Source organism: Argiope bruennichi, chromosome 4, assembly GCF_947563725.1.
Source record: "Argiope bruennichi chromosome 4, qqArgBrue1.1, whole genome shotgun sequence".
NCBI lineage: Eukaryota > Metazoa > Arthropoda > Arachnida > Araneae > Araneidae > Argiope > Argiope bruennichi.
The window spans coordinates 61,575,208-61,719,386 of NC_079154.1; the positions used below are offsets into that span (position 1 = coordinate 61,575,208).

At 27.6% G+C, this 144,179-nt stretch overlaps 2 protein-coding genes across 2 annotated transcripts; both read right to left on the bottom strand.

Moving 5' to 3' along the window:
* Window positions 1-3,712: 3,712 nt before the first annotated feature.
* LOC129966296 (spidroin-1-like) lies at window positions 3,713-6,536 on the bottom strand. Its single transcript, XM_056080714.1, has 3 exons — window positions 6,525-6,536; window positions 4,617-4,670; window positions 3,713-4,180 (listed from the first exon to the last, which is right to left on the bottom strand). Exons 1-3 carry the CDS (start codon window positions 6,534-6,536, stop codon window positions 3,713-3,715), a joined length of 534 nt encoding a protein of 177 aa, XP_055936689.1.
* Window positions 6,537-15,284: 8,748 nt separating this feature from the next.
* On the bottom strand, window positions 15,285-72,877 carry LOC129966297 (spidroin-1-like). The gene is made up of 15 exons (XM_056080715.1): window positions 72,843-72,877; window positions 70,983-71,036; window positions 69,131-69,706; window positions 59,845-59,898; window positions 57,893-58,396; window positions 49,252-49,305; window positions 48,175-48,535; window positions 44,209-44,285; window positions 40,240-40,293; window positions 38,159-38,605; window positions 31,055-31,108; window positions 29,052-29,527; window positions 18,403-18,427; window positions 17,289-17,342; window positions 15,285-15,743 (listed from the first exon to the last, which is right to left on the bottom strand). Exons 1-15 carry the CDS (start codon window positions 72,852-72,854, stop codon window positions 15,285-15,287), a joined length of 3,261 nt encoding a protein of 1,086 aa, XP_055936690.1. The 5' UTR covers window positions 72,855-72,877.
* Window positions 72,878-144,179: the final 71,302 nt, after the last annotated feature.

Sequence of the window (144,179 nt, forward strand, 5' to 3'; positions counted from 1 at the left end):
TTTTTTTTTGGCATTTAGAGATATTTCCAACAGGAAATTCTTCAGATTCTTGAAGACAAATTTTTGTGATGGTAATAATCTTTTAACTATGCATAATTTTTCCGATAGGTGAAAATACATCTAAAATATGCAACAAAATAATTCTTTTTCAGCACGCCTGTCTATTCTTTATTCAGCTTTAACTTGAACAATGAATATGGAATGTTTAATCAGCAAATTTTAATCATCTAATTCTTGTATGGCATATTTAAATTAACACATCGGCTCATTATTGAAAACATTCCTATATCTATTTGCTGTTAAAGTTATGAAGGTAGTGAATTGTGATGGTTTACACTTTTTACGAAGATTTATTTTATAAATAAAAATGGTATTTTAAAGATGGGTAATCAAATAAAATTAGAATCAAATTAGATAAAATAAAATAAAATTAGTCGTTTATTACTCGTTAATATATTATAGCAAAATTATATCTCTTTCAATCCAATGACGTTTAAAATATATTTATAACGTCGACATTTTTTTTCATCTTATTATTTGAAGCTATAGAATTTCGTTATTTTATTTGTTTTCTATCATGGTATTCTTACGACAACATTTTTATTTTATTTATATCTCTGTAGTTCTCTAAATTAGAATTTTGAAGCTATTCTTTTTATACTATACATATTTACGTGAGTATATTTTCGTATAAATGTGATGAAATATTTTGAAATTAAAATGTAAATATTAAACAATTTAAAACATTTACTCTCCCTAAAATTAGTAAATAAATAAAATAATGATATAAAACAGTTTTATTTGAAGAGATGCAAATAATACAAGTTTCTTTCATCATTTTCACTAAATATCATGGAAATTAATATATATTCCATATTTTTTGGAGCAGTTTTATGATATGCATCTGCGCAAAAAACAAAAAAATACATAACTTTTCTGAATTTGCTGAAACACGCCAGACTATACAAAAAATACTTATATAATATATATATATATATATATATATATATATATATATATATATATATATATATATATATATATATATATATATATATATATATATATATATATATATATATATATATATATATATATATATATATATATATATATATATATAAGTAACCAATCTAAAGTAAGAAAAAGTTTGAAAACGAAACTAAAATGAAAACGAAACAAAACAGTTTCGAAATCGCAACTAAAATTTATAACTTTATTATAAATAAAGAACTTTATTACTTCTAGTAACAAAGAAGTATTGGATTTTCTTAAAGATAACAACATTAATAAACTTAATACTTTTGATTTCGAAAATTTATACACTAATCTACCTCATGAAAAATTAATAAAGGTCTGCACTTTTATATATGACGAATATTTAAATGAAAATATCATTCCTAAAAATAACTGGCTTGAGTTATGTAATTTTAATATTACTGAAAATTACGTGTTTAATGGTATTAATTTTTATAAACAAGTCAAGGGCATTCCAATGGGGACAGCTTTCTCAAGTGCTTTAGCTAATATTTTCCTGCATTACTATGAGAAAAAAATAATTAAATATAATTTAATAAACGGGTGGAGATATATTGATGACCTACTTTTGATTAACTTCGACAATACTAATATTATTACTAATTGCTATCCAAAAGATTTAATTCTAAAAGATACAAATAAAAATCAACTTGAGGCTACCTTTCTGGATTTAAAAATCGAAATTGCTAATGATAAAACAATAGTTGGTATATACGATAAAAGGGATGATTTCAACTTTAAAATAACAAAACTATGTAACTACCATTCCAATCTAAACTCTAAAATTTTCAAAAATCTAATTTTCTCACAAGTTAACAGGATCAAAAGGGTTTGCAATAATAAAAATTCTTATATTGAAGCATCAAATATCCTCCTTAAAAATTTAATTAAAAATGATTTTCCTAGAAATTACTGTAATGTCAATTTTTTAATTAAACAAGGTATGGTTTGGGATTAATCTTTTGGCTTAAATAAAAATAGAACTTTACTTGCATATTGGATCACTCAATAGATAGCGCTGGGTGCCTACCTCTGTTTACATAATTTACCGTTAACTTTTAAAAACAGGAAATCACAATCGATTGTTTAAAGTTTCCTTCACTGTTGGATGGTATGTACTGGCCTTTTCGTTTTTAATTTTAATTTTAATTTTAATGCTGTTTTTGTTTTTATTGTTATTGTTTTTATTGTATTTTTACTTTGTGGTTTTTTTCTAATTTGTTATTTTGTATTTCCTTTCTGTTAAAATGGTATATCTCTTGAGCATAATTTCAGGGGATTTTCGGGTCACGAGGAATCATTATTAGACTTATGTTTGTATGTCCTCACAGAAAAAATCCCTTTATTTGAATCCCTGCCTGAGGGTGACCCTTGAAAAAGTCTTCAGGCCGGATTCTTTTTTAATATTTTTTAATAATTTTTTTGGTTTAATTTTTATTTGATTTTTGTTTTTCCTATTAACTTGATTCTAATACTTTTATATATATATATATATATATATATATATATATATAAAACAATGCAATTGACTTGAACTTTAATTTATTTCTAAGAATGCTAAATGATATAGAAGTGAGAACTTCCATTATTTTATTTCACTACTTTAAAGATTTTAAAAGGATAATAATAGAATAGATGAAAGATTATGATTTTATTCATGGTTTTCTCTTTTATATATATATTTAGTTTTGTAACTACCTTTTTTGTTTCTTTCTAATTCCTACCACTAAAGAGTAACAAATCACCAGTACTAAAACAATGAAATTTTATGCAAAATTAAAATAAGAAAATTTCACAATGTGGCAAATATTTTTTTATATGACGTGTCTTGTAGAGACTAGCTGGATTTTAAACAGAATAAATTTTCGAAACGATGCACAAAATAAAAATTTACTGTCAAGTTGGTCTTAAGAAAGAATCAGAGAGAAAGTCAACGGAAATAACTTTTGGACCAAAAAAAGGAATAGAGATCTTTTGCTGAGAATTGATTGTGGTTTAATAAACGATAGGGGTAGATGCAGTACATCTGTGAGATTAAAAGGGACACTGGATGTCAAGTATTCTGAGAACTAAAATGTGCTTTCTGTCTTTATTACACTAGTATTCTTTCGACATTGCTTACAGAAAGTGTTAGAATTACTCATTAAAGTTGCAATTCATATTAATAACCACTACAATAAAAAAGAAACAAATAAGGTTATTAAAGAAATTTATTAATCTAAAGAACTAGGAATGCTTTCCTAACGATCATTGATGATTTCTCTCTATCTACTGAATTATTCTCCTAAAATATAAATAAAATAAAAATTTTGACTCAAAGAGCTATAATATTTTTCGAATAAGGTAGTGTCTCGGTATAATAAATTTATTCTGCTTTATGTAGGATAATTATTAATTTAAAAAAAAATCTTGAATTTAATATCAAATATTTATTCAATGCGCTATCTCAACATAAATATGTTATATTAATATAAATCAATAATTTATATTAATATTTGAAGCAATTTGAAAGTAATTGGCAATTTGAAACATCCAAAAATAGATTTCCATATACTGTAAAAGCTATCTAACTACTTTCAGTATCAGAATGTCGAATCAAAGAAAAAAAGGTCTTACAATACAAAAAATAAATATTTATTTTCCAATTAATACAATTTTGTTACAAATGTCATTTCTAAAAACCATATCGTCTGTATCCCAAACCTCCAAGGAGTCCATTGCCGAGACCATTATATCCTCCGAGACCAGCGTTTCCATATCCTACACCAGCTGCTCCAAGTCCACCGTATCCATATCCCACTCCGACAGCTCCAAGACCACCATATCCGTATCCTGCACCTCCAACTCCGGCATATCTGAGTCCTGCATCTCCGGCATATCCTCCGTGTCCATAGGGGGCATTGGAGATGATGTGGACGGCTGCTGGGTTCTGGTTGGCAGTTCCAGGTTCGTTGGTCTTGACCTCAGCTCTGAAACCTCCGTGGTCAGCGACGTAGTTGACCTGTCGGTGGATTCCCCTGGCATCGGTGAATCCGTAGCTTCCCTTCACGTTCTTGCCATCGCCGACTTCTTCACGATGTTGTTCACCATGTTTGTCCTTCACGCTGTAGCCGAATTTGAAAGGTTGGGGATGGTGAACGGGCTGGAATGGGGCAAAAAGAATTTAAATCTTACATTTAATTTGAGATTTTTTTATGGCTTTCATAATTCGAATATTGAACAATATCAGCTTAATTTATTTTATTGAGATTGATGGGCAATCATTTTCTTGATATCTGTTGATATAATTATATTAATAAATTCATTTTCCTTACAGTCAAAGTATTGCATTTAATCCAGATGACTATTTAACGGCATATTTTGAGATTCACCTGTATAATAATTAGAAAACTTTCAAGAGAAAAATTATTTAAGAGTATAATATAACATCGAGCTGAATGTTATAAATAGCTTAATAACGAGCTATCTATCAAACTATTATAATAGTTAGTAGTTATAAAACAAAATTTATGAAAATGTGAATTATGTTTAGAAATACTTCAACGTTTCAAACTATATTAGGAGAACTATAAACATACTTCATGATGCAAACTGGCAAAAGCTGCTACTGCCAAAGCTGACAAAACGAAAGCCTGAAATAAAAGAAAATATAAATTAAATGCATAGAGTCGTCGAAACATTTTTACTAATAATTATCAATACGTATAAAATCATGGCATCAAAACTACAGGTTTGGTTTTGGTTATATTAACGTCCTGTTTTGAAGCAACGCTAGGGCTATTTTAGAACGGACCTCGTAATTTTGAACCGCGGTGAGATGACAAGGACGACACCTGAGCCGGCACCCCCTCTCCACACCACACCAGCGGGAGGATTTAACGTGCAACAGACCCCCTTACACGACGGTTCTTCGGTGGAATCGGGTAGTGAACCTGAAACCCACCGCGGCCCCATCATAGTTATGGGATAATATTCTGTATTTGAATATTTGAGACATTTAACGTTTCTTGATATAATATATATATATATATATATATATATATATATATATATATATATATATATATATATATATATATATATATATATATATATATATATATATATATATATATATATATATATATATATATATATATATATGATCAGGAAAGAGAGATATTCCGACTAAAACTATCTTATTTTTTTATTTATTCCGCTGTTATATATAATTTATATTATCGATGTTAAGTAAAAAAGAAAGAATCTACTTATTATGCTTAATAAATGAATCATTTTACTGAAAAACTTAAACTAAAAATTGTAGTGCTGGAATTTAAACGGAGAAAATATTTACACTTTTTAATCATAATTGTTTAATAATGATATTTTCCTCCTATTTTTTTCAAAGTTTTATATCGTTATAATAGTAAAATTAATTAAAGTTTCTTTTACTTAATGGTGAAAGAGATTTAAAAAAAAAACCTAACGCTTACAAGGCTTGTATAATAAAATGAATTTAAAAATCTTATTTGCTTTCATGTCTTTTTAGTAATTACGAGTTTTAATGGCGATAAAATCTATTAACATTTATTTAAATGCATGAATTTAATATAAAAAAATGAAATAAAAGTAGAACATGAATTATCGTATGAGAGACTTCTCAATCTTTGACTTCGAGTCTTTTTACTAAAGTTGATAGTTGAGTATATAAAAATAAAAACATTTTCTTATAAATTAAACATAAAATAACTTGTTAAAATTTTAAATAATCAATGGTAGTTAATTTTAATTTTTATAAAACTGGAATAAATTTATTAATTCAAAAATTAACAAACAGTTTCCAAGATTTTCTCGATAAAAATATATGTTTGGAAAATAATCTAGAAACAAATATGCAGTCACATAGCACTGAAGAATAATTCAATTATTCTTTTGTTTTCCCTCATATCTCCTGAAAATAAATTTAAAAGAGAGCCTTTTACACAAAAAGACATATTTGAAGTTCAATGCAGAAAAACATTAATATCAATGTCTTTTACGAAGCTTTTTTTCTTTCAGAATTTTAAAATAATTATGAATATCTTATTGAAAAGATCTAAAAATTTTGTAATTATGTTTAATTAATTGTCACTGCGTTACAGCTAATTGATCTGTCCTTTCAATATCTATTCTTCTGTGATTTAAAGGTACAATAAAATTTTTTAACTAATACATAGTCCAAATGTCTCTTCTCAAAATCTGGTTTAGATAATATTTTATATATATGTTTGCAATGCTATAAAAATATTATTTCAAAACTATATTTACAGGAATATAATACAAGAAATTCTATCAAACATTCATAAAGAGAAACCTATTTATAAAATATTGATTTTTAGAAAATACATTCTAAATTTCCAAACAACAGATACTAAATCATTTATTTCATGAAAAGCAAATTTTTTTAAAATTAAAAAGCAGAGCACAATATTTAAGAATATAAATGCGTATGATTATAAAGTTACCTGAGAGATCATTATGATGTTGAATAATCAAGCAACTTGAAGCAAGTGATATCTTGTCGCTGAATACTGGCATATTTATATCAAGATTTCTGAAACAAAACTAATTTTCGATTAGAATGAAAGGTTAAATATTTTTTTCGCATGATTGAACTTCCATTTCAGAACATTTAAAATTCCATTTGGAGCTGGTTATCCTATTTTTTAATAGAAGTTCTTAGTATTTTGGCGTTCCTTTTAATCGATTACCACAATTAATTCCAGGCTACAGAATTACCGCAAATTATATTCAAATATAAGGTCAATATCGCAACTAAACACAGTAAAAAACAAGTTCATTCGCACTTAAAAAATAAGAAACATATATAAATATTTACCTTTCATGTTTAAATATATAAAAAAAATAACCTTCAGACTAATGGCTAGAATATGATTAACGTTCTTGCGATTTTTGAGACATTTTAAGGATATTTTTAATTTTTATCTTCAAAACATGTTTGTCTTATGAACAAACATATTTATTTAAAATTTTTTATTATAATTTCAAGCTTAAGGTGAATGATTTAAAAAAATATTTTATACATTTTTAATAAATACCTTTAATTTCCTAGCATCACGATGAATATTATTTAAAAATTTGAGCTTATTAAAATTATCATTTTTGCACCTAATAAAAATCTTAGATACATTAATTTGTAACTTATTTAGTAAGCCTTGTTAAAAAAAAAATTAGGAATTCAGGAAATTAGAAAAAAAAACACAAGAATAAAATACTATTTTTAACATGCATATTTGGAATTTTAAGAAGAGTAAAATTCATTCTCACAGAATTTTAATTTTTTTTAGAAAACTAAAATAATGATAAATTCCAAAATTATAAAACCAAAACTTCAGTAAATAATAAGTCATTAGTAAAGGCAATCAACTTTAATTACGATTCACCCATAGAATTTTTATTTTATCCTTTAGAAGTTGAGAGCATCTTTACAAAAAAATATGGACATCCTTAAGTAGGAATATAAAAGAAAGCCGAGGACATAATATTGATATTTCTACGATACTGGAAAGATGTTGAGTATATAAACGCTGTTCAGCCCAACTTAAGTCAAAGAATACTTCAAAATTAAGGTTCTAATATTATCCAGGAATAAAGACTAAAATAGATAATTTATCATTGCGCCATTTTAAAAATAAAAGACTATGTTCTTTTTTAAAAAGAAATAGCATAGATCAAAAGTAATACGATCATAACATTTTATTTTAAAATTTATTATGGAATTGTTAAGGTTGCTATAACGATACGAAAAGTCTACGAGACAATACAGTTTGTTAGAAATGCTGATTGAATGAGATAAAAAAAGGATTTTTAAAGATAATTCTGTTTAGCAACAAATAACAGTGGCAGCAACAAATTTTCCTATCATTTTAAGAATTACTTAAAAATTGACCAGCTATCCAAGGGCAAAAAATATATATGTATTCAACAATATAATAATTTCACTTCATATTTATTTTGATAATTGATAAATGGTTTTTGTTCTTAAATAATCTTACTGTGCTTTCAGAATTTGCTATGGCTCATTTGCGGTGACTTTTAATGCACATCTCATATGCTGAATTAATTATTTTGTTCAAAATCTATGTTAAAAAAAGATTAATACCCTTATTTTACTTCATGAAAAATTTGATTTTAAAATGTTTGCTTTTAAACACATATATGTTTGATAACAAAGTAAATTTAGTTTTGGTCTCCGAACAAATCTCATGTTTACTTTGGATCATCAAACAAAGTAAAACATAGAATTTTTAAAAAAAAGTATCTAAAGAAAATTTGAAAATAATATGTATATATATTCTCAAATGTAATGAACAAATGCACTTCCACTGAGTTCGGTAGCTGAGAAAAAGAAACGATTATTCTTATCCTAAAAAGCTGTTATATCCCTTAAAAACAAGGATTACAGCTTTTTTCCTCCTACTCTAACATGTTTGTTGCTGATGATGATCTAGAATTAGTAATTTTTTTTATTTATTTATTGTGTTTAAACTCAAAATTCTGAGTTTGATTTTTAATTCGAAATTATTAATAATAAAATGGCAGCTTTTAAATGATTGCGAAATGAAACACTGCTCATAACATATTAAATGCAAATACTCTGAGATTAAAAAACACCATATACCACAAAAATAATCTAAATCATATATATATATATATATATATATATATATACACAGACAGCCAACACTTAGTATTCCTTTATAGCAAACAATTCTGACAGAAAAATTTTCAAAGTATATAAAATAAATGGTTATAATTAAAGTTTTGTTGAATATTTCTCCAATATCAACGTTAAAAAATATCAGTATCTGAAAATATATTTAATATGAAAATTATTATTGAATGGAACTTCAGAGTTTCGGTAGAAAACAAATGTATATTTTCTAATGACAAAAAGTCCTATGCAAACGTTCAATTATTTCTTAATCCTTTAACTGATAAATGGTGGAAAGTGGCATTAAATAGTTTTTGGTTGCATATACTAAGTAGGATATATATATTTTATTTAAGTATTCTTTGGCATTTTTAATCAATTTATAAATTCTTATAAATTTTTTTCTATTATTTTAATCATTATGTCGACATACGAATCATATTTACAACATCCTTGTAAAGCAGGTAAAGCATAGGATCTTTACAACACCTACGTAAAGTTCCTATTAGAACCAATGAAAACACGTTGCTTCCGAGCTACAGTACTGAACAAAGGATTAATATTTCTATCAATCTAAGCCTTTTGAAAACTTTTCTTACGTTCTAATATTATTCAGTTGATTATAAAATAATGCTAATATATCAAAGAGTACTTTTCTGACAAATACATAAAAGTCTATATTTGTAGTATCAACGAGGTTTTTGCTTCAAAAAGCTAACATACTAAATGAACGTTTTTTTATGCTAAATTTACAGATTAATCTACCATGTGAATTCTTACAATACAGCATATTGGAATGATGTTTCTCGTGATACAATGCCCTTTCATGAATAAAATACAGTTATAATTCAGTTTAAAACATACTTGACAGTAGGAGATAATAATCCACTTACAACCGCGACTCGGATGCAAATTGTGTTAATATTATATTAACAGTAACTCGAGTATTTACTACTCGTTTCTCGAAGTAGTAAGCAATCAAAATTAGATCCTTATTTAAAAATAGGGCTTTGGAATTAATCTCATCTATACTTATATAAAGCTCAATGTGTGTGTGTTGGCGCTCTACAGGCCTGGACCGTTAGACCTGCAGCTACCAAATATGGTATGTGCATACCTTGGAGGTCGGGAATATGTACCTGAGGTCCCTTTTGTGAATTTTTAATTAGAATTTCAATTATTATTTAAAAACTAATTTTCCCACCAAAAAATCTTTTCATTTTCCCCACCACCAAATGAGTAAGGCTTCATTTCCCCCCCACGCTAATGAGGCTAGGCTTAACATTTTTCTGCCGATTATTTCAAACGATTCTGTTTATTTTCTTAATGTTTGATGCATTTAAAATTAAACATTGTTAATTAGTTAATCTTTCAGATTCATTCTGAAGTACTTTTGAATTAAAATAAAACATAATAAGCAAAATTAAAAATTTCTAATCTGCATAGCATTACCCAACTGGCGTAGAAAAATTCACGCATTTGTGTTACCATAACTGGCGTTGAGAATTCACGCATGTGCATTGTGTTCTGATTGTTGACAACTATTATCAACGGAGGTGGACTTTAAATTATTTTTAGGTTAGTTATATGCTTTTGTAATTAAATTGTATTTATGTTATTTATATATTTTTTGTATATGCTTATAGTTTTAATTACATCGTTTTTGAAGTAGTTTTTTTAAACCTGTTTTCGACCGATAGTTTTAAACGATTCTTTTTATTTCCTTAGTGTTTGATGCATTTAAAATTAAACATTGTTAATTAATCGACCTGTTCATGATGAATCTGAGAAAATTTTGTTAACAAATTCTTGAGATATTACATAAATCAAGAAAGATATTCTTTAGTGCACAAAAAGTTTACACTCTCAGTGTTTTCAGTAATCATATTAAAAAAATGCTTTGTTTCAGGAAAAAATATTATTATATTAATTGCAGATTAATCCTTTCCACTTTAATTTAAAACATAAATACTACGGGAGCTAACAGAAAATTAGAGAGATACTTATTTCGTTATGACTGAAGGCCTTTATAATATTATGAGTGAATTATATGACTATCAAAATTTGAAGTTTTAAAATATTTTGATGAAGATATTTAATAGATATTAAAGTAGGAATTACATAAAATATTTAATTATTAAAATTTAAACAAACATTAAGATTGGCGAATCGGCTGGTCATCAAAAGCGGCTAATTATAAATAAAAACATAAATTTGGACAATGTTTTATAGCACAAACTCATATAACAACAGTTTGTTTGAAGGATCATATAAAACTTATTATAAATTTAATATAATACGTTTTTTAATATAATATGATTATTTTTTCATTAAGGGCATATAATGCTCTCTTCATTGGGAAATGTTATAATTTTTTTTTATATTTCATTTCGAAAAAGATAAGGAAAATAAAAATGCTTCATAGAAATCGCTTTTTATTTCATGCAGATCCATATTGCATTAGTAATTAATGAGTTGAGCATTTTTCCTCAATCATTAATGATTTCTATTACCATATCGGTTTCCCCATTATCGTGTCAGTTATATCTACTTCCACGCTTGGCTGTTCTTTATTGTTATTCACTTGTGCACTTTCTTCTATCATAGTGTCAAAATGAAAAAAAAAAAAAAAACTGGTTTTTAATCTCTTATTGTTACCACAAAACACCCCTAAAAGAAAGATGGGAAAGGATTATAATGCTTGAGGAAACACATATTTAACGGTTAAAGAATTTGCAAATAAAATCATAATAAAGCATCTTGCCAAAAACAATCGTAGATTCGGAAATTAAATATTATCTGAAGAATGTAACTTGAATTATATTATTTAAATTATCATTACCCAGATTTTCATTTGTCATAAATCTTTGACAGAAATTTCATACTTTTTATGGTAAGGAACACAGTTGGAGATTTATTATTAAACATGGAAAGATGTTCGTATGTGATAAGAGATTTTCATTAAATTGTCTTTTTAATGCAAATGCAAAACATTGACATTAATTCATTCTTTCGTTTAAATTGTTGAGTTGATTATTTCAGAAACTTCATAAGCTGATAAAAAAAATCGCGATTCATTTTATACGATTGCTTAAAGTATAAACTAATTAATGTATGGGCAGCTGAATTAACAGTTTTTATACCTCATTTGAGTTCCTCTAAAATATTCATTTGCTAGCCGCCTTTGAAGACCAGTTTGTTCGCCATGATTATTGAGTTTTTAGACAGTTGATTATTAATATAAAGAGCATTTTTTTAAATAAATTCACCATGTAATCTGATACAAGTAAAGTACATGAATTTAATTAAAACAGTTCACAGCAAATTATAAAATGTACAATAGTACGAAATAAAAATGGAAGTGAAAATTCTACTACGGATTGAATGATTGAAAAAAGCACGTGATTGAATGTATTCATAGAGAATTTGAATTCCATCATAGCATTTAAAAACATTGTTTCAGATCGTATATAAAATTGAATTCAAATATAATTGCAATTAAATGAAAAATTGTATAGATATGAAATTTATATCTATAAAAAAGTAATTTTTTGAGTTTTTAGTTAATACAAAAAGCATTTTTTTATAAGATAATTGCTTTGCAAGATATGAGCATCAATTTCCGTAAGCAAGTCATAACGATAATGGAAAGACTCAAATTTGATATACTGGCACCAACATTTTTAAAAAATGGAGAAAGTTCTAGCTAAATATAATCGTACCAATTTTTTATTGCAGATTTATAAGTAGTTTGTTAACATTTCTGCTATACACCTAGGATTGCTGATTTTTAGAGAATTTTTGGACGACTAGCAAGATTTTGATGTGTTTAGCGAGAAAGTGGACATTAATCTTAAGTGTTACCGTGATTACATATCTGGCAATAGTTAAGCCTATTTTTTCACTCGATTGAACTTTTTATTTGAAGCCTATTTCTTTCATATCTCCCCTCCTCTGGCTGATTGTTTTGTTTAAAATCATGGCGAACTATCTCCGGAACACTTCTAATAATATTTTGCAGCTTCATTAATTAAATAAGCGAAGCGTATGATTCAGTACAGCTGTAAAAATGTTCAATGAATGAAGCAATCTGAAATTTGTATGATAATTTGTTTATATATGACCGTTGCCATTCAACAATTAGTAATAAGCTCGATTTATTACTAATTGTTGTACGTTAGCGTTTAATATATAGAGAGATTGTTGAAACTGTACAAGCGGCGTCATTTACCAGATTTCAGCGGCAAAAATATGTATCTAGTAGCGGAATTGGCTGGAATCATCCAGACTTAAAAATATTAGATGTCATTATTCTGTATTTTCAAAATTTGATTTGAAGATTCTAGGGATTATTGAGGTGAACTCATCAAAATCGGTAACAGATTTGTATCGTTTCTCCATTTATGATGTAAAAACAGATGCCGTATTTAGTTTCAAATATTGACAAATATCTTCGAAAACAAGGAATTTTCATCGAACAAGGAATTGAGGGAATCCCAAGTAAAGGATTCGTAAGGTAAATGGAATCCTGTTTAAATCTTTCAAGTTAAATTCATTCTTTGCAAATTAAAATTAAGACATTATAAATAGCATCAGTATATCATTATTGCCTTTGAGTAAGACTAATTGACTTCTTGAACTTATTTTTAAGAAGTCTTATCTTTTTGGGTAATCCCAAGCAAAAAGAGAAAAAAAAATTAATGAATCCCAGAAAGAATTTTTACAAACAGTTGAGTCTGGTCAGTGGTGAAAGAGTTAAAATATAAATTAATCCAGTAATATCATATAAATTATAGTTGTATCATATAAATTGTTTCAAATTTACTTTATAGCAGAAATCAAAGTGTACTGCGCAGTGTATTACTATATTTTATATCAAAAGTGAAATTTTACCGCAGTGTGCTTCTATGGTAAAGTTTAAACAATGACGTACTTCGTCTTTAATGTTTAAAATTGCGATAGTAGAAATTCAAAGAAATATTGTAAAATTCTTTTAAAATGCTATACTTAAAATGCAGTTGTTTTATTTACTATAATACCAATTTTTCGATAAAAACCAAAATTTGCTCGTTACAAAAGTTTAGACAACATTGTGAGTTTTCGCGAATTTTTGTCAGTGTTCAAAATTCAAAAGAGATGATGTTGCAATCTTCGAGTATTTAAGTTCTGAAAACAATAATACTCAGCTGGTGAGGTGGCATGAGCGAAAAAAATATTCAAACAAATAAAATTACGAGGATTTAGCATTTGAATGCTGAATTTAAATTCAATTCGGAAATTTCGAAATGAACTTAATGTCTATATAAAGTTCCTCTGCCTGCGTAAAGAGAAGCGCAGTTTTACAAGGCTGTGACTGCATTTAAGGATCATGATGACTGTCCAGCAATTTGTTTTTCATCAGATTCTTAATTCATCAGGAATCTCAAAATTAAGAATATTCTAGAAAATTAAAGAATTCAGAGATGAGTTTTGGAAATAGAACATGTGGAAATGAAATGAAAAAGAAACAAGATTTGAAGCCACATTATAAATCAATAAAAATGTTGTGGACTTGAATTCATATTTTTATATTTATAGAAAAGCAAACTAATGATATTTAGCAATAAAATAAATTGGAATTTAGGTGGTTCAGATTGATGAGCATCTGGGTGAGCAATGGTGGTGCTGTATGTGTTGTTTTAGTCATAGGAATAGTGGTATCTTGGTAAAGGCTCTGCAAATTTTATTCTACTGTGGACAGTGTCTCCATACATTACCAACGGTCTTCAAGTACCAAAACCTTATGGCAATACATGAGAGAATAACTTGCTGCCATTTGCTAATCTTTTAGGTGACCATTTCTATAAATATGAGTATTACTAAAGTTACTTACGTATACGTATTACTTACGCGCGGTCAATGACTTTCTGTCGTATATCATGTTCTTAGGTTCAAAAAATGGTATCAAATAAAAGTCTCATTGCTATTCTAATGCTTCTTTCGAAACCTTCTTATTTATGAACAGTATTAACTTCCAAACAATAATTAAAATGTGATGCTCAAATCATTATGCCGAAAAAAAGTTTAAAAATGATATTTATTAAACTTTTACAATGAAAATTTATTTTATTTCTTGTATTATAAAACATTTGATTTTCATAGAATTGTTCTAGACTAAAATTTAATGTAATTTTAAAAGGGTAAGATCACAATATTAAGGCAAAAGATATACAAGAAAAATAATAAAACATAACTTTGCTTGAACAAAGAAAGGTTCTGGAATAATTTTGAAAAGGTTGGAATGGAACAAAATTTAAATTATTTTGGAGAAAAATATGTGAATGTAATTAAATTATATAGATTTTTGTCTAATTATACAGGGAAAATATTGCATGTTTTTATCATGAATACTCTGTGTAAATGATGAAAAATAAAAAATCAAAGATTTACCATTTATCATGTTACCAATATCTGTTAAAGAAAAGAATGCAAAAGAAGCATGACATATTTACAAAATAATTTATTTCTTTGTTAAATAAACAACCAAAGGTCTAATCATACAATTTGTCACCTAAAACCCATATCGGGCGTAACCTAAACCACCAAAAAGTCCATTACCGAGGCCATAACCTCCATATCCTCCAAGACCAGCATTTCCATATCCTACACCGGCTGCTCCAAGACCACCATATCCGTATCCCAGACCAGCAACTCCAAGACCGGCGTATCCATATCCTGCACTTCCTAGTCCAGCATTACCGGCATATCCTCCATGACCATAGGGGGCGTTGGAGATCATGTGGACGGCTGCGGGGTTCTGATTGGCGGTTCCGGGTTCGTTAGTCTTGACCTCAGCTCTGAAGCCTCCATGATCAGCAACGTAGTTGACCTGTCGGTGGATTCCTCGGGCATCTGTGAACCCGTAGCTTCCCTTTACGTTCTTGCCATCACCAACTTCTTCACGATGCTGTTCACCATGCTTGTCTTTTACGCTGTATCCGAACTTGAAGGGTTGGGGATGGTGGAGGGGCTGGAGGGGACAAAATGAATTGAAAGTCTTATTTAAAGCTATGATATCAGTATTTTTTTTCAAACAAATTAGTAACGCATGAACATCATTGGTGTTTTTATTAAAGAAATAAGATTTAGAATTTCATTTAACTGGAAACTGGTATATGTGGAGTTTTAAGCCATGAAAATAAGTGCAATAGTTATTTATTATGATTGGTAGCCGTAGAAATAATGGAATTTTTTAAAGATAATTGATGAAATACGTGAAATTTATTAGTCTTAATAAGAATTTATATGCACAAATGACCAGTTGGCGAAAAAGGGTTGATAATGGTTTGCCATATAATTATCTAAGAGAAAATACTTTGAAATTACTATACATTTTTCGATATTTTAAATAATATAAATATATTTATTAATTTAAACTCATAATATATATCGGGTCCAATTATGTCTTCTTGCATGTACATCTTCATCCAAACGTTTTGCTAACAAAAATGAACAAATGATGTGACAATGGTGTACCAATTAGAAGCCTGGGCTACAATACATCTTATAAAAAATCTTTTGTTTTATAATATTTTTGCTTTAGAGCATGTAAATAATTTATTTTATTTTAAAAGGCAAAAAGAGTAATTTAAATACCTTATTTCATGATTTTAAGAATTCACTTTTCTGTTAATTATAATCATATACAATTAGCACTTTTACAGTTCTGGTCGTGAGAGGTTTTATAACCGTAAACTTCGAATAGGATCCTTATCAGATGAATGGGTATTCGTGGAAAAATTAACTAAAGAAAGAGACACGTTAAAACTTACATGCAATATAGAAAATAACACTTTAAAAATTATACAAAAAAATGTAATACCGCTCTGAGAAAAGGGAGTGTTCTGTGAGAAAAATGAGTTCGTGAATTTTGATGAAAAGTTAATCTATATTACTGTAGAATAGAGTTAATTAGAATTAGAAATAATAATCAGAAATAATAAATAATAATCAGCATCAATTAGAACTTTAAACATATATGAATTTTAATCAAATTCTTATAATTATTATAAATTATTATTTTAATTTTTAGTTAATTTCTGAAATTTTTTCTTCATGATATTGTTTTATTTTCGATAATTTTTTATTTCTTACCTTTTAAATAAAAAAAAATGTTTAAACCCTTTTTTTATTAACAATGTTTTTGCTTTTTAGTACATGTTTCATTATAAAAAATATAAATAATATGGAATTTAAAAATGAGTATCTTTCTTATCAAACTTCATAGGACGTAACTTCTATGGTATAATTTTTACCCGAATTTATATATTAATAAATAACGAAGAACTCTGAAGTTATCGAAATATTTTATCGGCATTAGGAGCCAATGAGAAAGCGAGTGAAAAATTTATCTATATAAAATTCTATTCTTTGCAAACATCAAAAATGCGAAATTCAGCAAAAAAAAAAATGTAATTTATATTTATATTAGATTTAGTAATTTTCCATTGAATATTTATTGGTTTGAAATGTTTTAAAGGAAACAGAAAAGAGCTGTAAAAAACAGTGAACTTACTTCATGATGAAGACTAGCAAAAGCAACCACTGCGAAAGCAGCCAAAACAAACACCTGAATCGGAAGAAAATTATTATTGCATCAATGGATAGAACAGTAAGTGTATGTTTAAAATAAAATAAATAACTTAACTATTTACATACAAAATGCGATACATAAATATTTAGAAGAAGAAGCACGAGATGTGAACAACAGGTAGAAAAATCTTAGCTGTAAAGATTCCATCAATTGCATTGCAATTTCTGCAGTCTTCTGCAATTCTTATTATCTTTTTGATATTGTGAAAAGAAGTGTTCATTTTTTTTTATTTATTAGAATAAATCCTTTTATCGAGAAGCAAATTCTTCAAGTAGATTAGATTAAATGTTATACGCAAATATCGGAAATTTTGGTTTTGAAACATTACCAGAAGACATGATAAACATGTTTCAAATGCATTTAATTCAGTATTTTTTCTAAAAAACTTTTGCAGTTGCATATAATTATATACTTAATATTTATAAGAATTTTCTTTTAATGCGTGACGAATGAAATAAATGCAGAAGAAATACATTTCGTATTTATTTAATAAAAATAAAATAAGATATTTCCATCTATGCCTTTTTAATAACTGCTTTAAACTTTTTATCAATATATAACTATATATAAGTCTTATATGGTAAATTATCATTAACTGACTCTCTTTTTTACTAACTAACTTTGAATTTTAGAGCTAAACAGAATTCTTAGGGCTGAAATTTGATAACGAATGAAAAGAGGTCAAGAAGTTTTGATGTAATAATATCATATACCATGAAAAAAAAAATCAATCAAATGTTTACAACCAACATCAATCGAAATGTTTATTATTTTTGAAGCATTTTATGTATTGCAATTCCGAAGGCAGTTGCCGTAAAATTGCATTGTAATAAAAACTGCAAGTTCCTAAATTTCAAGCCATTTAAAAATTTCTGAATATATTCTCATGTTTCTAAAATTATTATTCAAGTCCTTATTCTTATTCTTTAATTCACCCTTTTAAAGTGTGAAAGTGTTTTTTTAAACTTATCAGCTAAATTTATATTAAAAATAATTCAATAATACAGTATATAAAAATCGATAGTAAGAAAGTTACCTGAGAGATCATTGTGAAGTTGAATTATCAAGCAAGTTGAAACAAAGTGATATCATTTCGTTTTATTCTGGAGTATATATACCATGAATGCCAAGAAAAAAAAATGTAAATTATAAAGGTTAAATCTTTTTCCGCATGATTGGATTATCATTTTAGAGCATTCATAATTGCAATGGGAGCTTGCAATCCAATTTCTTGATAGGAATGATCATTATGCTGTCGTTCTTTTTTTTCTTTTTTTTTTTTTTTTTTACTGGTTACACAATTAGAATGACCTGAAAAAAATTAATTCAGTTATAAGGTCAAGATCGTAGCCAAATATGTGAAAATAATTTTTTTCATAATGGAAAATAAAAGATGCTTATTTTAATAAACATAGAATTTCTTGTACAGTTTTTATTGTATGAAATAAACATCTCCGATTTAACTGCCAGAATTTCTATAATGTTTTTTAAGAATTTTTGAAATGCAATTTAAATGTATTTTGTTTTAATATAAATTAATAATTTGAATTTTTTAAATTTCATTTTTATCGCAATATTTCAAATGAAATCCATTTCATTTTTATTGAGTATTTTCATAAAACAATTATGAATTAACAAATTTTTGAGAAATGACTATGATATAGTAATAATATTTCTAAAAAAATATTTGATTCAGAATGGTATTTGAAATTTTATCAGTTTCAATTGTAAGTAGCTTAGACAATCAGTTAAATTGCTATATGTAAGGGTTTGTGCCTTAAGTAATCTATAAAAACATCCCACAAAAATCCTAACTCCATTTCTACTTTAATGGCATTATTTGCTTTAGAAGTAATGTTTAGAAATTGCAAGTTTCATCTTTCTCAAAAATGAGAAAAAAAATTATTTTTAATTTCTTCTAATAGTATTTTATTGAGTGAGTATATAAAGAACAAAGAAAAAATTAATGGATTCTATTTTGCAATTGTTTTTACATCTAAACTGTAGAGTAGTACAAAGTTTAGGAAAGATTTAGTTAACGCAAAAATTGGTTTTCTAAACATGCATTCGATTTAGTGTTTATTCGTGAATTTTTTTTGGGGGGAAATATATTTTTTAAACATGTATTCTATACTAGTACAATAAAATAAAACTGCATTGAGAAGGAAAAAGAAAAGTTTTCTTATACATATATAATTATTCGCACTCACATTTTCTCTTTGTCATTCTTATTCTCCTCCAGTAGAAAGGTTTCAAATGCTTTAAATTGATGATTTATGTATCTTGATTCAAAAAAATTTACATAATATAAAATTATTGTATTTGTTTACCTGAGAATGTCCATGTTATCTAATGAAAGATTTACTTGGTATACATAATTCAAAAGATATTGAAAAGGACGAGAGTGACGTTAAAGTGCTCCTTTTCATATTCTTGCTCATTGAACTAATTCGTAATTACATCTACTGAGGCATCTAGTCAAACGTGTAGGCTAATTAAAATTGTATTTACTGAAAATGTGTAGGTGTAGGGTTTAAAGAAGCTAATATGTTTTTTTTTTAAAAAGATACATTAAAACAGCCAATTAAAGTACATAGTTTCTAGTTTATCAAGAAAACAATTTTACAAAGGACAATTAATTTTAATATTCCTTTTTTTAAAGAACATTTTGTAAAAAAAGAAAAGCACAAATCTTAGATACTAGTCAAAATAACTTTTTAACATTTTTGACTGAATTAGGATATTATTATAATGAATACCTTAACAAAACAATCAGTCTCTGAAGCTTCGTACGAGGAGAGGCAGCATGTAGTTGAAGACTTCGCATAACGAGATGATGAAAAACATTTTTCTAAATTACAGTATTTCTGGCATTCTAAATACTAAAAAATTTTGATCATTAAGAATAAATAATTATAGTGTCTTTATTCAATAATATTAAAACATTAGCGGAAGACTTTTCTAAAATTACTTTTATTTTTGCATATGATAAAAATATTCTTCTGAATAAATATATTGACTGGTTTCCCTCATTGGAATTTGCATTTAACGTTTTTTATAAAATGTACGTTGAAAAAACTTAATAGCAGACAATCTGGGATTATAAGATTCTAGATCCTAAGTGTATATACCTTTAGTAAAATATATGTAATAATATATGTTATTTAATGTATGTAATATTGTATGTTTTGTATGTAATAAAATGTATTGCATAAAATGTTTTTTTTAGTAATCTTTGAATAAAAGTAAAAATTAAAAAATATCTAGTAAAAATTAAGAAAATTCTCTTTTCATAGAATTTTTTGAATCATTAAATGAACACATTCTTTATGACTCTTTAAATGTTAGTTAATTTCAGAAATTATACTAAAAAACGATTTCAAGGTAAGAATTCCTCTTAACTTCATAGAAATAGCTATTCTTTCAGTTGCTGAAAGTTAAACTTTCTCCTCTATCATTAGTAATTTCGATTTCGAAATCAGTTCCCTCTTAAGTGCGTCAAGCGTGTCCAATTCTTTATCTCACTGTGTTTTGTTAGAATTCACTCATCCATTTACTTCTAACAAAATTTCAAAAAAAAGAAAAAAAAAATGTAATACTGAATTCTTCTCTGTCATAAATTCCGCGTAAATTACAGTCTCAAAATCATCATTAATCTTTCTGTTTTTAAATCGATAGTGGAAGGAAGTAATGTTTTCCCATTAAAGAAGTGCAAAAAAAAAAAATATATGTGACGGATGTAGGAAAAATTCTGAAATGAATTATTATTTGAAAAGAATAATTTGAAATGCATCATTTCAATTATTATTAATATGCTATTCATTTGTAGTAAATACTTAGAAAAAAATTTCCCTCTTTTTTCTTTCTCATATACATATTATATAAAGTACTTTAATAAGAAAAAAATTCTAACTCGAGATATTGATGATTCTAGTAATTTTAGAAATATGTTTTTTTTTTCTTGTTATTCTATTTCTCTATCTGTAAACACGATACTTGTTTGAGTGGTTTTCCCTAAACTTTCTCTCTTACTCTCTAATAAATGTATTATCCCCTACTCCCTGGAAAAAATTGTGCGTCATCAATAAAATAAAGAATGGCTTATATAGCATTGACGTACAATAGTTACGGCATATTAAATTTTGTATTTTTGCTGAATCTTGTAAACCTTTGCAATTGTTTTGGCAATGAACCCATGGAATGCGATTAATAGTATCCGAAAATCAAAACTTTTTAAATCGAATGAAATTAAAATCTGACCCATTATTATAATTTAGTCATAAAATCACAAAACAAATTTGATTTATATTTAAGTAGTTACATTTTGAGTTATCGTATTTACCTGCTTCTGAAAATACAAATTGACAGACATTCAACCCTTTGTTGGATTTGGCTCAAAATTCTATAGAAGTTAAATCTAAGACATAAATTTATAGATGTTAAATCTGAGATATAAATATAGATGTTAAATCTGAGAGATAAATATAGATGTTAAATCTGAGACATAAAAATAGATGTTAACCCTCCAAGCGGCAAACCCGGAAAAAGACGGAATCTTTTCTCCCTTCAAAACGGCGGACCCGTCTATAGACGGAAACAAAAACTCCCTTAAAACTGTCACTGCCAGTATTTTTACGGGTTCCAGTTTTTCCCTACCCCCAATCTCAAGCTGTGAGATAATGAGAAGGGAATGTGAGATAAGGAAAAGTGAATCGTTATCAGTGGACGATATGATTGATGTCTTCCTACTCGCGCCCTTTTAAGATTTTAAAATCTCGCTTACGTTCTGAGGCGTTACTTTTGAGATTTTGATAATAATTACGTATCCAAAATGAAATTTAAATAACGAGAATAAAATTGAACGAATGAAAATATATTGTTTGTTTGTTTTCTTATGGCACTTGCCACTGACAAGCCCGCTGTTACGAAGACAGCGATTTAAGCCTGAGGGGGACGTCTCTTATTTTTTATAGCAGCGCCAACTAGGGCCAAGAGTACGACTTTGCTACTCACGCATCACTCATTCGCTTCACTTTTTACAGGAGGGCACATTCACACATCTCACAGATAGAACAACAGAAGAACAACCATGCCCAAACCGGGACTCGAACCCGGGACGCCCAGATCACGGGGAAGACGCGCTACCCCTATGCCAGGACGCCGGCTATGAAAAGATATACCTGGAATGAATACATACATAAACGTATTATTATTAATAATTTGAAACATAAGATTTTAAAGTTTTCTAGCATAAGAAAATAGTTAATGTAAAAAATAAATAAAAAATATAAAATTAAAATTTGACAAGTTTCTTTTTTATAGCGTGCTTTCATTTAAGGATTTTAGAATTGACATTGCTTATGCAACTTATTTTTGAAAATAAGACACTAAACTTATTTACAGAATTTACTTAACGAACGAAACTTTTTAACATTTAATGAATTATTTTTTTTAGTATTCATTAATAAGTGTATTTCAAAACGGGGAGATATATAGAACCAATATATAAAAGTGCGATTTTTCGGAAAGATTAGTATTCGTTACATTAAATCCTTATTTTTATAACGTAATAAACTATATATGAGAATTGAATATTTGCTTCATTCTTTAAACCTTATAGAATTTCACACTCCTTGACGAATTCGAACAAAAATGTAAGCATTGTAGAGATATAAGTTTCATTGTTTTTATATTTTTCCTCTGGTTTTTAATAATATTTTCAAAGTGAATATAAGCGCAGTTTTTATAGGTTCTATTTTTTGTATCGAAATATTAATCTTATTTCACTGTACAATCTTATATATACATCGCACGATTCTGTTTATATGAAACTGGTTTATATTGACCTTTTTACTCTTAATGCTGCGTAATTTAATCCACGAATTTTAATCCACTTGAAAGTGAGTGAATGTGTGAGTTAAATGTGAGAATTAATAATTTTAAAATTGTTGCCATTATTTTAACTCCTTGATCTAATTTTATCTCATATGTTAGCATTTAAAAAAATTTTAATGCGTACAACTGGCATTTAGATTATTTTCTTCTCCTGTTTGGTCAGTTCGAGTTCACTGGATGTGATTTTTAACAAACAAGACGGGGTATGATCTTTGTTTTATTTTATTTTTGATCACGAGAGTAAAAAAAATTCGGAAACTCCCACTTCCATGTAATTTGAAATTCTTTATTCTTAATAACCTTTAGCCTCACATTTTCATTTTTTAAAAACAGAACTAGTTTGAACAAGGGTGTCAGACATGAAGGTCGCTTGCGAATATTTCTATTAAAGTAGCGAATATCTCTAATTATAATGAATATGAATGTTCGTATTGGTGATCTCCAGATCAAACTGTTTGACTTAGAGCGAAAACACTTAGCCATTAAATAATTAGAAAACTGTGAATGTTCACCTGGAGATGAAATTTTCAAAATTTTAATTAAAACTTCTATTAATTATAAATTATTTAAAATTTTACCATTTATCAGCGATAAAATACGAAATTATTCTAATATAATTTATACAATGTGCCATTTATACATTTGAATGTATCGCCAAGAAAATTCATTCTTTGAGGTAAAATTAAGATCTTGAACTTTTAGTGTCTTATTTATTGAGATGCTAATTATGGAGCATTCTCTTCAGCCACATGGTTTATTTGTATTTAAGTAAAGAAATTTTTACCCATGTTGCTTTTAGCTTAGATCTTTTTAACCTTTTAACTAAATCATCATCAATGGGTAAAAAGCCGAAATGAAATATAAGGATAGCAATGAAAACTTTTAGTTTCAATTCAAAAATAAAATATATTTTTAAAATATGCTAAAATATTTTTAATTTAATTAAAAGTGGGAAAATTACATGACACAAAATTTCGCATCATTGATAAAAAAATTTGAATTCACAATTAATGTACAAATTATTTTTCTACTGTGATATTTTCGAATGAACTTTAAAATTTTAATAATTTTTATTAACCCTTTAAAGGGCCTTTTTTTCCTAGTCATGTTGGAGTAAAATGTTTTTAAAATTAAGATTGGCCTAGGAAAAGTAATTCATTGAACTTATTAGATCAATTTAATCTGTTTTATTAATTAATTTTTCCAATTAATAACTAAGAAATAAATCAAGACACTTCATTTTATTTGAGATAAACAATTGAAACCTTATTGAAAAAATCGTAAGAATTTATGCCAACTTACATAACTTTATTCAAAAATTGTTGAATTTGGTGATGAGCATACTTCGCTTGTCCCTTGAAAGGGTTAATTAAAATTTTAAAGAAATGATTCCCACTGTCCAAAGTATGTAGGTGCAGATTTTGGTAATTCTATTTCAAATTGTCTGGTCTGAAAAGTACCAATACAACCAGACAAATAATGACACACACACTCGCCCATCTTTATTATTAACTTAGACGAATGTTTGTGCGTGGCGTCTATTAGAGCTTCCATATATATCTTAGTGGAATATGCATCTTAGAAAATGAAAATGTCTAAAATGTTTTTTTTTTTGTTTACTTCTGAAAATGTTTAAAAATTATGAATTAAAAATAAAACGAGATTTTGAAGTGTACTCCATCATAACTTTCAAAATTATTACAGAATAAGAAGGAATTTTTGGAAATTTTTATTGAATAAGAGATATGAGAAATCATCTGAGTCATTTCAAAAATTAAAAAGTAATATTCAGTATATACATAAAACTTTATTGCTGAATGATTCTATTCCCTGTATTTAGAAATTTAATAAGCCTGATTGGTTTCAACAAAATAGGTTTTGCATTAATTGAAGTTTATTCACTCCCGTTTTAAATTAAGGAATTACAGTCAAGGAGCTGACAGAAAATTAAAAAAAATCTGCAATACAGAATGGTACAATGAGTCTGCAATAGTATGAATTACATGACTATCAAAATTTGAAATTTCAAAATGTTTTGCTGAAGAAAACATTTAATAAAAAATTTTATATTGGCTAGTAACCCTGACGTAACACATGTGCTGATCAACGAAAGCAATAAATAATGTAAAAGTAATAAGTAAAAAAGATCAATGCAATTGTATTTGCAAAGCTTTTAAATTCAGATTTTTCTTTTTAATGATTCATTTACCCCACGGTTTGTCGTTATCCGATTGCAAAATAGTAAGAGCTTTGATTCTAACCCGAAAAAACTGAGATTTTTCAAAAATTGTAATTTATTTTAAAACTGTACTTAATATTCTGTAGGAACTTGATTTGAAGGTATTCAAAAAATTCCAGTTGCAACTGGTTAATTATGAGTCTAAATAATCCGTATTATTTGAGTCATTTTTCCAGGCCAAATTTGTATCATAAATATTACAAAGAAATATTTTGACAATTATTTTTATTTGTTACAGTCATAAGGCGCATCGACCAGTTATTTCAGCATTACTGAATAACTGGCCAATTAGCTTTGCCAATTAAATATTGTAAAGTATATTTAATTATAAAATTTTAATCATGCAGATAAATACTGAAAATCGATATATTTGAAAGTGAAACATCGCATGAAATTTCCTAATTACACAATTATTTTTTGAATACTGAAGAAACAAAGTTATAACGTAGTGTTACTTATCGCAATTAATGTTTTAAACACGCATTTTAAAATATTAAAATAAATTGGCAATGCGCTGAAAGGTTTTTTTTTAAAAAATTAAATCACTTGCACGTAATGTCGAGAAATAATTTCACAGTACTACGGAATAAAATAATTTGCGAAACATATTGCAATGAAAAAAATATTAGACGAGGACTTTCAATTTATAAAAACTAGACTAGTATCAAAATAAACATGATAATAACTTATTCCTAACATAAATTTTATATATTGTTTTATAAAATAATCGAAAAACCTCTAAAAAAACCAATTACATTTTCGCATTTTCAATCGATGTTATTGTCAATCTCTTCCTAAGCACTGAAAGAAAAATGCTCTTAGAAATCGAAAGACTACGATAAGAAACACCTGCTACTCACAGCATGAAATTTGCTTATCACTTCCCACCTGCAGCGCTGAACTGACAACAAAAGGACAAAGCAATCCTTTTGACCAAACCGCGACATTTTTAAGGTTGAACCTGTTATTCCGGCGTGCCGCTTTCGGTAAGGATAGCAATCTGAAAGCCGGCGGCATAAATATAGATGTTAAATCTGAGTACCGAATCTTATTTATCTAGCTCTCTTCATTTTGTTGTAAACTTATATTCAAACAGCTCAACAGACACACAGCCTCTGAATAGATTTTGCACAAAATTTGAAGGGAATTTACGAATTTAGTAATTCGTATTAGGCCATATACCTAATTTCATCCATTTTGTTCAAAGCGTTTTTGAGTTACCCGTGTCACAAACAGTTTTTCAAAAAAATGTTTTTCGAAGTCAGTGAAGTCTAAAACATGGAGATTCGTCAAAATCTTGAGTTCGAATTCTATAACGATTACAATATTTTATCTATATTTCGTATGAAAGGAATATGCTTTTATTCGGACAGAAAAAAATTGATATATGGATTTTATACAAAATCTGTAGATTTTTATCAAATTTTGTACGAAATTCATTCAGAAGTAGTCTGTCCGTCCGTATATCTGATTGCAAGCTATCTTGATAAATTACAAATCATAAAAATAAATTACAAATTATAAAGATCTAGATAAATAATATTTAGTATATAGGTTAAGCTTTTAAAATTTATTAGTATATCAGCTTCGAAACCGAAGATATTCAAAAGGAATCTGACGGTATGTACTTTTACATATACAGGGTGGTCCAAAAAAAACTTCCCCCATTTATGAAACCCTAGCGGCCTATCCGCTCAAACAATCGAACCAAAATTTCACACATGGTTGTTTGAAGGTATGCGCTGGAGATTGTGATGATTCTAAACAACGCAGAACTCACGGTTACGGTTACAGTGAGAGAATTTTGAAATTTTCGAATGGCAACACCCACTTTTTCCTTGCGCAAATTGATCAGCGTATTGAAAAACCATAAATGGCGTTGGAACGATTAGTGTGTGACGAAAATTGCTGCCGTAAAGCATATGCAAAGAAAAGCATTATAAAGGAATAATGACAACACAGAGAGGAAAGAGAAAAAAAGTTTTTATTGGAATGGAAAGTTATAATTACAGGTTTTTAACGTGTTCATCTTCGCAGGCGACACCGCATTGCATTCGGGAGATTGTGCACAACAATGCCGAACGTAACATGAAAGGAGGAATTTGCATAACTCCACGTGTTATGACATCTTGCAATTCTGACACATCTCGTGGACCAGGCGTATACACCTTAGATTTCAGATAACACCAGAACCAGAAATCCATAGGAGTGAGTCGGGGGATCGCGGTGGCCACGAAACTGCAAAGTTACTATAAATGACACTATCACTAAAGTGTTGTTGCAGCACTGGTCGAACACATTGGGCGACGTGTGGAGGAGCCCCATCTTGCATCGATACAATGTCCTTTATGACATTTCGTTGCTGCAATTCAGGAATAACGGAATTCTGCAACTGTGTCAGAATTGCAAGAATCGATAACACGTAAAGTTATGCAGATTCTTCCTTTCGTGTTACGTTCGGCATTGTTGTTCACAATCTCCCGAATGCAATGCGTTGTCACCTGCGAAGATGAACACGTTGAAAACCTGTAATTATAACTTTCCATTCCAATAAAAACTTTTTTTCTCTTTCCTCTCTGTGTTGTCATTATTCCTTTATTATGCCCTTCTTTGCATGTGCTTTAAGGCGGCAATTTTCGTCACACGCTAATCGTTCCAACGCCATTTGTGGTTTTTGCGCAAGGAAAAAGTGGGTGTTGCCATTCGAAAATTTCAAAATTTTCTCACTGTAACCGTAACCGTGAGTTCTGCGTTGTTTAGAATCATCACAATCTCTAGCGCATACCTTCAAACATCCATGTCTGAAATTTTGGTTCGATTGGTTGAGCGGATAGGCCGCTAGGGTTTCATATATAGGGGAAGTTTTTTTGGACCACCCTGTATGTAAACACTACAGTTTAAAATCGTAACAATTTTGGTAAACGAAGCTTGATTCACAGTTCCAGCAGTTAAAGTGTGGATTCTTGTCACACTTTGGGTGACAAGATTGGGTTATAATATAGGAAGTGTGTTCCTTCTTATACATGCAAAAGCAATAACTCATGAAGTCAGTGAATTAAATAAATGATATTCGATATGTAATTCTTCGACTGCTCTTATACTTGGATGTTAAATTTTGGCTTTAAACGGAAAATTAGAATAAATACTTTTTAAATACATACTATATTTTCTGGTATTTGCGTATGAAGATAATAGTGTAAGTTTAACCTTATTTGAATTCCTGACAAAAAAACTATACAGGATTTTGAAACTGCAAATATTTGATGATAAAAAAGTAGTTAATGAATATATAAAAAGAAATTTAAATACTTGGAAAGAGATTTGCAATTATGAGCATTCCATTGGGTTATAATATAGGAAAAATAGAAGAAACTTATTTTTTATATTATAGAAACCAGGAGAAACCAGAAAATGTTTTTTACAATTTTAGAAAAACTATTAGTTGCCGGTTATTAAAATTAAAAATAAACAACTCTTATTTAAAAATAAATATTTTATTTTCTCTGAATAAACAATGAAAATATCTAGTTATGGAATGAACATCTTAAAACCCATATCGTGCATATCCTAAACCACCAAGAAGTCCATTGTTGAGGCCATAACCTCCATAGCCGAGACCACCATAGCCTCCAAGTCCAGCATTTCCATATCCTACACCAGCTCTTCCAAGACCACCATATCCATATCCAAGACCGGCAGCTCCAACACCTCCATATCCGTATCCTCCAACTCCGGCATATCCGAGTCCGGCATCACCGGCATATCCTCCATGTCCATAGGGAGCATCGGAGATGATGTGGACTGCTGCGGGATTCTGGTTGGCGGTTCCGGGTTCGTTGGTCTTGACCTCAGCTCTGAATCCAGCATGGTCAGCTACGTAGTTGACCTGTCGGCGGATTCCTCTGGCATCGGTGAATCCATAACTTCCCTTCACGTTCTTGCCATCACCAACTTCTTCACGATGTTGCTCGCCGTGCTTGTCCTTCACGCTGTAGCCGAACTTGAAAGGCTGGGGATGGTGAATGGGCTGGAAAGGTATAAAATGAATGAAAATTTCATATTCGAACTTAGATACTAGTATTATGCAGTGCTTATGTTTTTCAAAATTATTTGAATTTTGATGAATATAAAAGTAGCGAAGAAACATGTAGAAAATCAATGTTTCCTTGTGATATTAAATATCTTGTTACAACAAGAAATTCCATAATGTAGCAATTTTTTTAAAAATTTTTGATAGTAAATGAAGATTTAATGATTTTTATCATTGGTAAGTAACAAAAATAACAAAAATGATTTCGAAAAATTTGAAGAAATGCGTAAAATTCATCATTTTATACAACATGGGTGGAAATTGTTAATCGACGAAAACGAACGAATGAGGTTTGCCACGAATTTATCAATAAGAAAGTATAATGAAATTATCTAGCATTTTGTCTAACTGATTAATATTAGTAACTGTTTTAATAAAAATAAGGTCTCATAACAATCTTTCAATCAAAATTTAAAATGCTAAATATTTAAAAATAATGAAATTAAATATAAATTATGACTAGAAAATTATAATATATCACACAAGATATATTAGAATTTTGAGATATTAAATTTATACAAATGCATATTTTTTATAATGTTTAAAGTTCCCAGGAAAAAAGTATTTAATTCAAGATCTGATGTAATTTTCTAAATAATTTATTTCACGATTTTAAAATTACTTTTTTAATTTATTATTAATTAACACTTCTAGAATGCATGCATAGTTATAGATAAGAAGGCGTTGGAATGAAAATTTGAGCAAACTATTTTCTACGATTTTAATGTTCTGAGCTTATCTTTATTCATATTTCATATATAATTAATGAAATGTACGTTATCTCTTAGTAAAATGCAAAAATATATTTAACTGTTTATAGAATATCGAATGGTTTTAGCTTCATGTTTTTGAACTAAACTATTTTTTTTTTCTTCCTATCTTCTCTTTTTTGATCAGAAAATAAGATCTTGTATCTACTGTAAAGAGAACTGAGACTCGAATAAGCTGCAAAAAATAAATACTCAAAATTTCTTTAAACATTCTTAGTTAATTTTCTATCATTTTTTTTTTCTTTCTTTACTAATAAGCGAATTAGGCAACTTAAAAAATTGGTAGAAGTTCTTCAATATTATATTTAATGTTTATATCAAGAAGTTAGAAGACATATATCAAGATATTATTATATCCTATATTTTTTCATAATCATTCTGCCGATTTTTGTATGTCGTTATTTCTTATTGTATTTTCAAATATTTTCTTGCATCCGCATCTTCATGTCGTTTATATCCATATGGTCAAAATGTAACAATCTTATCCAATGAATGGCACTTTTAATCATCAGTAAAATATTAGAATGTCTCAAATGGAATAGCCTAATTGTTTTTTAATTTAATTTTTAAAAATATTCCGATAAATAAAAAAAAGTCTAGCTAAATAAATTTCATCTAAAATTCTTTGGATGAACATTCAATGATTTCTGATAAAAAAAGAATGAAACTTTAAAAAAAAAAAATGCAAACTTACTTCATGATACAGACTGGCCATAGCAGAGACTGCTAAAGTAGCCAAAACAAAAACCTGAAATAAGAGAAAAATAATATATCAATGCATATGTCTTAAATTGGAATTATCGTTAATACTTTAAATAAGAGCTATATTTTAAGACTGAAAATGACTACAAAAAGATAGTTAGATTTTGAATATTTCATGCACTTAATTTTTCACAGAAAAAAATATATATAAAATAGAGAATAGATTCATATGAGGAGCAAAAAAATGTTAATGTTCATATACTTTTTTTTTTCTCGAATTGTTTTTATCTGCTTCATATTAAGAATTAAAAAGAAATTTTCAAACTATTTTATTTCATAAAATGAATCGCTTAATTGAAAAGTGTTTCTTTTTTGTGGATTAGATGAGCAATATAAAAATAAAACTCCAAAGTTTGATTTAAAAATATTATTAAAGTAAAGGTTAAAATAATTCTGTTACGATTTGTTAATAATAAGCAAATTATTTTCCTTTAATTATTTTAAGGATTTTTTTTTAATTTTTATAACGATAATATTTGTTAAAATCTTCTTTTTCCGATCAATAATGAATTTCAAACAAATGTAATGAATACAGTATTTATTTTATCAAATGAATTGAAAGAATTTCTTACATTTAAGGTTTTTTAATATTTAGCATACAAATTTTTTTCTATATAACCACTCTGCGTCTTCGTTAAGTAAGATTCTCCCAATTAATAAGAAAAATAATAGATACATTTGAATTCCAGTTTGAGAAAATTTTTACTGCTAGTACTTAAATCCTTTAATTCAATTTGTAAACTAAGTGCTTAAATATGAAAACTACTTTTCTAATTTTCTAAACCTTGAAATGCTTGATTAAAAAAGTATATAAATACTGTGTTTTGCAGTCTAAATTTGATAATATAGACAAGATATTTTAATAAATTTATTGAATGGACAAACTTATGGAATAATTTGCAACCTTTGATCAGTACGAAAGACATTTGTGATACTTTTTCTAAATTGCATTTAAGCAGAGAAATAATAACGAAAAATAATTTAATTAAGCCCTCTTTTCTTCTTATACACGCTGAAAGTAACTTTAATTGAGGGCATTTTAAATAAATGATGGCATGCTGAGAAAAATAAGAGGATTAAAAAATGGTTTATAAATGTTACCGTCTCTTTTCTTTTGGTAGCAAAAAATAATTGACACGGACTGAAAATATATTATGAAAGATTTATCTTTAAGCATTTTAATTGATTGCTTGAAGTTGTTATTAGTCGTTGCTTTATTTCATTGTGCAATTTTGAAATTTAGAACAGCAACACAATCATTATGTCGGAGATGTGATTAACAATAGATACAAATAATTTATTTAATAATGCAATACGTGATAACAGAAAAACTGCAATCAAATGTGTATAAACTAAAGAAATCTGAAAGAATATTAATTCATTTAAAATTATGAATTTTATACCTAAAAAAAGATGAAAAAATTATCATTATAATAAAAATCCCAAGTTCCAAAATTTGAAACTCTTGACTGAAAAGTTGCCAGCTGAATTATTAATAAAAATAATTCAGTATCAAGATATATAACAATAAATATTTGGATAGCAATAATATTACCTGAGAGATCATTGTGGTAGTGAATTATTCAACGACTTGAAACAAGTGATAACCTGACTTTGAGTGCCGGTGTTTTTATATCCGAAACACTGAAGCGAAGATTACATAAGATAAGAGTGAAAGTTTAAATTTTTTCTGCATGAGTGAATTGTCATTTTAGAACATTTAAATTCCATTGGCAACTCACGATCCAATTTTATAAGATATATTCTTATTATTCCAACGTTCTTTTGATAGATTTTCGCAATTAGAATCGCCTGAAGTAATTTAATTCAGAAACAAGTTCAAGATCGTTGCTAAATAGGGCAAAAAAAAAATCAGTTTATTTTCAATGGAAAAATAAAGGAATGTTTCTTAAAGAATGCAGCTGTTTTAGAATAAAAGTTCGTTTTTTTTTTCATGTTTTATAATAATTAATCAAAAATAAAATGCAGCTTTTCTGAAGATTTAAGGATGAAATATATTTGATAATAAGTAATAATATTTCAATAAAGTTAATATTTCAATAAAATTAAATGCACTAGCATGTTGAAAATATTTCTCAGTTTGATATTTCTTAGCATTAATTTATTAGTTTCTCTATGGATTGAATGGTTACTTTTAGATGCAAGTTTCATAATATTTATATTATTTTTTATTGGGCATGAAAATTCTTTTCTTTCGGAATTTCCTATATTACCAGATTTAAATATTTTTTGATATAACTATATGATAGTTTCATATTTAAAAAAAATAACCGTTTTCATTATATACGCCGTATATTCATTATAATATTTCAGAGACATTTACTAGATATTCTTGGTTGAAATGTCACATATTTCAAGCAAGTAATCTGTGTGGTATTCCAACCTGATAATTGACATTTCACATAACCTGATAGAGACATTTGAATCTGATAGTTTCCAAATATTTATTCGAAAATTATTTTAATTTTTAAAACAAATTTCTTATGCTGTTTCAGTGCTAATTCTGTGAGGAATTTTTATAAAGTGATTGCATATTTAGAAGGAAACAATAAAATCGCGAAAGTTTGATGTTTTATCTGAATTTTTTTTTTTGTAAATTCATGTAAATGATATTTATATCGTAATTCAAATAATTGTTAAATTCTTATATTAGCGTCTTTTTCACTATCTCAGAAATTCTTTTGCCAGTTTTCTGTTAGTGAACTTTACAGGTGTTTGTCTGTTTGTAATATCCAACAGTAGTCAATTATCATTCAGACTTTCCTTTTCCTTAATATAGCCATTTACTTTAAAGTTTTCTTCACTAATTGCACCTAAATTTTCAGGAAAATGACCCGGCTCAGATCACAAACTAAAATAATAATCTCAGATCAAAAACTAAAAGATTGAAATTTCTTTTTATCATCTCTTCAGATTTGTAGCTTGAGTCTTTTTTATTTCCAAGAAAACCAGTTACAATAGTTTCCAAGATTTCTGGACTTTTCTTTCCCTTATTTCCATTTTAATATTTAACCTTTCATCTTTGAACATTTTCCTAATGTTTGGCCATACAAACACACCTTCTTTCAGTTGCTTCTGATAAATCCATTGATTGGTTATAAAGGAATTTGAAACATTCATCTTCTTTTTTGGTATTACATTGACAAATGGTTTCACAAAATCTGATTTTGTTGGAAGTGGTGGTAATACAGTATTTCTTTTTATTTGCTTTTTGCAGGGGGATTAATCAGATCTTTTTCTTTAAATATTCTTTTTTTCTCTAGGACTTAGCATTTTCCTGATTAGCCATTTTTTTAAGGTAATGTTTTTTATTGCCTCGGCTATCCCATAAAAAAAAAAGAAATTTTGTATAGGCTTTCCGTTCACCAATTACCTTAAATATTACTTTTTGATTACCGCAAACTGTCCATTGGTTATTTTTTAGGGTTAAATCAAGATTTACAAACGAATATTCTAAATTGAAATAATTTCTTCTCTCACATTTAGTAGTTAAATCCTCTAATTTAGTATTTTAAGTCCATAAATGTGTTCATGTTAATTCATGTTAAATGATATTTTTTTATTTGAATTATAATAAATTCACAAAAAATATAGATTGTGATGAACGTGATGAATATATTTATTAATTTTCCAATAATCAGCACCCAAAAAAACTATAAAAAAACACTAAATACTTTATCATTTTTTTTTCATCTCGAACTTGTGTTATCAACCGTTTCTTAATATTATAAAAAATAACCGTAATTGAAAATCGAAGAAAATATCTATTTTTATCTTTTAATAAAAGGTAGTTTTTCAATTGTTCAAACTAAAACTTTCTCTTCTGTTATCTGATTTCAGTGTCATTTTCCACTCGAGTGCATCTAGCGTGTCTAAATCTTAGCTTGTCTGTTTTTGTTAAAATTCACTCATCCATTTATTTCTGCCAAAATGTCAAAAAAAGCGTTGTATTGTATTCATGCATCTCATAAATACCTCATAAATTCTGCGATTTTCATTTGAAAATTATTTTTATTTTTCAAGGTTTTAATCGATGATGGAGAAAATTATCCTTTCCAATTAAAGAGAACGAAAATAAGATGGTGGTAGAAGAATTGTGAGAAATACAAGGCAAATTCGAAATTAATTAATATTTGAAATATATGTGTTACTCGTAATCAATTATTTTAATTAATTGGCATAAAATTTACTTTTTAGTGAATATTAAATATATTTATTTGTACCTGATTTACTTATTTTAATTTAAGAAATACTTATATTTTTGATAAGAAATTTTCAGTCAATTTTCTCAATGCAAGCATTCTATTTAAAATAATTATTCCAATTTAATATTTATTCATAGAAATTCTTAATGTACCAGTGGAAATGAATATATTTAATCTTTGTGGTATTTATACAAGTGCCTATACAATTTCTAGATTTTTTTTCTGTTTTAGAATTAATTGTAATTTGACTGTCAGGTTGTTAATGTTTCAGCTTCTAATATTTGAGGTCCGAAACATAATTCAAAAGAAAATGAGCGATCGTCAAAACAAATCTGGTGAGACTTAATCAACCATGACCATATGTTCTCTCGCTGGTGTAACATAGAAGTATTTCAGGCCCTGGTGTCGTTCTCGTCATCTGGCCAAAGTTCAAAATCAATTGGGTTCTCCAAAAGCAGAAATGTGTCTTTTTGAAATAGGGACTAAGTTTAACTAAACTTAAAAATTAGGAACAAAAACTAAAATCAAATGATCTTAAAATTATTTAAAATCTGAATCTCCTATTCACTTTGCCCTTGGTGTAGCTTGTAACCTGAGACAGTATGTTTTACAGTATATAATAAATTATAGAATTTTAATTGCCAAAATTATACCAAAAATTTAAAAGCTTTTACATTTACAATCTTAATATAAATATAATAGTAAGTGAAACTTTTCGAAGTTGAGCAATTTTAAAGAAAAAAAAAAAAAGGTGACGTTTTATTGATGTCTTTTATATTTCATGCTCTATAGCTCAAATCAATTACATCAAATAAAAACTTCATTATTTGTTTTAAATTGTCACGTAGTAATTTAGGAAGGTACTAATGATTCTTAATAGTCCATCAATTTTATAAAGTATCTAAAAAGCATAAGTAAAATGCATCGATTCAAAAATACTTTGAATTGTAATTATTGATCACAAAATTTAAAAAAAAAAAAAAAAAAAAAAAACGTATGACTATGCAATTCAATAACATAACTAGATTTTACAACTTTCTCTTTCTTTCTTTGAAGGTTATAATAAGATGGTGGATTCAGAACACTTTTAGTAGTCTTCATCGATTTAACACCGAGAGATATGGAACAGATTATAGTTATGCATCATTGTCAGAGAATACAATTTTCCCTTTCTTATAATTTTTTCAATGTCCTGTAAAGCTATTTTCATTCGGTTAGGAGCTCATTCTACCATTTTCACTTATATTAAAAAAACTTCAGTAGAAATTTATAATTCATTTTGCTGTAGTTGAGTTGTCTTTCCTATACCCAGATGGAAACTCTCATGATATCAGAGACCGTTGGCCAGTAAAAGAAAGATGAAAACAAGAAATATAAACACATATTTAATAACAAAATGCGACCCAGTTCTTTCGCGACACATTTCATATAAATTCTCAAAATTTCATGAAATTTATTTCGGTTAGCATAGTAGTGGCATAGAGTAGAGACATACTAGTGCTAATAGCGATTAGTATTTTCTTGACAAATCAATCTTCTGTTTTTAAATTTCTAAATAAAATAGTAATAGTGTCCTTAGAGAAAAAAACTAAAACTTTTTTTCTGTCATTTTAGTTCTTCTAATAAAAAGTATTTCTAAATTCACAAGTTTTCATAGTATATATTGGCGTGTTTAAATTATGTTTGAAAATAAAAAAAATAATGTATTAGGATATTTAAATTAAGTATCTAAATATTATAAAAACAACGAATTTCAGCGACTCAAATTTAAAATCAACAAAATCTCTTGCTTAGGTGCTTATGTCAGAGACTGAAACATAAAACAGTGTGATTAAATTTAGATATAAGGAATTCAGAAGAAGGACTTAAAAATTTCTATGCGAAATTTTTTAGTTTGCACTTGTTATTTCACTATCATTATTTGAAAAATATGTCTGAAAAACATATTCGATCATTCAGATTTGAAGTTTTGTATAATTGTTAAGGATTTTACCATATTCTGTGGGATATAGAAATTGTATAATTACTGATACATGGAAAATAATATTAAGTTAAGATTGTCCTTTCACTGTTTAAACGACTTCAACTAATTTTCTCTGATTCGAGCTGAAGTAGTCATCAAAAAGAGTTTTGTTGATATTCGAAATTCTTTTTAAATTTTTATTATTATTAAAAAAGTATATAACATATTCAGATCAAAATAAATTTGAGTATTTCTTACATTAGCTTGTAATTAAGAAACATCAATTAAAAATAATTATAATGCTTCATGTCGAAAACATTTATTGAACAGCTGTAATTCTTTTTCAAGAAATTGTTATGAAAACATTTTGTTAAAATTTAGAGAGGCTATAAATATTTAGGTGTAGATTGCAATAAATATTTGAATTGCCTTGGACTGAAGGGTTGCAAATTAGAACAAAGTAATCAATATATTTGGGGATTTGTCTAAATAAGGAGATGTTATATAAAGAAATATAGAAAAATTATAAAATAAGCCAAAAAGTTATTGAATACCGTAGAAAAAAAACTAAAGCAGTCTAAACAAAAATGTTTGTCATCCATCTTTCCATTCTGGGTATTTTATCAATTGTAGTGAAGAAAAATTACACAAGTGCATTGTTAACGCTCTGTTATTCAGAAGAAAACTTGGAAATTTACCACAATTCTAGCCTATATCATTTAATAAACATCAACTTGAGAATGTTGAAATAAAAACAAAGCATATTCAAATTAAATTTTTATTTCGTTGCTAAACAAATCATCATGGCGTTACTGATACAAATTTTTTTCTAAAATCCATATCTGGCATATCCTAAACCACCCAGCAATCCATTGCCTCCATAACCATAACCTCCATATCCACCAAGCCCAGCATACCCATATCCCAATCCATTAACTCCAAGTCCAGCATATCCGTATCCTGCATTTCTGGCATATCCTAATCCTGCCCCGTAAATTCCGGTGTATCCGAGTCCGGCATCACCGGCATATCCTCCATGTCCATAGGGAGCATCGGAAATGATGTGGACGGCAGCTGGGTTCTGGTTGGCGGTTCCGGGTTCGTTGGTCTTGACCTCAGCTCTGAAACCTCCATGGTCAGCTACGTAGTTGACCTGTCGCTTGATTCCCCTGGCATCGGTAAATCCGTAGCTTCCTTTCACGTTCTTGCCATCACCAACTTCTTCACGATGTTGTTCGCCGTGCTTGTCCTTTACACTGTAACCGAATTTGAAAGGTTGGGGATGGTGGATAGGCTGAAAAAGAAGTGACACGAATATAAGTCTAAGCTTATTGTTGAAATTCCTCATATTAATGATAATCTTATAAAATTTGAAAATAAAATAAATTTAAACCATATATTTCTTTATAAAATTCTATGAAATTTGAGCCTTCTGCTAAAAACTATTAGTATTATGGTTTTTAGAACATACATTATTTATTATTTTTTATTATTATTTATTAAATGTAGCGAAAATTGATCCTACCGACCAAGCACCGATGGCTCAGTCGGCTGAACGGAGCATCTCATAGCGGGCGGAAGGTTGCGGGTTTGAATACAAGCGAGGCGAACTGTCAAAAATTGATTTTTAATTTCAATTTGCTTTATGTTAAAGTTATGTTAATTATGCAAAGTTATGCAAATTTATGTTAATTATTCTAATCTGTTATTTATGTAAATTCCCAATTTTCTGAGGGTCTTTAACTGTATATAAGTAGTTTCTCAATCAGTTAAATTGGTAATAAAATCTTCAGTTGATTTTGAGTGTGTTCATTTCTATTGGACTTACTACATTCGCCTCATCTACGTGACATTATTATTATTTATTATTATTATTATCATTATACATTATTTATTATTATTCTTTTATTTTTCATTATGCTAATATATTTATTATGAGATTTAATGAACCGTCATACCTAACTATATTCTAAAAAAAGTGAGAAAAAGTAAATTTTTATAATATAACTCAAATACGATTTAATTAAACTGTTCCATGTTTGAATGTTTTTATATTCATCTAATCTTATTTTTGTAGCAATTCATGCAAAATTTTAAACTTATGTTTGAAAACACTTATGCCTAAAGCTAAATTTTGTAATCGTCTCGCGAATTTTTTAAGCGTTTTTCTACTTTAATATTATGGAAAAGCGAAGAGTTCATGTTTTATGAATTTTATTTACACATTAAGAACGAACTGACAGTTTGGGAAATATCAAATAAAATTATAATGACTAATTTTAGTTTATTTTAAAAATGGATAAAAAAAAGTCTATATTTTTTTAGAAAATCTGTTTAAAGTGAAACGAATATTATATTCCAGTTGTTGCTTTAAAGATATTTACGTTGAAATGTTTAATTTAGATAACTTATATTTTTATTTATTTTCTATTGTAGAAATGCTTATTTTATGGAAGTTTATTATTATACAAAATTTTAAATATATATCTCCTGAATCAGCACTGACTAAGCAATATTTCTAGTGAGATACATTTTACATTAACAGAAATATATCTTAGTCCATTTTATATATTTATACTGATTTCATTATTAACGAATAAATAATGAATAAGTAGAATGTAATGACCTCTCCGATAGTATATTAAAAATAACATTAAGATGATGATATTAGAAATGAAAATATCAAGTAAACATATTAATAATTTTTGATATTTATGGCTGAATTTTAAACAAACGTATTTTCATCCGAAAATTGAAATTCTACGTTAATTTTGGAAGGATAATAGAAGAAAGTTATTCTTGCTACCTTTTATTTTATTGACGAAACTGGATATGTAAAAATGGGATTAAATTTATATATGTTTTATTGCAAATTAAAATAATAATAATGAAGGCACAGAATTTCACAAATACAGTTTATATACTTACTTCATAATGCAAGCTGGCGAAAGCAGCCACTGCCAAAGTAGCCAAAATGAATGCCTAAAACAAAGAGATAAATATGAGTTTATAATGCATTTTTTTAAAACTTTGCTTTAAAAGTTAATATCTAAAGACTTCATAAAAATGTAATTCTATAATCTTTGTTTACAATTATTTTATCTTCTAAATTTCATGTTACATTTATATTAATCTCTTTACAAATATATTTTCAAACAAGGAAGAAAACCCGTGATGAAAATATTTAAGAGATAGTTATGCTTGTTCTTTAATAATTGGTTCTCTAAACTGCTTTCTCAATAGATGATATCATTGAAATTATCAATTATACTATTTGCCTATTCATAATAGTAAATAGACAATAGACTTTATGAAGATTCTTTCAAATTCTAAATTACTCTTTATAAGTCCACGAAAAATTACTCTCTTCCTCTCGAAAACCTCATATAAAGTCAGATACCAAACAACAAAAGAAATATGAAATTTTAACATTCATGAGAAGTAATTTCTAGAATTAAATAGATTTAATTCTATCTTTAATAACTAGAATGATATACTTCACAAGGCTGCCAAAAATACATACTGTAAAATGATAGTATCAATAAAATAGAATAGTAAATCAAGAAAAAAGCTGTAAGCTTATTCATGACCTTTTTAATAAGCGATTGATATTATAATTATTTGTGATTTATGTTAAAATTAATAATTCAATATTCTAATAAAAATTATTTTATTCTCGATTAATTTCTAAAAGGAATTCCAAATATCATTCAGTCCTTACAATTATCAAAACATTCTGTTGAAATTTAATATTTCAATTAATAAAATAAAATCAAAACTAAGAATAACAGATAAAAAAAACTATGTCAATAAATTATATATGCGGAACACTAATGTTACCTGAGAGATCATTTTGAAGTTGGTTTATCAAGAAGCTTGTAACTACTGATACTGTGAAGTAGAGTTCTGGGGCTTTTATACTGCGAGAAACGAAATAAAAATTCATTTTGTACTAGATTCGGAAGTGAAATTTGTTCTGCATGAGTGAAATTACTTCTAAAGCGCATTTAATCCCATCAGGCGTTTGCGACCCGATTATTAAAATAAATCTCCGCTATGTCAACAGTTTGATGTAGCAATTACGGTCACCAAAAGGAATTTAATTTTTATAAGGTCAAGATCATTATTAAACATTGCCGGAAATTATTTTTTATGCTAAAACAAAACCAGCCTGAGTGGTCCCCACGAAGCTTTCTAGCATACCTTCTGATAAATATACTTATTCATTATTAATCATATAGCATTGGTGAACAATAGTTACAAAAGAGCTTAATTTAATGCGATTAATCGATAATTTGCTTTGATGGACAAGCATCAGAAAACTGAATGCATAACGATTAAAACCAAATTTTGATATAAAACTATGACTCGAATCACAAAACCACATGTTAAATTTCATATTTATAAGACTGCGTTTTTGAGTTCAAGCGTTTACATGCTTATGGATGCTATCCATCTCATGACAGATTTTATTTCAAATTTAACGCATATTTAAACTTTAGATATTAAATGTTCGAATCTTTTTTTATCTATCTAGCTGTTTACACTTTATAGCATCGTGTTAATTTCTAAACGATCAGCAGGACAGACAGATTACATTTGAATGGAATTCTTTCAGAATTTTGTAGAAATCTATAGATTTGGAGTAGAGACTATAAACCAAATTTAATTTCTTTAGCTCAAAATATTTTTTGAATTCTCTTGTTCACAAATGGACGGATAGAATTGCGTTTTTCGGAAAATAAGTCAAAATCTTGGCTTTGATATATTTTATGTTTACTTTCTCTTTGTATGTTTCGTATATGAGAAAGTGAAAATATTTATTTTCATATTAACTGAAATCATAGGTACATGAAAATTACTGAAAGACAGATCGGTATATAGATAAATAATTAGAAAATTTATGAAACTTAATTGCATTTTTAAATGGATTTGGGTTTATAACTGAATAAAAAAATTTTACAAAAATTATTTATAAGGCCAAATATGAGCGGAAATAAAATCAAATATTGCATCATTGTATTTACCCTAATAATGGATTGCGTAATGTATTTAATTACTTTTATGTTTGGTATTGCATTTTCATATAACATGTATTTTTTACGACTTCTTATTCTATGGTATGTTTTGTTTCTCATATATAAAGCATAGAAAGAGAAAATATTACAATCGTCAATAAATTTTCATTCTTTTTTGAAAAGAAATTTTATTTAGAAGATCATTCAGATATTTTTTTGTATCTTTTTATTCAGAAACAAATTTTATTCGGATATTTTTTATACACATTGATATCATCTTTCAGATGCTTTTATGTTGTTCCATCGTTTTTTGTTTTATGCAAAAATAATCCCAGGCAGTAAAGCATGTGATTTCAATAATCACGACAGGAAATTTCTTATGTTTGTTTGTTTTTTAAATGTTATTCCTCTTAATCAATGATAATATTAAATTTACGCGTAATCCACCGGTCAATTTATGCCACAAACAGGCTTAGAGTTTGAGGCATTTAAACCTCAGGGAAAAATAATAAATGTTTTTTTTTAATTTTAGCTTAGTTTAGTTACATTAACGAAACGTTTTTTTAAAGCAATACTAGGGCTATTTTGGGGCGGACCTTGTAATTTTGATCATGGTCAGAAGACGAGGTTGACACCTGAGCGGGCACCCCCCTCTCCACATTGATGGAAGGACGTTTAGCCTTTACACTACGGTTCTTCGGAGGAACCGTATCTCGAACCTGAAACACGTCGGTTCCGAAGCCGAGACCTTAACACCAGGCCACCGGGGCCACACGAAAGCTTTTAGAATTACATCACAATTTAGCTCATAATGAGCAAAATAATTTAAAAAAACACACTCCCTCCAAACAAAGACAAACTGAATAATGTGGTCTTTTGTAAGCTGTAAACAGTTTGATGAAATCGGTCAATAAGAAATCTGACTGCTCATACGCGTGCACGGTTACACGATAACTTTGAAAAATTGCCAATTAGATTAATGAAATTAGTTATATGTTTTATCACCCAATTCTTTTATTTAATTTAGACCTCCAATATTTTTTCCCCATTAATATCGCAAAAGATGTTGCATATTCTTGTCTATACGTGAATGTTATTAACTATAAACTCAGCAAATAGATAATAATTTTTTGTAATCTTACCACCAAAATTACAGTTTTATGGCAAAATTTTACTTTCTCTTAAGTGAAGTAAATTTTCAAAAAAATTAGAAATCGTTATTTTGAAGAATTTCCATGCCTCAGACTTTCCTGAGATCCCAAAATTTATTTTTGGAATTATGTCTTGGAGCGCAATAACAAAAATAATTTGAGCTAAGGAAATGAAATGGCATATGGTCTTTACACCAAATTTGTAGTTTCTGACAAATTTTGAAAGAAATTAATTTAAAGGATGTTCTTCGGGAAACCAGAATGTTGAAAAAAAAAATACGGTCTTCTTATCGGAACTAATAGCACTCAATAGAGAAGTCAAATTTGCAATCTCTCTCCCCTCATCAGATGCAATCGACAATTAAGCAAATATGCAATCCTCAAGCTCTCCAAAATCCAATAATCAATTAGATAGGAACAAATTCTCCCATCCTGTTGGAAATCCTCACATTCAAATCTCATGGATTTAGGTACATGTTGGTTACAATGGGAATGAATCGGTGAACTAACTAGACAAAACAGAGGCTAGTTCGAATCAATATCGGCTAGTGCGATCAAAGTCATTTGAAGGGCATCTTTCAAACCGAGATGATGAAAAAATGGCAAAAAAGATGAGAAGAAATTGAAACAGGCCAGTCAACATTCAATATAATTCCCATTTCCAACATATCATCTATACAGATTCCATCTGGCCAACTCTCTATGGGGAGAGAGGATCTCTAATTTACTTTGCCACCGACAATTTTCGGGAAGGTATTGTATAGGAGAGTTGCATCAAATCCTCTTTCACGCGGTAAAATACACGCTGTAATAAATCATATTCACAAGTACCTCTTCAAGGCCATTCAATAGATAAAACCAAAATATCACTAATCAAAATCAGCAGAAATTCTTCCCTCATAATTGTGTTGCCCTAATAATTATTATCAATTTTTATAATTTTTAATTTTTTTTCTTTTTTTTTTTAATCTTTAATTAGTAATCTCTATTTAGTTTACCCACAATTCACATCCTCAAAAATGTAAAGAGGTTGCGTCTATAAATATCAATGTTTCTCTGTAAGTTTAAACCATTATCATCATTTGTTTTTAAGTATTTTCGATCCCTTCATTTAATTGTCAGTTTGCTAAAACATTAAATATAGCTGACCAGGATGTGATTCTAATAGGATTCTCTGTGAAAATTCCGTGGATGGTTTTTCATATCTTTCTTTTTTTCTTTCTTTTTTTCCCTATCTTGTGCTCATCCAACTAGTTGAGTGTTATAGGTACCGGAAGCGCAGAATAGCGTTATGTTATGTTATGCCCAGCTGTCCGAGTAAAAGTGAATTCAATAACCCGAGTGAATAAAACTCGTGATAAATAAAATTTTGTGCTCAGATTTTAAATCTAAAATAAAGATTAATGCTAAATTTGAAATTAAATTCTTCAAGGAGTTAATCATCCATCCGTTTCCACTTCTTCATACTTGTAATCACGATACGTAGATGAGTGAAATCTGGTTCATAGATTTAGCATTTAAATTGCAGATCTTTATCAATGTTTAACCAAAATCGGTAAAGGGTTGACCATCTTTCAGTCTATTCTGTCTGTCATATTCGGTCTTTTAATGTAGTTTTGTGTAAAATATTGGTTTCAGTCAGCAGGAATAAAGACATCCAAAATATGAATTTGATCTCCTGGAACGTGTGTAATTTCCTTATAACAAGGATTAATAACAAAGAAAAGGAAAATCATCAGATTTCTTGCTTATATTCTGACTTTTGTAATGAATGTTATCCAATAGCATGTGGTTAATACACAAGTATCGATTCTCCCGTTTGCGAGACAGAAAATAAAAAGAAGTTGAGTCCTTTCCGAGTTCTCCTTATTCCTAAGATACATTATTTTATGCTGAAAGGAGGTGGATAACACATTTATCAGAGAATATGCAAGAAATGTTCAAGGAAATCACTCTCATTCATATGCTTTGAGTCTTAAAATAAGTACGTGTCTACATTCCAGTCTTCTTGTCTGCATTCAAAATTTAAAATATATTTGCAAAAATGTGTTTTTTGTAAATATATGTATATTTAAAATGCAGAATTTTCCTTCAGACATTTTTTTTTTGTCACAGAACTTTTTGAAGTTGAAAAAGCAGATTAATTTGTTTCTACTTCAAAACAACTACATCAAAATTTGAATGCACTGATCGTTATATTTGTAGTTATCTGTTTAATTTAATTTTGTATAGCACAGATGATGCCCAAACTGTATGAAGAATAACCCTCTTATGAAAGATTAGATTTTTATGTTTATTGATGCTTAGATGATGCCGAAATTGTGCGAAGAATAGTATGCCTATGAAAGATTAGTTTCTATGTTTTTTACAGATATGTACCTCATTGTTTGGTTAGAGGTTGCCCTTGTCTTAATATCGTGCCCTAAGTGGCACGTTGGAACAATCTCAGGAGTTGGGACTGGTGGTAAGAAATTTAAAACCGCATTTAACACATAATCCGTCTTGCATGTGAGCTTGACACACGTTAAATTTGATATTTAAAGAGGTTGAGTAGTCGTTTTCCCCATCTAACTATGATTTGAAATGAAGAAATCTGTTCAAAAATAGGCTTTTTCAGAACCTCTTCTATCCAAAAACTTTGACTTAAAGAGATATTAACATCTCTTTGTTTCCAACTGGGTCATTAATGTTAATTGATACAAATTTTTCAATATCGGTCCTTCGGTTATTATGTAGGTGAAATAATTTTATATCTTTTGTTAAAAAAACGCCTGAGAGGTTACAAACTTTTACAATAACGGTTTTAGTGAAATGTTGTAATATCTGTAATATAATATTATTTTAAACTAAATAATTGCACAGACTGATGTGCATTTTTTCAAAATTAAATTGTACATATTTATTTAAAATTCGAATACTTATTCTGAAATTTTTAAAATGATGTTGGCTTAGAATTGCATAGTTGTGTTCAAATCATAAATATTTAAAGAAAATAAATAAAAAAACTCTCAAATTCACTTTATTTTCCTTAGAAAAATAATAAAATTATGAAATTTCCTTCCCTTTTCCATTTATTATCGTTAAAATTCATCAAATTATAGAATAATATAATCATATAAATAAGAGATTGAAATAAAACCTGCTTTATTTGTGTGTACATTTTCTGATAAATGTATATACAACTATTTCTCCCCAACTATAAAATATAGGCTTATATTATAGTCTTAGCCTTTCTCCAAATCGTTTTAAAGATTAGACTTTAAAAAGTCTAATCAACCCCTTTGTTGAAATAAATTGTTAATTTTGAAAGTATATGATGAATCTCAATAGAAAATTTAACTCGATGATGATGATAATGATGACGTATCCACTTTAAAACAAAAAGAGAGATGCAGTAGGTTATGAGGATAAAGACCCCCTGAGCACCCTAGAGTAGAAATCTGATTTCTAGCTGATATGTAGAAGACACTCGCTTGCAAAACCCCTTTTTTATAGCCCCTTTTTTGAAGCTTGTAACCTTATTGCCCTGGTTTACACAATGACTGAAATCTAGTCAATATATTACCAGTAATATTACATAAATATTAATGCGACTGGATTATGGCAAACTATAATGACCAAAATTAGGCTCTTAAATGATGATATTTCAGATTGACATTCATAAAAAAAATAATCGAAACATTTGCAAACCACTTCTACTGTCAATATAATAATTCAGTATGTACTAGATAGTAAGTTAGGAAAACACAGCGATAAGATTATTTCATCAATAACAACTCCTAACAAAATTTTCTATTCATGCATAATAATTGCTTTATAGTCGACTGAGAACAATGATCAAGATGTAGTAATTGAAAGAGATATGTATCAAGAAGAGCTTTATTCAAAGCAGTGAAATGATTTTTATTATCTACGGATATAAAATTGAAGGGAGGAAATCGGATATTTTGAGTAGGAAATAATATTCTCATACCGAAAATTTATATGTCAGGAATGAAATGTTTCAGAAGTTCACAATAAAAAAAGGGGACAGTTGGGTAAATACAGCATGGTATATACACTATGCGTAAGATTAAATCTTATTATAAAAGGAATGCATCAAAGGTCGAATTCAAGTAAATTTCAAACATTTATCTAATTTGAAACTATGTATATTGCTAGCAATATATGACTTTTTATAAATTATCAGCTGCACTATTTGTTGATAATTTAAGAAAAAAATCTGCATTCTAATCACCAGGAAAAGTATAATATATGCGTTTCTAAACAAAAAAAGATTAAAAAAGTACGAAAAAAAAACTATTATCCTCTTGCATAATACAGGATTTTTTATCGCGCTATATGAGAAATCGTCAACATATTTGTTTTTATTTCTGTTATAGGAATTCACGCTACACTGGAATCCATTGCTTCATAACTAAATAATTTCCATACATAATGCAAGACACCTTATAATACATTATTCTCCAAATCGAAAAGTATCGTATAAATATTCTATTTTAGCTATATCAGATATTTTGTATAGTAAATTGACATTTTGTATAATTTGCTATACTGAATGAAAAAATATGGCAATTCAAACTGATCAAAGTAAATATTTATTAATAAAATAACATAAAAGAATAATAAATATAGGCTTAAAAGCCATATCAATCTATTTAAGAGTCCATTGCCAAGGTCATATCCTTAAAGACCACCATATCCGTAGCCCAATCCAGCTGCTCCAAGACCAGCATATCCATATCCTACACCTCCAACTCCGGCGTATCCGAGTCCAGCATCACTGGCATATCCTCCATGTCCATAGGGAGCATTGGAAATGATGTGGACGGCTGCTGGGTTCTGATTGGCGGTTCCAGGTTCATTGGTCTTGACCTCAGCTCTGAAACCCCCATGGTCTGCGACGTAGTTGACTTGTCGGTGGATTCCTCTGGCGTCGGTGAATCCATAGCTTCCCTTGACATTTTTGCCATCTCCAACTTCTTCACGATGTTGTTCTCCGTGTTTGTCCTTTACGCTGTAACCGAATTTGAAAGGTTGGGGATGGTGGATAGGCTAAAAGGAACAAAGTGATGAAAATTAAACTTAAGAACTGATTTTCTTTCACCTATAATTTTTATTACCTGCGAAAAGTTATAGCATGAATTATTTTTTCACTAAATTTTTCCTACGTATATATCGGGAATAAATTTCTTTAAAATGGAGATCTTGAAATTTGCTTTAATCTCTTGGGCTATGTCAGTCTTTAGTGGTGAAAGATTAATATACGTTATAAAAATATGAAGAATATTTATGACGGAGCCAAATAAAAATACTGTTTAATCTTTTTTACAATATATATATATATATATATATATATATATATATATATATATATATATATATATATATATATATATATATATATATCACTCATAAATCTGGTTTGAGCCCAAAACATACAACACTGAATTGAGATTAAACAAAAGAGCTTATTTCAAGTACAATAAAAAAAGAAAAACTGTCTAAAATTTGGAATTTTTTCCAAGTTGTAGCTAAAAGGAAAATCATTTTTTTAATACCCCAGTGGAGCAGAAGGAAAGAAGTAAAATCTTGCTAATGGTGCGAAATGATTCAGGAATTCGTAAACGAAAATTTCTTAATTTGATTCGAAGAAATTTTGTGTTATTCACTGAATATGTAATTCACATGTATACAATATGCATATACACAATCCTAACACAAAGATTTCAATGAATGTGAGAAAAAATGACTAACTGTTTAATATTTACCTCATGATACAGACTGGCAAAAGCTGATACTGCTAAAGCAGCCAATACAAAAGCCTAAAATAAAAGAAATATATTTAATGTTTTAATACCATGTGAAATAATCTTTAAAAAACAAGGTTTAAAAACTCATATGCTAAATTGAATGGGTAATTTTTATTGTGAATATTTTAATTTTATTGACAAAAATATTTGATTAAAGTTTAAAAGTTGAATGAAAAGTGTGTGTTTAATATTGAGAGAAATAGAAAACAAATTTTATCACTCTAAATGGCACAATGAGTCTTTTTATTCCTATTTTTTCCTAAATATTCATATATTAAAATTCATGGATTCAATATCTTCAAATAAAATTTTAAAGTTCAGAAATTTGATGAAACAAAAAATGTTTTCTTTATTTATTTCGAAAGTTAAGTTAGGCCAAAGAACTTATTTTTAAAGCTAAAAACAGTTTGAAGAGCGTTTGCTCTTAGGATAGATAAATAGATTCTTATTAATCGAAAATACATTTATAATGCAATTTTGATCTTCAGTTAAATACATATATATATTAAATGGTGAAAGCATAAGATTAAAATGCTGATTTGAAACAGCTATAAAATTTACAAGAAAAAATTCCATACATATGAATAATTTTCACAAGAATATTACGAAAATGACTTTATCACAGAATGATAAAGAATGATTTTCATATTATTGCTAAATAAATACGATTTCTTACTAATATACATTTTTAAAATAATTTGGTAAACTTTATAAAAGTTTATAAGCCTTCTACCACAGAACATAGCATACCCAAATAACCTAGTAATGTCTTTAACATAGTATATATAATTCTAAGACAAACAATACAGCTCTATTCTATGAAAAATATTTTTCATCTAATCATCATTTTTCCTGCGGCTTTAAATCAATATCCAAAATTCTGCTTTAAAACTGCTTGAGTAAAACATTAATTTAAAATTACTGAGGGGATAAGTATTTTAAAAAGCGAGAGAAAAAAATATTCAGATCTGAAAAACGATAAAATTACCTGAGAGATCATTTTGTTGTTAAATTATCACACAACTTGTAAACAATGGATATTACCTTTCTGTTTCAGGTGCCTATATATATTTGTGCCTAAAGAGTAAAAATAAAAACTTATTATTCGTCAGATTCGGAAGTGAAAATTTTTCTGCATGAATGAATTTACATTCAACCGCATTTTAAATCCCATCAGGAACTCGCGACCCAATTATGAAAGTAAATCCCCATAAGACATTTCATTCATTCTGTTTCAGCAATGAAATTTATTTGTTAATATTTCATGATATTCATTTTTTATAAAATCAAATATGTTGCAAAACGTCATAAAATTCATTTTATTATTTATTTTTATTCATTTACTTCTTCTTGCACAAGACTAATGTGTCTGCTGAGGGTAATTATCTGACACAATTTTCCAATATTTAGACAAGTTTGTTTATGTGAAAAATAAAAGCATTAAATTCTCACAATTTTCGAAAATATGATAAAATAATCATCAAATCTTGAATATATATGAATCCTTGAAATTGTGGTACATCAAAAATATATCTATTTTAACAAAAATATTGCTCCCTTTTTTTAAAACAACATTTACTGGTGAGATGAATGCTGTTCTTTTCTATGTAAATACTATCAATATCAAGATTATAAGTTTTATGCCATTAAGAACTAATCTGTTTGTCCACTAATTATCGTGACGATTGTTTTACTCTTCTGGTTCATTTTGTGTTTTAATAGGTGATGATTGGATTTATTATTAATTACTGAAGAAGATACAGGTGATATTGCCCTAATATTTTTCTATATCCTTTTTGCTCTATAGAATTCATCACCCTAAGAAGATCGGTAGAGAATCCATATGAAGATAACTCAAAATCTTAACTGCACTAAAGCTTTTTTCTTAATCATTCTCCTCGTGACATAAAAATGGGGGTCTTTATCAATATTTCTGTCATAATATCAGTTTTAAGAGAAGAAATACTATTTAATTATTTACATTCTTAAATTTAATTGAAAGAAACAAATTAAGTTAAAATTAAGTTACCTGTCTTTTTTAAGAAGTAACATCTAGAGGAATTTATGAATTCTTCGCAACTAGGGAAAGGTAATATATCACCGTCGTTCACAAGATCATAAAATTTGTCAACATCAAATGCAGGTCAAGTTTCAAAATTTATGAAAATTTGTATACCTCTTCATATTACTTGAGTTTTCTGACTTCCGTTATGGTTATTTTTTCATAGATGGGAGAATTAGGAGTATTATTTCGCAATAGTTTAATCTCTTTACTAGCTTTAGATTTGTCCGACTAGATTTTACTTATACTTTATTTACTTATTATTCTATTTACTTACTGATTCCATTACGTGTGGAACGAATAAGATTAATACACTTTTACTTTTTGCATAGAAAATAAATATAATATACTAATATAGCCACTGTCTTAAATACATTTTCAATACACTACAAAAATGCACACAATTTGGTTCTAAACGTTTACAGTTATTTTTTCCAAATTTACTTCCAATGTCCATTACTTACAGTATTCGGATAAATGTTTCACAATCATTCTTTTGCAACTATGAAGTCAATAAAATGTTATTCTCCATATAAACTTTGCTCAATTGTAACCGAAAATTTTCCCATTGATGCTTATTATTTGCAAAATTATTATTTTATAATGATGATTATTTTGCAATTTAGTCTCGCTATTTTTGGTCTCTCATTCCAAAGAAATCTCTCCAACTAAATATGACTTGCTAGATTTGATTCGAAGATATTTCTGATTATGAGACTTCTTAAATGAACAAGTTTGTCGTGAAAACACTACATTTTTTTATTTTTTTCATTTTTCTTATATTTTTTAAAAATTACGAATATACTAGCTAAAATACATTTGTTTAAATTTGGCGTCATTTGTATTTATAAAATTATCTCCACAGTCCTCTATGTTAGCGAAATTTAATTTCATTTAACCTGTATCATGACAGATGTTGAAACAATGATCTTGTTATAGTTATTTTTCCCTTTGGGTTATGTGTTTTAAATTTTATCTTCCATTGATTTTTAACTTATTATTTTAGTTAAGTAGTAACATAGTAGTATCTTGTAGAGGTATAAAAGTATGTTTAAATATGTGCTCCGAAAATATATGTTGTGTACCTTCTCGGCCAAATACGTGTTTTATCACACAAATTCAACTAATTTATGAATTTGTCTTTGACTTTTAATTTTTGAATATTCAAAAAATGGATTATTAAGCAGCCTTATATTCATAATAAATAGAGCACATATAATTTAACAAAAATCTCTTTGGAAACGAAATAAAGTCATATTGTAGCACCTCTTTTTCCCCTTGTGCAGACAGCGCCCCCTTGTGGCGTTTTGTAGAAGATAATCAATTGAACGGGAGACCAGCATCTTGAGGTCGAATTTTTCCCTATGCGCAACCCTTGAGCTAACGCCGAATGCTTTCGGCTGGAAACGGTGGAATTCCTCCACCATACTGTTTTCTTTAACCAATTTTCTATGTATGTGTAATAGATGTTTGTGGATTTTATAGTGTAGCTGTGTTTGTAAAGATAAAAAAAATATTGTATTTAAACACAACACACCACTATAATATATAATAACATAAATTACTAGTTTTATTTTTAAACATTTTTATGAGATTGAAATATCCTACTCATAGGAATGTACACCAGCTTTAAGATATACAATATTTAAGAGTCATGACATCAGAACTTATGAAAGTCACGTTAATGTGTTAAATTGCTCTCTTCCATGTTCGCTCTTGGACAGATTACCTATTGAACATGTTTGTCTGTTAATAGAATGACAATGCACATTTCGTTTGAATGTGCATTGCTGTTCTCTTAACTACCTATATCTATACCTTAACTACCTATCACTCTTGGAACTACCTGTATATGTTTCGTATAGATCACTTCTTGATCCATAATAAAGAATTTCAGCATATGATTTTTTCTTTATTTTAATTATTTATTTATCTTATTAATAATTATTTATTTATCTTATTAATAATTATTTATTTATCTTATTAAACATATAATTTAGTACTGTCATCTGTTTAACAGCGATATACATTTGAGAGTCACTAATGTGGAATATAGGTAGTTAAGGTAGGTTATAGGTAGTTCATTGAAACAGAGCATTTAGTATTTCGCTAAAATACTAATATAAGCAATAAAGTTTAGAGAAAATATGATAAGTTTCCAGTGTTTATTTTTTTTTTTTTACTTTAACTTATAAAATACAAAAGTAGCATAAAATATTTTAATAGTAGACATTATTGATGATCTCGAAACATAAGTTTTGAAATTATAACTATGTTTGTATCTGCGACAATGTCAACTATGAAAATAAGATATGCAAGGAATTTGATGTGCGAAATATGCGATGCTGCACAATTATCAAAACTGGAAATGTAAATCATATTTTGGATAGAATCCTTACTAAGAAAGAGATGTACCTTCTAAATGTACATTCGGGTTTCTAAATACCTATAAAAATACAAAAATATCTGTATTTATAGATATATTCTGATTATTAGCGGTTCCATTCATAAATTATACAAATCATTTAGTACATATTAAGTTATTTGCATGGAATTTGATAATTATGCAAAAATAAAATAATTTAATACTTATGCAAAAGTAAAGTAAATTAATACTTATGCAAAGTAAACTTTGCACAAATAATAGTTATACATTTTTTACTTCCTTATATGTGCATTATCTGCCTTCTATTTTGTGAAACTACTGGATTTATTTATTTTTAAACATATTTATACTTTAAAAAATATTATATACTTTTAAAAAAATTGAATGTTTTTTGAAATTAAATAAAAATTAAAGTAACATTCAAAATATCGATTGTAAAACGATTTTTTATAAAAAGGAACCTTGTAAATTTAGTTTTTGGTCTGTTTTCTTGATAAATCATAACGGTTTTTAAATTCGCATGTATTGCATTTTAAAGTCAGTTATGGATAAATCTATATTTTGGTAAAACTGTCTTACTTAAAATTTCATAAATTAAGGCATTTTTGTTTAAATTTGTATTATACTTTCTCAATATTTTCTGTATTTTCTGAACTACAGAACAAACTTTTTGCATATTAGGAAAGTAATGTTTTATAGTTTTCTAATGCTTCATAATGTGAAAAATAATAATAATTTCGTATTATTTAGAGTGGAACTCCAGTATTTTATGATTGGATAGAAATACTTTTTTTAACTCAAGAACATATTTTTAAAATCATCTGCAAAATTTTGAACATATATCTTAATAATTTTTAGACAGAAGATTTTTTTAAAATTTATTTCTCTTTTCTGCAAATAGAATCAAATTTTTAAGTTGCTCTTTGATTTTCAATGTTTGGTTTAACACTATTTATTTTTTTAATTTGATTTTTCAATCATTCAATATTTGTGTGTATTAAAAGTATTTTTTGCCTAGAATCGTAATTTAACTGTTTGTTCAAACAAGATATTTGTGAGTATTAAAAGTATTTTTTGGCTTAACTTTGCATTCAACTATCCTACCACATGAGTAGCAACTGTTGATGACCGTTTTTTCTTATCTACTTCTCCATATTCAAACATGCATCAACACAAAAAATGAATGGTTCTTTTATTGCATGGTTTGAACCATAAATAAAAAATCAGAAATCAGAATGCTGCAATGAAAGAAAATAATTCAATATTTTCTTCCAATATTAACAAATTTATATTTAATCTTCCATCACATTAACTGAGTATCAGGTAAGACTAAAATCTTGGTGCAAAGTGCAAGAAATTCCTTTTTATTCAAATTCCGTGCAAGAAATTCACTTTTATTCAAATTCCCAACTTCATTATTCAAATGACAATAAATAGTGTTTCAAGTAGCTCTAGACAATATGTTGAAATAAATATCGATGCATCTAAACAATTATCTTTTTGCATGAGTACTATCGTATATCTAGTGAATATCTTCACACGTTATGTGCTATTTAAATATTATTTATTTATTTTGTTTTGGTTATTTTTATTTCATCTAATGTTCTCTACTTTGATAAGAATTTTGCATGATGAATAAACCAGAGCTTTGTTTCTGTTATTACACTTCTTTAATTTAAACATTTTTATTAATTCCGTAATTTATCATTAAACATTTTATTAATTCATGTCTTTACCTTTATTTCTACTAAAACTGAAGTAGAATGTATATGTGTGTGATTGTGTGTATGTGATTGTACCGTGTTTGTGTGTCTGTGTGTGTGTGCGCACGTGTGTGCATGTTCATGTTGACATACTACAAGTCAAACCGTTTGTCTTAGGTGACTTAGAGTTACTAAATTTGATATACATATACTTTAAAGAATGAGGATATGCGTCTCTGAGCAAGTTTTTTGAAATTTTAATTATGTAAAACGCTTAGCTTTAAAAACTTTCGAGTTATTAAGTTTTTTATATCATTACTTTTTTAACTTTACGCTATGTTTTTTATTGAAATCTGCTATTTTTTATTGAATCAGAGAAAATTTTAATAAATAGTTATCTGATATATTACGCAAATTATGAAAGTCTTCTAAAATACATGATTCTTAGTTCTGTCATTACATTTTTTACGATACAATTAAGCCTTTGGAATCAACAAGAATTTTACTGGATTACTTCAAGTTTAATTACTTCGCTTTTAAAAATTTAGGCAAAACGAATAAAAAAACTAGAGGCTTATAGCATAATGTAAAAACCTATGTATGGATCCTAAAATGGTACAAGTTACAGGACCATTAATATTTGAAATTTAAAAAAAAAATTGTTTAGGAAACATTGATTTCAAGTTACTTTAAAGATCCAATTAAAATTTCTACATAACCTAAATTTCAAGAGCCCAGCTAGCTGATAAATGCCACTAATTCATGATATAAATGACAAAATAAATTTCGTGATTTTAGGTTTGAATTTTATTTATGATACATCGATGAGTATATAATTTATACTATACCTAATGCCTAACTATACTATACCTAATATTTAAACATTTATTAAAGCGATAAATGATAGCATAAGCTGTTTCAACAAAATTTATTATAAAGGCATGAAACTCAATTAGCAGTGCACATAATATACAAAAGACGTTTATTTAAATTTCGATGGCCAGGAATAAGTCTATAATCAGAAAAATACTCTACAAAAATTCATTATAATTACATTCCTTTCTACTTTGTCAGTAGATAGATACCAATTTTATATCCCACAAGTTAAATTATTTCAACCAGAATTTTTTTTTTCACAATCTTTTCAATAATCTAAAATAATCTAAAAAGTAAACAACATAGATTTTAGTGTTTTTATATCTTAAAATTTTAGCCTCTTAAAAATTTTCAGTACTTGAGCTTACTTTCTTTGAATAATGATGATGACGTAAAAGGATGTCTATTTTTTTGGTGTAAAATCCATCATAGATCATTATAAACGTGAGTATCTTTTAAGTCAGTGCAGATTTGATTTTTTTGTAATATATCCATAAAGTTAATCTCATGTTATTTTTTTAATTTTTAAGGTAGTTAAAATAAGTTAATAATAGGTACTTGTCGTAAGCTCATTGGCGATAAACCGCAGCAAACACGTCATTTGGTGACTGATTGCTAAAGAAGGAGAAAATGTCAGTGTTCGCCGAAGAGCAAATAGAAATGAAACTCCAAGCGTGACTGACCTTGGAAAATAATTGTGCGCTGGTCTCTCACTGTTATTCGGCAATGTTTTTTCATCTCAAATCAATTAAAATAAATAAAATATTTAAAATGAACATAACATAAAACATGTAATGCATAATATTTTCAAAAATAACGCTGTAAAAAATGTTTTAGGCTTAATTTCATTTCACATTGTTTTATACAACGCATATTCATACTTTACTGTTGATTCAAAATTTTAAAAACACTTTTTAAACTAATTTAGAAGTTAATATTTTATAAAATTTTCCACGAAACTCATTTCCCACAGAAATGCAAGCATCATAAAAACACATTCGGAGTTAAACATCTCTTCATACAAATTATTTGAAATTACCGAAGAATGCATTTTTTAGTATATTTGAAGTGTTTACCTTATGTGTACATTTCGCAAGTGATTAAAAAATTATTTTCTGATTTCACTGCTAACTAAATATTGCATTTGGTTGTAACCAATAATATCACAAGAAGATACAAAAATAGATATTTATTATGAATTTCAAGAAGGAAATAATTTCATTAGATTAAATAAGAAATGCTCTATTTCAAAAAAATTTTCTGACCTACATTAAAATATTGATCTAAATACCGATAAGATTCTCAGAAGAAATATATTTATTAAAAGATAAAAATTTAACGATATTTTGATGATTTTTAGTTATTATGTAAAATATTTCCAAGAAATTAGATAATAAGTGAAAATTCAAATAAGAATAACAAATAAATATTAATTAGAATTATATGCATTCTAATGAACTAAAGTTTAAGGAAAAAGACTAAATTAAGAAAAAAATTCCAAATAAACAAAATAAATATTTATTTCAGGTAACACAAATAATAACGCAATAATGCCTAAAATCCATATCGTGCATATCCTAAGCCACCGAAGAGCCCATTGCCGAGGCCATAACCTCCATATCCGAGACCACCATAACCTCCAAGTCCAGCATTTCCATATCCGAGACCACCATAGCCTCCAAGTCCAGCATTTCCATATCCTACACCAGCTGCACCACCGTATCCATATCCCAATCCGGCAGCTCCAAGACCACCATAACCATATCCTGCACCTTCAACTCCGGCGTATCCGAGTTCGACACCTCCGGCATATCCTCCATGTCCATAGGGTGCATCAGAGATGATGTGGACGGCTGCTGGGTTCTGGTTGGCGGTTCCAGGTTCGTTGGTCTTGACTTGAGCTCTGAATCCAGCATGGTCAGCTACATAGTTGACCTGTCGATGGATTCCCCTGGCATCAGTAAATCCATAGCTTCCCTTTACATTTTTGCCGTCACCAACTTCTTCACGATGCTGTTCTCCATGCTTGTCCTTAATGCTGTAACCGAATTTGAAAGGTTGCGGATGGTGGATAGGCTGAAAAAAGAAAGACAATTATTTTTATGAGTAGAACGAATTTTATTCGTGACATATATGAAGGTCTTTTAAATCTCATCATTATATTTATTTTAAATTGAAATTTCATTCAGAACAATATATAAGCTTATCATTAAGGAAATCCATGCATAAATTTTATTTAATTTCATGATGTAACGATATACACATAATATAAGGAATATAAAAATGACCTAGAAAGCAATCAGAAGTATATAATAAGAAAATGATTAATTAATATATTTAATGTAATATATTTAATAATGTATTTAATTATAATAATTATAAGTAGAATATAACTAATTTCAGACAATTTGAAATTGACATACTAATGCTGTCATTTAATTATTATGTATAGTTATTTCATGGAAATTGTTATGCAATAATCTCTTGATGAATTTTAGATTCATTGTTTCGTATTATATTTTCAAATAAATAATTTGTCATGCAAAATTGAATTGACTACAGAAATCACTTTCTATATCATTTATAATCTATTTATTAATTTTAAAATATGTATTTGTAAAAAAGTTGTGCGTAATTTTTAGTGCAAATTAAAATATTTCTCGAAATAGGTAGTGACATTTTATTTGCCCATATATCATTACATCTCAAGAGTTGCTTATAAACTGGAGTTAAAATTAGCCCAGAATTTTATTCAATTAAAATTTAAAAAAATCCTCCTAGTTTAAAGGGTTGTTTTATTTATTTTAACACAGAATTTTATTTTAAAACTTGGAAGTTTTGTTACACAAAATTAACAACCAAACATTTTTTTTTAATAATTCACAAATGCAGTAAAATTGTGTACACATAATTCTTATTTTTTCAATTTTTATTCCAAAAATATAATTTATTATAAATGTTTCTACTAAATGTTAATTTAATTTGGAATTTAATTAGTATTTAAATTTTTATTACGAGTTCCTAGGAGTTATAAAACTTTTATATATTTGAAATTTTGAATATTTGAATTTTTGTAAAAGGTAATAAACATGAGTAATATAGTTACACTTCAAAATACCTATCAAGAAAATAAAAGCAATGCAAATTTGCAACCTGTTGAGTTGTCCGATTGAAATAAATATCAGCTATTTCCCTCAGTTTGAAGAGGGGGATTTGAAGTATTAAAAATATGGAAAAATATTATTAAATTGAATATCGGTGTATATAATGTCAAAGAGATTATAACAGAAGATTATTTACTTAAACAACGAAGAACAGGATTTAGATTAATTATAGAATGGTTCGATAACAATAATTGAAACAATTATATTTGGAATTTCAGGGAGACACTTTTTTGGAAATTTTGGAGCTCCAGTCATTGGAAATCCAACTTATATTATAAGATAATCGTTTTATCAAGAATTCAATTCTTATTCAAGAAGATTGAAAGAAGAAATAGAAAACCTTAATAAATGCATACTTACTTCATGATGAAGACTGGCGAATGCAGTGACTGCTAAGGCAGCAAGGATGAAAGTCTGGAATAAAGATAATATTTAAAATGTCAGATAGAAAATTTAAAAAAAATAAAATAGTGACTTATTAAGAATTAAGGAAATAATGTATTCAATCACTTTATCTTTTGGGATATTTTTGTTCAAATTTTATTATTATGTGCATAAAATGTTGTAAAATTAAAAGCTGAAAAATCATGATTAAATTAGAGAGTTAGAAAAATTAATGATAATCTCACAGAATTTTATACTGCGTTTTACTATTTCCTCAAGTTGGATGAGAAGTTGTCATAATAGTAAACTCTCTTTTCTACCTGGACTGCAATAGTGGTAATATTGAAAGGTTAACTATCTTCTCGTTGATGCTAGGATGCATATCTTTGTGAGTTTTCTCTCCATAACATATGTATAATAAAGTATATTCATTAAAACTTACAGTTTTTTTTGTTGTTGTTTGCGATATTTCGTTCTAATGTCTTCGTGAATTGATCAAATAATTATTTATGAAATAGTACTGTTTTATAAACTTATTATAAAAATACTCTTCCCCTTCCTATTATTCATAAATTCGATACAACTGCTGTTCTTACAAATTATCTTTCATGTGAAGAATTTTGATAAACGGATCAGAAATGCTAGTTTTTTAAATTTCTTATAGGAATTTTCAAAGCATTGAAAGTCACATTATTCAATAAAAATAAGATTATAACTAATGCTAAAAAAATTTCATACACAATTTAAACTTGAAAAAATTATAGATATTATTTACATGTATATTATTCTAAATCTTTTGTGACAAATATATATTTTATATGATCAATTATAACTCTCAGAAATTATACTAACATCCACAAAAATGTAAATAATTATATTTTCATATTTAAATTTATTGAAGTAAGTGTAAAAATATATTTAAGAAAGCCCAAAAAATGTATATATAAAGTAGAGCTTAGATTATAAAATTACCTGATAGATCATTTTGATGTCAACTCAGAAAGCAAGCTGAAACAAGTGATTCAATGCTATCGCGTCCCGGCATATTTATACTAAAATATTCCGAATAAAACTTGGAAAATATTATAAATAATATTTATATTTATATTTTTATTATTCGAAATCTTTTGTGACAAATAGATATTCCATATAATCAATTGTAACCCTCAAAAATTATACTAAAATCTACAAAATTGCAAATTATTAAGTATATGTATTTAAATTTGTTTAATTAAATGTAAAAACAGACTTAATATAACAAAATAAATATTTTAAAATAGAACTTATATAATAAAATTACCTGAGAGATCATTTTGATATTAATTCAGGAAGTGAGCACAAACAACTGATAAAATGGCATAATGTTCTGGCTTATTTATACCAAAACAATCTGTAAAAAAATATTTTGTTCCAGTTTCAGAAATGAAATTTTTTCTGCATGAATGAACTTTCATTTTGGAACATTTTAAATCCCACTGGGAGTTCGCGACCCCGTTATTAAATGGAATTGTCATTATGTCAACATTTCATTTATTGTGTTTCTGAATTTACATTAAATTCAGTGAGAATTAATCCCTTTATTAGGTCAAGGGTGTTATTCAACATTGTGGAGATTTGATTTATTGATAATTTACAGCCTTTGGTGGCCACTTGGTTGGAAGAGAATATGGATTGTGTTTATTTCGAATCGAATCTCTCAAGCGAAGCTTATTATTTAGGATTCACCCAAAAATATTTCTAAATTTTAAATTCTAATATACAGTTATGTTATTTTAAAATTGAATTTTGTTACTTTAAAAGCCATGTATCCATCATAACTCATTTTGTATATGAAGAATTCAAATAAAGTCATGTTCCATGTCATCGCATTGTTTTTAAAAATATAAATTTTAGGATAACCGATCTTTTAACTTTCATGGTCCTGTAGTTTCACTCTCTTATTTCTCATGCGAATTATACACTTATTAAACAGAATTCCTTCTTAATTTTCAACAATAAAAAGAATATCTGATAACTAAATGTTTGAAAATGATGATTTGAATATCAACTAAACAATGCCATTTATTGTTCAAAATTATGCTAAAATAATATTTTTAATGTTGCCAATTTTCGAAAAAACATTCTTGATAATTAAATTGGTTTCCTAGACAAGATATTCTTTTATGAATTTGAAGAATAAACAAACCTCAATATTGCGCTCTAAACATACTGATTTTAACTTATTGAAAATCCATTTGAAATTTCAAAATCAAATGGAAATACCCATTTCCAATTTCCACAGTATATCTGTGTCACATTTCGTATCTCTATTTCTCACGGTCTCTACTGTAGAGTCCCAAAACATACATATACACATTAATCTTTTATATATGCTTTTTTGTGTGCTTCTTAGATGTATTATCTTGTCTAAACTTAACAAAGCTCTGAAAATAACATGACACGATACGTAAATACATTTTTTTTATTTACACACGTGTACTTTTACTTTTTTCAAATAAAGTCTATGCAAGAAAAGTTTGCTGAGGTTGTTGCAGTAGTTCTACATTAAATTTGGACTTTTATTTTTTGTAGAATTTACATTAAATAGGCGTTCTCTGGAATGAAATGTTTATTAGAGAGTATGCATGTAAATCTATAAAGATATTACATAGATTTATTTTTTTATCAAAATGGGAAATATATAAATTAGATTTCTTTATTCATGCAATATTAAAAAATATAAGTTTTCAAAAAAGAATTTTTTAAAAAAAAATTTCTTGTAATATTTTGAATGATTTATTCTATGAATTTACTTGTTTTAAATAAGCAAATAAAGGACCAGATACATTCTTTTATTCAAAGCCGAAAAAATACTTGTACATATAACAAACCAAACAAGGAATTAAAATTACGACTGTTTTGAATTTCTTGTTATTTTAACTAAATACAAAAAACAGTAAATATTATAACAAATCTCTTATTTTTATAAAATTAAAATGTTATGAAGAAAAAAGATTTTAGTTTACGATAATAATCTATTCTATTAAGTAAAATCAGGGAAATTTTGCTAGTTAGGATTTGAGAATTGAACTATATGCAAATGGCTTGAGGTTATCGTTTATTCTCGCCAGAAAAAATGGTTTACTTTACCAGTGCAATGACTCCAAACTGCTCATTTCTAAATTTAACGTCGATTTCTCAATATCACGTTATTATCACCAAGTAGAGAGGAGAATGCAGATCTGGCTGCTGTTAGTAAACGGAATTCGTGAGATGCTACAATTATTACAAGCTTTCTGTTGCTGATAAAAGAGCTGAGTCATAACCATTATATGTGTATGCATATAAATTCTGTATATGCATATAAATTCATACTAACCATTATATTTATTTCTGTAATGTGAATTATTGTAGTTGAAATTCTTAATTTTTCTTATTCATTTCAGATCAAGGAATGTAATAAAATTTCTACCCATAGTATGGTTTACTATTATTGGAAACAACATGAAAGAAAATCGTATGTTCCTTTAAATGCAAAATGAGTAGTGGATTATTCAAATTTTCTAACAAGCATTCACAAATGGATAGATATTTATAATGGAGACTCTTAGCGTACTGTATTATATTTTTTCACTTTCAATAGTTTGAAATAACCAGGGAAATTCAACAGAACCTAATTTATGGAATTTGATAAGCATGCATTTAAAATGATCAAACGTAACAAAGTTATTTTATAATACATGAATGAAGATGCGCTTAACATTTTATTTTATAAATAACATAAAAATATTTTCAATTCGTTTTATCGAAAAGTATCATGGTGTCCAAAAATGGTTACAGATTGTAAAAAAAAGAGATTAAATCTTGTTTTCTGAAAAGTTGAATAGCAATGAATGTTCAACGATTTCAGGAAAAGTTAAATTTCAGCATAATAAATTCATGACTTCTGGAACATGAATGATAATCATAAATTAAAAAATTAAAGGTGATTCGGGCCTTTAGTTCGAAACATCGCAGCACGTAAACGTTAAGGTAAAATTGTATTACAAAAAAAAAAAAAAAAAAAAAGAGCAGATAAAAAAAAATGAATATCGTCGCAACAATCATATGCATGAACGCAATAACTAAAATAATGATAAATAGGAATGTAAAAGGAACTTAATTTTTTTTAATTAGAAGAAACGATTCGAAAATAAAACTGCAGAAAAAAAATAATCTGTTGAATTTTAAAGTGATACAAAAATTGTTGTTCTGTAATTATATTATCTGAAAATATGAATGTAAAAATGCTGACAAATTTTTAGTTAAAAATTCAATTTAAATAAATCTTATTCTATTCCCTTCAAAAACCGTTTAAAAAAAATATGAGAACATTTACGCCTACAATGGGAGAAATATTTTTTTTTTCCAAATTTGGTGGCTTTCGATGTAAATATTTGTCCTATAAAAGATTTCGGACGATTTTTAATTACGCATGTCGCATTACTCATATGGCATCTTAAAAATAAAATACCAACTGGTAAACATTGTCTTGATTAAAAATATTGTTCTCTATATGACTTTTTATTGCGAGTTTTCAAATTACGAAGAAGAAAATTGAGTATGTGTTTTAATAAAATCGCTATTACGATTGAAAGATTTGGTGCAACATTGAATTAACATTATGAGTTTATAAATCATAAGCTGGCTAATCTCGGCTAACTCGTTGCATCTTGGCTAATTAGTTGCATTTTGAGTTGACATATTTATATACACTAGATCACAATTCCAAAATAGATTTATTTCAGAGTAAAGGAAAATGAAAAATGAATTTCCTTGAATGAAATGAAATGAAATTTCATGAAACTGTTGAGTCCGAAATTACTGATTGCGGTTTTGCTTTAATTTTTCCTAACGCTTAGCATGCCAAAATTAAAAATGACAAAATAAAATGAAATCTACGATCGCAAATTTCACGTTATCATGTGAGAACATTATTATTTTTAAGTCATTATTTGTCTTAATTAAAGTAAGTCACTCACCAGTTGAAACCGGTTTGACAATCACGAGACTTCTCTATCGGTCCCTCTTTCTCTCTCTCTAAATATATATATATATGTGTGTGTGTGTGTGTGTGTGTGTGTGTGTGTGTGTGTGTGTGTGTGTGTAATGATATTTTTATTTTAATTTCAATTTAATTAATTTCCAAGATTTTATCTTAATTTAGCCCATTATAACTTCATTCTAAAATATTCTCTTATTTCGTGATCCAATTCCACTTTCAGTTTAATTAATCCATTTGAAAAAATAATGCGCCATCAGTACCACGTATCAAATGAAAGTGATTATTTTGTCCTGATCAGAGGCTTTGCCCTTACCAGAGGTCAAAATATGTATTCCATCGGCGCCTGGCCGGAAGTCCTATGTTATATAAGACTAGTGATCATTTGTTTCGGCCCTTTTTGCCTTTTTTCTTACTTCTGCTTTTGTGACGCGCTGCGTCTTCTTGTTAATAATTATGCTTTCCTGGATGGATGGATATTAAAGAGAGAATAAAACCAAATTAAAAATATAATATTTCGTCTATGTCTTCGAACCTGCATTCTGCTTCAGCCAAAATAACATTACATATATACATATATATAAAAAAAATTTTAAACTTTCATTTTCAATTTTTCTAGCTGGACCTTTCTAGTTTTGGAGCTCGACCGATTTTAAGATGAAAAAAAAACCCTATCGTTTTTTCTAAATATCGATGCATGGATAATCCGATAGTCTCGTGATTGTTTCAAAGCGGTTTAAGCTGGTTAATGACTTAAATTAATTAAGACAATTCGTAAGAATTCAGATAATGGATAATTTGGTGATAAATTTTTAGTTGGCAATAAATCGCCAAATGTGACAACCTTCTGCATTATTTTCGAATAACACTAAAAGCAAAATTGATGAAAATGGTAGATAAATTCACTGTCATTCCGGAGAAAATACTAACTTTGATGACATTTTTCTATTGTTTAACAGCTGATATATTATGTCATTTTTCCCCATTAAAATAATCGTCTCATTATTACTAATCCTCCTTGGTTGTGTTTCGATTGAAAATTATTTTTTTTCTTTTACGAATATCTGTTTGTATCAGGTCATTGACCACATCTCAGGGACAGTTTGATTTTCTTTTTCTATAAAACTTCATATTCTTTGGATCCAATTTATTTTTTTATCAAAAAAATTAAAAAAACTGAAAATAAAAGGAGTTACAAGCTTGTGTAAGCATTTTTCCTGGTACAAATTAAAAGGAAATGTAATTTTTGTGCAGATTCTCCATTTAAAATTTCAATTTTTATGTTGCATATACTATATTTCATAATTTTCTTTATACCAGTTATAAACATGGAAATACTTTTGTCTCTAAAAAAATTAATCCCGATATCTTCAGAAATACCATTTTTTAAAAGTTCTTAAATAAATCAGAGGAAAGAACAATTTTGCCATCATGTTCGTTTATGAACATATTATATCAAATACTCAACAAGATACGAAGATTAAATTTAATATCTGTGTTTGCATAAAAAAATTATAGATTCTATTAAAGTTAAGAACGAAATCACAAAATGGTAGTATCTATGCCTAGACGTGAAAAAGCATTGAAAAATTCATGAAGCTAGAATTAAAAATTTTCGCATATATTTTTATCAACATAATTGTAGAAAATGATCAATTTCTTAACAAAATCTGCAAAAGATCTATTTATCTCTCTCTATACATTTGTGGGTTTGTAAATGTGGCAGCTTAAAAACGCAACCAATATAATAATGAAATTGGTTTGTGGCCTGCTATCACACTTGTAAATTTGGGACAATTTTTAGATCCAGCTGATCAAGTGTAAGACTCCAAAATGTGTGTTACATACTCTATTATGTGTTATATAACTCAACTCCAACTGCTTCCTATGGCACACATATACAAGAAAAATCGAGAAACAGGGACCATCGCTGGTTTAAAACGTAGGATAACTTTGTACATTTTTTGCTCAAACAAAAAAATCAGGATCACATTGTAAAACAAAAGGATGGTATTAATCACTGACTGCAAATTTAAAAATGAATTACGCACTTCAAGTTCTTAGAATAGAAAATATAAAATTCTTTTCCAAAAATCATCAATACAAAAACATTATATCAATATATGTAAAGATTATAAAGATTGTATTGTAAATATTTTTTAAAGAAAGGTCTGTTTCTATATTTTTTGAGTTTTCCCAAAATAAGTTTCGTATATTGAAATACATTTTTTTAACTACATCTAAATGATCTCCTTTTATAGTTTCTATTATTCAGGAAATCTAAATCCTAATATATTTGTTTTCTAATTACGATTTAATACACATCCAAAATAAAAACCATAACAATAAGTATTATTAATATTATTAAAATATCCTGCAGATGAATTGCGAGAATAGTATTCTTATAATAGAATGAGAAAGGACTTGCAATTGGAGTTAGTTTACTTATACGTGATACATATTAATTATGCATTACCATTTTAACACGACAATGTTTATACTCTAGGATATTATCTGTAAATTGTTTCATGCATGCCGCATGATGCACTTTACAAAGAGTATACCATAGTATAAACATTTACATGCCGAATTCACTCGAAACGCTCTACACATTCGATCGTTGGACTTAAGAAATTCGGCATGATTTTTTTCCTTAGGATATACTTTAGAAAGGGTTTTTTTTAAACATTTAAATTAGATTTTTAATCAAAATCAGTCGAATTTTTCGCGTTTTTCGTTTAGAACATATCATTGGACAAATGATTCTAGAAAATTACTATAAAATTCAAATAATAACTTTTTAGGTATACCAATTCTTTTTTCTAATTCTATAAATTTTTCAAAAAAATTACTATAAAATGAAAAGCATTTTCACAACAATTATGTTCATATTTTTTATTTGATTTATAGGTTGTTTCGCACTGCAAAGGTATTGAACACGATTTGATTTTAATTTTCAAACTATTGCCACCATATAATTCAAATATATTTTAAAAATGGAATAAAAACTGACGGACTAAACCTATATAATCTTTATGATATGTATTTTCAAGTGAAAGATTCGAATCTTTTTTTTGTTTGTTTTTCTTAGTATTGAAAATATTATTCATGAATTGTATTTTAATATGAATGCTTTTCAACCAATGATTTACACCGTAGCCTATTTTATAAGAGTAAAAAAAGGCGTGATTGTGGAATTTAGCTTAAAGGAAAGCTATGTATTAGGAAGCAAATTTATCATGTGACACGGCTTCATATGTTTCTTAAAAATAGTCTATGATTAACCTGAACAGCTTCTCTTAAACTTCATAAACTCAATCGTTATGCCAAATTTAAAACTTTTTCAAATAATTCCATAATTTCATAGACATAAAATCATTGTAGTTGATTGTATTTTGTGTTCTTGTTTATAACAAAAATTTACAAAAAGAACTTATAAAAATTAGAAATGTTGATGTTAAAAGTATTTACTTAGTCGACTGTACTAAAGTTGTTTTAAAATAAGTGTTTGAAATAAATATAAATTTTTAATACTTTCATAAATTTTAAACAAGTATGATTAATTTCTTACAAAAGACTTTAAAGTCTAGTCCAATTTGTATCGACAAAATTATGAATAAAATTATTTACTATCTTGTGTAATGGGATGCAAAATTCTGATTAATATATAGCAGAATAAAAAAATGATAAACCATTATAAAAAATTTTAAAATTAAAGTCAAAGTCTGAGATTCTCAGAATATAATTTGTATCAATTATTTTTTCTGACCTTTTTATCTGGCATAACGTAGAACAAGACTTTATCTAATAAAACATTTTTTATGCAATTAACCGTCGATAATTCTATTTAATTAAGAAAACAATTATTTTTCATTCATTAAATAAAATTCCTTTAATGATTTCCGTCCTCTTGATTGTTAATTATAATAATTAATGACTTATGAATTCATAAAATTTATTTAATAATACTAAATATAGTGATGGATGGATTGTTGTGCAGATTACGGTTGGCTGATTTGCGTGAATTTATATAGCCAAATCTATAATTCCTTTACTGTGTAAATAGAAGAGAGAGCGTTAGTTATGAATCTCGTTGGTACCTTATTCTTTGATGCATTTGACTTATTCAATAATTAAGCAAAATATATTGAAGATAATAAATTATTTATTTTCAATCAAATGCAACATATTGACAAACATTCATATAGTACCATATCCATTAATCTAAAAACCACCGACAACCTCATTGCCTCGGAACCCAAGATCCCCATATGGCCCAATACCAGCATTTGCATTTCCCACTACGGCTGCTGCAATTCCAGAATATCCGTATCCCAATCCATTAGCTGCAACTCCATTATATCCGTATCCCAATCCGTCAGGTCGAACACCAGCATATCCGTATCCCAATCCGTCACGTCGAACACCAGCATATCCGTATCCCAATCCGTCAGGTCGAACACCAGCATATCCATATCCTTCGCCTCCAATTCTAGCATACCCTAATCCTGCGTCGACAACTCCAGAATATCCAAGCACGGGAGCAGCAGCATATCCTCCGTGTCCATAGGGAGCATCAGAGATAATGTGGACTGCTGCGGGGTTCTGGTTGGCGGTTCCGGGTTCGTTGGTCTTGACCTGTGCCCTGAATCCAGCATGATCGGCAACGTAGTTGACCTGTCGATTGATTCCCCTGGCGTCGGTGAATCCGTAGCTTCCCTTCACGTTCTTGCCGTCACCAACTTCTTCTCGGTGCTGTTCTCCGTGCTTGTCTTTAACGCTATAACCAAACTTGAAAGGCTGAGGATGGTGAATAGGCTGAAATATAAGATTTTTGTTACTTTTTCAATTGAAAAAGCAAATATATTTTATATCCTATATATTAGTAATGAAAATTTCTGCATGCTTTTTTTTCTAATGAGAAATTAAATTAAAAATGAATATGCACTTTAATACTAATTATTTTTGCAGTGATTAGATTCAGTTTTATATTGCCATATAATATCAATAATTTGAGTACTATCATAAATGCTGGAATAATTACGACAGAATTCAGATTAGGTTGGCTTATTTTACTTAAGTTATCTAATGTATTATGCAGGTTCTTGTTCTCCGTTAAAAAAGGATTTGTATTGATTTGATTTATGGATGTCAGTTTGGACCAATTTAGATCCTTCTTGTTTTAACTCAACATTTTAAATAATTAGAAAGTTAACAAACAGAAAATATTAGCCTTCCTTTAGTTCGTAATTTTGCAAACCTTGTATATCTAACACAAACTGGGAATGTTCACAATGCAAAAAACCTCTATCCAAGCTACATTTGCAATTCAACGTCTATTTTTTTTATACTCCAATAGTACAATTCGATTTTCCTTATAATTTGGAAATGGGACAGTTCTGTATGAGGCCATAATTCAGACACAATATGATGAATTCAAAAATATTATTCATAAATTATAACTCTTTCAGTAAACTATTAATGACTTGCAAATGTTATAGCAATAAACAAGTCTGTTTTAAATTAGCGCAGATATCTTCATATTGCCTCCAGGATTAATATAATTTCCTATTCCTAAAAATTGTAAATTTTATTATATTCTCCTATTTTCTGTAAACTGATATAATTACTTTTTACTACCCAGAAAATTAAAAATAAAATTTCTTATAGGAAGTTATCATTAATTAATCAAATATAGTAATGGTGAATATTTGAATATTTTTAACTACAAAATGAAAGGTTAATTTTTATTTTATGATTTTGTAAAATATTGTTCAAATATTAATTACGATAAATTAAAGTTTATTGATTTTTTTTTTCGTCATCATATTAAAAAGCAATCAATAGATATGAGATTGTAAAGATTACGATAAAGATCACAATATAGATATTTATATTTTCCCCTAAAGAAGGACATTTCTATTTTCATAATAAACTAGTAATTCTGCACGATCAAAATAATTCATTCCAAATTTAATAAATGCGCAAATACAGTCAATGAAATTATAATAAACTTTAGAGCATGCGGTTCGGTTAAAATCATCAATAAATGCATACGTGTAAAATAATATACAAGAATATGATGTTCACTTACTTCTTGATGCAAGCTGGCGAAAGCAGCTACTGCCAAGGCAGCCAAGATAAAAGCCTACAAGAAACCAACATTTTATTTGAATGGTATAAAAAATGAGAGATTAGTCCAGAGATTAGTTTTTCAACATTTTCACTGGAATTTAATAATACGTTTATCTTTTACGTATTATAATATGCTAATAATTTTTAAATATAATTTACAATAATTTAGGCCTTTTACGATTTCGGAGTGAATTTTGCAGCGCATTTGACGGAAACTAGAATGAATTTTGTTATAAGATTTCAAACAAAGGAATTGCAGGTTTTTTGATGCATGTTTTCATAAAATTATACAATTATCATTTAGTATAAGCTACACTGTCTTATTAAAATTTTCTTATACTTAAATGATCTGTGAATTTTGCGATGAAGTAAAAAATATGGGCATCAATTTTATTAAATAAAGCGCTTTAACTGAATATAAACTATTACAATTTAATAACGATCAAAATTTTTAAAAATGGATTTCGTTACAATTCTTTAATTAACTTCTATAATGAGAATAAATAATTAAAAATATTTTAATAACAATTATTTGATGGGGAACGAAGAAAATGTGCTTCCTCCTTTTTAAGACGTGCCACCCTTTTGACCAACCTCCTGTTAAGTTATATTATCTTCCTTTATAAGTAATTTTTCATTAACTTTATTAATTTTTATTAACTTTGTCTTCTATTATAAGTAACGTTAATAAACAATTATAACGTTATTTATTTAACGTTAATGTTAAATAAACGTTTGTCTTCCATTATTAGTAATTTTGATCTAATAGTTACAATCCTATTGTAAAATATGGAAATAAAAACTGTTTCTTTCCTGATTCGAAACTTGAAGAATTATCATTAAAAGAGAAACTAAATTCGTATAGATCAGTAATATCAAAATTACAACAGGCTTGTTGCAACTGTTATACCAGTAGCGTAAACGACTGCTGATTTGGCATCTATATAACCAATTAGTGAAAAGCTAATTCAGATTTTACTACATTTTGCTTTATTAAGGAAAAATTAATATTTTTTATAAAATATTTAAACACTAAGGATGCAAAAAAAATTTAAATAATGAAATTTTAAACATGTTTCTTGTTTTAGGCTTTCCCTCTTTTCTAGAAACAATTTTATATATCTCTGAAAACTCAAAAACACAACCAATTAGAAATATGAAATTCAATATGTAAACGGTGAAATTATATATTTGCACTGTAATTTTTATCAATTAAATTATTAAAAAATAATAGATAATTTATCTGCCTGCGTCCTGGCATAGGGGTAGTGCATCTTCCCCGTGATCTGGGCGTCCGGGGTTCGAGTTCCGGTTTTGGCATGGTTGTTCTTCCTGTTCTATCTGTGAGATGTATGAATGTGCCCTTGTGTATAAAGGGGTTGTGCAAGCGAATGCGCGATGTGTGAGTAGCAAAGTCGTACTCTTGGCCCAAGTTGGGTCTGCGTAAAAACAAGAGGCGCTCTCCCTTCGGCTTAAATCGGCTGTCTTTGAACAGCGGACTAGTCCGTGGCAAGTGCCATAAGAAACAACATAGATAATTTATCTGATAGATGCGATTTAACCTCTATTTATGGCGGAATCTATTTGTATAGCAAACTTAAAATCTATTTATATGCCAAAGCTAAACACAAAATGCTCTACGTTGTGAAGACACAAAAGTAATGTTGGAAGATCACTAATATCTTGCTAAAATCTTTGAGATAAAAAAAATAATCGAGGAAGTAAATTAGAGTCAGTTATTAAAAAAAATAAACAGAAGACATTTAAAATCACTAAGTGTGAATTAGGGCTAAAGAATTAAACTTTCATAAAGTCTTACCTGAGAGATCATGTTTGATGCTACTTAAGTTGAAAACTTTCCACTAATGATATCACTCAATCGAGCTCCAACGTATTTATATACCAAGGTTTAAAATAAAACAATACTTATCTTCGAATCAATCAGAAGGTTAAATAGTTTCCTGCATGAATGAACTTTCATTTCCAAAACAGTTTAAATTCCAACAGGTGTTTGTGGCCTTGCTATTAAAAGAAATCCCCAATATATAAATATCTTGCTAATGCAACCGAATAAATTGTCATTGATCCAGGCTATTAAATTTTTAAGGTCAGGAACATAACAAAATTTGTAAAGATAATTTTAATCAAGTTAAAAGATAATAATAGGTTTATGTGATGCCATGATGATGATGTCTAATTTCTAAAAATACTCTAAAAGTGATTAATTTGTGCTTTAAAAATTGTTTAAATTGATCTTTATCTAAATATTCATGCTTCACAATCAAGTTAAGAAAAAAATGCATTGTCACAGGCATTTAAAGGAAGTACCAGAAAAAAAACGTAATCAATATGAATAAATTATAGTGCAATAAACCTTTTTTAGTACTTGTTTCTCAAACGATATGGATTTCGATTTCGGATGAAATTAGGCATGTTCCTTCAGCAGTAATTTATAATAGTAAAAATATTTTAATGAGATTACATATTAATTTTACTATATACTAATACATATCAAGCAAAAAAATAAGGATAAATTAAAAACTCATTAATTTAAACTAAAATTTTGAGTAATCGAGCAGCAATTAATGATAATTGTAAAACGATTTTTTTTTGCAATCATTTTATTTTAGAGAAACAAATTTTTAATTACCTTGAGTAACAATGAAATCCATTCTTATTATTAAATATTTTGAGTTAATTTATATTAATTTATTACAAGAATTAGAAATTGAGCTCGTTACCATCATTACAGTTAGTTTATAATGGTATAAAAATAATGACATCCTTGTTTTAGTCTAGTTTTTAAATTTAATTCTAAATTGAAATGATAACTTGGAGTTAAGCTACTAATTTCAATTTCGTATTTGATTTTCATGCTGTCAGATTTATGACTCTAAATCGTTTAATTGTTAATTGAATTTATATTTTAAAAGTTCTTTTAAAAGATGTTTTGGCATTTACATATTTATATTTATAATTCAACGCATGACTCATCACTCTCGTCCATTAATTAGTTCATGCATTATCGAAAAGGCTTTTACAGCATTATCTTTTGGCTCAGTCTATTACATGGAAAATAATAAATTCAAATGGAATTTTTATTTTATTCAGGATTCTTCTTGAAAAGTTTGTTTAAGTTTTGAACCGGTAAACTACCATCGAATAACGTTTTAAGCAGTTAAATGTGCTGGAACAAATTACAATCCAGGCGAAACGGAAAACTATTGCGAATAGCATTCTAAGAAATTACATTTCATATACAAATTTATACCTATACTTAACTATAATCTATAGTTTATTGTGGTGTAACATTAAATGGCAAACAACAAATGACAGATAAGCAATGGATTCAAAACTTGATTTCAAAATAAATTTTACTTCTACAGGGGGAGAGAATTAAAATCATTCATTTCCTCAAATTAAATTATTAAAATGCAATTACATCTTTTTAGTCATCTATGATTAAAAATAATCAGAATTGATTTTTGTAAGTTTATAAATGGCAGTCAACCGTCTTCTTTCTGGAAATTAATTACGTATAGTTTATTCTTTGCTCAGTTAAATTTCTAAAATATTGCGAATTTAACTTTTAAAATTAGTTTACATTATAAAATCGGTTATCTGAAATGTATCTCTGATAATTTAAAAAGAAAAGTCGAACCTTTTGCAAAATCTTGAGATCACTAAACATAATTCGTTCTTAAATTTGTAAATGGGTTACAAACTAGAAATTAACTAAAGAAAAGAAAGAAAGAATAATGTTTGTCTCTCAAAATATAGAAACTGCACGCATTCTTATATTTTTGGATTTTGCTATTAAAACCGAGCATGTGCAACAATAATTGTTTCAAATTAAACAAATTTCGGAAATACCCTTTGGGATTCAACAAACGATGCTATCTCAGAGGGATATTTTGTATGTGGACAATGCGGTTATCGCTGATTTTTTTCCAACTACTGTCAAATCAAATTGAATAAATTAAATAAAAGGTAATAAAATAAAGGAATAATAAAAACTGCACCATTTGTAAACAATTCTTTAAACCTCAACATTTATGAGAAAAAGAATAATCTGAAAAATGATTACATTATTTAAAAATTAATGAAATTAGACACTTTTTGTTAAAAAGAAAACGAACATATAAACCTTGACTTTGAATTTATAATTTGAGAGATATGAAATTCAGTTGAACTTCGATATTTGCATCAAGTACAGTATTTACTTGAATCTGATGAACGTCAAATTCTCCATCGATTATCAGAGTTGTATGGTCGGTGTGTAACTTAATATTATCTTGCTCGTATAAATGCTACTTTAGCTATTTCGTCACGAATTAAAATTTTAAGTCTCCTTCAAAGTATCTCGTATTTTCAGAAGCGAAATGAAATTTCATCAAGTCATTCATCTTTTTTGTCATTCATCTCGTTTTTTGGATACATTACTTGATTTGTCATATTTATATATTTATAAGGAAATTTATTTATATATATTTATAAGGCAAGAGCTTTAAACAGTTTCACAAAATTTATATTTTTTGTTGGGACAAGTATGTTTAAATAATCTTATTTTAAAAGCCTATTTCTCATTCCCTCATGTCTCTTGAATGCATTATTCTATTGAGGTGCATATTTTTCAAACGCAAGGGAATGCAATTTTCCATTCTTGTCAAATCTCTATGGAAATTTTTTGAAAAAACGATAGAAAGTGTATTACAAGTCACATTGATTTCCATTATCAGTATGTTTTATAAAAAAATTTGGTTTTATTTTCGTGCAAAATAAAATGAGTTTTGTTGTTGATCGAATTATGTTGTTGTGTTGTGACTTATGGCACTTTACAAGCCCGCTGACAGTTATCTGTCAGCGATTTAAGCCGAATGTGCGTCTCTTTTTTTTTCTGTAGTGCCATCTAGGGCCAAGAGTACGATTTAGTTACTCACACGTCACAACCCTTTTTACGGGGCGGACTTCATACATGCATTTCATTTACTCATCCACAGATCGTAATTTAGACCTCAAAGACACAACTACCACCTCTGAACCAGTACCCCCAGTGGTATTAATCTAGACATAGATGAATTTGTCACCACGACAGATTTATACGTGCGCCAGCCACCATATACACGGAGAGTATTCGGCCGCCGGGGTGATAGAATTCTACAAATAATGTTAGATATGAAATTACCATTTTTAAAGATAAAATGAAAATGGAATCCATTGTAAAGTTCAAAATCTATAAGCATTAATTAACGGAAGTACCTTCAACGATACCTTTAATTTGAAAATATCTATAATTTGACATTTATATCTTCTTACTTATTTTGAGCAATCTACCTCCTTTTTTCTAAATCAGAAATATCAAGATATAATTTAATCCAGACACGTAATATTATGATTACTTTATCAATTAAAGTGGAAAATAACTATTTAATTCGAGTGTACGTAGCAATTTAAACAACAAATGATACATTCAGCAGGTAGTTTCCATCCATTTTAAGAGCACGAGATGATTTTATTGAATAGCTCGTATAAAGTAGTTAAAATACGATGCAATAAAATGTGCATTTATTTTTATGAATATAATTCCAAAATTAATTTATTTTATATTCTTTTGATTTTGAGGATGTTCAAGTTTTGGGGGAACATTTTGATAAAGATTAAAGAAAGCGGAAATAGAGTATTTAGAGTGCTTCAATTTTTTTTCCAATTCTATTTACTATTTCTCTTTCTTCGTTTGCATTTGTTGTCACATAATTGACGACAGAAATGTTTGTGCTAAATTTAAATTTTCTCACTTAATAGTCGAATCTAAAACTAATTATTAAGCAGCATTTGTATTTCATTTACACTGTTTCTTGACCTATTGTTGGCGGTATTTTGACATTTTATAATTTCACACATTTCAATTACAATGAACTTTAAATACTTTTAAATATATTTCAAATGTTCATACATGTTTTTGAAAAAAAAATTCTCGTATTTATTTATATATATCTTAAATCCTCGATGCTTCATTAGAATTCTCTATCCAATGTCAACAAATTTTGTATAATTAGAAACAAAATGAAATTTCTTTATTTATATGAACTGGGTACACATATCCATGCAGTTCAGAAAAATATATTTTAGAAATAAAATATGAGTGGCGACCATTAATGATTCTATCTCTCTAAACTTTTGGTCTGTATGTATTTAAATTATATTAAGGAAAAAAGAAAGTAAACATGATTTTTATGATGAAAGTACATGCTAGGCATGTCTCAATTTCTGTTTCCACTTACAAATAATGTCTCAGTTTCTTGACACAGTGTCAAAACATTTGTAAAATCTTAGCGACGATTTAGGTGTAATAGATTTTACTTCCATCAAAATAAAAAGTTTCTTCCAAGTTTATTAATAATTTGTTGAATTTATTGAATAAGTCTATTACATAATTTGTAAAAATTTTCCATGCGATCATATAAAAAATTTTACATTAGCTTGTAGCCACAGTATATCTGAACTCATTTCTCCTTGAATATGAAAATAATCACACACACACACACATATATATAATGATATTTTAATTCTAATTTCAATTTTATTAATTTCCAAGATTTTTTTTTATCTTAATTTAACCCATAATAACTTCATTCTAAAATATTCTCTTATTTCGTGATCCAATTCCACTTTCGGTTTAATTAATCACTTTGTAAATATAATGCGTCATCAATACTACGTATTAAATGAAAGTGATACTTTTACCCTTCCAAAGGGGTCAAAGGTCACACGTGTATTGAATTGGCGCCTGGCCAGAAATCCAATGTTATATAAGGCTAGTCATCATCTGTTCGTCCCTTTTTTCCCCTCTTCTTACTTCTGTGTGTGCCGCGCTGCGTTTTCTTGTATATAATCATGCCATTTCTTGTAAGATCACTTAAATTCTCAGCCATTTATATTTCATTTGAGACCATACGCTGTCTTACATATAAAGAGAACCTTCTAAATTCACAATAGTAGGCTATCCAGAAAGATATAAGGATTGACCAATGAGAGGAACACACATCTGCCTTTATTGTGAAAGTACAAAATTCCATAAAATAACGTCACTTTAGCTTATATAGCGACTTATCACTTGGTCTTCAACAAAAAAGTCCAATAGGAAAGTCTTGAGTCCATGTGTAAAGTGGGTCTGATAATCATCCTACATGAAGGTGATGATAGAAAACGGATACTTTTTCTGGAATGCAATGCATGCACAATGTGGTCACACAAAAGCGAAAATACCGTTCCATACTAAATATACAGATTTTCCAGCCAGTTAAAGGACAACGCTCTTCAAAAAAAGAAAGAACCCATAATGATGCGGTAAAAACAAACAAAACAGTTAGTTAGTTAGATTAACGTCCCGTTTTAAGCAACACTAGGGATATTTTGGGACGGACCTCGTCATTTTGAACCGCGGTCAGATGACGAGGACGACACCTGAGCTGGCAGCCCCCTCCCCACACCACGCCACACCAGCGGGAGGACGTTTGGCCGTGACGGATTTAACATGCAACAGACCTCCTTACACGACGGTTCTTCGGTGGAATCGGGTCTCGAACCTGAAACCCTACGACTCACGAGACGAGACCTTACCACCAGGTCACTGCGGCCAAACAAACGAAACAGTCACGTGAGGAGAATGCAATGGCGTGTTCATATAGACTTCGTGGTGATACTACTGTTTTGCATATTGACATCACCATGCAGTTAAAAGAAGTAGGCTTCATCCATCCACATGATGTTAGCAATTATTGTAGGTCACTTTTCTTTTAGGCCTACCCCTATGTAGAAAAGTCCTTCTGTATCTGCCGATAATAAGTGCCTATAGCTTACATAGATGCATACCCAAAATTTCATGCAGAATGCATTGAATCGAAGAATCGGCTGCCAATTCTTTTATGATACATTTTACAAAATATCCACGTTCAAGGAGGTCGATCACTTCATGGGCGATCTTCGAAACTCCCCATTTTCTCAAAACATCGTTCTAAGATCAGTATCCTATTCAACAGGGCGTTTATTTGCTCTTTTCGTCAATGCGAAACTTTCAGAATGAAATAATTGTTAATTCGCCATTTTCGTAGAAATGTTTAATCACCAAATATCCATCTGATAACGATAACATGTTTCCAGCATCGATTAACGAATCCGTTTCCAGCTAGGCATTTTATTGTTAGCCTGATTTGAATGGAAAGTTCATTGTGCTGTTTTAAAGTTTAAGTGCCCTCTTTCGGAAACTTTTGATATTATTTTTTATAGATGAAAAATAAATGCAATGTTTCTTTGAACATATTTGCAGGAAAGAAAATAATATTTTTTCCAAGCAAGAAATCTTTATTATGAATTTTTGGAATTTCCATTAAATTATAATGTATCCTGTGCAGAACATTTTTCTTTTATTTAGACGATTTTTGAAAACTACCAATAGCTTACTTTCTTCATAAGTTGTTAATATATATTGTATTATTATAGCAATATTTTTTAAATACTTAATTATAAAAAAATATTTTCATCGTTTGAGCTATTGACTTACGCTTTTATTAAGCATAATTAAATTACTACTCTAATATCAATAAAAATTTCAATTAAGTATTAAATTATAAAAGATATTTAAAATAAAATTAGTAGTGTTATTCAAAATGCGAAAAAATTCTGTTAATTTCTAATTAATTGAATATTTAAGTAATTATTTTACTAACTGCATTTTCTTCTCATGTTTTATTATATACAAATCGCCTTTGACGTTCAAATAGATCACCTTGAAAACTAGTTATATTTTAGTTCCACTGTTTAATGGAATATTTCTATTTATTAAAATATTCAATTAAATTGTTTAAATGTAACTTCACGACCGTGATTCCCTCAAATTTTTAGACTTTCAAATTATGCTACTTTTATTCTCTTTCATATATTCTGTTCATTCCGTACATGAACTTTTCTAATGGGGATCTTTCCGTGGTATCAAATAAATGCTAAAGTCTGGTTCACCTATCTTCTAACTTTCCTGGCGTTGTGATTTCACATTTTTTATTCGTCTTGTAAACTATATAGATTTTAAAAAGAATTATTCTTCTTTAGCTTTCAACAATGAGGAAAACACTACGCGACTTTATATTTGATAGAATAAAAGGGTTTGAATTTCAAGGCAACAATGTAATCTGCTATTAAAAACTAGGCCACAAAAAATAATTAAAAAATATAAAAGTTCTTAATTAATTTATTCAACTTCTAAATAAGTGTTATAAAAACATTTTTTTTTAAATTTTGAAATGCTTGAAATTTATTTTTGTGCATTAATAATTTTAGAGGTTACGATAGAAAATACCGAAATTCAGCTGAATTTTTAATTAATTAAAATTTTAAAACAAATGCTCTGAACTTCTCATTTTGACACTTTGAGGTATATAAATGCCAAATTGCGTAGCTCTAAGCCAAACAATTTGGCCTAAAGGAAGGCCAACAGGAAAAAAATTATTCCGTATTATTAGTGGAGATAAAGAAAAGCCTCGTATTTTTTTCATGAGAATTATCATACGATTACTGATGAAGGATGGATGCATCAGTGTCAAATATTTTTCCTGAATTTTAGGCCGTTCAATTCTGAAGCGCAGAATAAAATTCTACAGCAAAAATTTTTAAAATCTAATTATATATTTCATTAATAGTTTTTAATTATAAATGCATATCTAATATAAGCACATCTAAGAAATAAATGCTATTAAAATTTTCAGTAATAGTTTTATTGCGCGTACACAGTTTCTCGTTATGTCAGCAGTATTATGCATGAAAAACATAGTATATATTAAGCATTTTCCAATATTTTTAACAATCGCAGCTATTACTTATATATTATCAGAGTAGAGAAATAGTATTATAATTTCATCGTGCTGCTCTTTTCTTTTGTAATTCATGATTATTTTTCTAGCACACATATATTCTGTAGATTCTTATGAACATCGAATTTCCATTCAAAATCACACTAACATAAAATATTTAAAACTGAATTTCTTATATGTTGAAGTCTTGGTAGATGAAATGTTTCTTGCTGCTTCCACACATGGGTTAATATTTCATAAAACAATAATTGATTTCCACATCTAAATTTCCGCTATGTGATATATAATTATCAAATTATTTATTTGTGTCTATGGTGCGTCATTAAATTGTAAGAATAGAAAATTCAGCATAAAATTATAATTAATAAAATAAAATTAAATTAAAAATTAAGTTAAATTAAATTAAAAAATAAATTAAGTTAAATTTTAAAAAATAAATAAAATTTTAAAAAATGAAATCTTCAGTATAATTTCTAGATACGGTACAGATTTTCAGGACAATTTTGTACTTTTTTAAATTTTTGATTCAGTTTGAATTTTCAATTTTCAGAATTTGAGCAATTCATCTTCTATTTACAAGCATGTGAATTCAATAAATGTGATGGTAACAGAAAAAGGAAAATGAAAATATTCGAGAAAATTGTTGAAGTTGATATAAAATGTTACTTCTTGCAAACATGCCGATACTGATTCTTCTCTAAGCTTTTAAATTTAGATTAGAAATCAGCAATCCATAGGTGAAAAGAGCTCCGAAAGCAGATAAAAGAAATCCTCTTTTAAAATAAATTCCTCCACAGGCGGACAAGTAAATAATATGCTTCTTCTCCAGCCTGTAGAGCTGGACATATATTTTTTGATATCCTTGCGAACAATCAAATTTTAAGTCATCTATCAAAGATCCTATTGTTTTCTTTATTTCAAACATGCGCTCTGGTATTCTGCAGGTGAAAACAGCCAGTGAACAGAAGATAATAATCCCAGTGAACAAGTTGCAACATAATTCAAATATTTTGTGAGAAGAAAAATCTAATTGTAAAACAGCTGATAGGGCAGTATATAAATTTAATATTCCAATCAGTAGCATAAAGAACAGTGGCTTTGATAGAGTATCTTTTAAAATATATAAGCTTTCTTCGATTTTATTATAATCATTCACTATTGATGCATAATTTGCACCAATTTTTGTTTTATCCAATGATTTTAGTCTTTTTTGATACTGAAGTAGTAATAATCCAAAATTGTTTATTAGAATGCACATTGAGAAAGTCACGAGACATGGAAATTGCACGTAATTTGCGTAATAAGCGTATGCACATGCAAAATTGGCTGCGCTTCTGTATTTAATATCATGAATTACATATCCGAAAGTGCAAAGAATAGCTTCTTCTTCCTGTATTAGTAAATAAGTATATGCAATTGCAATCACCGGCGTGGAAGTAAATATAAAAAGTATAATCAAGTTTATAATTCGTGGACTTTTCTTTCTTTTTAACAAGAAGTTGAATGACTTAATCAAATGTATCAAAATATACATTTTTTTCTTTTGATGTGCAATTGAATACCAAAGCATTACTGATACAATGTTTATGATTATATAAGTGACGCTCAACTTAATATCGGCAAAATAAGTAAGCGATTGCTGAAAAAGTGAGGAATTAGCGAATAAGTAAATAGCAAATAAATGGAATGAAACAACTGAAACAGTACTCACTCCTCTTTGAAACGCTCTATTGAGCTCGTTTTTTTCTTGGTATTGCAGTGAAAATATTATCCAGAGTGAAATGTGAGAAATGGCCCATTTACGTGTTCTCCTATACATGTTTAGGAGGAGCTTAAAAGAAGGAGCTTAATCTGAAGCTTTGAAAAAAATTAATCAGATTAATTTGAAGTTCTAATTTAAGTGTATGTTGCTAAATTGCATCAACTGAAAGCTCAGAAAAATTCCATTAAAGTTCTTAACTGGAACTTTATATCCATAAAAATATCTTATATCCTTTTTATCTTTATATTCATTTCTAGCGATTCAATATCATTATTTAACGATATCCAGATGTTTCCTAAATTTCATCATCATATCAAGTATTTTTATTTGATGAAAGACACAAATTTTCAAGACATAGATAAGAACATGTAACTCAGGGAGTCCACAAGATATATTTATAGCTCCAGAGTTTTTACTTAAAAAAGAATATTTGATGTTGTCGTAGTCATTACTTGAATATTATGTTAAGAATTTCAATAAATGCAGAAGTTTTTCTTAGGAATTCGGTACAATGAAACGAAAGTTTCTTATCAAACAAATTTAATATCATATAGATTACATATTTAAAAAACTACATTATTACCGAAATTCAAAGACAAGAATAATCAAAACTATATTCTAATTTTTTATCTTTTTGAGAGTACTCTTCTTTCAGACTCTATTCATCTGGAAAAGTTTTTCTGGTCAAACAACGTTTAATGGCACTACAGCAATTACTTGAATTCTGTTTTGAGAATTTCAAGAATAAATGACGAAACATATAATCCACGATAATTACAATTACGATCTCTATTTATTTTAAGTAATATCATTGAAAACTGTGGTAATTCGTTATCTAAGATTGCGTAACAACAGAATTTCAAATCATTTTTTGCTTTTCAAGCTGTTGATAGTTAATTCTATTTATTGGAATGTGAGATTTGTTTTTTGCTTTTTTTTCCTGAAATTTGATAAACAAATATCAAAGCATAGTTTTATAAATCTATTTTTCTCTCATAGAATCAAGTCTCTCAACAAAAATTATCCTATACAATAACATTTAACTAATTTACATTGCAAGAAAATTTCTATTCTGAATGAAGAAAAAAGCAAAATCTCATAATAATAAAACAATCGAGATTCGTCTGTTTCCCGTATTTGAAGTAAGTCAATGCCACATATGTTTATGCCAACTAGCGAAAACATCAATTATCAAGTTTTCATTTTCTGAGGATTCCGAGAATAATAATTTGTCTTGATCAATGTGATAGTTAAGAAAGTTTATAATGATTGCGAATGAAAAAAAATTCTTCATTATTGCACGAAGTTTTTATCGATTTAAAACATTTCCATTTAATTTATAAGACGTAAAATCGTTAAACAAAACTTAGTAATTACGATCAAAAGCAATATTGATTATTTAAACAAAAGGTGATTTAGTGAGCCTTGTTTCTTTGACGTCAGCTGTATAATTTAAGTAAAACAGTATTGATTAAAATGACAAAATTTAAATGCATTGCGCATTGATAGATTAAAATATATTTTTTAAAATTAAAACTTCATTTTTTTTGTTTGTTTTGAGAATGAAGTTTATTGGGGTTTGAATTTGAATTATTAAATTACAATATAAATATTGTTGCCTTTATCGAAATTATATTAGCCTGTGCAAACAGGAATATTTCAAGTACGATAAAAATAATTGTTTTTATTGAAGAAACCTCACATGATTATTAATTAAAGTACTGCATTATCTTTAGAGAATTGTTTCAGGCTTTTTTTTTTTTTTTTTATAAATCTTCGCTTGCACATGGACATTTTCGACATCTGCATTTGGTAACTTTCTTGCAGCAATCATGCATTAATGGAACGTTAGCATATGAATGTCAATATCTTATTTGCGAAATCTCAAGATACTTCACAATTGTGCATTTTCTTGAAATGTTGTTTGTTTGTTTGTTTCTTATGGCACTTGCCACTGACAAGCCCACTGTTACGAAGACAGTGATTTAAGCCTGAGGGGAACGTCTCTTATTTTTTATAGCAGCGCCAACTAGGGCCAAGAGTACGACTTTGCCACTCACGCATCACTCATTCGCTTGCACAACCCCTTTTTACAGGAGGGCACATTCACACATCTCACAGATAGAACAACAGAAGAACAACCATGCCCAAACCGGGACTCGAACCCCTGACGCTCAGATCACGGGGAAGACGCGCTACCCCTATGCCAGCACGCCGGCTCTCGAAATGAAATTGTTCATACCAGAAAATGTTTCCAATTTTGATGATTTGTGGAAGGTTCCATTACATAGCAGAATTAATAACATCACAAATACTATGATATATTTAACATGAAATCAATTATGTTTGCGAAGCTAATTTTACAACTTATGTTAAATTTTATCAACTTGTAAAATATTCAGAAATTTCTTTCATTAATGTAAATCACTAATCATGAGATGTTATTTTAGTAAAAGTCTTTTTTTTTTAATCTTTAGATCGGAACTCTTCTGTAATATTATATTCTAAATATACACTTCCAGCATTCAAATAAAAAATAACATTTTTCCCTCATTTGATTAATTGAAAACTTTTTAAAAGCCTTTCATATTCATAATGATTATTTTTAATGTAGATAGTTTTATATATTTTTTTTAAATTTATAGCCGAATGATTGAAGATTTTTAGGGAATATAAATATTTCTGTAGCACTACATTTTATTATGATAATCGTTGATCTTTTCAACGACTTTCAGAATTACGAATTGATGTTTTATCACTGACATTTTAATGTTGATTTAAAATGTCTGTGTCTTTTTTCGATTCAAACTATTAGAACGTGCTTGAAAGAAATATAAGTCATTTGAAATTAATTTTATCGATTCCGTTGGGTGCAATTTGTGCGAGAAAATTTGCCACTTCTATCGACAATTCAATCCATTATGTTGAAAGCACATCCAGTCTGTACATTGATTTTATGGATTACATTGAATGTACTTTCCAAAAAAGTGCATGTCTATTAGTTTTACAGTCAGGATTTCTACCAATTCACAATACACAAAGAACAATTTAAGGAGAAATTTATTGATAAAATATGATTCATTTAGAAGAGTGTTCAAATAATTATGAAATAAAATAAAGTTTAAGATATACGTAATTTCTAAAATCTATAGCTACCATTGAAATTAAACAAATAATTTTTATATGCAATACGTAAACCGATACTTTTGGGGAAGCTAATCTTCTAAAGTGCAGAAATATCAAAAAAAAAAAAAAAAAATTATAAAAAAGGGGAAAATAGATGTGTGTTTTTTTTAATTTTATTTTTATAATGCACATCCAAAAACATCAATACAAGCTATAATCTTTAGATTTTTTCAAAAGAAAAAAGTAAACCATAGGAATATTAGTTGTCTCAAAGTATTTATATATCTAATATGTTTCATTTTATATGTGGAATAGTGAAGAGTTGAAAGTGCCAATTTTTAATGTAAACGGAAATGGAATTGATTTAGTCAGTTTGCTTCTGATTTTAAGAGATTATTATAAGGTATTTTGAAACCGATACACAGAATTCAACAAGACAGCAACATATGAATCGGCAATTCTTCGTTAACATTTTCAAAGCAACAATATACCATGACAGCAGATTCGGCATATATAAATATCATATACACATGGAAATTCAGGTAAAATTGTTTCCAAAAAATTAAAGATGAATTTTCGATATAAAAATCTAATATCAGTCAGCGCATAAGTGACTGTGAGGAAGAAACATATTTAATAATCAATGCATATTTCCCTTTGGATAATTACCTTTTTTATTAATGATGGCAATGTACGAATTCATCATAAGTGCCTTAGTTTATATTCTTATTTTTTCTCTATTTCATTTCCTGTTTTTGTAATTTTTCTAATTTCAGTTGGCTTAGAAGACATTTTTCAAGGTGAGGATCTTAAAAGATCATGTATTTATCTTCTCAACATTATGGTAAGCGTTATATTATGGTGCTCAATTTTACTTCAAAGCAAGAATCTAAAAATCCTTACATATTCAATAAACTCTCTCTCTAAACAGTCCATATTGTACTCCCGAAAAATTTGCAAGAATTTAGTTAAAATACTTTTGTTTATTTTCATAACTCTGCCATTCATTTTTGCAATTTTTCGAGTCTCCATTTCTGGCGTAACGGAATTCAACATTCCGTTTTTGAACACATTTTTGAAGAACAAACATACTTAATGGCTATTAATTTATTTGACGAATACGCATTCTGCAGCGTGTTAATTCAGTTTCTATGCATGTCCACATTATCATGTTGTCTTTTACTAATGCAATGTGGTCTCAGCCTCTCACAATTTAAAGACAAACTCAAAAAGATGGATTTTGATACGTTAACAGAAAGAGGTATCCAAATTCTAAATGATTATAATGTTCTTGAACGAAATATCGAACTTTTGAAAAAAACAATATCAATGCCGTTATTTGCAATTCTTCTTAGTTGTTCCCTTAACATGTATTTTAGTTTGGATATATCTTTAAAGGTAGGAATTACGCCTTTCTTAATAGCAGAATATGTTATAGGAGCCTTAGTAGGTTTCTTCGTTATTTTGTCTCTTACAATTTACAGTTCTAAGATTCCTGAAACTATCCAGGAAATTAAAAAAACGGCAGGCTATTTACAAGAAAAATATCATTTGAGATTCTTGAGAAGAGGAAAAGATGCTTTCTTTCTTGACAGATTGGAAAAGAAGGAAGTGATTTTCTTGTCAGCTGGTGGAATAATAGATATGAGAAAGAATCTTTCTTTGACCATTATGGGAACATTCTTTACATACGGATTGCTTATTGTAAATTTTGAAAGGAACTGAATTAATAAAGAGCATAAATAATTTCAGAGGCGTAAAAAAGTAAAAATTGAAAAATAATAGAGGAAAATTGTTTTGGAATGAAATAATGTTTGAGTATATTTACTAAAGCAGCATTTAAAGCAATGGATATTGTACTAAATAAATTAATTATTTTGAACCTAAATAAATTAATTATTTTGAACCTAAATAAATTAATTATTAAGAACCTGAAATATGATCACTCGCATTACACATACTATTTTTTAAATCCAATATAAAATTCCCTTTTAAAAGTCAGATTCATGTTAATCGTTTCGCAAGTAGAATTTTGTCGTTTTTTTTTAAATAAATTTCCAGCGATTAATGCAATTCCAAAATCTGCATTGATAAATATTATTTATTTCCTTTTACTCATATTGGACCCCTCATAAAAATAACCAGACAAAATGTAAAATTTTAAAAACATGGTCAATGCAACTTACTTACACATATAAAATAAAAATTTAAAAAAACATTTTTTGAATAGAGGCTGTCCTATAAATAGGACAACGCTCCAATACAATATTAAAAGTTATAAACTCACCATCTAAAAAGATTTTTTATGAGTGGATGACCGAAAAACAGTCTCTACATCGCTCAACATTGCACATTTTGAAAATTGTGGTGTTTTTTTTTTTCTTTCAGGATTTTAATTGGTATCGTCTTTGACAATCATCTGGATTTTTCACTAAAACATGCTCACAAATTAGAAGAAGATAGTATTTGTTATTTTGCAGTGTAACTCTTTCTCTAATATTGTTCCTCGGAATTGTTTCACCAAGATAACTTATTGTTACTGACTCACGAAATGTTAATAAATCCTGTGCATCGTTTGAGGGAAATAATTTGAAAATTTTTCAGGCCACGAGGAAGACAGTTTCCAAGTAATTCACGAAAAGTGCCTATTACCACATTTTTTTCCTTGAAAAGAACTAAAGTAATTTTTCATATGACTGCCGAATATATCTACTCCATTTTATATTTATTATAAGAAGTAATACCAAATGGTGTATCAACTTCCTTTCACAAGATGCTGCATTTCGCTGCACAATTTGTAACTTTTTGTAACCAACTTCAAAGATATTAGAGGGCATGTTGCCTCTATGTTATTTCTACCAGTGCCACAAATTTCTTATTATTGTAAACTAATCATAAAAACATGTGAAGAAAAAACGTTCCTCATATATATCTTGAGAAACTTAGGAATTTTAACAAAAGAGAGAAATATTTCCACAAAATGTTGAGAAAAGGATATCATGCATTTTTCTTGAGATCCTAATAAGGAATAATATTGAAGGTATATCCATTATAACATGTTAACATTCATAACTTGTATCCATATTTCATAAGTCTATTCTTCAAGAATATATTACAAGCACGTCTGACAAAAGGCGTATCATTCTTTCATCAGTTGTTATTAGGCTTTCTGAAAATATTGCAAATTGTTGCGGTGCAATATTAAATTTTTCTAAAAGCTTTTTTTCTAAATTTTATTAACAAATTCAAATGCAGATACATTCTTATGTCACTATATCGTTTCTTGGACATAGCTCTTTCAGTAAGGTTGTGCCTGTGTCTAGCGTATTTTCCGAATGCATATTTTTCACGTTATAATATGTAATGACCACTGTATAAAAAAAGATACCAATAAACTTTTTGATTTCACTTCATATGACATCAAAATACTGATTGATATTGATTTTCCTTTGTAACTATATACGATATCATATCATTAGCCATCATGTGAAAAAGTTCAAAAGTTCCTGACACCTTATTTGCAATGTGTTTATTATCTTGAGAAGAAAAAGGACTTGGTGAAAGCAAAAATTCTGGTTTTAATTTATTTTTTTTCATTTCGGTTTTTTTGCATCAAATCTGGTTTCTTCACAGATTTTGGACAAAATCTCTATAATTCCAGCAATATCTAAAATTTCTCGATCACCACATGATTTTACTGTATTGCAATTTGTGATACAATATTCTATTTCTTCTTCGTCACTTTCCAAGTGGATAATTATCATTTCAGGATCATAAAATTCTTCGTCAAATAAAGAATTCATGATATTCAAGAACTTCTTGCGCTGTTAGAAATTTCCTTGTGATTTCAAAGCAACAAATATATTATACAAACTCATAACTACAAAACGAAGCAGCATTTGAGTTAATGGAAAGACAAGAAAACTTATGAATAAATTTCACAAGCATATGTGCAATACATATACAAAAGAACTTGTTTGACAAAGGGGACTGATACCAGGAAATATTCGAGAACATTCCAACCTTTTGTTGCTCTCTTTCCTCTAGATACAAAGATAAAATGATACATTGTTCAGTTAATTCAAGAAATACGAGCTATAAATATGGGTAATTTTAAAAAAAAAGGTGGGGATCAGACCATTGTTTTATTTATAGGACAGCTGGATAACACATGTCAAATGCCTATAATATTTATTTTTTCACTGATATTTTTGATCTTTTGGACATCCCTGATAATCTAATAAGAAACTGTGTATGCTGTTCAAGGGGAAAATAATTTTAAACATTTTTAGAAGTGAATTTAAAGAAATTTATATAATTATTTTTTTTTCTCCTGCAATTTATAAAATTTAGCCTGTTTATTAAAAATTATGGCAGGTTTTATGTAAATTTTAATTTTAATTTTATTTTATTTGCACGTAACTCAACTGTCCTACAAATAAGACGGTGGTTCAATAAGAAAATGCATGGTAAAGGCATGTGTTGAATAATGTACGACTAATTACGACTGTTGATACCTGTTTTCCTTCTTTTTTTTTTTTTTTTTTTTTTTTTTTGTGGAGCGGTTAATAAATTTTCTTTCAATTTTTTTTATATGACAATTACAATTGTATTTCAAAATAATGAAGTTTTAAAATATTCCGTTAATTCTTTTTTAGTTTGAGAACTATTTAGTGATTTTTCTATCATTTTTAACAATCAGTTATTTCTTTAAACAGTTTTCATAATAAAATTTTCCATTCGTGTATTTTTCCTTTATGTTACAATTATAGTGGATGTGAGATAGTGTTTATAAAGACCAAGTTATAATACCATAAAATATTTATTTGAAACTTTTGGCCCATAAGTTTTGGTTAATTCCGTTGAACCAACTGATCGCCAAAGACAGTTAACAGCAAACAAAATAAAAGGAGCTAGATATTCCGCCTTGTTAAAATAGAAATAGAAATTTGAGTATCTATAGAAGAAAGTAAATAAAGTTCTAATGTTACATTGACAGCAGAGTTTCTTAAAGACCCTTTTAACATTATAATGGTTTTCTTTTAGTTTTACGAGATGAATTATTATCATGAGTTACTCATTGGCAATGCGAAATAATATGCATACCAAATTCCTAGTAGAGCTGTGCATAAAAAGTCTCCGATGGTCTATTTCATATTCTATAATCATATCGAAAAGAATCTAAGGAATATTATAGAAAACATGCATGCTAAAATGTGGAAGAATTACCTCATCAATGTTTCATGTTAAAATTTTCTTTCTCCCCTCCCCCCTTGTTTCTGTCATGATCTTTTTCCCATGAGTAATGTATATTGAAATATTTATAATATTATTTTTTTCATAAGTAATGTATAAGGAAATATTTATAATATTATTTTTTACATGAGTACGTATAAGGAAATATTTATAATATTATTTTTCCCATGAATAATGTATAAGGAAATATTGATGAATGAATTCAAGAAAAGCAGGTGCGGGTTACCATTGATAACATAAATTGATTAAGATATTTCATGAGATGAATGATTCAATCGTGTACTAACGATTTTGCAGAGTAATTATTGATTGAATAAAGTAAAGAAAATTCTTTACAATGGAATAATTGTCCTTTCTTTCTTTCTTTCTTCTAACAGAATCAGTATGTTTATACATTAAAATTTTGCTTTGCTCAATACAAAAAAAGGAATAATATATAAAAAGTAAAGGACTTAATAGTGGTTTTTAATTCCGTTCTAATTTCATAAGTTAAAAAATAAAATCTATTTAAATGTGACAATTTAATATTTAAATTATTTGATAATATTTCGATCGTAGGTTCAGTTTATTACAAAATTTGCTGTGTTGCTGTAGATGAGTTGAAGCAATGGCTTAAACATAGAAATTATCTTTTCCGTTTAGTACATCAAAACATTCAAAACACCATTATGATAATTTCTGTTTTTCTATTTTCATTGCAAGAAAATTTATCTAAAAGATTTAAGAAATTAGAATTTGGCAATACGTTTTTTTTTCACTGAAATGTTAAAATTTGTAATACAAAAAATTTTAATGTTATCAATATATTCTTCTTTTTATTTTTCTACTTCAATTCAAGTAGCCACTTTCAATGCGAAAATTTTCAATCTAAAAATAAAAAAGCTACCAATATTAAAGTTCTACAAAATCTTTTTAAAAAAACATTTTATGTTGTTAGCATAAAACAAAGTTTCTGTTAGCAAAATGTTCTCTACATTTACACAAAGATATACCGAATCGTTAGGTTTATATGATGCTTATTACACTAAAACAATTTTTTATACATCGCCTGGTTTTTCTTTTTCAAATGATTATGTCAATTTTAATGTGATACTCATATGCGAAAAATATTTTTTAATTTTTTTTAATGAAATAAAAGTTTTAAGATAATAATTTTATACGCTACATATTATCTGTAAATTTCATCATATCATTTTCATGCATAAAAATCTTACAATCTACAGAGAAGATGAATAAATGAAGAGTTACGAACTGCTTGAATCCCCTGGGTAGCGTGCATAAATGATATTTTTTTAATATTTTAATTATATTTTTAATTAAACGCCGGGACAAATTTAACCAGTGTAACTATAATTGAGGGGATTCATGGCTTAAAATAGGATTCATCATCTAATTACCTAGTGGGGAAGATAAATAATTTTTTCTCTCTAAATTTCATGGAAAAGTTAGAGAAAGCAGCTTCGGAACAGTGAGTATTAAACAGTGAGTAAGTTCGGAAAGCGACTCTGATAGAACTCACACTTCATTTCATTGATCAAAACTAGAATTCGGAGAGCAGAAATCCGTTACACTTTAGGGAAGATTAGCCATGGGCTAAAGCAACAAAAGAATCATTTTGAAATCACAAAGTTTTTACTTTCTAAATGCACAATCTACCTAATCCATCTTACTAATGGTAGTTTTTCTTCAAATATGTTAAAATCCTAATAGTATCTGGGAGACTAAACTTCACTCGGCTGTTGTTGTTTTTTTCTAAAAATAAGAAATATTTAGAATGAAGAAAATGTTTAGATACGAATCACATACTGATTACATATGAATATTTTTCAATCTTACCTCATCTCACAAAATTTTGAGGTACCAGTAAGTCATCATCCTATGGCAAAAAATACAAGTACCACAAAATTGCACGAGATGGCGCTAAATGACATTGCCAATATCAGAGCAGATAGAAAAAGGCTTTAATTTAGTTTGTTATAATTTTTTTTTTCTGTATGTGTAAAATCGCCTTTTTTGAGGAAAGAGGCCCATATAGATATACCTAAAAAACAAAACCTTACATAAATACAAAATTTGATCCAAATCATTAGAGCCGTTTCCGAGGTATATAAATATTATATATAAATTTATATAAATAAAAGAATTTCTCGCTTAAAATGATAAGACTTAGATTGAAATTTCTGGTGAAATTGTTATAAACTATTATTATTTTTTTTTTTGAGCAATCAACGTTAAACAATCTACAAAAATTATTTCTTTTCCTCACGCAATTTTTACATTTCAATTGAGTTTGCATTATTTGAAATTCATGGAAATGTTTTCAATCATACTAAAATATACTAGCATGATTGACTAAAAAAGAAAAGTAATCATAATCATTAAATCATTGCATGCATAAAAAACGTACTTCGTTGTAGACAATATAATTATAAACTGAAACAATCTAATATTTCGTAAATTTTGAAGAGAATTTTAATATCATTAACTAACTCTATTTGCAATTTTGAAAGAAATATTTATATTTCCAGAGACAAATTCAGTTTAATATCTTAGAAATATTCAGTTTATTATTTACAGTTCAATAACTATTTTAAATGAGATATTATTCCAATCTAATAATAAATAATCTAATAATAAGAAAGTAATAAATAATCTTTTTCACATTTTAAAACGATAAAAGTCAATTATTTAAAGCTTGTAGCAATAACTTTTTAGCCCACGGTAAAACCACATGTGATTACATGTTGGACAATGTGTGCAGATTGATGGATAATTTGAAAGTAATGGTACATGATATGGTCCATTGTGCTCTTTTCAATTCGAAATAATTGATACAGTTTTCAGAAAGCTGGATACAATTACAAATAAATAAATAAAATATATTGGCTTAGAACTATTATTTTGAATGCATTTTCGAGGATTAAGATTTTTCTGTTTTGCAGTTTTTTATTACAAAGTACTTTTATTTCAGAATAAAAATAGGAATCTCATCATGTGGTTAATTAGTGAAAAAATAAAACCGTTTTCATTCTTTTAGAAGGAAAGTAAATATTAAAATTGAAGCTTCTGCAATCAAGTACATGCTCCGAAAATTAAAAAAAAAAAAGAAACTTTGCGATTTTTGATTCAGTGTGATTAGATTCAGGAATATTGGTCTTAAAAAAATTCGAAAACAAATCTACGAAATATTACTCAAAGGAAAGACTATAATTTTTCCATTGCATTTCAAGAATTTTGCCATTGATATGGATATGACACAGTAACTGATCCGAAAACGTTAAAAGTTCATACTTTGGAAATCAAAATGTTTAAAATAACTGAGGATATCAATCCTAATTGTTTATAAAAAACATAGTTTATAAAATTTCTTCAATTTGAAGCTAATACCGATCTTTTTTTGAAAACGATTTCGAGTAGTTAATCACAGTCTGGTCTCTGGTTGACAGTAAATTCTACGAATTGCTAAAGTACATTAAAGAAGAAACATTTTATCCATGAAATGGCTGTACAAAAGGCTACTTAAATAATGTTGAAAGTAGGAATCCGATACCAGCCCAATAGGAACATATCGAAAAGAAGAAAAATGCATTTAAATGCTTGTAAAGTAAAGTATATTCTTCTTTGGATTATTCTTTCCCTAATAGATTCTAACGATCAGCGAATTCCGTCCAAATATTTAAATTTTTATTCATATTATTTCTGTATTTCCTTTCCTCTCTTCACAATTTACTTAATTTTAGTTGGCATAATTTATACCTACTGCGAAAAGAATTTTAAATTTTCAATCAATTTTATTTTCAACGACATAGTCTGCATTCTGTTGTGGTATTCAATTTTGCATCAACAGAAAAATCTAAAATTTCTTATACGTTCATCATGTATCTGCCCAAAACATTACATAAATAGTCCAAATAAATATTGCAAACGTTTTGTGGGATTACTGATACTGATTTTTCATCTTCTACCCATATTTCTGGCAGCATTACAACCTCACCTTTATGATGAAAAAGTAACTACATTCTGGGCATTTGGATATAAATTCGAAGAAAGAAAGTACGATGTGGCTTCATGGTGTATTGGAGAATATATACAGTACGTTGTGTTCTTAGAGTTTTTCTGCATCGTCACTTTATCTGGTTGCCTTTTAATAAGACATTGCGGTATCCAGTTGACTCAGTTTCATTACAGTCTAAAAAGCGTGGATTATAATGTTTTAACCCGGAATGCATTAGAAGTATTAAGCGATTATAAGAAACTAGAAGAAAACATAAGTCTTTTGAAACAAGTATTATCTATGCCTTTATTTTTAATTCTTTTGAATAGTTGTCTGAATTTGTATGGTGGCTTGGCCTACTTTTTGAAAGCGGAAAAAGTTGATGTTTTTGCAATACAATTCACTATATTCTCTTTAATCGGAATTGTAGCCATTACAACTCTTATATTCTACAGTTCTAAGATTCCGGAAGTTATTCAGGAAATAAAAGTAACCGCCGGCCATATAATTGAAAAGCATCAACTGAATATCCTTAGAGGATGGAAGGAAACCTTCTTACTGAAAAGACTGGAAAAGAAGAATGTCAGCTTCTTGTCAGCTGGTGGAATGGTCGATTTGAAAAAAAGTCTTATATTGTCTATAATAGGAGCTCTCTTTACATATGGATTACTTATCATTAATTTGAAATAGAAGTAAAATTATATGATATTTCTGTATAATTCAGATATCGTTCCATATGTTTTAAGCGGAAATAAGAAAGCCAGCAAGACAACAAAATTTGAAGCCAACTTTCTCAATATTTCTAACCTTTTATTTGATCTTAAAATGCGTTTGAAGGCTACTTTTTACATAAGTTGACAAACTCAATAATCTAATGAAGCAGAGAATAAACTACAAGCAATAGAAGCAGTTATAGAAAATTGGCCTTTTTGAAAAAAATAGAAACTGCGACACTATTTTGAGAAAATTGTAAATTGGTCATACTAGACTAACTCATCGGATTAATAGTAAAACAGGCTCCTATTTTAATAGTCTGTCATTTGTTTTTCACATTCTAATAGAGTGACTACTGAAATCTCAAAGATTGCATTACAGTTAAATAATTTCAATTATTCTTTAGACACTGGTTAGCAAAGCGTCAATCAACAGAAATCAAGCACAGAATCAACTTTATCCGATTCTAAAATAATTGGATTTTATTCTTTTATATATTTGTAAATTTCCACTATTACCACATCTTTTTGACATTCATATAATATTTCTTTTATGATCCTTTTTTTATATTTTTACTACTTTTATTAATGGCACAATTTCGTTTCAAATAAATGCTGGTTCAACCTTAACTTAGGCGTAATTTGTTCAGTCAATGGCTCCAATAAACTATGGTAATGGTACCAATAAACGATTGAAAAAAACACAAAATCAACCATGTGCTTTAAGTAGGAATTCTACTGAATTTGCTATATGTATTGATTTTGTCGTGAAAATCGCTGCTGCATTTCATATACTTTTTGATTTTCTTGATTAAATCAAAAGCATAATAAGATGTTTTTAAGTGTATATCATGTCTTAACAGCCAAATATTTATCTCCATTATCTAAATATCTCTTGCTGCAATTGATTTCATGAAATGAGTTATGATGCAGTGAATTATTGTTTGTAGAAATAGATCTATTAACGAGTTCAAATATATATATATATATATAAATTTTTTTCTTTACGATTATTGCAATCATTAGCAATGGAAAAATGTGCCATAGGAGCATTCCTTTTAACAGTTTTAATTAAATTTATTTAATAATTTTGTCAGAAATTTGTATCTTTTCTATTGCTTTAATTAGATATTTTTTTTTCTTTTATGTATGTATATGATTATTTATTTTGGCTTGAGGATGGCTATAATCTATCGCATATTCAATGAATGATTTCTTTTGTTTAGCATCTATTTATACACATTTTATTTTTTCATTATATTTGCCTCATTTTGTAACAGTAACATCTTATTCCGATATTCTCATTTACGGTTTTCAAAAAAGTCGAAGAATACAACATTTTATTATGATGGATATTAAAAATATGAATTAGTATGGAAAACAAATGAAGTCAAATAAGAGAATAAATTACAAAAATAAAATTATAAACGAATAATTATATTTTAATATAAATTACAGACATTCTCAGAGCCTGGACAATTGATAAGACGGTTTCGGTCAGTTCAATTATATTAAGAATGAAAAAAAAAATAGTTAACAAATTTTTGAGAGTTGCACACTAGGTTGGAACGAAAAAATTATTTTTTGATTTTTAATTTGTAATACAGCGGAAGAGTTGCCTTTTGGTATACATAAAATAAATGAAAAATATTGGAATAGGCTTTGAGGTGCCGCAAGGAAGTAAAAGTTTCAGAAAATTGAAATCTTGGATATATTTTAAAGTTTTTTACGAAATAATCAAGTTTCGATTTTTAATTTTTAATAGCTTGGAAAAGGTGCCTTTTGTTATATAAAAGATGAATAAAAATTATAAAAAAATGTTAGAGCAGATCTTGAGGTGCCACAAGGACAGTAAAATTTCATAAAAACACACTTATGCAATTTACAAAAACTATTTCGATTGAATACATTAAAATGTTGAAAGGACAAAGGAGTACTGAGAAATATAGATCCTTTATTTCTTTTAATTCATATTATGATGTAGAAAAAAGTTTGGCTAAGCCCATGTGGATTTCTTATAGTCTTTAAAAACTTCAGCAATAAAATAAGTGAATGATAAATATAACTGAGCATTTTATTTTATCTTGAAAAGTATTTAAACATAAAACAACCATTAAATAATAAAATGAATTAAGGTGGAATTTTACATCTGATAGTTTGAAAAAAATCTTAACTATGCCATATTAAACAAGAGGTTCGTGTTTAAAGTATTAGATGTTAATGAAATAATTGCATTAACGACTTAAAATAACTCATATAAATGTTATTTTCATTAATTAATTTAATTAAAAACACTTTTTACAATTTATTTTTAGTATGCTTAAATAATAGAATATTTTAAGCTATTTTTTATTTCTTACTTATTTTTTTAATTCATAAATCATAATTACGATTATTAAGGAAAATTGAAATCATTCTTTCCGAAATTCACTAATAGGTTGTGAAATTGGTATGGAATAAAGTTTCATTAAATTAATCATTTAACTGATGATTAATCTATGATTTCTGAACATTTTCATAGGAAATATAAAGTGGAAAAATTTCATGATTCGTATAGGTAAGGAAACCTGTGAAAAGTAAGCTGCAAAAAAATCTTCAGAAACATTATGGAAGTCAATTTTTTAACAAAAAATCCAAGGAAAATGATTCCAAAATATTTTTAGGTTAACGAGCATCACTGTGAGATTCCTTCTGGAATCAGTGTATATGCTAATGGTCATTGGTACCAAATGTTTTGTCAGATTTGTTGCATTGACAAAATCCTGTAAAGACAAACTATTTGAAATCTTCCAAATTCCAAAATTTAATTGGGATGACTTTATTTGAATTATACATTGAGAATTTTTTTAATTATTTCATATTTTGAAATTTCAGGAACATCTATATAATAACATATTCTCAAGTTACAGGAAAAGTTATCAAAAAGAAAAAAGTTAAAAGTTATATAAAAAAATCGTCTGAATTTAAAGCCCATGTAAAAGGTATGGATAAAATACTTGACACTTTTATCTAATAATGTTATATCCATATCTGTAAGAACCATAAAAGGCTCTTTCTAATTAATTTTTATTGGACGTTTTTAAACCTTATACCCCATTTTGAATATATTTTCTCGCTTAGCGTAACAGCTAAATGCTAAGATTCCGTTATGCAAATATTTCTTTTTTTAATTTTAAGTTTAAGCTTTTTCAATAGCAGCAAAAGGAAAGAATAAATTTACCCCAGATTTACTCTTCAAATAAAACTACTCACATTTAATTTTATATAAATTGTCCTTTTCTTTCTTCTAATAGATTCCCCAAGCTTAAGTACCAACATCTTCCAAGCACGACAATATATTCTAAATTAAATTGTAAGGGAATAAAATGCTCTTAAATTCTGGTTTTTATATATTAAAAGGGATTATATTATGAGAATTGAAATTATATTAAATAAGTAATTTGATAATATTCGGTTGCAGGTTAGAGGTTCAAAATCAGTCTCCAGTCTCTCACAAAGTTTGCTATGTTGCTGTCGATGAGTTGAAGTAAAATTTTGATGTATTAATCATCTTTCCTATTTGGAATGCCGATTGCTTCAAGAGTGACTTGCTATTGCCGATGGCTTGGAGTGACGATTTCTATCTTTCTACTTTCAGTGGCAAAATTTTCATCCCAAAGGATAAACTATCTACCAACATTAGAATTCTACAATATCTTTTCTTCAGAAACTGTTTTAGTTGCTAGGAAAATAAACGTTAGTTTTTTTTTTTTTTCAAATATTCTCTATTTTACACAAAAATAAATTAGAACTGCTTTGTTCTTAAGAAGTTTATTTCTTTGAATCTAATATTTTATTTTACACATTGCATAGTTTAACTTTCAAAACTGTAATAGTCATTATTGAAATAATAATAAACGAAAAAAATATCTTTGAATTTTAATTTTCTATATAAATACTGATTTTAAGATAATTATACTTATAAACTGCACATTATTTGTAAACTGCACCATGTCAATTTCATGTAAAAACATCTTGCAATGCGCTCTACAAGGTGGGGTTATTACATCTAGATATACCAAATATAACAAATTAGTTCCTCTTAGATAGTTAATGCACATAAAGCAATCTGTTTCAAAGGTTTTAGCACTTTTCAAAATTTCAAGTTTTAACTAAAATAAATTTTTAGTTAAAAATTGATGGAAATATTAACACTATTTCTATATAACTGAGATCATATTACAAAAAAAAAAATACTCATTCAATTATTTAGCGAGAAAGCGAAAAAAAAAAATTTTCCTTCGTGAAATCTCATTGAAGGAGTCGGAGCGTTATAAATATTATTCTTCCGAACAGGGAATATCATCGAAATGGTGCTGATAGAACTCAAATTTCATTTCAGTTAAATTGAAGTTTGAATTCAGAAAGCAAGACCTTTTATCATTCTAGATTAACCATGTGCCAAAACTTTTAAAGAAACGTATTGAATTAATGAAATACTGACTTGTTTTTTCAGTGCACACGTGCAACTTTTTTTAATTACGTAAATAAATTTGCTTACCTTATTTTACTAATGGATCTTACTTTTAAATAAAACAAATTAATTTATTAGACTGTGTTCATTATTTAGACTGTAATCTGTGGAGAAATTGTAAAGAATTAATTTTTTTCATTCTTTTTCAACATTAAGCAATCCACAAAAATACCATCCTCTTTACATAAGAATTTCATCATCTTAGTTGGGTTAATCTAAAAACTGATTTCAAATTATTGCAAATTCGTTAAAATGTATTTTAATTGCATAAGAATATGCTATATATAAAAAAGTAAAAATTTTAAAAAAATCATAGAAAAATGACTTTATTTGAGAATATATAATTATAAACTGAAACCATCTAAAAAATTTTGAAAATGTGTACAGAATCTTAAAATTATTCATTAGATATGTTTGTATTTTTTAAAAGGAATATTTAATTTAGCTGAGGTAAACCAAGATTTTATAAAATTTCAGAAATATTCAGTTAACCAGTTTTTAAAGAGATGTCATTCTGGCCAAATACAAAACTAGTGAATAATTTTTTTCCATATTTCAATCCACTAAAAATCAATAATTTGAGGCTAGTAACTATTATTTTATAGCACAGTGAAAAACAGCATGTAAAGAATTGCAATTATCTTCATTTGAAAAGAATTTAAAGGTTCAGTAAATGACACATTATTTTCTTTTGAATTCAAAATAATTGGCAGAATTTTCAGAAAGCTGAATAGAATTACAAATGCATAAAATACCTAGATTAGGAACTATTATCTTGAAAGTACATTCGGAAATTAATATTCTTCGTTTTTCAGTTCTCATTTACAACGTACTTCCATTTCTGAATGAAAATGGCAATTTCATTATGCGTTTAACTAGTAAAATTGATTTTAAAGAAAACGTTTATGATTTTTCTTGAAAAAAGGCAAGTATTGAAAAATTGTAACTTTTGAATTCAAGTACATGTTCCAAAACTGTTATGATTTTTGATTCATTGTCATTCGTTTTAGGAATAATAGTCTTCAAAGAAAACAAATCTCAGACATATTATTCGGAAGAAAGACAAAAATTAATATATCGATTTTCATGAAATTCATGCTATATAGTAACCGATTCGAAATATTACGAGCAGTTGTAACTGGTTAGAAAATTGAATTGCTTAAAATTACTGAAAACTAGCAAGTCTATCTTTTATTAAAAACTATATCAAAAGTTTGTAAAATGTCAATAGTTGAGGATCAATTGAACTATTTCGGAAAGTATTTCCAAATTATAATTACAATCTAACTCTTTTGAAATAATTCTCATAAATTATTAGAGCAATAAATTATAAAGTGCATCAAAAAAAGAAGCATTTTAACAGTGAAAGGACGCACAAAATACAGCTTAACTAATGCTGGATTTACGAATTCGATATCAATCCAGTATGATCATGATAAAAAAGGGCAAAATGCAATTAAATGTTTGTAAAGCAAAGTATATTCCTCTTTGGATTTTTCTTTCCCTCATGGATTCTAATGATCAGCGAATTCCGTCCAAATATTTAAATTTTTATTCATATTATTCCTATATTTCCTTTCCTCTCTTTCAAACCTATCTAGTTTTAGTTGGCTTAATATATTCATACTGTCAATGAAATTTTAAATTTTCAATAAACTATATTTTCAATGTCATCGTTTGCATTATTTTGAGGTGTTCAACTTTGTATCAAAGGGAAAATCTAAAACTTGTTATGAGTTCGTACCATTCCTGCCCAAAACAGTATTTATACAATCCAAATAAATATTACAAGCGTTTTATAAGCACACTATTACTGCTTTTTCATCTTCTACCTGTATTTCTTGCATCGTTACAACTCTACCTGTATGAGGAAGCAGAAACTATATTCTGGGCAGCTGGATATAAATTTAAAGAAATAAAATATGAAATGGCTTCAAATTTCATTGGAGAATATATACAATCCGTTGTTTTCTTTGAGTTTTTTTGCATCATCGCCTTATCGTGTTGCCTATTAATAAGACATTATTCCTTTCTATTGTCTCAATTTCTTGAATGTCTCAAAAGTATGGATTTTAATGTTTTAATTGATAAAGCACAAGAATTATTAAATGATTACAGTAACCTAGAAGAAAACATTTGTCTTTTGAAACGAACATTTCCACGCCCTTGTTTTTAATTCTTACGAGCAGTTGTCTGAATTTGTACGGTGCTTTGGCCTACTATTTGAAAGGAATAATTCTCAAACTTTTAATAATAGAGTATGTTATATTGTCTGTAATGGGAATCGTTGCCCTAATCTGTCTTATAACCAGTAGTTCTAAGATTCCACAAGTTATTCAAGAAATAAAGGAAACCGCTGGCCATATAATTGAAAAGCATCAATTCAATATCCCTAGAAGAGGGAAAGAAACCTTCTTCCTGAAAAGACTGGAAAAGAAGAATGTCATCTATTTGTCAGCTGGTGGAATGGTCGATTTGAAAAAAAATCTTATATTGACTATTACAGGAGCTCTCTTTACATACGGATTAATTATTATTAATTTGAAATAAAGTAAAAATAATAAGATATTTCAGAAGAATTCAACGATTTACGAGGACACATTCTTGATTAAATTTAAAAACAGATTACAATCTGAACTAAAATGATCAAAAGAAAACTTTCATGATAGAAATTAAGGAAAGTAAATACTCTGCATCAATTTAAAGAAAGCAATAAGTGGTAGCAATAACCATATCGTTAAATTAAAATATATCTCAAATTCTTGAAATTGAGTCATTGCCTTATTAACTTCATTCATAGTCACGATGAATCAGATGTTAAGCAGCCAAAAGAACTATACCATTTCATAAAAAAATGACATAATTAGGTTTGAATGATGAAATGTTATGCAAAAATACAAAACTTTAAACATTTTTCTTAAGAATATCAGAATTTTTGCTGATTTAATGCTATATAAACAATTTCCTCATAAAAAATATGAAACTCAACTTATTTTTAAAATAAAGAAACAGGGACGAAATTCTAAAGATGAGTTCCCAGAAAAGATTTGTTCCAAGAGAACTAATTTGCATTAAAAATTAGAGCTGATAGTACTCTCATCCGAAAATAATAATATTCACTAAAATACATTGAAAAAATAGAATTCATTTATTATTATAGCATTAATATCTCCTATTTTTGCTGATTTCATTCAAAAAAAATTCATGCATCATTGTTTACTGCTATAGATAGATCCAAACACAAATTCAGCTATGTAAATACAGCAATTTATATGTATACGAATATTGAAAACATTAAGAAAAAATTATGTATATGTATGTTTTCTTTTACTATCAATTTCAAATAATTATAATGTTGAAATGCCTTTTATGGATTTCGTCAAATATTTGCAGATGATAGTGATAAAATCTATAATTTATGCAATCAAAAAGAAATTATCTTGTATTATTTTTTACAGAATAACATTATTTGATCTTGACTATGCATTTTTTAAGTATGGAGAATTCGATTGAATTTGCAATAACTATTGTTTTTATCGCGAAGATTTTTATAGTTTTTAATATGGTTTTTCAATTTTTAGTGTGATATCCATTTAAATATTTTTTTTTTATTATATGAGTTAAATAATATTTAAATTTTTGTTTTCCTTAAATTGCTGATCTGATAATATTTTGGACACTAACTAATGAGGATTTTGAAATGTCGAGTATAAAATATATCTAAAGTTTATATCTCTCATTGTAAGTAAATGCTTTTATGCGATGAGTTTTGATACAGTGTATTATTACTTATAGAGATATATCTATCTATAAATTTAAAAATACAAATATTTTATATTATTTCTGTACAGTTATTGAAATTGCTACAATGAAATAATGTGATATGTAAATCCTTTCTACCAATTTAATTCGTTTCATCACAGAAAAAAATCTGTGATCCCACCATCCAATTAATTTGACCATCTTTATTGAAATTTTTTTCTTGTCTTCTTCACTGCTGTAAACAATGTTTTGTATTAAAGTGCATTATGTTTATTATATCTTTCTTGATATAATAAATTCTTCTCTTTCTTGTCTTAATGTAATAAAAATTCTACTTAAATAGAGAGAATACTGATGACAACAGTCCGAATTGCTTGTTTTAAAAATTTACATCTATTGGAGCTCGAAGTATAGAGGAAATATCTATAGCTTCATTCGATAAAACAAGCATTTAATACCGGGCATTTTATCCTTCACTCTGAAACACTAACGAAGATGGCCATGTATCAGTTTTCTGATAACTCTGAATCTTCTTTAAAATGTCAAAATGTATCAAAATAAATTTGATTTTTTAATTCTGTACATGTATGATTTGAAAACAAATGAATATTGTTGTAAAGAACGCTTACTTTGCAATATTTATACAGAAATAATTTCTATGGTTAGATTAGAAAGAGTGTAGAAATGGATATTTATTTACATGTTTATATAGTAATTTTATGACAAATTCTATTGCCGTCTTATTGTCATATTAATTATTATTAATCATAATATGACTAAGAAAATATAAATTTAAAATAAACATTTTGGAGTTTATTTTAAAAATTCCAGTAAATAAAAACTAAAATTATTTTAATCTTTAAAGGTAAAGGTTACAATAAAATACATTCAGTAGAGCTAAAATACGAGTGGGAATTTACATATACGATGGAACTTTCAGACATTTCTAAAAATGAGTAATTCCTGTATTATATTTTCTGCTCAAAGAATTCGAATCTATATATCATTTTAAATTGTTAGAGCAGTCAATGTATTTGATCCCACAAGATGAATTTTTAGATAACATAAATTTAAATATTTTATTTTTGTCTTAATTGTCCATTGCAATAAAATCAATACTCTTTAAATTATGAAATACTTTATCCTTAAGATTTAAATCTAAAAAATGATACAGGAATTCTATTTATCGCACGTTTTGGTTACTTGGAGTTTTAAAGAAATGTTTCTCCAAAAGATAATTTGAATTTTCTGTCAGTTCTTCAGTACTAATTGACTATTTAACAAGTTTTTTTAATAACATTTATTTCTATTTATTTAATACAAATAATTCAAGTTGTAAAAACATAGATGTAATTCATACAAATATTAAATATAAAATACAAATTTTGAATTTGCTTCTTTGCTTTTCTTTAATTATGAGCATTTTTACAAATTTTTCGTCAGTAGAATAAGTTCTAAGTAGAAAATACCTTTAGATATCAACTGTAATAAAAAAAAATTCTTTTCAATATATGATTGTTGAAAAATCATTAAATTATTTTTATAAGTCATAATATAAGAATATGGGCAAGCTCTTTTAAATAAATTTTATCGATGAGTTATTAGAGTTAATATCTTATGCTATTTTTTCTTTGTCCATCTGAATAAAATGTCAAATTAAATATATCTGATATTTGATAAATATTGTTCCTTAACAATTGTAGTTTCAAATAAAAAGGGAATATTGCAGACTCAATAAACTTTGATATAAGAGATAGGAGGATTTTCAATTATAACTTGGATAATATTTTCAAGCCAAAATATATGCAGGTAAGATAATAAAAGTTCTTGTCATGTCTTGTGCTGAAGTGATTGGGAGAAATTGTATCGCTTTTGATGAAAAGCAATTTCTCTTTTTCAACAATTTGTCATCTGAATAACATTCTTGAAAAAAATGTGTGCATATAAAAAAAACAATGATTTTTTTATTTTTAAATCAAATCAAGTGCATAGGACTCAAATGGATCATTTTGTTCTTTTTGCAAATATTATATTGTTTGTTTATTAATTTTTATTGTCTAATTGCAAGATATTTATGAAGTCTTCTTATTCTATTCGAAAAGAATTTTTGTCTATGTCCATTTGAATTTTTCTTTAGAGATTTTTCTTTTCCCATAAACTCTTTGCACTTTCGATTTCTTTTATTACTTTCCGAAATTAACAATAAGAAATCCGTATGTCAAAAATGCTCCCACAATGAACATCAAAAGATTATTTTTCATATCAACCATTCCACCTGCTTACAAGAAAATCATATCCTTCTATTGTAATTTATGGAGGAAGAAAATGTATTTTGTTCTCCTCCAGATTCTTGATTGATACTACTTAAGTAAAATTCCTGACGTTTCTTTTATTTCTTGAATCGCATCCAACTGCAAAAAATGTGACTGAAAATGACAGCAAAATACAGAAATGAGCTCGCAACGCATTCTGCTTTTACGTGAGGTTCATTTGTCACAAATCCAAAGAGAAGTACAAATTAAGAGAACAGCTCAAAAGGACAGAAAATAGAGGCAATGATAATATCAATAGCTGAATATCTTTTGCAAGAATGTTATAATCTCTTATTACTTCAAAACCTTTTTTGATTAACACATCAAAATCATGGTTTTTCAAATTACATTTAAATTGTGATAGGTGGAACTCGCAATGTTTCATTAAAAGACAGAAGGACAAAGTGGCCATGCAAAGAAACTCAGTTATAACGTTATAGTACATTTATTCGTCGATTAAATTAGCAGCTTTTCGATACATTTGATGTTCAATTTTGTGTCCAAAAGAAAAAAATTAGGTTCATTTCCATCAGAAAAGTAGTCCAATAAAGCTCAAAAACGCAATGGCAGAGTTACGAAAATAAGCAAAAGCGTATTGATGAAACTCTTGCAATATTTTGCGTGACGTAATTTTGGATATTCAATGTGAGAGCTCAGTGAATATGTAAGAATTTTTAGATTCTTACTTTCACGTAAAATATCACACTATAACATAAAACCTACTAAAATGTTGACCAAATAAAGAAATGTTAGTTTTAAATGAGTGTCGGAAAGTGAATATAATAGCCAGCTAAAATTAGATAAATTTTGTGTATAAGATATGAAATAATAAAAACAGCGACTAAAACATTTGTGTAGAATTCCTTTGTCAACCACAGTTAATGAGAGAGAGAGAATAATCCAAATAGGGACGTGCATTGGTTCAAAATTTCTTAAATATATTTTCTTCTGTAATATTGCAAATAATTAGCCTGGTATTAGAATCTTGTCATCTGATGCTTAACATTATGCCTTCACAACTAATTAAAAAATTCTATGTATATCTAAACAACATAAATGTAAATTTAGCGACATGTTTTAAAGGTTCTATTTCTTTTGTTCTGAAAAGTTTAAATAACTGTCAAATCATATTTTGCTATTTTCATTTGATATCAGTTGAAATAGGAAAATTCATTTCAAAGTCAGTTGTATTTAAATTTGAAAACCATAAGTGTTTTCTGATAATAATCAAACATATGTCTTATTAATGAACTAAATGTCAGGTGAATTGAACAAACAGATTGAAACTAATTAAAATTCAGATCAATTTCCAAAATATAAAATGCAATGCATATAACATCCACTTTTTTGCAGCAATTTAAACTCAAGAGTTTTTCTTTGGCACTCCTATGGTATTCTCATGAGTTACTATGTTCAGGTACACATAATAAAATCTAAAAAATGTGATTTTCGCTTATCTGATAAAAGCATTTTTTGAAAATTTCTGAGCAGAGTTTAAAAGGATTGGACTATTCCAAACAGAATTATCGATTGCATGTCAAACAACTAAATGTATTATTGATTGCATGTTACACGGTAAAATGAATGACAATGTCACAAGAAAGAGTGTTTGCTACCTTTAATAATGTATGTTTACTTTTAAAATTTTATCTTATACTTTATTTTATTTTCATAATAAATCCAAAATTATATTGGATTATTGCTTTTTTTCATAGCAATTCAAATTCTTTTAACAATCACATTTTCATTTTGTATTAAGAAATGAAGTGCTTCCTCCATTTTGTAAAACTAAAATATAATCAGTGATTGTTTCAGAAAGTACCTTCAACTAAATCGATATTATTGATGTATAATCTGAATATTTTATGAACATTGATTGTTGGCGATAATTGCATACATTTTGAAAATAAGCACACCTAAATCAAAATGGATAATTTCAAATTATTTCATAACCCTATAGCAGATGAAGTTGTGCAGACACTATAACATCTAGCTGGATGTTAAATTATAAATGCTCAAAGATTTGAATTTTTAATAAAGGCTGAAAGTTTTCGTGAATCCCATGAACGTAAATTTACTATATTTAATAATTCCTTAAAAGTTAATAATGACTATTGAAATTTAAATCTAAATTATCCTTTAACAAAAAATAATGGATGAAATTTAATAGAAATTAATGATTCTCCTCTAATATTATGTATCAACTAAAAGAAATATTTAGGTTTTTCTTTCATAATATCCTCATTTTATATATTTACTATCACATCATATAGAATTTCGGTCTCATGTTAAGACTTCATTTTAAATAATGCAGTTTATGAAATTTTAGAAGAAACATTTTTAATTTTTTAATTTTCAAAAAAATTATTTTTATAAAATTATTTTAAAAATGCTGATATTTTATTTAATTATAACTATATAAATCTGTGTGCTCAGTGGAATTATTTCAAAGCATCAAAAATATTCAATAATTTCAAAATTTGTTATGTGCCAAGTTAATTACTTCATTACAGTTTATGAAGAAAAGTTTACTATATCAACCAAAAAATGGTTAATTTATTTTCTTCCCCAAAACGTTTACAAGTATTTTTCTACAATTTTCACTCAAAACACTCACGTGGTTATTTTCAAACTGATTTTTTTATAATAATGTTTGAAACAAAAATTTCCATAATAATAAAATTCATTAATTGCATACGAATATCAAGACAGAAAAGCGGTTATATAAGTATTCTGGTTTTATGCATGACATGTTGAATTTGTATTACCAGAACAGCACGGCATCTCACGTCTTTACCCCCGCCCCTCCATTCTGTAACCATTATGGTCACTGAACGGTTTAATGGGCATGTCACGGAAAATTTATTAAATACGAGAATATTTACAGAAGAAAAAAATTAAATAACTTTGTTCAGAATTTACAAAGTCATAAGAAAATAATGATAATATGAAACTGTTTACAATTATATTCTACTTTGAAATATTATTGAAAAATTGTCTGGAAACTCTCCAGAAAGATATTATGTTTGAGGAAAAACCTGAATTATGCGATTATTAGAGTTATCATCATAACACAGTAGATGAGGATGCAGTTAATAAAATCTAATATAAAATAATTTTGTTAATGGTAACAAAGATAATCTCTATTTGAAAGATATTTATGAATGCATATGTATGTGAATAAACTATGGTTATTTTTTTCTTGTATCCCTTAGTCCTTGTGTGTGTGTGTGTGTGACACTCGATGTTGAAAGCTAGGCAGGCAAGAAAATACCTTTATTTTCCCTGATAAATTTTATTATCCTATAGATTTTTTGCCTGGAGAGGAAATTGTTGGCGACTCCTCTCAAGAATTCTTGTTAAAGGTTTCGTGATAATTTTTTGATTATGCCAAGAGATTGTAAGTCTGCACTATGTACAATATTGAAGTGTCACGCCAATCAAAAACTGTGAGGGAAAAAATTCCAATAGATATCTATTGTGATCACAGGTATTTGGAAAGTAATTTTTCATCAACGCTAAGCTTATAAAAATTTCAAAAACTCGTCAGCTAACTGCATATATTCAATCTTTGTTAGATTGTTGAGTTTTATAATTTGTTGGATGAATGTTCCTGTTTATCATAGTACCAAACAAGTATTTATTGTTCCAATATTTGTGTTCACCTGGAGTAATTAAATCTAAAAACTGAATGTTGGAAATGTAAGGTGGCATAATATCTTCTACAAATGTAATTGGAAAAAGTGATTAATCATATAGGCAAACTTTACTCCACTCTGTGGGTATTCTTATGGCAGTCCTCATATTATTGTCTGATATACCTTCATTAGGTAAAAAAAAATCGCTAAATGTAATAGCGAAAGAGAATATGAAATATGTTTGTGGATACTAAAAATTTCATTGTAGCCAGAACTCATTGTTTTGATACATAATTAAACTTTTTAAAACGAAGATCAGAACAGTTAGAATATAAATTGAATGAAATACATCCATTGTTTGATATTAAAATAACAGCTTATAGAAGCAGATAGGAAAAAATCCTTCCATAATTTAGTAAAATTATAGAGCTTGTATTTTGCAAAACATTGTTTCTCCGCTTTTTTTCCGAAATGAAATATAACATGAAACAGGACATTTTTTTATAGTTAATTCTACCACAAGTTCGAAATGTATATTCGACAATTGCATTATACTTGCCAATTGCTTATTAATTAAAATTAAAAGAAAGAAATTATAATATTAAAATAATATGAGAAACTTTGCCACCAAAAGCAATATTAACCTATTTGTGTTGACTGTAATACTGTCAAATCTTTAATATATATATATATATATATATATATATATATATATATATATACAATATCTCCCTACTTTGTCAACAATCCGCAATGATATAGTTAACCTCTCGGATACTTCTAGAAATTTTAAATAATTTAAAAAAGAAAGTAAGATACACTTTAAAAGAAGGTGTTAGATACAGATAATCTTATAGCAATCATCGATAGAAATAAAGTTCTCTCGCTGCTGGCATTATGAAACAATTTGCCAACAATAACATTGAAACAATTGAATTATAATTTTTTGAATAAACACAAAGAATATAAGTTTGAAAATTCCCATGCTAACGTGAGCAAACCGAGCATTTTTTGCATAGTAACTTGGAAAAATATCCACATAAACTAACTTTAGTTAGAAACAAAGTAGAAGTTCCAGAATGATATCAAGATAATCAATTCACGACATATTGGACAATACAACAAATTGTTGATGAAGATTCTAGAATGAAAGTTGAGCTATATATAAAAGAAAAACATATTTAGATTATATAGTGGCTCATAAAGTCAGAAAATTCAGATACTAACTTGATCCCAAAGGTGCATTTTTGGCAAAGTGAATTAGTTGAATTTCCAGACAAACTAGCATGGGTTCAGAATGATATCAAAATAATAAACACATGGCGGATTGGACACAAAGGTCAACAGATTACTGCTGCTGATTCGAAATTATAAATATTACCACACATGAAGGAAAAACATATTAGATAAAAAAAAATTGTTATTTGTACAAATTTAATTCTAATTTCAGTCGATACTATGCAACAAAAGTTTTTTGCAATTTGCAATTGTTATCTATACACTTTGATTTGTCGAAATGAATATATGTTTTATTCATTAATAATGATTCAATTCTTTTCTGTAAAACTCTTTTGACGCAAATCTAATGCTATGACCGCTGTCAACATATATTTTTATATAAATATTAATTAGTCTTTACACTTCAGTTGAACTAATTTTAATCTGATTTGGAGAGATTTTCAAGCGTATTTCCATAATAAAAACATTAATTACGAAATTTAAATTCTCTCTTATGTCGAAAAACTGAACTAATCTTACAAAAGCAATACCAAATTCGGACACTTCAACAAAATAAAACACAAATGTCAATAAAATCATTGCAGAGCATGGTTCTTATCAACTTACATCGCTTTCATTTAAATTTTTGAGCAATTTAACACTTTTCTGCTGTTTTATTTCCTGAATAAATATTCAGTAGTTCGTTGGAAAATATCATTAGCTGAGTGAGAACTTTTACTCTTTTTTATAGAAAACTTGATGGATTTCGCACCATTTTAATTTGATTCTAAATTTAAAATGAGTAATCCGTATGTGAACAGAGATCCTACAATGGATAACAGGAGGCTCTTTTTCAAATCAGTCATTCCACCAGCCGACCGGAAAATGACTTCCTTTTCTCCTAGTCTTTTGAGAAAAGAAATATTTTTTTCTTCATAAATAGTTATCAACTGTTGTTTATCAATTAAAAGGCCTGCAATTTCTTTCATTTTCTGAATGTTTTCTGGAATCATAGAACTGTAGCTAATAAGAGAAACTATGGAAATACAACTTACTGAAGCAGCGCTCATATAATTTAAAATCAACGATAAAGGGTCTCCATCTTTCAAACAAAAATCCAATGTGAAATACAAAGTTATGGAACAAATAGAGAAAATGGCGAACAACGGAGTCGATAAAGTGCTTTTCAAAAGACGGATGTTTTCTTCAAGCATGTTATAATCCTGTAGCATTTCAAAACTTTTAAGATTTATCATATTGAAATCCACGTTTCTTAAGTTAGCATTAAATGCAGAAAGATAACACCCAAATTGCTTTATTAAAAGACAGCATGATAAAACGGAAAGGGAAAGAAACTCAAAAAACACAGTGTGATATACATATTCACCAAGAAATGTTACAATTATTTTGTACTTTCTTTCTTCAAATATGAATCCCAATGACCAATAACCAAATAATTTGTCATGTAAAATATAAGCTTTAAGGGCTCCATAAAACACTGGTTGACTTCGGAAAATAAATAAAAGTATTTTGATGAAACATTTGTTAATTTCATTGGGTCGAAGAACGAATTGCGTATAACGAGATCTAAGTGAATGCACAAGAAATCTTAAATTCTTATATTCATGCAAAACTGAAAACCACAACAGAATGCAAACGGAATTATTAAGAACATATATTATCGTGAGTTTATAACTTTCTGCATACTTTGAATTGACTAAGGTAGCTAAAATTAGGTAAAAGACGAATAGAGGGAATGAAATAGAGAAATAATAAGAATAAAAATAAAAAGTTTTTTGTCGGAATTTTTGACTTCCAATGTTGATGAGCGAGAAAATAATCCATAGAGGGATAAACACTGTTTTAAAATTTGTTAAATGCGCGTTCTTCATTATGAATTTAAATATATTTCCATGATATTAAATCCTGAATTGGTGGCTGGATGTTATCAGATTTCAGAGCAATTTTATAGTAGTTTGAAGCTTAAGACTTTCTTTATGTGTCAAATATTTCTATTGATTGCTACAAATTGGCGGCGCTCTTTCGTCCTTTACATTGATTGTTGAAGTACAATCTGCCTGTGCTTTATCAGACCAAACACTGAATTCTGACTCTTTATTTAGAAAGAAAAAAAAGTGCTTAAAATGTAACAAATCAATGAAACCTTCAACGCAAAATGCAAAACATCATCATAACAAGTAAAGTCAATTCTGTCTTAGCATAAAATATAATCTATTTACTTTTGATAATATATTTCAAAGAATTCAATGGTTTTCTCATTCTTTGAAATATTCAGGTGAAACTGTAAAATCCCAAGGAGTAAATTCGATATATTTGATAAAACTTTTTCAGTAATGTAACATCGATACTTTAAAAGAACTGAATACTTTATTAATAATCAATGACTCGCCATTACAATCAAAATATCATTTTCTTTCAGTTGCGGATAATTAATCTAAAAGCTTTCATTTTTTAATGATAAATTGAACATGGTTTGTGGTCAACTAATCAGAGCTGAAGACAAATTGATATCTTTCATTTCGATTGTGAAATGTAAATGAATTCCATTATAAAAATAATTGTCCAATAAAATTATTTTCTAAAATATTCGTTATGAAATTCAAACAATCGATGTATAATGTGGATACTACATTAAAGTCTTTTCCTTAACTTCAAATTTTGTATGCTTTTAGCTATCGGAATACATAATAGATTTTTCGATCACTTCTTGAAAAGCGGGAGTTCTGAGATTTTAGATATTTATTTGTTCGCAAAGCGAATGAAAGATTTTATTCAAAGAAAGATTAAAGATCAGTTGAAATAATTATAATATTGAATTGAAATCATTATTAATGTTATTTAGATCATTTATATGTAGATATGAATTTGAAAGACTTTAAGGTTTCATATATCATTTTTTTGTTAGAGAAAATAAAGACTAAAAAATAAAAAAATAAAAAATAAAATCAATTTTTTAAAAATAATAAACAGTGGTAAATAATTCATTTGAAATTGAAAATAATGTAGTACTATCAAAAAACATCACAATCGATAAATTCTTTTGAAAATGATAAAATGTGATCATTAAAATTTAAAAATACTTTAATATATAATATTTAATATTCAAAAGAAAAATATAGTGATTATCCAAAGAATATAATAAAATCATTCGGAGAAAAGGATCAGAAATGGTTATCTATATATTAAAAAATAGTATTAGGAAGAAGTTTTCTTGAAGATTATACATAATTTTTTAAATATAGTACTTCAATAAAGCCACCCCATTAAGTAAATTTGTTTGGGAGCCAACTTGTAAATTCTAAGTAACCGGACTTGGAATAAGGTGAAGATTTGTATTCTTTATATAATCAGAAATCTAATTCTTGTTGTCTCGTTCTTTAAAAAATAATAAGGGAAATGATAATTTGTTATTATCATTTACAGAATATATAAAAGACTAAAGGTTAGAAAATAATGAATATATATCTAGTGTACCCCCCAAAAATAGATTAGAGTTTATTTCTTTAGCATTTACAATATAATATAGACTTCCCTTTGCAATGTTTCATCAAATAAAGTTCCAAATATATAAAAAGTCGTAGAAGTTGATACTAAAAATGTTTAAAAATTAAATTTTTACATGGTCCCCATAGTAAAAGAATTTCAGTGAGTAAAATATTTTTCCTACACTCATCTATGGGTACACAAAGTGTCATTTTAGTATATGAAAGTTATATAAAAGTTATAAGTCGATATGAAAGTTTGAGCGAGCAAATCTTCGTTTTAAACAATCAACCGCCATTGCGGCATCTTTTTTTTTTTTTTTTTTTTTTTTTTTTGAGAAAGAGAGAGATATAATGTATCTATTATGACAGATTATTAAAAGAATGAAATCAGGATGCATTCCTTAATTTTTATTATATTTTGTAAAATGGAAATATATCATATTAATTGAAGTGGGAAAAAAAGTTCACAATTAATATCTTCGACATACATACAAAGGTGCAATACTTTGTTAACAACATTTGTTAAAATTTTAAATACCAAAATTTACATATTGACTTAAGCCATTTTTTAAGTCAATATGAAATTGGCGTTTGAGCGAGCAAATCTTCCATCTGAGCAATTCTACCGCCATCTCTTTCGGGTTTTTTTTTTTTTTTTTTTGAGATAGATAGAGAGAGAGAGATAAAATGTATCTATCACGACAGGTTATTAAAAGAATGAAATCATGATGAATTTCTTAGTTTTCATTAAATTTTGAAAAATGGAAAAATATTATATTAATTGAAGTAAGCAAAAAAACTTGTTAAAAACTAATACATGCAAAGTTGCAATACTTCCGAACATCTGATCCAGTTCATCACTTATGACTTCAAAACAGATTTATTGAATCTGTCTGCAAAGATCTCCTGCATATACAGGAGACATGCTAAACATAGAAGAAATGTAAACAGTCTCGTAATAAATATCATCAGGCGTTTAGATAGGTGATGTAGGAGGAAATTCAAAAGATCTTTGTTAGCTTATCCGCGTTTTCTGTTCATTAGGTCTTGGCATATGGTGAGGAAGAGAACCAGTTAGTTGCGACTATACTTATAGAACATATATCCTGTAGAAAATATAATTGCAGAAGTATTAATGTATAATGCCATTCAAAATTAACTGAATATATCGGTTACCATTCAACATGCTATTGCATAAAATAGATAAACCAAAGAGTTTTTAAAAATTCCGCAGTATATTTATAGAAAATTTTTACTGATGATGAACTGTTTGTACTATTTTAATTTGCGTCTGCCTAAATTGTATTTCTGAAGAAAGAGATATTTTATCCCAACTAAAATGGATGATTTATTGTAAAATTTTTGAAACTGATCAAGATCTGGTGGCAGCTGACCATAGAATAAAGAGTTTAACAAATCAATTAAACCTTTATTATTAAAAATAAGATTACATAATTCGATTTATTCTTTTTTAATTTCAATTCAACCTTAAATATTCAGAATGCATGCCGTATTATAATCGTTACAAACCTGTAATTTTGCTTCCCAGCATGAATAGTGTCACCATAAGAAAGACTGTTTTACAGTTATCGGTATTGGATGCTGTCGGGTGCCGAGCCAGTGATCCCAGTGTTTGGCTACAAACTTGACTACCATTTGTCACCTTGGCGAAAAATTTGGTGACATTGGCGAAAAAATGGATAATGCTCGATATTTCGTGAATTTTGTCGATCCGTCCATTACGAACCTAGCTATGCCTAATTGGTCTAAAAGATTCTAGGCCAACCTCCCGGGAAATATAAAAGGCTGGTACTCTCAAGCTTTGGTGTATCGTCGAGAGTAGTCGTCGTGAATTGTAGTCGGAGTCGCCGACAAGTAACGAGGCTTCGAGAGGTTAGCGAAGCAACAGCGGAGTGCCAGCGTTGTGTGGAGCGAGTGTTGAACTGCTGTGTGCCAAGTTCTGTTCTCTACTGTGGAATCAGCATCGTATCTTGTGTGTAGTAGCCAGATGTGAGAAGTAGTGAGTTGGCAGCTAAACACTCGTCTGGAGAGACCGTAGAACGAAGCTCCGAGGATCCCCTCTCCTGCTAGATTCTGTCTGACTGCTTCGTGTTCTGTGGTCGATTGTGGGTTACTGTTTACTGTGTGCTGTCCTGTGTTCGTCTCGGCTGTAAATATTTGTCTTCTGTGTACTCGCCGTCTTTGCATTAGTGTCTTCGTGTAAATAAAAGTCGTTGTTTTCTAATGAGGGCCAGCTGATTGTGTTTTCACATCATCAAAATCAGCACCATCAAAAGAGCCTGTCGGTGGAAATCCGTAACATAATACTAAAAATATTTGCATTTGATAATAAATTTTTTACCTCTATTGGTCCTCATGTGAGATAACGTGTCCAAAAGAGTAACATTTGTCCAATTTTTGATAAAACTGTATTCGAAATTTTTCACCGTATTTTTTAAAGACCGTACAGTTTTTGAAATAAACCTTGGATGAAGTTTTACAAGTCAAAATAAGTGCTACTTACAATGATGTTGGAATTTAATGCTTTAATTTGTCAACTTGATTGATTTTTCATTATAAATGGAGATAGATTTTTAAATCATTGGAATCTAATAGACAAAATTCAAGATGCAAATTTTATTGTTTATTCTGATATAATAAACGGGAAATTAATTTATTAATTGGCATAATGGAATTTTATAATTTAAAGCTTCTTCAAGAAAATATAAATTAGATAATAAAAATTATATATATGCATAATATCATGAGGATATAGTGTTAAAAAATGCGGATATAATGTTTAAAATCGTGTATTTTAAAATGTAAAAACTTAAAATAAAAAATAACCATTTTAAATAATCTATATTTATATAAAGTTCAATGTGTGTGTGCGTGTATGTGTTGGCATTCTACAGGCCAGGCCGTTTGACCTACAGCTACCAAATTCGGTACATGTATATCTTGCAGGTCGTAAATGTGCACCTGGGGCTCCTTTTTTTGAATTTTTAATTAGAATTTTAATTATTAATAAAAAACTAACTTTCCCGCTAAAAAATATTTTTCATTTTCCCCACCGTCAAATGAGTAAGGCTTCAGTTTTTTTCCCCAACAGTAATGAGGCTAGGCTTAACATTTTTCGGCCAACTATTTCAAAGAATTCTGTTTATTTTCTTAATGTTTGATGCATTTAAAATTAAACATTGTTAATTAATCGATCTTTCAGATTCAATCTGAAGTACTTTTGAATGAAAATAAAACAGAATAAAGGAAATTAAAAATTTCTAATCTGCATAGCATTACCCCAACTGGCGTAGAAAAATTCACGCATTTGCGTTACCGTAACTGGCGTTGAAAATTCACGCATGCGCATTGAGTTCTGATTGTTGATAAATATTATCAAAGCATGCGGACCTGATTTAAATTATTTTTAGGTGTATGCTATTGCAATTAAATTGTATTTATGTTAGTTATATATGTTTGTATATGCATATAGTTTTAATTAAATCATTTTTTCAGTAGTTTTTTTTAAACCTGTTTTCAACCGATTATTTTAAATGATTCGTTTTATTTTCTTAGTGTTTGATGCATTTAAAATTAAACATTGTTAATAAATCGATCTGCTCATGATGAATCTGAGAAATTTTGTTGACAAATTCTTGAGATATTACATAAATTATGAAAGATATTCTTTAGTGCCCATAAAGTTTAAACGCTTAGTGACTCAGTTTTCAATAATCATATTTTAAAAAATGCTTTGTTTCAGTAAAAAATATTATTATATCAATTGCAGATTAATCCTTTCCACTTTAATTTAAAGCATAAATTCTAGGGGAGCTAACAGAAAATTAGAGAGATACAAATAAAGTTATGACTAAAGGCCTTTATAATATTATGAGTGACTATCAAAATTTGAAGATTTAAAATATTTTAATGAAGAAGATATTAAAGAAAAAAATGCATAAAATGTTTAATTATTAAAATTTTAACTTACATTAAGATTGGCGAACCGGCTGGTCGCCAAAGGCGGCTAGTGTATCATAAAACAAAAATTAATATTTTAAAAAAACAATAGAACTAAAAGATTAAAATTTAAAAATGCATTTGAATATTCTAAGCTATTTTATTCTAATTAAAATTAAAATAATTGTGATGCTCTTAGAATATTTTTTTTCAGAATCTCACAATTTTTCTTTGATAATTCTTTTTTTACAATTTTACTTAGATATTCATTTTTTATGAAAAGAAATTATTAAGAAAAGAAAAGATTTTTAAGTAAGTAAGAATTAAAATATTTATAATCAGAATATCAAAAAAAAAAAAAATGAATATCTAAAGTTATAGTAGAATATATAATGGATTAACAATGAATTTATTAGACTAATAAATAAAAATTCATTACAAATTCATAGAATTAGCAATATATTTATCAATAACTTGTCAAAATCATTAATTGAGGGCGATTTTCATTTAGATGCTTTTTTATATATTTGATTAGAATAAGATGTATTTATGCTTTAGGAATGTCACCCTTCTTGCTAAGTTGATTTTCACTTGTTGTTACGTTAAGGTGACCATGTTCGTTTCCGGCTTAGACTTGTGTATATCATGCGAATATCAATTAAATTTTTGTCAGTTCGAAAGACAAAACCGAAACCATTCTCCAGTGATAATTGTTTAGTTAATATTTGAAACAATAAAGCCGAAAATAATAATTCTTATAAGAATACTATAAAAGATGTTTTATTTTAAAAATATTATTGTACAAAAAATAAATACAAAGAATCAATTAGAATTTTACATAATTAGATTTTGTACAAATAATCCAATAAAACTTTGTAGAATTAGATTTTGTACAAAGAATCCAATAAAACTTTGTAGAATTAGATTTTGTACAAAGCATCAATTAGAATTTTTTCATAATTTCGTTTTGTACAAAAAAATCAATTAGAATTTTACATAATTAGATTTTGGACAAAGAATTAATTAGAATGTTGTAGAAAAAAATCACTCAGAATTTGTACAATTCAGTTTAGAATTTTTTGCAATCGATATTAAAATAATGCGTATACTTCTAAAGATATAATTTCCAATTTCTTAGTATAAATTACATAATTATCAACACTGACTGATTTTTTTTAAAACTTTTTCTACATTTTATTAGTAATTGATCTTAGCTTAACTTAGTTTCTTTTCATTTAAATTTCTGACTCTTTTTTATCCTTTTATTCCATGAACTCTCATTACTTTTTTATTATTTTATTTTTGTCCAAAATTTACAATAAGTAATCCGTATGTAAAAAGTGCTCCTACGATGGAGAACGAAAGACTTTTTTTCACATCAACCATTCCACCGACAGAGAAGAAAATCAATTCCTTCTTTTCCAGTCTTTCTAGAAAGAAAATATCTTCTCCTGTTCTCGAAATCCTCAAATGATGTTGTTCTTGTAAAAGTCCTGCAGTTAATTTTATTTCTTGAATACTTTCCGGAATTTTAGAACTGCAAATAATAAGAAAGGAAATGACAGAAAAACCCACTAAAGCGATCACAAAATATAGTACTAAATCGTAAGGTGGACTTTCATTTTTTAAAGATACATCCAATGTAAAATATAAGTTAAAGGAACAGCTAAGGAAGATTGCAAATAACGGCATTGATAATACTCGTTTCAAGAGACGTATATTTGTTTCAAGACTATTATATTCACATAAAACTTCGAAGCCTTTTTGAATTAACAAATCAAAATCCATATTTCTAAGATTATCTTTAAATTCAGTCAGGCAATAACCGCAATGTAAAATCAAAAGACCAATAGACAAAGATGTCGTGCAAAGGAACTCAATCGCCACGCTATAAAATGCGTATTCGTCGATTATATTAATAACCATTCGATGCTTTTGTTTATCAAACATGTATTCAAATGAAAATGAATTCAATTCCTCTTCATCTGCGACACAGACATGAATAATAGTAAAAATTGCTGGCGTAATTATGAAAATAAACAAAAGTAAATTCGCTAAGTTCTTCCAAATTTTTCGGGAACGTAATATTATATGTTTAGAGCTAGAGCTTAATGAATACGTAAGACGTTGCAGATTCTTTGTTTCCCATGAAATTGAGCACCATAATATGAAACATGCCACAGCATCGAACAAAAAAATGACTGATAATTTAATATTATTATAATAAATGGACTGTGCAACGCCAACCAGAATTAGATAAATTGCAAATATAGGAAATGACATAGAGGAATAGTAAGAATAAATATTAAAACATTTATGAAGAATTTGCTCATCGCTGCCATTAATGAGAGAGCGAATTATCCAAATAAGGATATGCATTGTTATAACACTTGTTTAATAAATTTTCTTCAATTCTAACGCAAATTTGCTGGCTTGGTATTACAATCTTGATATAGAAAACTCAATTTTAAAATTTTCAGAAATATTTCCAATAAAATTTCAGTATATTTATGGTTATTACAATCGCTAACATGATTAAAATGCTCCATTAATCACTTTAATTTTTAAATAATTGAAAATAAGTTGTCCATTTAAATGCCATTGTCTGTATTTGATCATCGTTTTTTTTTTTGCATCCGTTTCAAAATAGCATGGAATAAGATTTTAAAACTACTACAGTATTTTTTAAGTTGTCAATTCAGATATCATTTTCTGTAATTGACCTTTGCAGAAGTTTGGAGGTCCATTTCAAATTGATCTTTGCAGAAGTTTGGAGGTCCGTTTCAAAATAGCATCGAATAAGAGTTTAAAACTGGAATACATCTATTAATTAATTAAATGTTCATCTTTTTGCAGGGGAAATTGCAATTCTGAGCTCTCCACCTCTCTAGACATAAAATTTAACATTTAAAGTCGCAAACTGTTTTTTGTGCTGCTGTTTAAATTTATATTATTTGCTTTTTTTCTTTTGATATCACACATTTTCTGCATCAAGGGCACGGACACATGTATTAATGTATTTGAATGCCCAATATGAAATGGAAAATAGTAATTTTCACGCTCCTTGTGAGAGCTTTTAACGATATTTCTCTTCAGAACTTTAAAAGATTGATCTATTTCATATAAAGTTATTGATTTAATTTTCCATATTAAAATACTTGCTACTTTTGACAATGAATGCTGACTCTGGAAATTTTGTTTTCGTTTATTTTATTATTCTAATCAACTGAAAACATTTTCAATAAACCAAATTTCATCAATAAATTTCCGGATATTCATTTTGTATTGTAAAACGAAAGGTTTCTTCAAATTAAAATAAATAAGCATTTATGTTAGATAGCGCCTTTATTCAAAATCATATATTCGATATGCATCTTGGATATTTTATTGGTTTCTGTATCTTTTCAACTTTTAAAAAAGTTTTGAAAGCCTTTTGAGAAGGAAAATTCCCACTACAAAATGGGATCAATTACTTGATGCAATTGATATAAAATAGGTAAAATCAAGCAAATAATGTATTCTCCTACTGTGCGCTATTTTATGATGTGCATTGATGAAGTACTACAGCATAAAAGAAAATGGATAGAGTTCTTAATAGTAGTACATTTTAGAAGAGAAAATGAAGAGAAGTAGTTTCCGTCAATCGTTTTCAGTCAGTGGAGTCAGCAGTCAGCTGAGTTCTTAATAGTAGTACTTTTTAGAAGAGGGGAAAAAAGAGAAATCAGTTTCCGAAAAAATAATTAACAATTCCTATTATCAGCTTTTAGGATATTAAACTTTTATGTAATAATAGGTTAACAGGGATTTTTAAAATTGACTTTTGAAATAATGTTTAATAAATAATAAATAATGTTTCCAATAAACCTTTTTTTTTATTAATATAAATAATGTTTATTGGAATAAAAGCCTAATATTAATCATTTTTTAATTGAACTCAAAGTAATTCAATTTAAGTAAAAAATTTTGATGAAGTGAAATAACGAAGCAAACTGTTTTATTACATACATATATATATATATATATATATATATATATATATATATATATATATATATATATATATATATATATATATATATATATATATATATATATATATATATATACACATACATTTATATGAATCATAAACATAATCATTATATAAAACTTGAAATATATAAAAAAAAATTTCGAAAATTTAAACATATTTGATTTTTAACTCAATTATATGCGAGAGTATGATCCTTTTACAATGAAATGAAAGTACTAGATAAAGTAAACCTGAAAATATATCTTTGAAAAATCAAGACATCATTTGCTGGCCAACTCAAAAATTGCCTATCTTGATTATTTATTAATTTCTGCTTATCATGCGTTGTGCATTAAATCTTGAAACCGGAAACATAAAGTTCATATGATTTCATTTCTGAATATGAGTAAATGTATATCTTGTGAAGATGTGTTTATGCGTCGAAAATAATAATAAAACACTGAAACATTAAACTGAATTTATTATTTGTAATATAAAGAAACTGAGAAAAGATATATAAATTGAAATAAATAATATCATTCACTTGTTTTCGTTTCGAATTTTAATAGGTTTTTTTTTAATTCTTACTTTTATAGTCTCATAATTAAAGAGAATTTCCTGTAGACATTCTTTTATTTTAGTTCTTATACGTGCTTGTTCTTGTTGTCTACCACGCCTGAAAATGAAGAACCACTGTTTCTTAAAAACACGAATTTATGATTCTGCCCCATAAAACATAACTCACTTCTTGGAGTTTTATGAAAGAAAAAGTAAAATTTTTCACAAACAAAAAGAAAATAAATCCGGTTGGTGCATTTATTGTCAACGCACTCGCTTTTAGCGAAGTCAACGTCTACTTCTAGATAAAAATAAAACAGCTGTTATTTTTTTTGACACGTTTTCCTATCACTCAGTGTTGCCAACGACTATTTTCCAAACATTCACCGATCGTATACAAATTAGTGATATCATGGCATAGAAATGAAAAAAAAAAGTAATAACTTGCAAATATCTACCAGTTCTTACATCAATTCCTTGATGTGGTTATAATTAAAATTCCCCTACAAACAACTCCTGCAGCGTAAACGGGTGAACGGATTGCAACGAAATTTGGTGTATAGACTATATACGAGATGCGCTCACGGAATTTCGAAAAAAAAAATTTAGTTCCAGAATGTCCACCAGAGGGTACCTTTCCCAGAAAAACATTAAATTTAACATAATAAACGACCAACATTTAAACTGAAAAAGGTCATAAATCCGAATTCAAATTATTCATTAAAAAATAATAAACTAAAGGTTAAAAATGGTGCAGAAAATTACCTAAAGTACACTCATCATCTTGCCATCTCTTGCACTCCTCCAGTACTTCTTCAGACACAATCTATTGATTTGGGTTGTGTCAAATAAATTGTGAAAAAATAAAATTATCTGCATTACAATAATTAAATTATTTAATAATGACAAAGGGAAAACCATTTTATTTGCCCTATGAGACAAGTTATATTGAGTATTAAATGTAACTTATTAAATTAAAAAAATCTAATATTTTTTTCAACCATCCGTTTATACGGGTTGGTCATAATTAACCTGATTCTACTCAAACTTATGCGAACCCAGTTCTTTTAATAAGATTTTTGATATTTTAAAGGAACTCTCTGAATAGAGATGATTTTTTTTTTCACTCGCGGATAATTTAAAGCACAAATTTGAAGATCCTCATTATAGTTCTAAACTAAATATAAGAGTTCTTTCTTTTTCTAATTATGCCAAAGTATCAAAAACTGAATTAGAAATTGTGATGAAATATTTTAACTCTTTAATAATAATCACTTCCGACATCAATAAAAGAATTTCTTATTTTTAAAATACTGACATCTTTTTGCAAATAATTCGTCACCGACCTATATAATCTAATATCTGATATTAAAAACTTGAAATTTTTCAGAAAGATTTGAAGCTGTATTGCAGTTCGGGAGTGAGGGAAAATGAACATTCAGTACATCGTCCGACATTATTTTAAACGTTATATAATACTAGAAAAGTTATTTTATATTTCTTTTAAATAAGATACGTTGCAAGATTTTAAGTTAAGATACATTACAATATTTTAAGTCAGCAATTTTATAATTTTTTAAAATTTGCTTTGTATTAATTATTCTTAGTAATAAAGTAAATAGTATCCATATGATTCCTGGAAAATACTGAACCTGAATTTAATTTAGCATTAAACATATATGACATTTATGATTCTTTGCAGATAATAATATATCAGAAAGAGGTCTTTTCCACTGTCATATCATGGAAATTGATCTGATTTGATTTAAATTATTGATTATTTTAGTACAAATGAGCGCATGAATATAAAAAAATTGTAAGATAGTTAAAAATCAATGTATGTCGATAATATGAATTTTATTGCAAATATTTTCCAAATTCAATATTTATTGAATTTTGTTTTCCAATGAGAATCACTTCTATTTCGCAATACAAAATGGAAATTGGAACTTTATTTGCGAAAATTGATTTCATATCCAAGAAAAGTTTTCAGTTTATTACGAAACTCGAACAGAATTTTTAACAGAATCTTTAGATTTAATATCTATCAATCAAAGTTGCAAATATTTTGAAAAATTGTAAATGGTTTTAAACGAAAAGAATGATTTCTATCAGTGCAGATATGAAATATCGGAGAAATGTTTAGAAGGGTGGTAAAAAAAAATTACCTGCATTTCATATGTTCCTTTGTACACCTTAATACGTGCGAAATCCCATTAGGAAAAGAAAAGCATGCTATTGAGAGCAAAAGCAAATTTATCGAGATTTCATTCTAAGAAAGATAAGTGGATGCTCACGTGTTACATTCTATATATTAAAAAATGATGAACAGAAAATTTCAGTTTCTTTTGCTCACGATTCAGACAATTTCCATTTAATAATTATTTGGTTTTAAAGTCTTATAACAAGAATTATGAAACTGATTTCCAAAATTCAGCTACGGTTAAACAAATGCAAAAGTATTTGGATTCGCAATTCTTCTTCCAATTCTTTTAAAGGTGTTAAAGAATATAATATTTGAAACCATGGAAGCAGGTTTAAGGTGCAGTATGTTTATATAAATGCAAGTTTTCAGGTGTAATTGGTTCTCAAAACTTCGAAACTGAGGATTCGATGTCAATGGTCTAAAATCAGTCTACCGATTTATGGTTAAAAATGAAGAAAATATATTTAACTAATTTCAGAACAATGCATATCCCTCTTTGGATTATCCTTACTCTCATTAACGGTGGCGATAAGCTGATTTCTCAAAAGAGTTTTAAATTTTATTCTTATTATTTCAATATTTCATTTCCTGTATATACAATATATCTTAGTTTGGTTGGTGTGGTTAATATATTTTATAACCAAGAATTTAAAATATCATTCATTTATTTGATCAACGTTTTAGTGTGTTTTATGTTGTGGTATACATTTTTACGAGAAAAGAAGAATCTTAAATATCTTACATACTTGTTAAGCTCTCATACTAAATACTCAATAATATTTCCTAGAAAATTTTTTAAACTTTTAGTTAACATGCTCTTGTTTATTTTCGTGAGCGTGCCGTTTCTTTATGCACTTTTGCTACTCTGTTTATCTGATGGAACTGAACCTAATTTCTGGTCATTTGGATATAGAGTTGAAACCGAAAAATACCGAATGGCCGTGAATTTAATTGGCGAATATTTATCTCATAATATGATAGTTGAATTCTTTTGCATGATCGCTTTGGCGTGCTGTCTTTTAATAATACATTTTGGATTCATCCTCTCTCAGTTTAAAGATAATCTAAGAAGCATGGATTTTGATACGTTAACTCAAAAAGGCTCTGAAGTACTAAGAAATTACAATATTCTTGAAAAAAATATATTATTTTTGAAACGAACGTTATCAACGCCGTTGTTTGGAATTCTTTTAAACTGCTCTCTTAATTTATACTTCACTTTGGACTTATATTTCCAAGAACATATGTCTCCTTATGTAATAGCAGAATGTGTTTTGTGTGCTACCCTAGCATTTTCTGTCATTTTCTCTCTTATCTTTTGCAGCTCTAAGATTTCAGAAACTATTCAAGAAATAAAAGGAACGGTAGGGCAATTACTTGAAGAGCATCAATTGAACAAGTGGAGAAGAACAAAAGATGTTTTCTTCCTCCACAGATTAGAAAAAAAAGAGGTCATTGTCTTGTCCGCTGGAGGAATGGTTGATATGAACAAGAATCTTTTGTTGTCGATTTCGGGGGCCTTCTTCACGTACGGATTACTTATTATAAATTTCGGAAAAAATTAAAATAATTTGATGATGGACTGTATATATCATAATAATAAATCCCTTATTCCCAAATTTCCCTTATTTTCTGTCATTAATCCCAAATTATTTTGGAGAAAAACAAGAAATTTTAATTTCGATAAGGCAAAATGTTATTAAAACATGCATTCAAAGGCTCATTTATAAAATAAAATGGCTAGATGCAATACACTTTCTTCAATCCAAAATTACCATTGATCCGGATATAATTCACGTACAAAAAGTAATATTCATAATATTTCATTATTCCTAAAAACTTTTACTGAATTATATGAAAAATGAGAATGTTCTCCTACGATTTGCATATTTTTCAGTTATTTTACACTCTAATTCAATAGTATTTTTTTTTCAAACAAATTAGTATGAAAAAAACCAGTCAACTTTACTTTTCGGTGTTTTTAAAAAGTGTATATTTTGCTCTAGTGATAATTTATTTAATTGTGATGTACTGTTTTAAATGTTTCGTATTTTCATTGCTAATAGATAATTATCTAAAAAAAGCACAACATTTTGTTTTTTTGCAAATGAGTCTTTGAGAAGAAATTTGGAAGGCTGATAGTTTTTCATTACTGAAGCTATATAAAACTATAACTTTATTAAACTATGATAATTAAAACTTTTTTTGTTATGCTTAACATCTTATTCAATAATTCTGAATCATAACTACCTACACTTGTACTTTTTATGGAACTTTGTACTTTTTATGGAATTCCAAAGATTGTACTTTTTATGGAATTCCAAAGATTTTGACTGTTTATAGCGTAATGGAACATCATTTTTTTTTACTATTTCTTAAATTGTAAATGTTATATTTGTACTACTTGAATATTTCAATTTGCTTTATTCATTACATACTTATATTTAAAATGGCATGTTCCATATTTAAAAAAATAATTTTAAAATCTGTTTAATGCAATATTTGAACAATGAAATTATGAAAATTCAATTCTTTGAACAGTAAATATTATATTTTAAAATTTTAAAACTGTGTAAAATCACGTAATAATGCATTTCAGAAAAATGGATTTCATGACTTCATTATATTGATGAATGAATTATTAATTAAATATTTTAAAAAAATGAAATAAATAAAATAACTAATAAAGTATACTTGCGTGCTCATATCTCTAATAAAAGAATGCTTATAAAAGGATTTTATTAAGTTTTTTTTTCTTCTTTCCTTTTTCTTTTTCGTACTTTTTGCTACTTGTCTTATGCCACATGTTTATGTTTGATTGGTGAATATGCAAGACTAAATGAATTCCAAGTATCTGTCTGCGTAGAAGGCACATTTTTTATGACTCTCGTGGGATATACGAGAAAATAGGAGAAGTCACAGTCTGCACCTGTTACTCGTCCAGATTGAGAAACGCTCTGTCTATTAGCGCATTATGTTATTGCTGCATTTTCCCTACCATTGTCAGTGTAGGAAAGATCCAAAAAATGTATCATGAAGAATGTTTTTCAAGGCTTTGACCTCTGGTCTTGAATAAAAGGATCACCCCTCCGTTCGTCTTTACATTTTAATAGATCTCTGGGTAGACATTCGCTATGAGTTTCAAGGTTGTCATTTATTACCGGTTGTCGAAAATCATGCAATGCGACTTTTAGAAATCTCATTATTTGAATTATTTCAGATACAATTATTTACGTCATTTGTATCATTAGATATGTATACATATTACTAAAAACTTAGAAATTAGCTGAGGGATCTTAATTTCAGTGGATGTACCAGTTATACTAAATAACGTTTGCATCAAATAACACGTAATTATTGATATAGTATATCTATAACAACATAGATATTTTTAAAGTCACGGAAATATTTTCTTTGCATTCATCTTTCAAGAAAAGTGTGTTCATCTTTGTGTTTATTTTATTTTTTACAGACTGAAAATTGTACATGCTGAAAATTACACTTTTCAATTTTTAGTTGTCAGTAAGAGTTCACTTAGTCTTTTAATTTGAGCTTTTGCAACGTGGTGGCAAGATATTGATAAAAGTTAATTTCCTCACATACACTAAATATAAACATGTTGTTATTTTATGTGAAATAAATTGTTGGAAAAATGTGATTAAAAAGTTTTTTTAAAAAATTGAATAAAAGTTGCAATTTAATTTGTACGTTAAAGAAAGAATAATATTTTAAATTTTAAGATGACCCAAACATTATTTTTGGATATTACCGCGTAAGAAAGCCAAAATGAAGCTTAATTTTTAATAAAACAAAAGCTTAAATAAAATTTCAAAAGATTTGCTTAGACGGTATACCATGCCTGGCGCCAGTACACACACACATGAAAATATGCAGTCATCTTATTATAGGCAACAATAAAGATGAAATATATTGTTAAAAATATTCAAATATGCGCTAATTATTTTTAAATATCCAAAATTTATTCGGCAAAAAAATTGGTTTCATTGAAATCTTTCTGTTTTAGAATTTTAAGTCATTATATTATTTACAGAAGTAATAACCGAAAAACTCAAAAATTTCGTTTCATTTGTTACTTAATTTAAATTTTAAAAATTGCACACACACACATACATTCATTCTTAATTATAAGAAAAAATAAAAAATTATGTTCATGCATATTTTGCGTGTTGAAATTAAGCATAGGCAAGATTTTGTGGAGAATATTCTGATTAAAAATTGTTAAATAATTTAAATTTTTTATGCAACTTTTCTATGTAGGATAGAGAAAAAGTGTTGTATTTTCAATTAAATTGGTATAATAAACAAAGAAATTGCATTTCTTTAATTTGCAAAACAAAGCACTCATTTTAAGCGTAACAGCATATATTATACTTTGAATCAGAAGTAGTTTTAAATTTCTTTAATATGTATACAGTATGAAACTCTATAACACAGCAATGAGGTAAAATTATTCTGATTAAAGTTCATAAAGATTTTTTAAGGTTCCTAAATTTAACTGTTAGTTTTTCGAGACCTAAACAGTTTAAAAAAATAATTACAAAGGAAATTGCTTTTTCTTTCATATTTCTTTAAATGTTTTTAAATTGTATATTCAAACTTATTTTGATTAAAATCAAATAACCTTTGATTTTTTATGGAATTGTTCTAATTAATTATCTTTTGCAAATTTAATATTATTCAGTTTCATTAACTTAAATATTGTTTAAATACAATGTTATGTACAATTGTATTATTATTAGTATCAATTATAACATATGATTAATAAAACAGTATAAAATTTCTAATATATATTGTCTCAATCAATATAAAACGTCTCATTCCATAAGATTAATTGGCATTTGGTAGTTGTCTTCAAACTCTTTTAATAATGTGAGCAGAATCACTATTAAAACAGAGTTTTTTATAATCGAGATACAGAAAATAAATCTGTTTTGAATGACTTGCAATTCTTGTTTTGTTAATTCAATTATTAAAAATAAGCTACAAAGATTGTTTATATGGAATTCTATTAAAATATGATAGCTAATAATTTAATACCCAAATCAAAAACTAATAAATACCATTAAAATTATATATGATTTAATAAAAGCAAATAAAATATTTGCATATAGAAGTTAGAAAATGGAATAGAAATTCATAAATCTCTTATTGTTTAAGGGCTCATAGAATGACGAGTTGTGCGTGCAATTCCATGAATAATTTGTATAGATTCGTATTTCATTTGAAAGGAATGGCAGGTAACATAATTTATTTTCTTTTTCCTTTTCAAATAATATGAATATTTTTCAAAAACTTATGCCATTATAACCAAATTTCAAGAAATGGATGAGTATAATGAATTTACTTTCCAAATTAGTATTAATCGATTTTTCTAATTTTTTAAGGAATATATTTTTATCTCTTAAGGCAAAATAAAAATTTCATCTGTATTTTCTTATTTATTAATTTTTTTATTCAAAATATGTTTTCCATTTAGAATGAAATGAAGACGAAATTATAAATCAATGCTGTTTTTATTAATACAAAAAATAATGCAACTTGAAATACGTTGGCAGACCATTTCGATAAAAAAAGTCTGTCTTTTACAGGGCTGAACAGAAATCTCCTAAATAATATTGTGAAGAACGGAAAAGGCAACTATTTTGCTATTGGAAAAAAAAATGTTAGAACCGAAAAACCATGCTTTAAAGTCAACTTTTTCGAAAATACGGAAATTTGTTGCTCTTATTGGTAAAATTGATTTAATTAGTGTCTGAATTGCAGATAGTTGTCACAATTATTGAAACTATTTTGGAACAGAAATGGGAGTTCTACTTAAATCAAATAAATGCAAGCTTTTATGTGATCTAACTAAGGACATAATATATATAACTAACAGATTTTCCAACGATGCGCATAAGTATTTGAATTATATTTTCTCTTCAAGGAAATCAAAAATTAATAGAAATGTTTAAAGTGTTACTTTCATTATTCCTCTATTTTATTTCCTCTAACCACAGCACATAAAATTTTGGCTGCCTTTGTGTATTTGTACTATGATGAAAATATTAAATTATTATTGAATCATATTTTCAATGTTATCGCTTGTATTTTGCCACGATGTTCAATCTTACGACTAAAGAAGAATCTAAAACTGCTTATGCAAAAATGAAATTCTCCTCCAATGCAGTCCATACGGTGCTTATTTTCAAACTGCATAAATGTTTTGACGATGATTTTGCTGATTTTTCATGTTTTACCAGTACTCTTAGCAGTTTTCCTTGCCTATTTTACTCATGAAATTGAATACGAATTCTGGACAGTTGGATATACATTTGAAACACAAAAGTACAAAATTGTACCTACTTTTATTGGAGACTATATACATTACTCTTTATTTGTAGAGTTTCTGTGCATCACAAGATTATTGTGCTGTATGTTGATAAGAAATTAGGGATCTCAACTCACTAAATTTCATGCTAGATTCAATTGCCAGGATTTCGAATTTTTAACCCAGCAAGGCTTCGAAATATTAAACGATTGAACTTGTATTTTTCTTTGGCTTTCTTTCTTGACCAAAGAGCCTGCTTTGCTTACACAGTAGAAAGTGTTTTACTCGCTTTAATGGGCGTGTTTATTATAACTTTTTTCATTATTTACAGCTCCAAAATTCCAACATCTATTCAGCAAATAAAGGAAACAGCTAGCCTAAAAATTGAAAAAACTCTAATGAGCGTTTCGAGAAAAGGAAAAGACATTTTATTTCTGAAAAGACTGAAAAAGAAGAAACTAATTTTCTTCTCAGCTGGCGGAATGGTTGACTTGAAAATGAATGTCTTATTATCCCTTTTAGGATGTCTCTTTACATACGGATTACTTATCATTAATTTAAAATAAAATTAAAATAACGAGAAAGTCTTAATTAATTTCAAAAAAAGGCTCATGAAAATAGTAACAGAAGATTTATTTAGCTTATACAAACTATTTGAAAAATAAATAAAAAAGAAACCAAATTATTATTAATGTATTAGTCTAATATTATTAATGTGGTAAATAATTGTTTTTGAGAAGAATGAGAATCCTAACATTACACTTATTTTGTTTGCGCTATTTTGAGTAGTATTTGTTAACTAAATTTTTAATTTACATTAACTATAATTACATTTCTTTTTTTTTCTTATCTTTCTTATCTACTTTTTCTTTTTAATTTAACGAACTGATTCGAAAAATGGAAATTAATGTAACGTTTATAGCTGTATTTTCTTTCGTTTCTTTTCCATCTATTGATTTTTAATGTTTATTCATACATAATTCAAATAAATAATAATAATTTATAATAAATTCAAACGTTTCATCGTTGTAACGTCTTAAGACTTCAAATAGGCTAAAGTTAAATTAATCTTATTGTTTATTGTAAATTGTTTCTTTTATATATGTATGAATCATCAGTGAATATGAGAATATGTTTGTGTCGTATTTTTCTGATATATTTCATTTTGAATTTTTCTCTCAAAAAATTGTCGGTGTTTCTTTTTTTTAATTATGTATATAGGTTACCATCATAGACTTTAAAAGCTGAATTTTTACGTGCTGTCGAAAATGCAGATTTTATCCTGAAATTGTTCATTATAAAAGTAATTTTGTAGTTGGTTTTTTCCCCAAAGGTCTCAAGTTGAATGTTTAAAGTAAATGTCCTGTGTCGATTACAAAATATTTTACTTAAAATGAATGGTATGAATTTCTTTTTGACTCTAATTGAATTCGCAATACAGCCTTAGAGAAAAAAAACCAAAGATGAACCTGAATGATCAAATGGACGACTGATTGTGATCCGGTTTTATAGTAAACGCGTCTACAGCTTCATCAGTTTAAATACGATGCTAAAACAAATGGAATCTGTGCTAAAATAGTCAGAATATTTCACCTTACTTATTTGAAAACATTTATATGCGTATGAAAAATTTGTTTCTAATATTATAATAAAAACGCCTGATTCAAGACATTCTTCGTCAAAATGAAAAGCACTAATTGGAGGGGAAAACATTTGCAACTAAATTCCTAAAACAATCCCTGTGAATTGAAATGCAAGAAGACAACCTTTATGGGAGATAGTATATTCATCATTCGTCAATTGTAATACAGCTACGTTCTATCGCCTAATATAGTCAGATTTTTATTTCATTTTAAATAACCTGTTAGAATCCTCTTAATAATAGTAATTTATCTTCAAATATGTTAAATTCACAACAGTATCTGGAGGTACCAAGATTCGCCAGGAAGTTTTTTTTCTGAGAAAATATTTATATACGAATTACATATGAATATCTTTCAGTCTTACCTCATTTCACATCCATCAGCTCCATCTCACCAACTTTTGAGAAAACAAGTGGTTATCAACCTATGTCAGAGTTGCAAGTACCACAAAAATTCTACGAGATGGCTATACATGACACTGTCAATATGAGAGCAGGTAATGTGTAAAAAAATGTGTGTGTGTGTGTGTGTGTGTGTGTTTATTTATGTGTAAAATCGCGGGTTTTTGTTTTCAGTAAAAACATTAAAAACTTAAAACAAAACCTTATCTAAATACAAAATTTTATAAAAATCGTTAAGGCCGTTTCCGAGATACAGAATTATAATATAAATATTATATATAAATTTATATACATATAAATATTTCGTGCTTAAAATTATACGAATTAAACTGTAATTTCATGTGAAATTGTTAAAAATAAATTTTTTTATTATTTTTGGAGCAAACAACGTTAAGCAATCTACAAAAATTCTATCTTTTCCGCTTGCGATCTTTCTATTACAATTGTTTGAATTATTTGAAATTCATGAAAATGTGCTTAAAACATACTAAAATATACCAGCATAATTGGCTAAAAATGAAAAGTATTCATAATCATAAAAGTAATTATTGCATGCAGAAAAAACCTGCATTGTCCTAGACAACATATTTAAAAACTGAAACAATCTAAAATTTCGTGAATTTTAAAAAGAAATTTAATATCCTTAACTAGCTCTATTTGTAAGTTTAAAAGAAATATTTGTATTTCCAGAGACAAACTTTGTTTAATGTTTCAGAAATATTCAGTTAACTATTTAAAATGGGATATTATTCCAATCACGTGAACAAGTAATAAATAAGACTTTTCATATTTCAAAACGTTAAACATCAATTATTTGAAGTTTGCAGCAATAACTTAGTAGCACAATGTAAAGCAGCATGCAATTACATGTTGGACGAAGTGTGTAGACAGACCGATCATTTGAAATTAACGACACGTGATATGGTCCATTGGGCTCTTTTCGATTCGAAATAATTGATGAAATTTTCAGTAAACTGAATAAAATTGGAAATAAATAATTAAAATATATGGACTCAGAACTATTATTTTGAATGCATTTTGGAAGATTATGATTTTTCGTTTTCCCAGTTTTTCATTACAAAGTACTTCCAGTTCGAAAAAAAAAAAAAAAATGGAAATTTCATCATATGCTTAATTAATGAAAAAATAAAGATTAAGAATATCGTTTTCCTGTAACATAGCAACTGATGCAAAAACATTAAAAGTATATGCTTGGAAATCAAAATGCTTAAAATCACTAAGGATAGCAATCCTAATTGTGTACTAAGAACATAGTGTATAATGTTTCTTCACTTTGAAGCAGATACCGATCTTTTATGAAAAAAATTTCAAACAGTTAATCACAGTCTCGTTCTCATCTGCGTTGACAGTAAATTCTGCGAATTGCTAAAGTACATTAAAAAGAAACCTTTTATCCATGAAATGGCTGTACAAAATGGGACTTAAGTAATGTTCAAAGTAGCAATCTGATACCAGCAGAATAGGAGCATATTGCAAAAAAATAGGAAAATATATTTAAATGTTTGTAAAGCAAAGTGTATTCCTCTTTGGATTATTCATTTCCTCATGGACGCTAAAGATCAGCGAATTCCGTCCAAATATTTAAATTTTTATTCATATTACTTCTGCATTTCCTTTCCTCTCTTCATAGTTTACTTAATTTTGGTTGGCTTAATTTATACCTACTACGAAAAGAATTTTAAATTGTCAATCAAATATATTTTCAACGACATAGTCTGCATTATGTTGTGGTATTCAATTTTGCATCAACAGAAAAATCTAAAACTTCTTATACGTTCATCATGTATCTGCCCAAAACATTACATAAATTGTCAAAATAAAAATTGCAAACGCTTTGTGCGATTACTGATACTGATTTTTCATCTTCTACCCATATTTCTAGCAGCATTACAACCTCACCTTTATGATGAAAAAGTAACTACATTCTGGGCATTTGGATATAAATTTGAAGAAAGAAAGTACAATGTTGCTTCATGCTGTATTGGAGAATATATACAGTATGTTGTGTTCTTACAGTTTTCCTGCATCGTCTTTTTATCTTATTGCCTTTTAATAAGACATTACGGTATCCAGTTGACTCAGTTTCATCTTAGTCTAAAAAAACCGAATTATAATGTTTTAATCCAGAATGCTGTAGAAGTATTAAACGATTATAAGAAACTAGAAGAAAACATCCGTCTTTTGAAACAAGTTTTATCAATGCCTTTATTTTTAATTCTTGTAAATAGTTGTCTCAATTTGTATGGTGGCTTGGCCTACTTTTTCAAAGCGGAAAAAGTTCATGTTTTTGCAATACAATTCACTATATTCTCTTTAATCAGAATTGTAGCCATTACAACTCTTATACTCTACAGTTCTAAGATTCCGGAAGTTATTCAGGAAATAAAAGTAACCGCCAGCCATATCATTGAAAAGCATCAACTGAATATCCCTAGAGGAGGGAAGGAAACCTTCTCCCTAAAAAGACTGGAAAAGAAGAATGTCATCTTCTTGTCAGCTTGTGGAATGGTCGATTTGAAGAGAAGTCTTATATATCTCTCTTTACATATGGATTACTTATCATTAATTTGAATTAGAAGTAAAATTATATGATATTTCTGTTTAATTCAGATATCATTCCATATGGATTAAGCGGAAATGAGAAAGAGAGCAAGGCAACAAAATTAGAAGCCAACTTTCTCAATATTTCTAACCTTTTATTTGATCTTAAAATGCGTTTGAAGGCTATTTTTTATATTAGTTGGCGAAGCCAATGATCTAATGAAGCAGAGAATACAAGCTACAAGCAATAGAAGTAGTTATAGAAAATTGGCCTGAAATCGAAACAGATACACTATTTTGAGAAAATTATAAATTGGTCATACTAGACAAACTAACCGGAGTTTAACAATAGGAAAACCAGCTCCGATTTTGTTAGTCTGTCATAAGTTTTTCGCATTCTAATAGAGTGACTACTGAACTCTCAAAGATTGCATTACAGTTAGATAATTTCAATAATTCTTTAGACACTGGTTAGCAAAGCGTCAATCAACAGAATCAACTTTATCCGTTTCTAAAATAATTGGATTTTATTCTTTTATATATTTGTAAATTTCTTACAATCTTACAATCTACGGAGAAGATGAATAAATGGAGAGGTACGAAATGCTTGAATCCCCTGAGTAGCTTGCATAAATGATACTTTTTTAATATTTCAATTATATTTTTAATTAAACGCCGGGAGAAATTTTAACAGTGAAATTATAATTCAGGGGATTCATGGCTTAAAATAGTATTCATCATCTAATTACTTAGTGATGAAGATAAATAATTTTTTTTCTTTCCAAATTTCATGGAAAAGATTAGAGAGAAAGCAGCTTCGGAACAGTGAGTATTATTGAAGCGACTCTGATAGAACTCGCACTTCCTTTCATTGATCAAAACTAGAGTTCGGAAAGCAGAAATACGTTACAGAATCATTTTGAAATCACAAAATTTTCACTTTCCAAATGCCCAATCTACCTACTTACAATCCATCTTACTAATGGTAGTTTTTCTTCAAATATATTAAAATCTTAATAGTATCTTGGAGACTAAACTTCACTCGCATGTTGTTGTTTTTTTCTAAAAAGAAGAAATATTTAGAATGAAGAAAATGTTTAGATACGAATCACGTACTGATTACATATGAATATTTTTCAATCTTACCTCATCTCACATCCATCAGCGCCATCTCACAAAATTTTGAGGTTCCAGTAAGCCATCATCTTATGGCAAAAATACAAGTAGCACAAAATTGCACGACATGGCGCTAAATGACATTGTCAATATCAGAGCAGATAGAAAAAGGCTTTAATTTAGTTTGTTATAAAAAAAAATTTTCTGTATGTGTAAAATCGCGTTTTTTGAGGAAAGAGGCCCATATAAGCTATACCTAAAAAGCAAAACCTTACATAAATACAAAATTTGATCCAAATCATTAGAGCTGTTTCCGAGATATATAAATATTATATATAAATTTATATACATATAATAATTTCTGGCTTAAAATGATAAGACTTAGATTGTAATTTCAGGTGAAATTGTTAAAAATTATTATATTATCTTTTGAGCAATCAACGTTAAACAATCTACAAAAATTATTTCTTTTCCTCACGCAATTTTTCCATTTCAATTGAGTTTGCATTATTTGAAATTCATGGAAATGTGCTTCAATCATACTAAAATATACTAGCATGATTGACTAAAAAAGAAAAGCAATCATAATCATTAAATCATTGCATAAAAACGGACTTTGTTGTAGACAATATAATTAGAAACTAAAACAATCTAATATTTCGTAAATTTTGAAGAGAATTTTAATATCATTAACTTACTCTATTTGCAATTTTGAAAGAAATATTTATATTTCCAGAGACAAATTTAAATTAATATCTTAGAAATATTCAGTTTATTATTTACAGTTCAATAACTATTTTAAATGAGATATTATTCCTATCTAATAATAAGAAAGTAATAAAACGATATATATTTATATAAAATAGAAAGTTTCATATTTTAAAACGATAAAAATAAATTATTTAAAGCTTGTAGCAATAACTTTTTAGCCCACTGTAAAACCGCATGTGATTACATGTTGGACAATGTGTGCATATTGATCGATAATTTGAAAGTAATTGCACATGATATGGTCCATTATGCTCTATTAACTTCAAAATAATTGATACAGTTTTCAGAAAGCTGGATACAATTAAAATAAATAAATAAAATATATTGGCTGAGAACTATTATTTCGAATGCATTTTCGAGGATTAAGATTTTTCTGTTTTGCAGTTTTTCATTACAAAGTACTTTTATTTCAGAATAAGAATAGGAATCTCATCATGTGGTTAATTAGTGAAAAACTAAAACCGTTTTCATTCTTTTAGAAGGAAAGTAAATATTAAAATTGAAGCTCCTGCAATCAAGTACATGCTCCGAAAATTAAAAAAAAAGAAACCTTGCGATTTTTGATTCAGTGTGATTAGATTCAGGAATATTGGTCTCAAAAAAATTTGAAAACAAATCTACGAAATATTCTCAAAGGAAAGACTATAATTTTTTCATTGTATTTCAAGAATTTTTCCATTGATATTGGATATGACACAGTAACTGATGAGAAAAGTCCATAATCTAGAAATCAAAATGTTTAAAATGACTGAGGATATCAATCCTAATTGTTTATAAAATTTCTTCACTTTGAAGCTAATACCGATCTTTTTTTTTTGAAAGCGATTTCGAGTAGTTAATCACAGTCTGGTCTCTGGTTGACAGTAAATTTTACGAATTGCAAAAATACATTAAAGAAGAAACATTTTATCCATGAAATGGCAGTACAAAATGCTACTTAAATAATGTTGAAAGTAGGAATCCGATACCAGCCCAATAGGAACATATCGAAAAGAAGAAAAATGCATTTAAATGTTTGTAAAGCAAAGTATATTCCTCTTTGGATTATTCTTTCCCTCATGGATTCGAATGATCAGCGAATTCCGTCCAAATATTTAAATTTTTATTCATATTATTTCTGTATTTCCTTTCCTCTCTTCACAATTTACTTAATTTTGGTAGGCATAATTTATACCTACTGCGAAAAGAATTTTAAATTTTCAATCAATTTTATTTTTAACGACATAGTCTGCATTATGTTGTGGTATTCAATTTTGCATCAACAGAAAAATCTAAAACTTCTGATACGCTCATCATGTATCTGCCCAAAACAATACATAAATAGTCCAAATAAATATTTCAAACGCTTTGTGGGATTACTGATTCTAAGTTTTCATCTTCTACCCATATTTCTGGCAGCATTACAACCTCCCCTTTATGATGAAAAAGAAACTACATTCTGGGCATTTGGATATAAATTCGAAGAAAGAAAGTACGATGTGGCTTCATGGTCTATTGGAGAATATATACAGTACGTTGTGTTCTTAGAGTTTTTCTGCATCGTGTCTTTGTCATGTTGCCTTTTAATAAGACATCACGGTATCCAGTTGACTCAGTTTCATTATAGTCTAAAAAGTGTGGATTATAATGTTTTAACCCAGAAAGCATTAGAAGTATTAAATGATTATAAGAAACTAGAAGAAAACATCCGTCTTTTGAAACAAGTATTATCTTTGTCTTTATTTTTAATTCTTTTGAGTTGTTGTCTAAATTTGTATGGTGCCTTGGCCTACTTTTTGAATGGGGAAAAAGTTGATTTTTTAGCAATAAAATACGCTGTATTATCTTTAATGGGAATAGTAGCCATGACAACTCTTATATTCTACAGTTCTAAGATTCCGGAAGTTATTCAGGAAATAAAAGAAATCGCCGGCCATATAATTGAAAAGCATCAATTCAATATCCCTAGAAGAGGAAAGGAAACCTTCTTCCTGAAAAGACTGGAAAAGAAGAATGTCATCTTCTTGTCAGCTGGTGGAATGGTCGATTTGAAAAAAAGTCTTATATTGTCTATAATAGGAGCTCTCTTTACATATGGATTACTTATCATTAATTTGAAATAGAAATAAAATTATATAATATTTCTGTATAATTCAGATATCATTCCGTATGGATTAAGCGGAAATGAGAAAGCCAGCAAGACAACAAAATTTGAAGCCAACTTTCTCAATATTTCTAACCTTTTATTTGATCTTAAAATGCGTTTGAAGGCTACTTTTTACATAAGTTGACAAACTCAATGATCTAATGAAGCAGAGAATAAACTACAAGCAATGGAAGCAGTTATAGAAAATTGGCCTTTTTGAAAATATAGAAACAGAAACTATTTTGAGAAAATTGTAAATTGGTCATACTAGACAAACTCAGGGGAGTAATAGTAAAACAGGCACCCAATTTCATAGTCTGTCATTTTTTTTTTCACATTCTAATAGAGTGACTACTGAACTCTCAAAGATTGCATTACAGTTAGATAATTTCAATTATTCTTTAGACACTGGTTAGCAAAGCGTCAATCAACAGAAATCAAGCATAGAATCAACTTTTTCCCTTTCTAAAATAATTGGATTTTATTCTTTCATATATTTGTAAATTTCCACTATTACCACATCTTTTTGACATTCATAGAATATTTCTGTTATGATCATTTTGCCATATTTTTACTACTTTTATTATTGGCACAATTTGGTTTCAAATAAATACTGGTTCAACCTTTAGTTAGGCGTAATTTATTCGGTCAATGGCTCCAATAAACCATGGTAATGGTACCAATAAAAACAAATGAAAAAATCCCAAAATCAGCCATGTGCTTTAAGTAGGAATTCTTCTACTGAATTTGCTATATGCATTATTTTGTACGTAAAAATCGCTGCTGCATTTCATATACTTTTTGATTTTCTTTATTAAATCAAATGCATAATAATATGCATTTAAGAGTATTTCATGTCTTAACAGCCAAATATTTATTTTCATTATCTAAATATCTCTTGTTGCAATTGATTTCATGAAATGAGTTGTGATGCAGTGAATTATTGTTTGTAGAAATAGATCTAACGAGTTCAAATGTATAAATATTTTAATTTATTTCTGTACGATTATTGCAATCATTAGCAATAAAAAATGTACCATATGAGTATTCCTTTTAACAGTTTTGATTAAATTTATTTAATAATGTTGTCAAAAATTTCTATCTTTTCTGTTGCTTTAATTAGATTTTTTTTTCCTTTTATGTATGTATATACTTATTTATTTAATTTGCCTTGTGGATGGCTATACTTTATCGCATATTCAATGAATGATTTCTTTTGCTTAGCATCTATTTATATACATTTTATTTTTTTCATTATATTTGCCTCATTTTGTAACAGTAACTTCGTATTTCTATATTCTCATTTGTGGTTTTCAAAATAGTCAAAGAATACAATATTTTTATGATGATGGATACTAAAAATATAAATTAGTATGGAAAACAAATGAAGTCAAATAAAAGAATAAATACCAAAAATAAAATTATTAACTTATAATTATATTTTAATATAAATTACAGACATTCTCAGAGCCTGGAAACTGGGAAGTTGATATGAAGGTTTTGGTCAGTTCAATTATATTAAGAATAAGAAAAAAATAGTTAAATTTTTGAGCGTTGCCCACTAGGTTGGAACGAAAAAATCATTTTTGATTTTTAATTTGTAATAGAGCGGAAAAGTTGCCTTTTGGTGTACATAAAATAAATGAAAAAATATTGTATTAGGTTTTGGGGTGCTGCAAGGAAGTAAAAATTTCAGAAAATTTATATCTAGGCTATATTTTAAAGTTTTTTACGAAATAATCAAGTTTCGATTTTTAATTTGTAATAGCGTGGAAAAGTTGCCTTTTGTTATATATAAGATCAAATAAAAATTATAAAAAAAATGTTAGAGCACATCTTGAGGTGCTACAAGGACAGTAAAATTTCATAAAAACACACTTATGCAATTTACAAAAACTATTTCGATTGAATACATTAAAATGTTGAAAGGACAAAGGAGTACTGAGAAACATCGATCCTTTATTCCTTTTGATTCATATTATGATGTAGAAAAACGTTTCGCTAAGCCCAGTGGATTTTTTATAGTCTTTAAAAACTTAAGCTATAAAATAAGTGAATGATAGAAATAACTGAGCATTTTATTTTATCTTGAAAAGTATTAAAACATAAAACAACCATTAAATAATGAAATGAATTAATGTGGAATTTTACATCATGGTTTGAAAAAAATCCTAACTATGTCATATTAAACAGGAGGTTCGTGTTTAAAGCATTAGATGTTAATGAAATAATTGCATTAATGACTTATAATAACTCATATAAATGTTATTTTCATTAATTACTTTAATTATAAAACATTTTTTACAATTTATTTTTAGTATGCTTAAATAATAGAATATTTTAAGCTATTTTTTATTTCTTATTTATTCTTTATTTAATTCATAAATCATAATTACGATTATTAAGGAAAATTTAAATCATTCTTTCCGAAATTCATTACTAGGTTGTGAAATTCTTATGGAATAAAGTTTCATTAAATTAATCATTTAACTAATGATTAATCTATGATTTCTGAACATTTTCATAGGAAATATAAAGTGAAAAATTTGATGATTCGTGTAGGTAAGGAAACCTGTGAAAAGTTAGCTGCAAAAAAATCTTCAGAAACAGGATGGAAGTCAATTTTTTAACAAAAAATCCGAGGAAAATGATTCCAAAATATTTTTAGGCGATTTTAAAAATCTAGATTGCTTATTGTAAATTTTGTCATGGATATTTCTGTTGGTACAGTTGCCATTTTTTCTCTCATATTTTACAGTTCTAAGATTCCGGAGAATATTCAAATTATAAAGAAAACGGCTTGCCTTTTAAATGAGAAACATGGATTGAGTATTTCGCCAAATGGAAAATAAGTTTGGTGTTCGAAAAGATTGGAAAAGAAGGAAAGTCATTTTCTTATCATCTGGTTTAATGATTGATTTGAAAAAGAGTCTTGTTTTGTCCATCGTAGGATCTCTTTTTACATTTGGATTGTTGATTTTTAGCTTAGAACAAAATTAAAATAATGCAAAAGCAATTCAAGAAAAGGAAGGAGAACATTGAAACGAAGCAAAAGGAAATTTAAAATCGATATTGAAGACGCTTTCAACAAATAACGAAATATTTTTTCTCTCTAAAAAAGGCATTATATTAATCATTATTGATTAATATTTAATGCATCATTATTGAGGAATATTTAATATACATGTATTTACACTTATTGAGGAATATTTAATGTATATGTATTTATCATCATTGAGGAATATTTATTGTATATTTATTTAACATTTGTGAGGATTATTTCATGTATATGTATTTATCATTAATGAGGAATATAATGAATATGTATTTATCTTTAATGCTAATATAATTAATATATATTTATCATTATTAAGGAATATTTAGTGTATATGTATTTACCATTATTGAAGAATATTTAATATACTCTATAATAACATCATTTGGCAATTCAGTAACAAGACAAGAAGGCATTCAAAACATAAAGAAACAGCAAGTTTTTTAATTGTAACACCAGTTGAACATTTTGGAAAAGGAAATGGTGTTTCCCCTCTCCATTTAATGAAAAAGAAAGAAATCATATTATTTTGTCTGGAAAAAAGTATTTTATTTACTGTTATAAGAGCTTTACTCAAATTTTATTTTTTTAGTGGCAATTATACAACCGACTAAATCTGTGTTATTTAAATACAAATAGTTTTTCCTTCCTTTTATCTTTCTGAATATTGAATTAATGCATTGCTGAAGCATTTGAAGTTATTTCGGTAATCATAGAATATTTTAAATCTAATACTACTAACAATTAAAACTA

Coding starts and splice junctions, on each gene's coding strand:
- LOC129966296 (XM_056080714.1), bottom strand. Junction 4,181..4,616: donor TTGCCAGTTTGCATCATGAA/GTATGTTTATAG, acceptor GCCCCATTCCAG/CCCGTTCACCATCCCCAACC.
- LOC129966297 (XM_056080715.1), bottom strand. Junction 59,899..69,130: donor TTGGGTTCCGAGGCAATGAG/GTTGTCGGTGGT, acceptor TCTTTATTCCAG/ACTTTCATCCTTGCTGCCTT. Junction 44,286..48,174: donor ATTGGGCTACGGATATGGTG/GTCTTTAAGGAT, acceptor GATTTATTACAG/CGTGTATTTTACCGCGTGAA.